This window comes from Cetorhinus maximus, chromosome 11, assembly GCF_964194155.1.
Source record: "Cetorhinus maximus chromosome 11, sCetMax3.hap1.1, whole genome shotgun sequence".
NCBI lineage: Eukaryota > Metazoa > Chordata > Chondrichthyes > Lamniformes > Cetorhinidae > Cetorhinus > Cetorhinus maximus.
In genome coordinates this window covers 73353873-73498051 of record NC_135889.1, presented here as the reverse complement: position 1 = coordinate 73498051, position 144179 = coordinate 73353873, and the positions used below count along the sequence as shown (strand labels likewise).

At 43.5% G+C, this 144179-nt stretch overlaps 2 protein-coding genes and 1 long non-coding RNA gene across 3 annotated transcripts; 2 read left to right on the top strand and 1 right to left on the bottom strand.

The window, feature by feature from the left end:
* Positions 1–10729: 10729 nt before the first annotated feature.
* Positions 10730–14442, top strand: ermn (ermin). Its single transcript, XM_078552202.1, has 2 exons — positions 10730–12618; positions 13231–14442. The coding sequence occupies exons 1-2, from the start codon at positions 11028–11030 to the stop codon at positions 13605–13607; spliced, it is 1968 nt and encodes a 655-aa protein (XP_078408328.1). The 5' UTR covers positions 10730–11027; the 3' UTR covers positions 13608–14442.
* A 9481-nt stretch (positions 14443–23923) lies between these two features.
* galnt5 (polypeptide N-acetylgalactosaminyltransferase 5) lies at positions 23924–113566 on the bottom strand. The gene is made up of 10 exons (XM_078552204.1): positions 112092–113566; positions 86308–86474; positions 73548–73667; positions 69435–69570; positions 58020–58139; positions 57139–57256; positions 32557–32892; positions 30655–30735; positions 26144–26302; positions 23924–24705 (listed from the first exon to the last, which is right to left on the bottom strand). Exons 1-10 carry the CDS (start codon positions 113564–113566, stop codon positions 24565–24567), a joined length of 2853 nt encoding a protein of 950 aa, XP_078408330.1. The 3' UTR covers positions 23924–24564.
* Positions 113567–113830: 264 nt separating this feature from the next.
* On the top strand, positions 113831–120417 carry LOC144686681 (uncharacterized). The gene is made up of 2 exons (XR_013577973.1): positions 113831–113937; positions 120122–120417. It is a non-coding gene; the product is annotated as an uncharacterized LOC144686681 (long non-coding RNA).
* Positions 120418–144179: the final 23762 nt, after the last annotated feature.

The window sequence follows — 144179 nt, the reverse complement described above, 5'->3', positions numbered from 1 at the left end:
CTCCTTGGGGACTAAGGCCTTGGCTGATGATACCTGTGCGGCGACCTCAGACTGCAGCAGAGTGACAGTATAACGAGGCTCATGCTTCAGCTCGCAACTTGGTGGAGCAGATCATCGGGATGCTGAAGGTGAGGCTCCAGTGCCTGGACCAGGCTGGTGGAGCCCTGCAATACAGTCCGCAGAGGGTGTCACATATCGTCGTTGTCTGCTGTGCCCTTTACAACCTGACACTCCAATGGGGGGACGAGCTGGCTGAGGAGGAGATGCACATCTCCTCTGATGAAGAGGACGGCAGCGGGGATGAGGCTGAGGAGGTCCTCGGAGGCGACGATGATGGAGATGAGGCCCTCACACTGGCTAGATGAGGCAGGGCCTCATAGCTGCTAAATTTGTGGAGGATGATGACGACATGCAGTGAGGTGACCCCATAGTTCATCAAATTTGTGAATGTTTGATTCCAGTCTGGCTTATGGCAGCGCCAATACCCTCTGTGAGAATGCTCCTGTCATGAAGACACAATGGAGGCCCTAATAGTCGCTCGATTGCAGGAGGATGATGACGAAATGCAGTGAGGACACTCCATAGATCTTCACATAGCCTCTGAGAACGTCTGGCTCCTGTCTGGCCAAGGACAGCTCATTTGCGTTCTGTGATCAGGGTCATATCATAGAGACGCATCTGATGCTTTGTCCGCCTTCAGCACCTGACCCCTTCAGGAGCACAGCATCAATGGTCACAGATGCTAAGGAGATGGGGGCCATCCCCTCCATAAAGGTGCTGAGAGCACACCGAGAGAATGAGAGAACTCTGTGGCGCCTGCCCACTACATTCTGGCAGTGATGACAAGCACCACCAAGGTGCAGGCATCAGTAATGTTTCCAGGGAGTGAGAGGCTGGACCATCACTTTGGTTTGAAGGCTGCACAAAGCACAGGGAAGAGGCCCTGGCCTGAGTCACCTGCCTTTAGCTTGTGCAGAAAAGTTTCACATCTGAGTGACACAAACACTGCTCATAAGAACAAGGTGCCATAGGCAGGGAGGCATTCTTGGGAGTTTATTGACAATAGTGAACAGTATGTACAAGTGATTAACACCCATGCCCAGGCTGTGCAACCCTCAATTGGTCTCAGCTGTGGCTCGTTGTTGCTGCAGTTGGGAGTTGGGAGTGTTGCTGGCTGCTATGGCTGTAGCTGCTAGTGGGGAGCTGCTACTATTGAGCTGTTTGCTGTTGTCGTTTTCCCTGGCTTACACTCAGAGGAGGAAGACTGCTACAAGCTTACTACCTGGAAGAAGGAGGAGGAGGTAGAAGAGTAGGAGGAGGAGGAGGAAGAGGAAGAGGAGTAGGAAGAGGAGGGAGGAAGAGGAGAAAGAGAAAGAGGAGGAAGAGGAGTCAGAAGGAGAAAACCTTTTTGCAGAGTCTGTATTCCAACCTGCTGCCACACCTTGTTGCTACTGTTACTGCTGCTGGTGTTTGGAGGTCTGAAGGGGTCTGTGACCTTATTAGAAGCCTGGGACTGTGCTGCAGCTGATTGCCCAACTGCAAGGGGTGGGCTGGGCTGGGCCTGGGGGTGGTGGAACCCGCAGCTCGAGGCCTGAAGCTCAAGGCCTGCTTCGGTGAGGGAGGAAGGAAAGGAGTGGACCAGGAGGGAGAAGATTTTGAGTGGTGCTACAAGAGGTGTGTACACAAGGGGGATTGTGTACACATCTGTATTGGACTTGTGTTTTGACAAGGGGGAGGGAAAGGAAGAGGAACATCTGAGGGGTGTGGGTGTGTTTGTGAACTGGAAAGACTTTTGTGCGTTCACCCCACCCCAAAGGCCTCCCATTCAAGTCTGGGTCAGCTGAGGCTGCCCGGTGAAGACGACGTTAGAGTGAGAGACTGTGTGCCGGCAGTCCCAGTTGACCTGGGGCGAAGTCACTCTACTCCCTCTGTCTGAAGAAAACCAAGAATCAAGGCATCTCCTCATTCTTCTCCTCCCCCATCCACCTGTGGTACTTGTCCACCTTGTGCCTCACTGTCCTCCCCACTGTGCCCTCCTCTCTCTTCCTTCACACTGGTGGATGTGTGGTGTGGTGGGGGGGGTGGAAATTCAACCACTCCAACCCTCTCTCACCCCTGCTTTTGCTTTCCTATTGCACTAACAATTTTTGGGGTGGGTATAGCTCTAGGAACCCATGGCGACACCATTATTGCCCATGACTGGGTCATCTAAGGTCACCTACGCAGGGGCAGTGGCCTTCTCTGCCCCTGTAGCCCCGTCACCCTTTAAACTTGTGACAAAACAACTTGGGGTCAAGAGCTATACTCACCCCGACATGACAATTGAGGCATGCATCAAGGCTATGGCTGGGGTTGTCGGCTCCTCAGCCGTAGTTGCCGCCTCAAAGATGTATGGCAAGGCCGTATTTTTCCTGAGGACCGAGCGGGTGGTGCACTTGGCCCTTGAAAAGGGGCTCACTGTGGGCGGGGCGTTTCTGGCGGTGGACCCTCTGGAGGCCACCGCCCAGAGGGTCATAATCTCGAACGTCCCTCCCTTTGTCCCCAGTGAGCTCCTTCTCCCCCACCTCCATCAACTGGGGGAGGTTAGGTCAGGGGTTGCGCCGATCCCACTCGGCTTCAGGGATGTGCCCCTCAACCATGTGTACTCCTTCCGGTGCCAGGTTTTTGTCCACCTGGCCCAGGAGGATTGCGTGGAGGGGGCCTTTAGCATTGAGTTCCAGAGTGTCGCCTACAGGGTCTTCTGGTCCGTGGATGGCGTGCGGTGCCATTCCTGCAAGGAGGTGGGGCACGTCCGAAAGAACTGCCCCGCCTCCAAGGCCACCAGCAACATTCAGGCAGCCGTGGCTGGCACCGCTGCTCTTCCCCCTGCCATCACTTCATCTTCCCCGCAAGGGGAGGTGCCACCGGCAGCCGCCGCCATCTCGGCTGCCAGAGAGGCGGGGGGAAAGACCCCGGACCATAAGAAGGTGCGGAGGAAGACCCGCAACCAGGGGCAGCCCCCAAGACCTGAAAACCCCTGATGACACTGGCTTGGGGGGGAAAGAAATCATCCGGCCCTGGCGACGTGTCCGCGCATGCTCCCAGGCCCATGTGTGTCTCAATGCCACGTGCTGGGCCCGGTGTCATCCCCGCACGGGTTCCCGGGTCTGGCGGCGGAGGGGCGCGCGACCCTGAGCTGGTTGTCTTATTAAAAAGGATGGACCTGCCCAAACCCAAGAAGGCGGAGCGCCTGGGAGGGCTGGACGAGGCGGAGGGAGCCTTCCAGATGGAGGTCTCCCCAGCCCCCGGAAGAGACGCCACTGCTTGGAGGGGGATGACATTCCAACTCGTGAGGTTGGATGTGTCCCCTCCCCAGGCGATGAGGTGGTGGCATCTCCACCCCGTAAGTCCTCGCTCTGCCCTCTGGAGGGAGCCCAAACCCCCGTTCCCTTGCTGCAGTCCTCTGAGCAGGGCCCCTTGGGATTGGTGAGGGTACCGCCCTTGCCGTGGCGCCCCACCCTGTGCCCCCGAGATGTCATCTGGCCCACCAGGGGACTGCAGCAGTCCCTTCATGGCCCCAACAACTGGTCATTGGGTGGCGGTGGCGAGGAGGGCCTCCCCGCTCTGTCTCAGTCTTTAGTGCCAGACGCTACTGTCCTGGGCCCGGAACTTTTCCTGATTTGCCTGGCGACTTAGGGCCTGAGGCGGAGCAGGTCACCGAGCCACTGCTGCCCTCTGACCCGGAAACTCAAGAGGAGACCAGAGAGGACCCCTCTGGCCTTGATCCAGGGGGTGGGATCGAGGCAGAGGTAGAGCCAGCTGGTGGCTTCAAATCAGCCCCCGTACTCCATGAAGGGGAGGGGCTGGAAGCCGGAGGCGACGACCTGGAAGAGGATGGGGTGTCGATGGCGAGCACCACCGGCGACCTTGAGTCGTTGGAGCCAGGTGAGGTGTTGGGGGCTTTGGTGCCAGCTGTCGACTCCCCCCTCATCCCCACTGGGGAACTCCGGGATTTTTTTGGCGAGTGATCACGGTCGCTGAGACAGGGTCCAGTTGGCCTTGGACCGGTGGCATTTGTTTCTGCTGGTGTTCTGGTCTGTCTGCGAGGCCCTAAAGGTCTCCGAGTTGGACCGGAACGCCCGGCGGAGAGTCCACATGTTTCTCGCTGGGCTCCTAAAGGAGAGGAAGACATTAAAAAGTCCTCTCCTTCTTGCACTTAGTCTGGGTGATGGTAGCACATACTTCTGACGATGAAGACTACCATAGCTAGCCTCAACATCAACGACAGCAGGGACGCACAGCGCAGGTTCCAGAACTTCTCGGTCCTCCGGGACGGGAGGTATGAGGTGTGCTTCGTGCAAGAAATCCATACCGTTCCGGGAGACAAAGCTACATGGCTCCTGGAATGGCTGGGGGTGGGGGGGTCTATATGAGTCACCTAGCCTCCAATTCTGGTGGGGTGGCTATCTTGTTGGCCCCACATTTTGGCCGGAGATCTTGGGGGTCAAGGAGCCAGTGCCAGGCCGGTTGCTGCACCTTACTGTGCACCTAGGGGCGCAGCACTTCACTTTGTGAATGTGTACCCCTGGGCACGCAACAGCAAGCGAGCTTCTTTGAGGAAGTGTCCATTCATCTGGGCTCCACTGATGTGGGCGAGCGCATTGTCCTTGGGGGGGATTTCAACTGTACCCTCGAGGCCCAGGACTGTCACGGTACCCAGCACTGCATGCTAGGTGTGAATAAGTTGCAGGACCTGGTCGGGTCCTTCGACTTGGTGGACATCTGGTGATATCGCCATCCTGATTCCAACATTTTCACTTTCGTGTCACCTGGAATCGGAGCATCCAGACTCGACCACCTTTATGTTTCCAAGGTGTTCGTGTCCTGCGTTCCATTGGCTTCTGTGCGGCAGGTGCCGTAAACGGACCACTGTCTGGTGTGGGTGGAGCTCGTTCCATTCTGCGCTCGGACGGGGTCCGCGTACTGGCACTTTAATAACCTGCTGCTGGAGGACAAGCAGTTCCTGGAGTCATTCCGTCGTTTCTGGGCCGGCTGGAGAAGGAAGTGGGGGAGGCTTCCCCTCTTTGGGGCTATGGTGGGATGTGGGGAAGGCTCACATCTGCATCTTCTGTCAGGAGTATGGGAGGGGGTCAACAAAGAGGCGGAAATCCAGGGTCGAGGAGTTGGAGAAGGAGGTGCTCGACCTGGAGGCATGTCTGCATCAGCCCGATGTGGACCCAACCCTGCGGCTGGCGTACGAAGAGAAGAAGGGCGCGCTGTGGGACCTACAACTCGTCGGGTCCCGCAGCGCACACGTGAGGTCGTGGATCTGATTCCTCTGGGACCTGGACTGCAGCTCCCCCTTCTTCTACTCACTGGAAAAATGGCACAGGGTCCATCAGCAGCTCCTTATGCTGCTGGCCAACGACGGATCCCTTGTCTGGGATGCGGAGGGCATCAGGGCCATCGCCCGAGACTATTATACTGCCCTGTTCTCTCTGGATCCGCCCAGCGAGGATGCTCGCAGAGTTTTGTGGGAGGACCTGCTGCAGGTCGGCCTGGAGGGCGCCGGAAAGCTTGACTCCCCTATAGGTCTGGGGGAGCTGACCGGCATTCTCGACAGCCTCTCCAGGGGCACATCCCCAGGGCTGGACGGGCTGACCGTGGAGTTCTTCAGGGTGTTCTGGGACATCCTGGGGAACAACTACGTGGGGGTCCTGGGTGAGATTATCGCAACCGGGGAGAAGCCCCTTTCGTGGCGCAGGACGGTTATTGCCCTGCTGCCTAAGAAGGGGGATCTCCACCTCCTTAAAAACTGGCACCCGGTCTCCCTCCTCAGCACGGATTACAAAATCTTTGCCAGGGCAATGTCTTCTCGCCTTAGCACCATGCTGGACCACATGATCCAACCTGACCTACATGGTCCCAGGCCATAGTATCTACGACAACATTCATCTGGTCTGGGGCATCATCCACTTTTCCCAGAGGACTGGTCTGTTGAGCGCATTCCTGTCTCTTGACCAGGAGAAGGCGTTAGACAGGGCGGATCACGGATTATTTATTTGGGACTTTGTGAGCATTTGGGTTCGGGATGCATTTCGTCGCCTGGATCTGACTACTGTACGCTGCTGCAGAGTGTCTAGTTAAGGTTAACAGGTCCCTGACAGTGCCACGTCGCTTTGGGAGAGGGGTGCGTCAGGGCTGCCCCCTTGTCTGGCCAATTGTGTTCCATCTGCGTGGAGCCTTTCCTGCGCCTCTTGCGGAAGAGGTTGTCAGGATTGGTTTTGCGCGGGCCGGGCATCGGGGTGGTCCTCTCGGCTTACGCCGATGACGTGCTCCTCTTGTTCACCGACCCGGCTGGCCTGTGGAGGATGCGCAAATGCCAGGAGATCTACTCTGCTGCATCCTCTACCAGGATTAACTGGGGCAAATGTTCTGGACTCCTGGTCGGTCAGTGGCAGATGGATCCCTTACCCGAGAAGCTCAGGCCTTTCACCTGGAGCAGGACCAGCCTCCTCTACCTGGGGGTCCACCTCTGCCCTGCTGTGGAATCCTGGCCGGCGAACTAGCAGGAGCTGGAGACCAAAGTCACCACTCGCTTGTGGCTCTGGACAGGACTGCTCCGAGTGTTGTCTTACTGGGGTCGAGTTCTGGTCATAAACCAGCTGATTGCCGCTATGCTGTGGTACTGGCTGGTCACTTTGACCCCTCCCATGGACTTTGTCACAAAAATCCAGAGAATGCTCTTCGACTTCTTCTGGGAAAAAAGGCTGCACTGGGTCGCTGCTGAGGTTCTGAGACTCCCGCTTAGGGAGGGCGGTCAGGCACTGTGCCCAGGTGGCGACTTTCGGCTTCAGGCCCTGCAGTGATACCTTAACGTCGAGCCCCCTCTGAGATGGTGTGCCCTGGCGACATATTTCTTCCGTCAGGTGCACGGCCTGAATTATGATGTGCAGCTCTTGTTTGTAGACCTGAGGGGCCTTCATGGTTCCTTGCAGACATGGCCCTTCTTTTACCAGGATCTGATCAAAGTCTGGAACATGGTCGCCTCGTGACACAGCTCACCGCTTTCAGGAATAGCGGCTATCATAAGAGCCGCTCAGGAATCCGCCCCTTCGACCTTTTCAGTGTTTGGCGGAGAGGAGGGCTATGGCTGCCGGGATGACCAGGATCGGGGATGTTCTGGGAGGCGGAGTGGGCTGGATGCTTCCACAGGAGTTGGCGCATCGCGCATCCGTGGACATCCAGCTCATGGCCAATGCCATTCATGACCTTAGGACAGTCGTGCTCGGCCCCGACGCCATCCTTGGTCTCGAGGTGGAGCAGGTGTATGGTGGTCTTCCGTCTGACTGTATCCGTTAGGACGGAATTCCACATTGGCCCCAAGCCCTCCCTCGGGAGCTGGTACCCCACAACCTGAGTCACCTCGTGGAAATGCCCTCCGTGTCCTTTAGCATGGCGCGGAGGTTTCCTGTATGGGCTGCTGCTGCACACCCTTCACTTCCTTGCCATCGCCTGCCGCCCGGACACGCCCTGGCGTGCCTTGTTGCCGTCTGGCGGCGGAGGTCCCCAATGGGGGGCCTTCTATGGGGGTGTCCTCCCACTTTTCATCAGGGGCCTGGGGTGGAGGGTGTTGCATGCAGCAGTCCCATACAGCCGTAGGTTGTGTCAGATCACAGACTCCCAAGATACCCCATATATAGGGTATTGTAGGCTGAACTCCCTCTTCTGTTATTTAAACAACCTTTTGATGTTTTGTTTGCACTTCAGTCCCATGCTCCCGCCAGTGTTGGCCTCGGTGCATTGCAATGCCGGTGCTATCACCTCAGCCTGAAGACGGACGGACTCCTCCATCATGTCTTGCAATATGAGGAGTGCAGCGGACATCCCTTCCTGCTGTTCCCTAGCTTGCCTTTGCAGGAGCAACTGTGACATGACCGAATCCAGAGGCTCGTCATCTGACTCGGACTCAGCAACATTCTGACCTCCAGCAATCCTATGCGTGCTGGGACCTGGGAAGTCCCTGCCGCCGCCTGTTGTGGACCAGAAAGTGTGATGTGCTCACCAGATTGTGGTCCCGAGACTACTCTAAAGATAGGTCCCACCGAGGTGTGCATCTCTGTGCTGGTGGAGGGTGTGGGTGAGCGCTGTGATAGGACTTCAGGGAGGATGCCTTTAGATTCCTCTTCAGAGGTTTCTTCAGAGCTTGATTGGAGACCCTGTGTCATGGACTCTGTCAGCTGTTTGACAGATGTGCCTGCGATTAATTACTGCATAGCAGTGGCCTGTGAAAGAGGACTAATCACTCACGGCATGGTTTTCTGATGAATGTTGCACTGCTGAATGCTCACTTGGTAGAGCAGCGTTGACCTCACCGTCAGCACAGGACTGGTCTAGATCCTCACCGGCCAGCTGGATGGCTGTTTTCAAAGTCTGTGAAGACGTTGATTGCAGGCATTCCACCACCGGTCTGTGACCTCTCTCTCTTGTATGCCAGTTTGTCCTGCATGGATAGAGATGGAGAAAGTGTAAGCAGGACGCCTGCCAGGCCTGCCTTATGTGGGTGTTGAGTGGTCCCATGGGTGGGATGAGGACAATGACAGTGAGTATGTGTGAATGGTGATTTCCCTTGCACCAGCAGTGAGTGCGGGCCCTATGGATGTGTGATGGGTTTGAGTGAGTGAGTTGAGTGATGAGATGAGTGACTTATCCTGGTGTAATGGAGATCATGGTTGTCCTCTTCTGCAGGGCGTTGGCACTGACCACCACCTCCCAAGCTGGGTTTAGTGCTGTTGCTGCCAGTCCTGCGGCCATAGCGGGGGTAGAGGACATCCCTGTGGGCCTCCACGGCATCCAAATGTTGCTCGAGATGCGTCGCTGAACGTGGGGGCTGTAGTCTTCTTCAGTTTCAGGGCCATGTCTTCCGTGCAGCAGTGGTGAGCTGGAAGCACTGAGATGTGTGCTTATGACTGGACTTTAAACATGGCTCCTGGCGTAATGAAGCGCCGAGGTGATGGCGGGCAGGTGAATGAGAGCCATGGAAATGGCGTATTTCCCGGGAGTGCATAAATAACGAGGCGGGTTTGGGACGATATGGTGTGAAAACACACCGTCACAGCCGATAGGTAAAATGTCATTTTACCCGCCCGCTACCGCACTTAGTGCAAATTTGGGAAAATTCCACCCATTGTCTTATGAGAAGGGAGGCTGCCACTGGAAACGTAAACAATGGAGTCTATCAAAACTGCAAAAACAGATGGCTAAGTTTTTTTCTAAGCTACACCAGATGGCCTATCACTAGTCCAGCAGCAACTGTCTGCTTTTTTCTCTAACTGAATATTACTGAAGTTTTTCCACTTTTAAAAGACTGGGGATTTAAATCACTTTGTATCATGGCACTTAGAGTAGCCAAGCAGTGTTTCCTTCAGTTTTGAATGTTTAAGAGCAATTTTCCCAATGTGCTCTTAGGAACACAGCACTTACAGAATGCTGGTCAATGAAATGGTCGACTTAACTTTTTAGGACAGAGCCCTATGATCAATTACTGCAGTAAAAACACAACTACCTTATAATGCAACACCTAATTATTGAAACTGAAAAAACAGATTTTTTTGTATTTCAAAGCCTGTCAATGAAAGAATTCCAGGAGCGGGTGACTGTTTTTTTGGTTCCCCACTTGAAACTGGGGTTCCCCCATTGCCCCTGACTCTTCTGGTGAACCACATTTTCTTACCGAAGGGGCCCCAACTACACAAAAATTGCGGGGGTGGGGTGGATGGTGCGTTTTGATTGCCCACCCCTACAATGGAGGTAGCAAGGGTGGGAGTACTTTGTACACGAGGACCCTTTTCCTATGCAGGTGAAAACTGCCGGAATCCCTGACCTGGTTCCCACCTGTCATTTTTAAAGGGCTCCCAAGTCAGCCAACTCGCCAAACATCTGGGCCCACATTTGTATTATGAATATTGCATCAAAGTGTTAGACAATCCTCAGAATCCCACCTGTTTCAGATGCGAGGGCTGGTGCCAATTTTCCAGTTTATCACAAAACAGTGATGAATTGGATGTCAGTAGGAACAGGACAGGAAATGCTGCCACCTAATTTTGATCTTGCTAGCATCCCACTCATGCCAAAATAGCAGTACTGAGACCAAAACCAGTTCTGCTGATTTTCCTATTTGACACATTATTTATTTATCTGAGCTCCATAAGACGCAATGTGCTTCAATCTAATCCCATAATATTTTCTTGCAAATTACATGAAACAAAGACGTTTAGGATAAAATTTTGTCAATTTTAGTGTATAGCTCGTTTGATTAGCAATTTTTTCTTAAAAACAGGCTGTGAATAACCTCAATTTATGTACATGAGCTTTTAAGTCTAATTTGATCAAACATATTTCTACATTACAAATCAGTTTTAGTTCTCTGTAGACTAACACTAATACTTCTAAATATCACTGGAATTACATCTCCTTTGGAGTAGCTAAGATGACTAGAACTCTACCAATGCCAGTATGACTGGGAATTTTAATCTGACTACGTAAAATTGTTTTAGCCTGGCACTGGGATACAAGGTGGTTACTCATGAGGAATTAAAGATTTAGAACAATCACTTCATTTTACAGGAACCAAGAGACAAAGAGCCATTTATAGTTTTAGTGAAGGCTACTGTTTACCACTGGTGCAGTAAGGAAAATGAGCCACCAACAGGCGAGCACTCAACTCCTTACATTGTGTATTAATTAAACTGTAAAATGGGACTTTCTCCTCATTGTGTGATCTGATGAATATAATTAGGCATGTGATTGATGATTGGCTGACTATATTCCCAATAAGCAGAGAGCCATTCACTAGGTGGTTTTACCTATAAGTTTCTGCTTGCAGCTAACTGGATGCACAGCATTTAAACAGCTTTTTTATAATTTACAGTCACTTTCTTTCTCTTAAGTTTTGATTTGGCTAAAGTAGTCAGAAGAAACAAGGTGACTTTTGTTTTCCAAAGATTTTAAAATCTACTTGAACACCATTGCTGAGTTGGGAGCAGAGAATGGCTGAAGAAAACTCTACTGTAGCTAGTTCAGTTGAAGCTGATGGAATTATAACTAGTACACAACCAGAAGTGGTTGATATCATAGGAGGAGCAGGAGATGCTGTTCAATCAACAGAAGAAAATTTCCCAACTGGTGAGTTAAACAAATTTATTTTATCTGAATCCATGACAACTACGGAGGGAGCTAAATCCACTACAGAAAATAACAGCTCCCTTGCAGAAGAGATTGTTACAAGCACTGGGGAAACCAGTTTGTCGAGGGAAGGGAACATCCCAGTTGCAAAGACCATTTCAAATATTAAGGAAACCAGCTCCCTTACAGAGAAAGCTAATGCATCTGCTCGGGAAGTCGGTTCACCTGCACTGGAGACCATTCCATGCACTGAGGAAACCAGTTTCCCTAAGGAGGAAAATGTTCCAGTTGCAGTTAAGGAAACCAGCTCCCCTACAGAGAAAGCTAATGCATCTGTTCAAGAAACCAGTTCACCTGAAGAGGACATCATTCCATGTATTGAGGAAACCAGTTCACTTAGGGAGGAAAACATTCTAGCTGCAGAGACCATTCCATGTAATAATGAAATCCACCCCCGTTCAGAGAAAGTCACTGCATCTGCTCAGGAAACCAGTTCAACCGAACAGGAGAGCATTCCATGTATTGAGGAAACTAACCCCACTACAGAGAAAGTCACTGCATCTGTTCAGGAAACCAGTTCATCAGTACAGGAGAGCATCTTGTGTATTGAAGAAACCAGCCCCCCTACAGAGAAAGTCACTGCATCTGCTCAGGAAACCAGTTCATCAGCACAGGAAAACATTCCGTGTATTGAAGAAACCAGCCCCCCTACAGAGGAAGTCACTGCATCTGCTCAGGAAACCAGTTCATCAGCACAGGAGACCATTCCATGTATTGAGGAAACTAAACCCCCTACAGAAAAAGTCACTGCACCTGCTCAGGAAACCAGTTCATCTGCACAGGACACCATTCCATGTATTGAGGAAACCAGCCCCTCTACAGAGAAAGTCACTGCATCTGCTCAGGAAACCAGTTCATCTGCACAGGACACCATTCCATGTATTGAGGAAACCAGCCCCTCTACAGAGAAAGTCACTGCATCTGTTCAGGAAACCAGTTCACCTGGACAGGAGACCATGCCATGTATCAAGGAAACCATTTCACCTACAGAACAGGTTATTCCAACTGCTCAAGAAATTAGTTGCTCTACAGAAGAGATTGTTCCATGTACTGAGGAGGCCTGTTTACTTCCAGAGGTGGCTATGCAGGAAGCTTCATTAGATATGACCGTGCCATTTGAAATGCAAACCAGTTTCCCCATTGAACAGACTGTCACACTAGCAGAGAATACAGTTGCATCGGCTGAGAAAATGAATCAACCTACAGATGAAATGGACTCATCTACAGAAGAGGCCATTCTGTCCACAGGAGAAACCGTTATCCCTACAGTAATGACTATTCAGGATGTAAATCCAGAATCTGAGGTAGTAACTTCATGTCAATTAATAGAACGAGAAATAATGCTAGAAAACAGTCTGTTGGAAAACTCTGCTGTTGGTGAGAGAAGTGAAGCAGGTAAAATAGATTACATGTCTCTTTTTTGGAACTATGGTTAATTGCTCATGTTTATGTCTTACCATTTATCTTTGGATAGAAACACCTATCTACCTAAATGAAGTCCAGAGCACAGTAACTGAACAATGAAAAATTATTTGGTCTTGTTCCTAGCAAATGGGAATCATGTAGCAAATTGCTTCTCGTTTTTTCAGTCTTAACTTTTAAGAGGATTGGGTTGAAAATATGAAGGATGAAAATATTGTCAGATGATACAGTTCTCCTCTGATAATGAGAAAGAATGGAGGGTCCTTTCATAATGAAACAGTAATTCATTTTGGGCATTAATATCGAATGGGTGGTATCACATCTGCTGCCTGTTATACACTCTCCCCAATATTCAATACCATTGACTTCAATGGAGCTGAATATGGGTTGGTGTTTGTAATAGGTGATTGATAGGATATTGCCTTTTTGTGCTACTGCCCAAGATGAATTATATTTCTCAATATATTTGGTATGTTTCTGTAACCCAGATGGCTGATTTACAATATCAGCTACTCAACACTGATAAGTATCTTTGGCAGAATCAAAATATCAAGCACAGGAAACACATTAATATTTAAATTTTAGTCCCTGCAGGGGAGGAGGTGACCCCTTTACCAACGGAAGAAGTCTATCAGGAGAATGGAGAAGCAGATACAAATGTAAAAGGTCGTAACACTGATGATAATGGTGATGATACTGGTGCTGATGAGGAAATCTATTCAGAGGAATTCCAACAGGGAAATGACTCTTCAGAGTCTCCTTCAACTAGTTCTATTGCCAGTTCTCAACCAGAGTCACCAACTAATACTGATTCTGCTGAAGAACGGCCAGGGGCTTCAAGGAGGCCTGACATCACCAAGCACAGCTATTCCAGGTACAACACTGTCTCTTATCGTAAAATCAGAAAAGGAAACACTAAGCAGCGTATTGATGAATTTGAATCAATGGTACATATAAATTAGATACCGCAAACAAACTTACAAACATTTGTGTTTGTCACTTTAATTAGTTAATGTAAGTGTTTTGACTTCTGAAACTAGAGAAAAAAAAATCAGTATCTCATTTAAATGCAAAAACAATATTGCTCCTTGAATTCAAACTTGCAAAGTACATTCATTAGGCAGTTATCTAATAAATGAGAAATGTAACTTGCTTAGTACCTTCATCAAACACTACTTTGAACGCACAATAATTAGCAGACAATGTATTGCGCAGTAACTGAACTTGTGCTTTAGCAAAGGGTTATGCCACATGCTACTTGCTTCAAATCCAGCCTGTAACTTTGTAGATTATGACCTCACTATTGTATATTAAAAGTATGTCTATCAAGCAGCACAGCAACAGCATGGAAATGAAAAAAGCTTAATATATTCTCTGCTGAATAAATCAACGTTATTTAGTGCAATAGTGAATGACACTTTTAAAGAGTTAATAAGATTTGCAAGGTTGCTACACTGAAATGCAGTACAATTGTTCCTTGTGCAAGTGGATAATCTGAATTAAAGCTTATTCAGTTCATGTGACCATAGTTAATTAGGTCAATGAATATTTTAGGTATGGTTCACGCTGTTCTTAAATTTTATTTCAAACATTGAGTACCGTCTTTTATGATTCTGTATTATTTTGCCGTGAACAGGGTGTTGAATTCGCTATTAGAAATTGATAAGGATGAAATAGTAATGAATGTGACTTGAAATATTTAGTATTTTCCTGTAATATTTATAACAAGTTGCTTTTCTGTTTTATTTTTGTTTCTGCTCATTCTTTGCTTAGAAATAATAAACCCATACACCAAGATTTTGAACAATTTTCATTATTGTCTTGCCATTGTCTTTCACTTGCTTGTGATTTTCTTTGTAACATTCTGCTCCTAAATATAGTGCACAATGAAGAACAGTTGATATTGTATTGCTGCCTTTTACAGCAGATCTGGTATGGAGCAAACAAGCTCCCTGTTGTACGGGCATTCTGGTACTGAACATTTCTATCAAAATTTGGTCATGTAATTCCAAAAATACTAAATAATCAAGGGGCAAAAGGGGGAGGGGGAAGGAAATAAATACAGTACCTATCACTAGAGAAAAAGTACTAGGGAAACTAATGGGGCTAAAGGCCAAAGGTCCCCTGGACCTGATGGGTTGCATCCTAGGATATCAAAGGAAATAGCCACAGAGATAGTGGATGCACTGGTAGCAATCTTCCATGAATCCTTAGATTCTGCAAAAGTCCCAAAGGATTGGAAACAGCCACTGTAATATCCTTATTCAAAAAGGGAGACAAAAAACTATAGGCCAGTTAGCTTAACATCTGTCATTGGGAAAATGTTGGAGTCTATTATAAAGGATGTAATATCAGAGCATTTAGGAATGCATAATATAATCAAGCAGAGTCAGCATGGTTTCATGAAGGGGAAATCACGCCTGTCAAACTTATTAGAATTCTTTGAGGAGATAACAAGCAGGATAGATAAAGGGGAACCAGTAGATGTAATATATTTGGATTTCCAAAAGAGGTTCGATAAGGTACCACACATAAGGCTACTTAATAAGAGCCCATGGTGTCAGGGTAGTATATTATCATGGATAGAGGATTGGCTAACTAATAAAAGACAGAGAGTTGGGATAAGGGGGGCATTTTCAGGATGGCAACCTGCCACAGGGATCAGTGCTGGGGCCACAATAATTTACAATACATATTAATGACTTGGATGAGGGAAATGAATGTACTATCGCCAAGTTTGCAGATGACACAAAAATAGGTAGGAAGGCAAGCGTTGAGGCTGACACAAGGAGTCTATAGAGGGATATAGACAGGTTAAGTGAGTGGGCAAAAGCTTGATAGATGGAATATAATGCAGGAAAATATGAGGTTATGCACTTTGGCAGGAAGAATAGAGGAGCTGAATATTATTTAAATGGAAAAAGACTGCAGAAAGCTGCAGTACAGAGGGATTTTCGGGTCCTCACGCACGAATCACAAAAAGCTAGCATACAAGTTCAGCAGGTAATAGGGAAGGCAAATGGAATGTTGGCCTTTATTTCAAAGGGAATGGAGTATAAAAATAAGGAAGACTTGCTAAAACTATACAAGGCACTAGTTAGACCACACCTAGAATACTGTGAACAGTTCTGGTCCCCTTAACTAAGGAAAGATATACTGGCACTGGAGGCAGTCCAGGGAAGGTTCACTCAATTGATCCCGGGTATGGAGGGATTTTCTGATGAGGAGAGGTTGAGTAGGTTGGGCCTGTACTTGTTGGAGTTTAGAAGAATGAAAGGTGACCTTATTGAAAAAATAAGATTCTTAGGGGGCTTGACAGGGTAGATGCTGAGAGGTTGTTTTCCCTTGTGGGAGAGTCTAGGATCAGAGGGCATAATCTCAGAGTAAGGGGTCACCCACTTAAGACAGAGATGAGGAGGAATTTCTTCTCTCAAAGGGTTGTGAATCCGTGGCATTCTTTAACGCAGAGGTCTGTAGAGGCTGGGTCTTTAGGTATTTTTAATCAGTAAGGGAATCAAGGGTTATGGGGAAAAGGCAGGAAAGTAGAGTTGAGGATTATCAGATCAGCCATGAACTCATCGAATGGCGGAGCAGACTTGATGGGCTGAATGGCCTACTTCTGCTCCTACATCTTATGGCCCCTATTATCCTGCAATTAATTGTCAGTTTAATATCAGTAACTGCTTCAGAATAGTGTAAGACAGCAGTATGGAGAGGTGCTGCTGGGTGTGCGCCACTTTTCTGGTCAGGCTGCAATAGCACTGAATGTGTGCTATGTGCCTGTTCAGAATGCCACTCACTAATGTTGAATTGCTAGTTAAAATTTTAATATGAGAAAAGAACTGATGGGACAATATTAAAATAGAATGTCCATCCAAATAGCATTTTTTTTTCTTTATAGATGTTCACCCTGTACAGGCACAGCAATACTTGTTTATTACATTCTGACTTTTCACCAGAATTCAAGGCACTATCACTTATTCTGCAGTATATGTGTCAATGCAACATGAGAACTGAATTACATGGGGAAAAATGTGCAGTGTAACAAGGTCTCCTTGTTTCAGTATGGTAAACTAATGTATTATTAGAATTTTAAATAATACATTCAATACAATTAATGGTAAATCATCAATTCTTTCATTTAATGTGCTTCCTTTTCTACAATGTGGGCCCTTTATATCATCCATTTATCAGACTGAACCACATCAGCAAGTTCACACTGCTTTCCATTACTCTGTTCCAGTATGAAAGTATCAACTAAAAAAAAAGTATAAAATACAACAATCCTTACAGAATAAAGGTAAATGTCTGGAAGCGTTGTGAGCAATAATAAATTAGTGATTTGTTATTCCTCTGGTTACAGCACTGCATGAGTACGATTTTGGGCAATTAAGGTGCTGCAAGATACATTTTCCTACTAGGAGTGAAGGAGAAGGATGTCTCAAAAACGGGCAGTTTCTGTAGAATTTTTGTCCTCTTTGATGTCATGAGTGGAGTGGGAATATCATGCTGTAACTAATGGTTTAGTATACCAAGCATAAAAAACGATATATCAGAAGAACTTAACTGCCAATAACTTATATTCCTTAAAGCATGTTCTCAAAGATTTACAATGGCTCTTTGCCACTTTAAAGCTTACACCCTGCAGTTGAAATGAGACTGTCTTTTCATCAGATCATCTCAATTAAGCGACAGTAGCTTCAGTATTGAGCATTAAAAACACTAGTAAAACATTTAAAAAACAATTTCATGGAATAATATATGGGGGAGAATTTTCTCCATGTCGGGTGGGCCAGTCGGGTGCGGGCGCGGAGCCGATCGCCACCCATGATTTTAGGTGGGCGGGCCAATTAAGGCCCACCCAGTGTGGCGCTCAGCGCTACCTGTGTGGGCGGGGGGAGAGTTGGGGCCTGCACTCTTTCGGGCATGCACGCAAAAGAGCGCAGAAATCTCTCTGAGGTAGTTCTGTGCCTCAGGGAGATTAAGTTCAGTTCAAAAGATTTTTAAAATAAAAAATTTAAATATTCAGATTTGTCCCCTCATGTGACAGTGTCACATGAGCTGGGACATGTTTATGAATTTTAATAAAATTTTTTATTTAATTTATAAGCTCTCCATGAAACCTCAACCGCCTGTGGATGAGGTTTCATGAGAAATGCGAAGGCCACCCGGGCTCTTCGCCTGTCCGCCAACCTTAAGGTTGGACGCGCAGCCCTGACAATCACTTCAATTAGGTAATTTATGGCCTTAACAGGCCTTTGACAGTTCGGCGGGCGCGCCCACCGAGCTGAAGATCAGAATGACGTGCGGTGACGTCGGGACGGACGCCAGACTTCACCGCACGTCATTTTACGCATTGGTGTGCGGGGCCCGCCCCTGCACGGAAGATTCTGGCCATGATGCTGCCGTACTTGCTTTGGATTGTGGCTTTAATTTGATGAGGCCAGTGCTGTTAATTATTGAACAAGAAAGAATTTAGATTAAATTGTACAAAAGCAAAACACTGCAGATGCTGGAAATCTGTAATCAAAACAGAAAATGCATGAAATACTCAGCAGGTCTGGCAGCATCTGTGGAGAGAGAATCAGAGTTAAGATTTCAGGTCTGTGGCCTTTCATCTATTCTTGAGGGAATATTGGCCAACACAGCAGGAGAGCTCCATATTTGCTGAATTGTATCGTGGGATATTTACCTGAAAAGTTATAATGCTTTCGTACACTGAATTGCCAGCATCGATTATACTCACATCCAGAAATGGAGGGGGGAATCCTCAATCTATAACTTTCTGACTCTGAGAGAACAGTGTTAATCCAAGTTGATGAGTTAGAATACATCTTAGAGTCCTTTGCAAATCATTCACTGAACTTCCAAAGCCCGATTGCACATCATTCTATTCATACATGCTCCACAGTTTCATGTATATAAATTGCAAAATAATTTACTATTTAATTTAATTTTGCTACCAGGATGAGGAACGATTCCTTATTTTCAATATTTTCATATTTCACAATTTTTCAATTTAGTGTGGTTGAACAAAATTAATATGCATATATGTCATACAATTCCATTAACAAACATAGGCAAAAATCTAAATTTTAATTAGCACTTCTTAAACGTCCTGTCATGTAAAGCATTTTAGTACATTTGCTGGCAGAAGTACCACTATGAAAACCCAGATCTGTTATTATAAAGAATTTAAACATAACTCAGTCCAAAGTATGAACTTTTTAACTTCCTGTTTCCATTCATCTCAAAAGTGCATAACTAAATATAGTAAAACTGCAAGTATTTGATGGTAGTCAGGTAAGTTTTTCTGAAACATTCAGCGAGCAATTTAAGTGTGGAGTGGGCTAATGCTCCAACACACAGGGCAGAATTTTACGACAGCGGGATTTTATGTTCCCGCTGTCGTCAATGGGATTTATAATGGCCCGCTGCATTTTACGGCCCTGTCCCCACCGAAACGGAGCTGTAAAATGCTGCCCACAGTGTCATGGAATGCTGGAACATATGTTGGGTGCTCACAAATCGCATATTGGCATTTCCCAATTTTGCTCATGTCAGTGAGGGAGAATTCTAGATTGTCAATACCTCCTTCAGTGGCATGTCTGAGATTTGGAACAAGGGCCATCCTTTGCAGACACCTCTCCAGCAGCTAACTCAATAGTAGGGACAGGAGCCTGGAAGCAGGTTACCTGTACACCTCTTACATAGAAACATAGAAAATAGAAGCAGGAGTAGGTAATTCGGCCCTTCGAGTCTGCTCTGCCATTCAATGTGATCATGGCTGATCCTCTAACTCAATGTCATGCTCCTGCTCTCTCCCCATTCCCCTTGACACCTTTAGAGTCTAGAAATCTATCTATTTCCTTCTTAAATACATTCAATGGCCTGGCCTCCACAGCCCTCTGTGGTAGAGAATTCCACAAGTTCACCACCTTCTGAGTGAAGAAGTTTCTCCTCATCTTAGTCCTAAATGGCCTACCCTGTATCCAGAGTTTGTGACCCCTTGTTCTAGACACCCTGCCCCCAGCCAGAGGAAACATCATTACTGCATCGAGTCTGTCCAGGCCTGTGTTTTATGCGTTTCAACGAGATCCCCCCTCATTCTTCTAAACTCCAGTGGATACAGGCCTAGCAGGCCCAATCTCTCCTCATATGACAATTGTGCCATCCCAATAATCAGTCTGGTGAACCTTTGCTGCACTTCCTCTGTGGCAAGTATATTCTTTCTTAGGTAAGGAGACCAAAACTGCACACAATACTCCAGGTGTGATCTCACCATGGCCCCTGTACAGCTGCAGTAAGACATCTTTGCTCCTGTACTCATGTCCTTTTGCAATGAAGGCCAACATACCATTTGTCTTCTTAACTGCTTGCTGCACCCGCATGCTTGCTTTCAGTAATTGGTGTACAAGGACACCCAGGTCCATTTCCCAATCTATCACCATTTAAATAATACTCTGCTATTCTGTCTTTCCTACCAAAGTGGATAACTTTGCACTTATCCACATTATACTGCATCTGACATGTATTTGCCCACTGACTCAACTTGTCTAAATTGCCTAGAAGTCTCTAAACACCCTCCTCACCACTCACATTCCCACCTAGTTTTCTGTCGTCAGCAAATTTGGAAATAATACATTTGGTTCCCTCATCCAAATCATTGATGTATATTGTGAATAGCTGGGGCACAAGCACTTATCTCTGTGGTACCCTACTAGTCACTACCTGCCATTCTGAAAAAGACCCATTTATTCCTACTCTCTGTTGCCTGTCTGCTAACCAATTCTCAATCCATGCCAATATATTACCCCAATCCCATGTGCTTTAATTTTGCACACTAACCTCTAAAGTGGGATTTTATCAAAAGCTTTCTGAAAATCCAAATACACCACATCCACTGGTTTCCCCCAAAAACTCCAGTAGGTTTGTCAAATATGATTTCCCTTTCATAAATCCATGTTGACTTTGTCTAATCCCGTTGATATTTTCTAAGTGTCAATGTTATCACATCCTTTATAATAGACTCCAGCATTTTCCCAACCGCTGATGTTAGGCTAACCAGTCTGTAATTCCCTCTTTATTTCCTCCCTCCTTTTTTAAATAGTGGGGTTACATTTGCCGCCCTCCAATCTGCTGGGACTGTTCCAGAATCTGCAGAATTTTGGAAGATGACAACCAACGCTTCCACTATTTCCATGGCCATCTCCTTTAGTACCCTGGGATGTAGATTATCAGGCCCTGGAAATTTATCGGCTTTCAGTCCCATTAATTTCTCCAGCACTGTTTTTTTAGTAAAGCTAATTTTCTTCAATTCCTCCTTCTCACTAACCCCTCAATACCCTAGAATTTCTGCGAAGTTATTTGTGTTTTCCTCCGTGAAGACAGAACTAAAGTAGTTGTTTAATTGCTCTGCCATTTCCTTGTTCTCTATTGTAAATTCTCGCATTTCGGACTGTAAGGGACCTACATTTGTCTTCTCCTATCTTTTTCTTCTTATATATTTATAGAGCCTTTTACAGTCCTCTTTTATGTTGCTTGCAATTTTCCTCTCATACTTTATATTTCCCCTCTTAATCAATCTCTTGGTCCCCCTTTGCTGAATTCTAAACTACTCCCACTCCTCCGGCTTGCTACTTTATCTAGCAACTTTATATGACTCCTCTTTGGATCTGATATTATCCTTAATTTCTTCTATTATCCATGGTTGGACCACTTTTTCTGTTGTGTTTTTGCGCCAGAAAGGAATATATAACTGTTGCAATGCATGTATTCGTTCCTCAAATATTAGCCATTGCCTATCCTCCGTCATGTCTTTTAATGAAGTTCCCCAATCTATTTTAACCAAGTCATGCCTCATACCCTCATAGTTTCCTTTATTTAGATTTAGGGCCCTAGTTTCGGATTGCACTACTTCACTTTCCAATCTAAGGAAGAATTCTATCATGTTATGGTCACTGTTCCCTAAAGGGCCCTGCACAACAAGATTATTAATGAACTCTTTCTCATTGTACAAAACCAAATCTAGGGTAGCCTGTTCCCTAGTTGGTTCCTTGACATACTGGTCTAAAAAAGCATCTCGTACACACTCCACAGTATTATTGCTAATTTGGTTTGCCCAGGTCCATACGTAAATTAAAGTCACCCATGATTATATAGCACCCTTGTTACACGCATCTCTAATTTCCTGTTTAATACCATCCCCTACCTTACCACTACTGTTTGGAGCCCTATAGACAACTCCCACTCTTGCTTTCCAGCCCTTGTTGCTTCTTAGCACTACCCAGGCTGATTCTACATCTAGGTTTTCTGGGCCAATACCCTCCCTCACTACTGCACTGATTTCATCCTTAATTAACAATGCCATGCCCCCTCCTTTTCCTTTTTGCCTGTTCTTCCTAAATATTGAATACCCTTGGATATTCAGTTCTCAGCCTTGGTCACCTTTGATTGGGGAAACATGGCAAATTAAAAATATATTTAAAATTAAGGGAGTTAAAAAAAACAGGCTAAAATGAATGACTTCACAAAATCATTAGTGGTTTAGTAGATGGTGAATAAACATTCCTTGTTAATTTGCATTAGCTTTTCAAATCAAATGACTAAAAACAAGAAACACAACACAGCCATCTGCTAACTTACCAGTACACAAAAACTTAAATAATAAATGTCAGCCTGCAGCCGCACAAAATATTTCCTTACTGAAATATGAAATAAGTAATTACCATGACCAAGGTATTTACCATAACTTGCCACTACATTATTTACTAATTAAACAGCATCAAACAACATTTTTATCTATTTTCTCGATACAGAAAGTAATATACTGCTTTTTTTTATTGCATGAATCATCTTATGTCCAATACAGTGTTGACATCATGAAAAAACTGCTTAGGACTAAAGCTGAAAAAATGAACCACATTCCCATGTCTGCAACTATTTTGGCCTTCTTCCATTAACAGAATGAGAGAAACAATTCTCAAATAGAATAAACACATGAATCATTATACTAGTCTGAGAGTTGTTTACAATTTAAAGAAACAAATTTATACAAAAGTCTTTTATTTCATCGTGTTTCAAGTATTTCTTACTGCTGAAATTTGCATGGTTTGCAGTAGACCCTGTGTAACCACACTGCTGCATTTGCAAGTGAAATGGTGACCCCCTCTGGCACAATAGACACATAACCACATATTGTTGCAATTTCAAAGCAGCAAAATTCCTTTAAGCTAATTTAAAAAAATCTCTTTATCTGAACTATCGATTGTGAATATTCTGAACTATCAGTTGTGAATATCAATTGAAAATGTTTGTTAAAGCTATCTACTATACTTAAGAGGAAACATTTCTGGCATTTCTTTAGCACTTACAGGACTTACCCACAGCGCCATGACCTCCACCACTGGTAGGGCAAAGAGGCAGGTCCTGAACGCACTTCAGCCGGAATGGGGCTCAAACTCCTGCTTCTGGCACCAATCTAATCCACACAGGCCGTCGAGCCAACTGGTCCCCCAAGGAGTCAGAGCTGCAGTGGCAACATGCTCTTTTCATAGCTCTGGACTCCAACATGCATGCAAAAGTGATGGTAGGGGCTCCAATTTTCATTCCATCACATGGCTGACCAGGCAACTCTCCCACTCTTACCAATTGCCATTGATGCATGTTGGAAGGACTTACAAGTGGATACTCAAATTATTGGCCACATCACACACACCTTCCTTGGTCATCAAGTCCTGGAGTGGGACATGAACCCAGAACTTTTTGCTCAGAGGCAGGGATGCTACCCACTGCAACACAAGACCTCCCAATGGTGTACTAGAAACTTACTTTTAATTTCTGTACTTGGTTACTGACATCCTGCAGCCTAAGGGAATCCAACCCACTCTTTCATCAATTGCTCTGCTGATCTTTATGTAGGATAAAAGCAAAATACTGCGGATGCTGAAAATCTGAAACAAAAACAAAAACTGCTGGAAGAACAGCAGGTCTGACAGCATCTGTGGAGAGAAGGACAGAGTTAACGTTTTGAGTCCGTATGACTCATCTTCGGAACTTTATGTAGGCTTGTTCTTGCACAACAAATGTGCTGTGCAACTTATACTATTTGTACTTCATTTTCCATCAGTCAGTTGCCTTTCAGCTAGGTGCAAATTGTTCCTGGTTGTGATTAACTGATTTACAAATTTGAATTACAAGTTGTACAAGGCCTACAGAATTGCAGTGATTAGCAAAACTTTCTGGCGAAAACCTACTGTAAAACATATTGTCTAAAGCATTTGAAATTAAAGCTTTTATAAGTTAAAGAAACAAATTTGAAACAGAAAACTGCATACAAAATATTATTTTTTAAGTTTCTAATGAATGTTATAATGAGGAAATATAAAAAAACTTGAAAGCCTAAAAGTAAAATTATTTAAAAAAAATTTCTTATCACCCATTCTTGTCATTTGGATTTGAACAGTTAAAGCTTCCTTTCTATTTACAGATATGAAAGAATAGTTTTAAAAACACTCAGCAAATGGGAAAATGTCCAAATTACATTAATTCATAGAAGATTTACATTTGACGTTGTTACAATAAATTATTCTCCACAGTTTTCTAAAAAAGGATAGAAAAATACACCACATTAGCAGATGAAACAAAATAAGGTTTGAATTTTCTGTAAGATTAGAAAAATATTTGTTCATGCCTGAAGCCAAGTATTGCTTAACTCCCTTTGTGTTCCAGTTCTTTCAGGTTCCCACCTGGAAACATTTGTTTTTAAAACTTATTTGCACATTATTTAGGATGGTTCAATGTTCTTTGTTTGGTGTTCACTGATCTTGGTGTCCATCCAACCAAATATTGTTTCAAACAGTCACAACTCTTTAAAAATGCTTGTGACACTAGAAGCTAGCATCACCATTGTTATCTCCATCAATCCTCATAATAGTTGGTAAATTTCCATTTTTGGTGAGTGTTGACTGGATCGCAGGTGTTTACCGTCAAGATTTTTCCAAATGGATTGCCTTCTAAACACCAAGGAAACTGAGAAATCTCCCAAACAATATGATCTCTCTACAAAATGAAAATATGTAATATTAAGCATGCCTTTAACAAATTAAAGGGGACATCCTATACCATATTATAACCAAATAACTTTTGCACCTTTAAAAATCATAACCCCCTCCTCCTCTTTCCTTAAGTTTTTACTTCTTCGTGTAGAGGAAGAAAGGAAGAAAACCAAGGAGCAAAGGAATAAACATTGTTTTGTATTGATACTAAGCAGGGATGATATTCCCTTTGGCTGGGGGTGCGGGGGGGTCTAGAACAAGGGGTCACAGTCTCAGGATACGAGGTAGACCATTTAGGACTGAGATGAGGTGAAACTTATTCACGCAGAGGGTGGTGAACCTATGGGATTCTCTACCAGAGAGGCCGAGTCACTGAATATATTTAAGGAAATAGATAGATATCCGGACTCTAAAGGCGTCAAGGGGTATGGGGAGAGTGCAGGAATACAGTGTTGAGATAGAGGATCACCCATGATAATATTGAATGGCGGAGCAGGCTCGAAGGACTGAATGACCTACTCCTACTCCTATTTTCTATGTAACCTTTAAACTTCTGAAAACTACGATGTAGGACAATTAAAGGAGTTGGAGGGTCATACTACATGTTTGGCACTTCTGTCAAGAATCTTTTAGAATCCATGGAAAAGGAGGTAACTTTTCGAATAGAAAATGGCTAATCTATATATGCTAAGCTAGAAAACTAGCAGAAGCTGATGCAGCTCTGGAAAAACAGATATTTCATATCATCATGCAATGGTGAGAGGTTTCACTGAAAGCCAGCAGATAACAACTTAAGCTGTAGCCATAGCCCACATTTGATCATTTTTATTGTAGGGACAAAATCCAAAAGTGCATAAAAGCACTTTGTAACTGTGATGAATTTAGAAATTACTGAACGACACATTCTAAAGGGTCAAAATTAATGTTGTGGGATCTGGAAGCATGTTCCCCCCTGCCTCTCCCCCACATCACTCTGCTGTCTCCCACCCCTGCACCCCATAATGCATACTCTGGCCAAAAAAACTTCTTCTGGTAGGGCTACAGATATTTTAAAATGAAGATTAAACTAGTTGTGCTAGGCCAAAATACATGAGTTGCCATTATTTGAAGAATGTTACATGTACAGGCGTCATTTTGACTGCTTTGATCGAGTAAGATGGGGAGAATGTGTCCATTTAACTTAAAAAGATTTTGAAAATAATCCAAACAAAAAGTGCTGGGAATGTTTACAGTTGAAGGGGGAAGCTGGTGAATTAATGATAATTTTCATATTCCTAAAATTCTTTTTGTTGTGACCAAAAAGAATCCTTGTTCTAGTATGGAGAGTTCACAAATAAGCATGAATATATTATTTCACTTCTGTCAGGGATGAGGGGGAAGACAGTCAGATTTTACATGGAAGCCGTTGAAAAATCCACCTTCAAAGTTAAGTCTGTACTTACCAGTGTTGATTCAGCTGTAAAGGATTGATGGTGCCATCTTAGATTATTGTTTCTTTTATCACAGGGTTTCATCCCCAACCCCTGTTTCACATCCAATAAAGCTATGCACATGTCCATCTGTTTAATTAGCCTTAACCACGAATGGCTAAAATATTGGTTCTGTGAAGAAAATAAGTATTTAAAACTTTTCTGGCAAGAGGTACTACAGCCATCCTTCCGGAATAACCTGAAGAATGATTCATCCCAGAGGCTACAAGACATTGTAAACAGACATATTTTAATAAAGGAAAAAATTGGTTCAGCTCTGAATTATTTCTCATACTTCCTCATTGAAAACTATTCAAGGGTCCTACTTTGTGGCTGCATGAGTTAAGCTGAATGCAGTGATGTAGCACTACCAATAAAATAGCAATGAGGTCAACGCACGTCATCAACCACAAAAAAAGCCTAATCTTTCTTTTCCCAAATGATAGAAAAATATCATTCCATTCCAGCTCCAAATATGATGTAAAAAATGGCAGATGAGTTTTAATGTAGATCAAAGTAAAGTAAACCCTACTGAACAGGAAACGTTGACATGGTGACTAATAGGAGAGCTAGGAAGAAAAAAAAGAATTGTGGGGAATTAATAAATAGTTCAAGGAAAGTACACAGTCAATGTGAAGCTACTGGTAACAAATTTAAGAATACGGCTTCAGAATGCTGATAAGCATAGATATAAGGGCTCAGTTATCATTTATTTCACTAACATAAATGTAGCAGAGTGGACAAGGAATACCTCTGCACTGAAAACTCAGAACGGTACCTATGCTGCTTTGACTTGAAGTGGGGCCAGGTGAACAGGTTTGTGGAAGGCAGCTGGCCAGGTGTGAATAGTGTATCTTTCAAGACGGATGGATATTATGGAGTTTTACTTAAGTACCTTTTGAGATTAGGGAATAGTCATGCAAATCATTCCCCAAGAAAGCTAAAAAGTATTGCAGAAGCCATTATGGGGCAGATTGGACATAAGCAACCAAATGGCTATTTCCCATTCCAAATGTTGTTTTCTCAAGGCCGGTCTTAGCTTTTGCCAAAGGTTGTATTCAATAGAAAGGAAAGCTGGACAGGGTGCTGATCTGCGACCTTCCATTTTTTTGTCATTACCAAAAGCCCTTAGTATCCTATTGCAATATGAAACAAGAAACACCACTGAAAAAAGTGGTGCTTTCAATAAACTGGAACCTGCCCTCAGGCTGAATGTTCTCTCTTTCCTCTAATCAATGGTTATCAAACTGGTGTCCTGCAAACACCTTCTAAGGCATCCATGATGAAGGATCAACCTACAGGTGGCTGGGGTGGGTAACTGTGCAGGGTGCCCTGAGCAAGAATAAGCCAGTGAGTGGCAATAGGATCCATGCTTTACTCCCCCTGTGCTCATGTTCATACCCTATTACTCCAGTGCACTTTCCAGGTTTCTGCTTTCTCCATGTTCTAATCTCCCTTGGATCCTACTCTCTCCCTGGATTCCTGCCTTAGTGCTCTGCTCTCATGTTACTGCTCTCCCTGTGGTATACTTTCCCATTGCTCTTGCTTTCCTCCTGCTCCCCTAAAGCTTTCTCTGTGTGTCCGTTTTCCTGGGGTTCCGAATTCTCCATACTACTGCCAAGGATAGAAGATACTGTAGTGAGAAGTAGGCACACCATATCATTGATATCTGCGAGTAAATATCTGTTCCCTTAATAGTGTTATTAAAACACTCTTTATATGTAGCACTTTCATATTATTATGGGTATTATATAGTACTATAATTTAGATTGGGGTCTGTGATTGCTAATTCACTTGAAAAGCGGTCCTTCAACCAAAAGGTTTGAGAAACACTGCTCTAATTATTACCTGTGGAGACCATCACTGAACTAGACTGTTCATTTTGAACATGTGTCGTGTCTGAATTTTCACTTAGTCTAAGTAAAATAGAATGTTTATATCTGCATCACATTTACTCAGCAACATTTTACAACCAAGTCCTAGTGTTTGATTAGACCATTGTTACTTTGAGAAATATGAATGAAGAGTGGCAATAATATAATATTCGTTTGTATCACTGCAGAACACCTGTGGAAGGTAAAAATGTGATGAGATTTCCCTACTGTATCTCCTCCCCCACACCCCCATACAGCAGAATCTCCAAAAAACCTGCTTTATCTGGTTGAGAAAAGTATTTGTTCTTTCTTGTTTCTGAAGTTTGGAATTTGATAGACAAACATTGATAGTATACCCATTGCAAAATCCATTTTGAAATGTTTCAAATGATTGATCTGATTCCAAGTGCTATGTTTTGCTGTGTTTAGTTGTCTTCAACTAGTTCAGTTACTCAATTCAAACTAAAGAGGCCAAATAGTTGTTTGTTGTCTAATTGAGATTACTTTAACTAGTGGCAGTGTCATACGAATTAGGAGCAGGAGTAGGCCATTTAGCCCCTCAAGCCTGCTCCACCATTCAATACTATCATGGCTGATCTAATTGCAACCTCAACTCCACATTCCTGCCTACCCCCAATAGCCTTTCACCCCTTGCTTATCAAGAATCTATCTACCTCTGCCTTAAAAATATTCAAAGACTCTACTTCTACCACCTTTTGAGGAAGAGAGTTCCAAAGACTCACGACCCTCTGAGAGAAGAAAATTCTCCTCATCTGTCTTACATGGGTGACTCCTTATTTTTAAACAAACTAAATCATGAATTAGTTCAACAATAATAAACTCAGGGTTTCATGGTAGGCAGTATCACTTACTTTTGTTTCTTGCCACCAATGTGCAAGTACAGAATCTGTATATGCAGCAAGAAAGGACACAATTAAAGCAAACAGCTTTTTGCTCTCCTGGGCCAGAATGCAACATAAAAGGCCAATATGAAACTTTTCTGGTAGTTTAGGGGAGCATTAGCTAACCAATTCACCAATCACAAACTACACAAAACATACATTGTTGGTGAAACTTAAGAAAATATTCCTTTGTCAAACATTACTGCAAACCTGGCCTAATTCAAAACATGAAAGCAAAAAATAAAAGCAGAAAATGCTGGAAATACTCAGCAGATCTGGCAGCATCTGTTAAGAGAGAAACAGAGTTAATGTTTCAGGTTCAGAACTGCTCTGATGAAAGTTCACAACCTGAAAAGTTAACTGTTTCTCTCTCCACAGATGCTGTCAGGCCTGCTGAGTATTTTCAGCATTGTCAGTTTTTATTTCAGATATTCAGCATGTACAGTATTTTGCTTTTGGATGAAAGTAAAGGAGCAAAGACTGATTTCTCCAATGGTCTAACACAAAGCAAATTAAAAGAAAACACTATTTCTGGAGTTAGTTACATGATAAGCTATGTTGGCCAATAACAAGAAAATGTATGCCTTGACTGTAATAAATGAACTATATAATTGCTTTCTGTCAAGAGGTAAAAAGTTATTTTTACAGTTGTGTCCAACATGGAAAATAATGAAGTAGGATATAGCAGATGATGCTAAGATGACATAATGGAGTGTCAAAGAAACATTTCATTTGCCACATGATTCTTTTCCTTTCTTTGGATTTTGATATAAAATCCTTAGATCAGAACTCCAGCTTCAATCTGCTTGATCAAAATATAAACAAGGTATTTTGATTAAAATTTAAAGGGTTCAGAACAAAGTCTAAAACAGGAATCTAAAATATTAATATGGTATCTGGTTCTATATCAAATAATAGTTAAAATTTTAATAAAAGCAACACTTTTTTTAAACATTGTCATTTAAACTGGAGGGAGTCTTGACAAAATAAGGAGCCTTATGGACACTAATATTTTTCCAACTCTACTAAAAATTTATAGAAAATCATTCGTGAAAGGTTGCGGCTTTTAGTAATCAGAACAGGGATAATACAATAAACAACAATGGGAATTATGTTGAGGTACAGGACAGATAAAACAGGCAGAATCAGTGAGAAACGAAAATAATTTTGCTGGTTGGGTGTCATTTAAATTTAATAGCACGAGCTGCATGTGCTTTTCCAGTGTTGATCAACTTGCCAGTAGGGAGGACAGGAAAATTGGCCCATTTAGGGAGCCAGACCATTGAAGAGCTAGGCTGATTTGGGGTGGGGACAGTGGAGTATGTGGTGCTATTATGCTCACCTAACCTCAAAATATCTATTATTTACATTACCACCAGCTTCTAGTGATCTCTTTGAGATGCTGGGTTGACTGCTCTATTTTGTTATTTTGCATGGAGCTTGCAAAGTGTGGGCACCGTAGGCTTACCCATAAAATTGTACTGGATTCTATGTGCATCACAGGACCCTTAACTGCATAAAATAATGAGGCTTTTGTCTGTTTCTGGAAGCCTTGTTGGTTTATTTCATGGTCTGGACCAAAATGGGAGCAGGCGCAAAAATGGCAGGAATATGGCAATAAGTTTTCCAATGCAATTTTGTTCTTGCTGAAAACCAAAGTGATAGAGAGACCAAAATTGGCCCCAGGATAACACAGTTATTGTCTCACCTTTTGGTTAATATCACAAGCGTCAAATGAAAACGTGCCATTTTCAACCGTAAGACATTTTCTTGTTCCAACATTAAAAAGCTAGAAATTGATAACAATCATTAATTTAATGCAGAAAAGGTTGCATATTGTTAAGTACTGTTAACCTATGGGTAAAATCTTAAACAATCAATATCTATATTAATTGCACTGAGAGCGATACTGAAATTGTCAACCTAAGGCTACAGTGGTAACCTGTTATATTGCCAGTAGGTGAAAGCTTAAGGCATTTTCACACAGTTGAGCTCACTAATGTAACCCAGGTGCCAGTAGTTTTCCCATACGGCCAAACAGTCTTTTTTTTCCTGAAAGAATAGTTGAAAGTGTGATAGTAGCATGAAAATGATGTAAATTCCTTTGTTAAATAGCAGCCAGTTGAATCTAACACAAATATGTTAATATCTTTTTATACAAACATCATATAGTTATGATTTCACACAGGTAAAATTTCAAATGGTTGAAACATACAACAGAGAATAAGGATTGACAGTAATAAGATTAAAAATGACAGAGGGGAGGCAGTGGCATAGTCACTGTCTAGTATTCCAGAGACCCAGGGTAATGCTCTGGGGGCCCAGGTTCAAATCACACCTTGGCAGATAGTGAAATTTGAATTCAATAAAAATCTGGAATTATAAGCTTGATGATGACCATGAAACCATTGCCGATTGTTGTAAAAACCCATCTGCTTCATTAATGCCCTTTAGGGAAGGAAATCCGCTGTCTATACTTGGTCTGGCCTACATGTGACTCCATACCCACAGCAATGTGGTTGACTCTTAACTGCCCTCTGAACAAGGGCAACTAGGCATGGGCAATAAATGCTGGCCCAGCCAGTGATGCCCATGTCCCTCGAATGAATAAAACAAAAATTCCTGAGCAGAAATTTATGATGTGGCAAACAGATGTACTTCAAAAATACAGTAAATTTTAACACGCTTCATATTAAATGAATATGCCATAACTAAACACCTCTGAAACTATTTTCTATGGCAAACAGATGTACTTCAAAAATACAGTAAATTTTAACACGCTTCATATTAAATGAATATGCCATAACTAAACACCTCTGAAACTATTTTCTATGACTATTTGATATGGCATTTGCTTGTGGCATTAGAAGGCAATAGACAATTGTTCTCTGTGTATGTCAATTAATGTATTTTCTATGGCCACCATAGAATCACAAATGTAGCCCATCATGCTGGCTCTCTGCAAGTGCAATTCACCTAGTCCCACTCCTCTGCCTTTTTCCCATAGCCCTGAAAATGTTTTCTCTTCAGGAATACACATGGTAATGTCACTGGACTATTAATCCAGAGACCCAGGATAATGCCCTGGGAACATGGGTTCATATCCCATCACAGCAGCTGGTGGAATTTAAGTTTAATTAATAAATCTGGAACATAAAGCTAGTCTCAATAATGGTGACCATGAAACTATCATCAATTTGTTGTTAAAAACCCATCTGGTTCATTAATGTCCTTTAGGGAAGGAAATTTGCCATCTTTATGTGATTCCAGACCCATAGCAATGTGGTTGACTCTTAGCTGCCCTCTGCAATGGCTGAGCAAGGCACTCAATTCAAGGGGAATTAAGGATGAGCAACAAAAGCTGGCCTTGCCAGCGACACCCACATCCCATGAAAGAATCAAGGAAAAAAAAGACAATTGTCCAAAATTTTTGAAAGCCATGGTTAAATCTGCCACCACCTCACGCTCAGGTAGTGCATTCTAGATCCTAACCATCACTTGCACATTTTCTAAGATTACTTTTTAAAATTCATATGAAAGCCACCATTAAATTCCCAGGTTGCTCTTCCTAAATTTTGCTTAAAAACAATGCTTCTCCATAAGAACTTACCAAGCCATCAGATTTCACTAAAGATGTCTGTATATCAGGGTAGACATTTTCTAAATACCACTTAAAGCTCTTACACTGGAGCTTTTTCCGGAGTTCCTTCTGCTTTCTTAAGTCTCCGATGTTAAATTCAATGTCATTTGTGTTAAGAAGGTGGTGGTAACCACGACCATAGAAAACATCAACATATTCATCCAGCCAAACTTCTGCCACACGGGCCAGATTCCGTTCCACTGTCTTAATTCTGTTCTTTGGAAAAGTGTATGGATTACCATCACGGAAAATATGGCCCACTCTTGAACATGGGATAATCTCAATTTCTCCTCCACACATCCAAACCTGTTTCATAAACATGAAGAAAATATTTAAGAACATAAGAAATAGCAGCAGAGGTAGACTATACAGCTCCTTGAGCATGCTATGTCATTCAATACAATCATTACTGACCTTCTGCTTCAACTTCACTTGCCTGCCCACTCCCCATATGCCTTGATTCCGAGAAACAGAAAGTCTGTCGTTGCTGAAAAAAAGACATGTCGAAGCTTTTCGTCTTGGACTTATCAGGACACTTCGCAAGAGTACCAATATAAGGGGAAAACAACAATTTATACTGTATGTTGAAGAGAGTGCTAATTGATTGCCAAGTAGACTTTGATTGGTAGAGGCATTGCCATGGAGAATGCACCAGTTATGGTGACTGACAATTAACTGCCAAGCATTGTTTGAAATTTAGACCAGGCAGCTTGACCTGATTGGTCAAGGCCCTGCCTTTAGGAATGAGTCAGCGAATGGCTATCACTTATTTTGTTTAGCTGAAGCAGGTGCAATGCGTGTACATGTTCTTTCTGTCTGCATAGAACAGGGCCCTGTGTATTAATATATTTAGCCTCCACTACACGCAAATGCACCACACTGCGAGCCCCACTGACAATCTTAAACTGGTTGTCAGCACATTGAGGATTATTTAGCAAATGTTGTCCAATTGCAGAATCACATCTAATGTTGGAGACTGTGTTTTGAGTTTTGCAAGCACAGGCTGGTTGGGTACGGTCCGTACTTTGCCCATTGCGAACAGCAGCTGGGACATGCTGTTTGAAACAATCCGCCAGTCTTTGAGACGTTCGACCTACATATCTAGCACCACACTGGGTGAAATAAACAAATATTTTGCTTCTCTCTTCACTATAGAGAATACAAAAAACATTCCAGTAATAGCTGTAATCAGGAGGTGGAAGGGAGAGAGGAACTTGGTGAAATTACAATCACCAGGGAAGTAGTACTGAGCAAACTGATGGAACTGCAGGCTGACAAGTCTCCAGGTCCTGATGGACTTCATCCTAGGGTCTTAAAGGAGGTGGCTAATGAGGTAGATGTGTTGGTGTTAATTTTCCAAAACTCACTAGATTCTGGAAAGGTTCCATCAGATTGGAAAGTAGCAAATATAACCCCTCTATTCAAAGAGAGAGGGCGGGAGAAAACAGGAAACTGTAGGCCAGTTAGCTTGACGTCTGTTGTGAGGAAGTTGTTAGAATCGATCATTAAAGAGGTTATAACCGGGCACTTAGAGAAACTCAAGGTAATTGGTAAGCGTCAGCATGGTTTTGTGAAAGGGGAATCATCTTTAACCAATTTATTGGCATTCTTTGAAGGAGTAACATGCGCTGTGGTTAAAGGGGAGCCTGTAGACATGCAGTACTTGGATTTCTAGAAGGCATTTGATAAGCTGCCACATCAAAGGTTACTGCGGAAAATAAAAGATCATGGTAACATATTACCATGGGATAGAAGCTTGGCTGGCTGGCAGAAAACAGAGTATGCATAAATGGGTCTTTTTCTGGTTGGCAGGATGTAATGGGTGAAGTCCCGCAGGGGTCTGTGCTGGGCCTCAGCTTTTTACAATTTATATCAATGACTTAGATGAGGGAAGTGAAGGCATGATAGCTAAATTTGCAGATGACACAAAATAGAAGGAAAGTATGTTGTGAAGAGGACATAAGGAGGTTGCAGACAGATTTAGATAGGTTGAGTGAGTGGGCAAAAATCTGGCAAATGGAGTATAATGTAGGAAAATGTAATGCTGTTCACTTTGGCAGGAAGAATAAAAAAAGCAGAGTATTACTTAAACGAAGAATGGCTGCAAAATTCCGAGGTGCGGAGGGATCTAGGTGTTCTAGTGCATGAGTCACAAAAAGTTAGTATGCAAGTATAGCGAGAAATTAAGAAGGCTAATGGAATGCTTTCCTTTATTATGAGAGGAATTGAACAGAAAAGTAAGGATGTAATGCTTTAGTTATACAGGGCTTTGATGAGACCACATCTGGAACAGTGTGTGTAGTTTTGGTCTCCTTATTTAAGGAAGGATGTAAATGTGTTGGAGGAGGTTTACTAGAACGATACCTGGAATGAGCAGGCTATCTCACGAGGAAAGGTTAGACAGACTGGGCTTGTTTCTCCTGGAGTTTAGAAGAGTGAGGAGTATATACTTGATTTAAGTATATAAGACCCTGAACGGTATTGACAAGGTCAACGTGGGAAGGATGTTTCCTCTGTTGGGTGAGTCCAGAATCAGGGGTCACCGTTTTAAAACATGGGGTTGCCCTTTTAGGACAGAGATGAGAAAAAAATTTTCTCTCAGAGGGTTGTGCGACTTTGGAACCCTCTGCTTCTGAAGACGATGGTGGCAGGATCATTGAATATTTTTAAGGCAGAGGTAGACTAATTCTCTTGCCTAATAAGAATCTAAGGTTATCAGGGGTAGATGCAATGTGGAATTGAAAACACAAACATATCAGTCATGATCTTATTGAATGGCGAAGCCGAATGGCCTACTTCTGCTCCTATTCATATGGTCTTCTGAGCCACGATCCTTTCTCGCTGCTGTCCTTATGTCATCATTTATCAGGACTACTCCTCCTTTTCCATTCTGTCTGACTTTATAAAATGTTGTCTATTCTGGAATATTTATTTCCTGACCTTGGTCACCCTGTAACCATGGGCTGTATTTAATGGGGCTTGTAAGAATGGGAAACATGGTGGGCACAGTGACTTAATTAAGTGGGAGCCAAAATCTTGGTTTCTCGATGGGGGTTGAGATGCAGAGATTAAGGCAGCAGTGGGTTGGGCCTCATGACATCCAGTGACAGCTTCCTATTTTCAATACATTTGCATCCATGAATATGCATCATCTTAAAGCTTTTTCAAACTAAGTCTTATCTTCAAGATTAAATCAGCAGAGCATGGGGAAACTTGTGGCATCAGTTTCATAATTATTTAAAGTTGCCGTGCATCAGTTGAGTTTGTCCATTTTGATTGAGGTGGTGGTTGTTCTTGTGGAGATCTGCAGGGCATGACAGGGGAGCAAGAGACTGCTAGTTTGGATAGATGGAAGGTCAGGAGGGGCAAGGGTGAATCAAAGGTGGTGGAGGTTGGAATCAGGCCATGAAGGGCAGCAGGAGGTAATTTTGGGGTGGGTGAGGTAAGATTTGGGCAAACGGGATGGGGGTTGTCGGGTGAGCAGTCCCGTGCGGGTGGGGGGAATCCCATGGCGGATCAACGGGTCGGGAATACCGTTGTGGGGGGGTGGTTAGTCAGGGGTGGAGGAGTCCCCTGGGGGAGTCAGGGCTGTGGGGGTAGTCCAGTGAGGGGATCGGTCTGGGTCTTTACAATAGTTACCTAGAAGTCAGAAGAGGTTTTAATTCTTCTAAATTTTCAGGGTAACTATTGGTATAACCCTGTCGGAACCATTCAAAATTTGTGATTTTAAACCGCATTTTCTGATGGTTCCCAGAGGAAGGGCGTAGTTCTGGGCAATTGCTGTGCAAATCCTTACCTTGGAACTTCCCAAAGGGATTCCCCAGCGTATCTTTGGAGTAACTCCCAAATCTGATGCTTGGGAGCTCAGAGGTTACGGCCCAAAATGTTAACTCTGTTTCTTGTTCCACAAATGCTCCCAGACGGGCTGGGTTTTTCAAGCGCACTCTGTTTTTATTTCAGATTTCCAGCAACTGCAGTATTTTCCTTTCATTTTAATTTTTTTGAGGTCCCATCCCAGGCTGACAGCAGGATCCTGGGTGACAAGGGCTATTCCCTTCCAACCTGGTTGACAAAACTTGAGGCATCCCCACTGCGCAGCAGAGGAGTGGTACAATGCAGCTCATGCCTCCACCAGAGCCGTCAGTGAGCAAACATTGGTGTGCTGAAAATGCACTTTCACTGCCTTGACCCGTCTGGAGGGGTCCGCAGTACACACCACATAGGGTATCACAAATAGTCATGGTCTTTTGTGCAGATCACAACTTGGCCTGCAACGCGCAGAGCCATTGCAATAGGATGGGAAGGAGCAGCAGCACTCCTCCTCAGATGAGGGTGAATTGAGTGACCTGAAAAGGAGGAGGGGGCCATGAACGTGCATGATCCTTTACTAGATGCCATGGTCAGCACTGGGAGCAGTGGCCACTGCTGATACTGCATTCGCGACTTGAGACTCTCAGTGCTGGACTAAACTTTATAAGTGTTTGGGGATCTTGCCAGGTGACAAGCTGGTAGGAGCAAGTGAAGTGGGGGGGGAGCGGGTTTCAGAAGCCATTGGGTGGTGTAATATCTTGTGAGGGTCTTTGCAATGGACCCACAGAGCCCATTAAAGAGGGAACCTCACCCCCAACCCACCACCAGCCTGTGCAGGGAAACCTGTCAGACTAACTGCTCGGCGTGACCCTCTCCTGCTGCCAGTTAAATCCTAATAGTGGCAGGATGAGGCCCAATTAAGGGCCTCAATTGGCCCACCGACAAGTGGGCTGGCCAAAGCCACACCCGTCACTAATAAAATTGCGGGAGGCAGGGATGTCTGGGGTGGGCAGGCAGGTGAGTGGACAGCGGGCAGGCTGCCTACTGCATTTTACATGCTCCACCCTCCTTCAAACCGGCCAGCTGGGAGAGTAAAATCCAACCCTTTTTTTTAACCACTATTCTATGTATGGACCTGATTTGGGGATGCACTGTTACCTTTAAGCTCTGTTCCTTCTGTAAAATAATAGTGCTGGAGAAGTTAATGTCAATTAAAGCCAATAAATCCCCAGGGCCTGATAATCTACATCCCAGGGTGCTAAAGTAGGCGGCCATGGTAATAGTGGATGTGTTGATTGTCATCTACGAAAATTCTGTAGATTCTGGACCAGTCCTGGCAGATTGGAGGGTGGCAAATATAACCCCACTATTTAAAAAAAAGAGGGAGGGAGAAAACAGCGAATTACAGATGTGCTAGCCTAACATCAATGGTAGGGAAAAAGCTGGAGTCTATTACAAAGGATATGATAACAGGACACTTAGAAAATATCAACGGGATTAGACAAAGTCAACATGGATTTATGAAAGGGAAATCATGTTTGACAAACCTACTGGAGTTTTCTGAGGACATAACTAGCAGAATAGATGTTAGGGGGAAATTAAAAATGCTAAAAGAGAATACAGTAAGAATTTACTGAAAAACCCCTAAAATCTCCAGGCAGACATGGCTGCTAAACATATTAAGAGTTGAAGATTACCAGATGAAAATTGCACAGCCTTGAGAGTCAGATTGGAGGCAAAAGTATGACATAAATTAGATTAAGTGTACTCCTCTCTCAGATAGGGAAGGAGCAGTTGGTTTTAGCTTAGATATGGGAAGATGAACAATGGACAAAGAGGGGGCTTTGATGAAACACAAACAGTCTTGAGTTATAAGAACCAAGGCCCTTGTGTATGTGTTTTAGCTCTGATTGGATAATATAATTATGTATACATCCTTTAGAATAATTGGTTAGCAAAATCACATGTTTATGTACTCAATAGGATAGAGATAGTATGGAACTGATGTGTCGGTTACCAAATGGATGTATTCAAATGTACTCAAATGTGTTATGATAAGAAAAAGTACAAAAGTAGTGAAACGTAATCACTCAGGGAGCTGGGTCTTCATTCTTAGGAATGATTTCGGCTCCCTTGCATATGCTTGAATAAAACCAGCTAAAAGGAAGCCTGAGTCTCGTGTGGTCATTGCAGGATCGGAGAGCGTAACACCTCTCTTCATAGATAAGGAAAAACCAGTGGATATGGTGTACTTGGATTTTCAGAAAGCTTTTGATAAAGTCTCACATAAGAGGTGAGTGTGTAAAGCACATGGGATTGGAATAAATGGGTCTTTTTCGGAGTGGCAGGTGGTGACTAGTGTAGTACCACAGAGATCAGTGCTTGGGCCCCAGCTATTCACAATATGCGTCAATGATTTGGATGAGGGAACGCAATATAATATTTCCAAGTTTGCTGATGACATGAAACTTGGTGGGAATGTGAGTGGTGAAGAGGGTGTTAAGAAGCTTCAAGACGATTTAGACAGGTTGAATGAGTGGACAAATACAGATGCAATAAAATGTGAATAAATGTGAAGTTATCCACTTCGGTAGGGAAAGCAGAACGGCTGACTATTATTTAAATAGTGATAGTGAGTGCCCTTGTACACCAATCACTGAAAGCAAGTGTGTGGTGTAGCAAGCAGTTAAGAAGGCAAATGGTACGTTGGCTTTCATTGCGAGAAGACTTGAGTACAGAAGCAAGGATGTCTTACTGCAGCTGTACAGGGATTTGGTGAGACCACACCTGGAGGACTGTGTGCAGTTTTGGTCTCCTTGCCTAAGAAAGGATATACTTGCCATAGAGGAAGTGCAGCAAAGCTTCACCAGACTGATTCCTCGGATGGCAGGATTGTCATATGAGGAGAGATTGGGCTGACTCGGCATGTATTCACTGAAGTTCAGAAGAATGAGAAGGGATCTCATCGAAACGTATAAAATTCTGACAGGGATGGAAAGACTGGATGCAGGGATGATGTTTCCTCTGGCTAGGGGGTATAGAACAAGGGGTCACAGTCTCAGGATATGGGCTAGGCCATTTAGGACTGAGATGAGGAGAAACTTCTTCACTCAGAGGGTGGTGAACCTGTGCAATTTTCTACTACAGAAGGCTTTGGAGTCCAAGTCACTGAGTATATTTAAGGAGGAAATAGATAGATTTCTGGACTCTACAGGTGTCAAGGGGAAAGGTGAGCGAGCGGGAGTATGGCATTGAGATAGAGGTTCAGGCACTATCCTACTGAATGGCGCAGCAGACTCCAAGGGCCGAACGACCACCTTCTGCTCCTGTTTTCTATGTCTTCTATGTTTTCTAATTCTGCTTGCCTTTATCCAAAACACAACACTGCCCTACTGCTTTGACTTTTCTCCTTAGTTTTCTAAGTCTCCCTTCTCCTGACCCCATCCTCCCACTTTTAGTTTAAAGCCCTACCCACAGCCCTGGTTATGCACTTTGCCAGAACACTGGTACCAACCTGTTTAAGTGAAACCTATCTCAATTGAACAGTTTCCTCTTTTCCCAGTAGTGGTGCCATTGCCCTGTGAATCAAATCCCCTTCTTCTCACATCACTCTGAGTCAGGTGTTCAATTCTCTAATCTGCTTGATTCTGTACCAATTGATGCATGGCTCAGGATACATTCCAAAGATTATTGCCTTTGAGGTTCTGCGTTTTAATTTGAACCCAAACTCCTCAAAGTCAGCAGAACATCATTCCTAGTTCTACTTATGTTGTTGGTATCTATATAGAGCATGACAGCTGAATCTTACCCCCTTCCCGCTCCAAGAACATCTCCAGTATGAGGAGAGCTCCCTAATTCTAGCACTGGGCAGGCAACACAACCTTAATAACTCACGGTCACGGTTGTAGAGGTCAGTATCAATTTCCCTGACGACACTGTCTCTTATCACTACGACATTCCTTTTCACTCCCTCCACTTGAATGTACAGTTTGCCCACCCACCCTTGTTCCCATCTACGCAGGTAGTATCAGGTACCTGTAGCCAAAATCAAAGGCAGAGGCTGCTCCATCACTAGACACTGGATCTCCATACCTACCTGACTCACACCCCGTCACACCCTACTTGTCCCTGATTATTGAGCAATTCTAAAGTTTACCTCATCGAATGGGTGTGACTGCCTCCTGGAACAATGTGTCCATGTAACTTGCCCCATTTTCGATGCCTCGCCATGTCTACAGATCAAATGTCTCCAACTTAAAACTCTGAACCAAAGCTGCTTGAGCTGCTGACACTTACTGCAGATATAGCACACCACCTGCCCATGTCTGTTTAACTTTATTTATTTGATTAGTTAACTAGTTACTAATTTAATAAAGTAATATCATAGCAAGTTTCAGTATCCTAGCTTGGAGACAAAAGAAGAGCCAGATAAAACAAAAATAAAAAAAACAGTACGTCCTTCTCCCCACTCTGAATTCGCACCTGTACCAAATTCCCAACTTCAGCACTTGGTTTATGAAGCACTGTTCTCCAATCACTCTGTGCTTCACACTCTGCACAGTAGCAAACACTGTCTATTTATGTAGAGAACGTGAGACTCAAACCCAAGTTACAATTGCTAAGTAATTAACATTTAATCATGCAACGCTTTCAGTTGAATGACAGCTAACTGTCACTGCCAAGAAATTTTTGTTAACATTAAAACTACAAAAGAAACTGCAAGCTAAGTCAGATTTTAAATATTAATCTAAATTGCAAATTGGGAAATACTTACTAGAGAGATCCCACTTGCACCAGTTTCCCAACTTTAGCAATCAATTTATGAACCACTCTGTTCCCTAATCACTTTATGCTTCACACTATTTTTGGATGTGTAAGACTACTCCAACAAAAAAAATTCTAAATCTGATTGAGCCTTAAGCTCAATAGAAAATGAGCATAGGAATCTTGAAGGATATAAAAATGCCATTTGATCCAATAGCTCGATTTTTCTTTCAGGCAAAATTGCTACCGAAGAATGAGACCACCGCCCTGACCTGACACTGACCCTGGTGAATTCTCCAGGGCGAGCTTACTTAGCAAAACAGAGGTGAGATTTCTATCTCTGGGTGAGTTGGGGATGTGAGAGGGAATAACAGCTTTAAAAGCCCATACCATATCGAGGAGATTTGAATGGAGAATGAAGAGAGCAGCCACAAGCAGTGAGCAGAAGTTAAACATCAAGTTAACAGAGACCCAAAATTCTATGATAGCCCTATAGAAATTTCAGCAAGATTCAGGAAAGGGAGGGATAGATTGGGGATGGTGTGCGTGCTTTGAAGGCTCAGAGTAGTGCAGGCTGTCCAAGAACACAGACTAGCCGCTATGCAAGGATTTGATCTTGGCAATAAGTGCCACTCCCCAATGTCTCACGTGGCTACTCACTGCTATAAGGAGTCAGGCACAACTTCGAAGAATGTACTTTACCACGAACACCAACCTTCTCCTCAACCTGTTGAATCACATTCAATTAATGCAGGAAGCATGGATTACTGGAAAAAGCATCATGGGTGCCCTCAAAATTAGGAGTACTAATGTGCAGAGTGATAGTTATTTTCTCAGAAACTATTTGAACAGTATGAAGTAATATCTCTTTCTGTTTATGTATTGGTCTAGTTCCGGTTTCAGCTAGAAATCCCCAGACTCTGTTTTCTGTCTGACAAGCCTCCCCATTCTGTACTCTCTCCAGTTGCTAACTCTTACCTATAAGGAAAATTATAAAGGTGTTCCCATGCCAAACATGCATCCATCACCTGCTTTATACAGGAATAAACTGCATCCTGATTTATTGTGCATAAGATTCCTATAATGGCCTGGTAGGATCCTATGCCAGAGAAACTTAACGCTTTTGTGACATTGATAGTTCGAGAAAGGCCACCCTAGTTATTGAGGTTGTCTCTAGCTCATGGCACAGTGGATTTTTACTGTCTCTGGAGCAAAGCGAAAACAGCAAAGATAGAAGTGGCTACGTCATAAAATACAGATATTGATGATAGTGAATGGACTATCTAAAAGACACTGTTGGAAGGTGTTCCCCCTTAAAAATTGGTGCTCTGTGTCCAATTTATGCAGAATTATGCAAACACTAACACAGAATTATACAAACCCCAAAGAAATCTCATGCTCCTAACTTTATTAGCTACAACTTGTTATACTAGAGAAAGTGCATTACTTGGACCCAGATTTTCGACATGCCAGAGAGCTTCTCCGTCATGATGAAAATAGCAGGACTGCCCAAAAATCCTAAATCCCGCCCCCAAACACAACACTTGCCATTTTTGTTGGGGGTGGGGGTGGGGGGGTAGTTTTGTGCGTGCGCATTTTACACAGGCAGCTGGCCATTTAAATCATCAGCTGCCTCCACTCTAGTCAGATTTTGGTAGCCTAGGAGTGTGGAATCCAAAGTGTGCAAAGCAGACCTGGTAAGAGCAGGTTTGAACTTGGTGCACTTTTTTGGATAGGAATATTTTTGATTATCTGCTCCTATCACTGCTTGCTTGTCCCTACAACCACCCCACCCTCAACTTCTCTCCCCCCGCCCCCCACCTTAAACCAGCTTATATTTCACCCCTCTCCTAACTACACTCAGTTCTGTTGAAGGGTCATGTGGACTCGAAACGTCAACTCTTTTCTTCTCCACCGATGCTGCCAGACCTGCTAAGTTTTTCCAGGTAATTCCAATAGTTTTACCTTAATCCAAGGGAGTAGAAGATTAGGGCTCCTGCTGTTGCACAGCAATTATTTTTGCCCCTACTGACACGTGCACCCAGGTGCCAGGGAGAACTTTGTGCTGGAGAAGTACACATAGCGCTCTGTGTGAAGGAACATAGAAGGTGGGCATGGCACCCTCACAAGAACATAAGAAACAGAGGAGTAGACCACATGGCCCATCGTGCCTGCTTCACCATTCAATACGACGATCATGGCTGATGTTGAGCTTCAACTCCATTTTTCCGCCCACTCTCCATATCCCTTAATTCCCTGAGAGACCAAAAATTTGTCTATCCCAGCCTTAAATGTATTCAATGATGCAGCATCCACAATCCTCTGGGGTAGAGAATTCCAAAGATTCACAACCCTTTGAGTGAATTAATTTCTCCTCACTTCACTCCTAAATGATTGGCTCCTTATCCTGAGATTGTGCCCTTGTGTTTTAGATTCTCTGAACATTGGAAACAATCTCTCAGCATCCATTCTTTCAAGCCCCTTCAGGATTTTGTAGGTTTCAATTAAATTGCCTCATTCTTCTAAAATCCAGGGAATATAAGCGAATTTACACACAGGGACAATAGAAGCCAGTCATCGTGAGCAGCCAGAGGCCAGAAAGAGAGCAGAAGGTCAGGAGGATGAGGCTGCTGCATGTGCGCCAGGAAAGAGTAGGAGGAGATGCAGGAAAAACAGGTACTAACTACACTGTGGGAAGGGTGTACAGACCTAGGATATCCTACCTCAATCTGACAGAGAACCAGTTCCAAAGGTGACTGAGAAAAAGCTGTGAAGTGATGACAGACACATGTCCCATTGTCCAGCAACCACTCAAGCCACAATCCATCAACTCCCATGCTCTGACAGTGGTTGTGCAGGTAACCACTGCTCTCAGGATCTTTCCAGAGATCATCAGGAGACCTGTCTGGTATATCCTAGTCAGCAGCACACAGCTGCATTAAGGCTGTACCTAATGCCCCGTTGCTTATGTGGTACAGAATATTAATTTCCCGATAAATTTGACATCTCAGATGCAGAGTGCCATGGCCATTGCCCAATTAGCATGCTTCCCTCAGGTGTTATTGATTGCACCCATGTTGTCATAAAGGCCCCAACTCAACATGCGGAAACCTTTGTCAACCAGAAGTCCTTCCACTCAATCAATGTATAGGTGGTTTGTGACCACAAGCTCTTCCTTCATTTCAGTGCAAGGTTCTCTGGCAGCTGCCACAACTCCTCCGTACTAAGGAGTTCCCAACTCCCTCAGCTATTTCAACCACCAACACAGATCCATGGTTGGCTTCTAGGAGACAAGGGCTACCACCTAAGAACTTGGATAATGACCCCCTTTAGAAACTCACAAATGGAGGCAGAGTGCAACTACAACAGCAGCCATGCTGTCACCAGGAACATCATCGATCAGGCAATTGGCATTTTAAAGATGTATTTCAGGTGTCTCGATCGCTTAGGTGGAGCTCTGCAATATGCTCCAACAAGGGTATCAAGAATAGCAGTGGTGTGCTGCGTGCAACACAACATTGCACAGTGGAGGGGCATACAAATCGATAATGACAACGTCATGGGCAGAGCTCCAGCCTCTGAGGAGGAGGAAGTTCCTGTCCATCTGGATTTCAAAACGATGAGGAGACTGTCAATGGCAGAGCAGCTGAACGACATGGCCATGCAGCCAGGGCTGACTCTGTATGGCAGGGAATCATCGTCAGATGGGTCCTTGCATAAAACAGGTTCTCATCAGGTCTACTGATATCACAACTGGCATCAGCCAGTCCGTGGTGATGTACTTCTACATAAAGTACCTTGTACATTGACTCCATAATTACTCAATGGACTGCCCATTCCCCACATGGGTGAAAATAAAAATCAATATGTTTGCCTCGGTCACATTCATATGGCTGAAACCCTCACCATTATAACCACGGCCCTCATCATATTGCAAACAAACATGGTAATAAGTCATTCACAACCTGGCCCGCTCACAAGAACGCCAATGACTGCAATGCGGTCAAATTGCCCTTAATCAAAACATCCCCACAATGCTGAGAGTGATACGACGTCAGACTACAAACCCAATATATGCTGATAGGGTTATAAGGCATCTCGTGCATGAGGAACCCCTTAACTGTTCAACAACAGCTCTTTGAAAGAACTTGTGCACCATCCATGCCGGCCAACGGTCCAGTTTCTGAGGTGGCCCCACTTGCAACTTTCTTGGCTTCCATATAGTTCTGCTTACCACACAAAGCACATCCTGTGACACCTGGAATGCAAATGCAGCCAAAGTAGTGGGCACATCAGACAACCAATACTGCCTGCACTATACATAGTCTCTGAAGCTGCAATGCCTACACCTAGGCCAACTTGTAACGCTACAGTGCAAATGCCTTGCACCCAGCATTCATGCTTGAGATGCACCTACTACCTAACCTCTGTTCCTGGAGCCTATCGTTGAGCCTCCTTTAAAGTCAAGCTTGGATGGACAAAGTAAGACAGAAGGAGCATTTTTAAAATATTCTTTCATGGGATGTGGGCTTCGCTGGCTAGGCCAGCATTTATTGCCCATCACTAATTGCCATTGAGGAGGTGGTGTTGAGCCACCTTTTTGAACCGCTGAAGGCCATGTAAGTAAACCCACAGTGCCGTTAGGAAGGGAGTTTCAGGATTTTGACCCAGCGACAATGAAGGAACAGCAATATATTTCCAAGTTAGGATGGTGTGTGGCTTGGAGGGGAACTTGTAAGTGCTGGTGTTCCCATGCATCTGCTGCCCTTGTTCTTCTAGTGGTAAAGGTCACCGGTTTGGAAGGTACTGTTGGAGGACTCTTGGTGAGTTGCTGTAATGCATCTTGTAGATGGTGCACACTGCTGCCACTATGCACTGTGGTGGAGGGAGTGAATGTTTAAGGTGGTGGATGGGACGCCAATCATGCAGGCTGTTTTGTCCTGGATGGTATCAAACATCTTGAATGTTGTTAGAGCTGCACTCATCCAAACAAGTGGAGATTATTCCATTACACTCCTGACTTGTGCCTTGTAGATGGCAGATAGGCTTTGGGGAGTCAGGAAGTGAGTAATTCACACAGAATCCCCAGCCTCTGACCTGCTCTTGTAGCCACAGTAGTTATATGGCTGGTCCAGTTCAGTTTCTAGTCAATGGTAACCCACATGATGTTGATAATGAAGGATCCAACAATGGTAATACCACTGAATGTCAAGGGGAGATGGTTAGATTTTCTTTGCTGGAGGTGGTCATTGCCTGGCACTTATGCAGCAGAAATGCTACTTGCCACCTATCAGCCCAAGCCTGAATGTTGTCCAGGTCTTGCTGCATATGGATACGGACTGCTTCAGTATCTGAGGAGTCGCGAATAGTGCTGAACATTGCACAATCATCAGTGAGCATCTCCACGTATGACCTTACGATGGAGGGAAGGTCAATGACGGAGCAGCTGAAGATGGTTCAGCCTAGGACGCTCCCCGAGGAACTTCTACAGCAATGTCCTGGGACTGAGATGATTGACCTTCAACAACCAAAGTCATCTTCCTTTCTGCTAAGTACGACTCCACTGGAGAGTTTCCCCTCGATTTCTACTGACTCCAATTTTGCTAGGGCCCCTTGATGCCACACTCGGTCAAATGCTGCCTTGATGTCGAGAGCAGTCACTTTCACTTCACCTCTGGAGTTTAGCTCTTTTGTCCACGTTTGACGTAAGGCTGTAATGAGGTCAGCAGCTGAGTGGCCCTGGCAGAACCCAAACTTAGCATGACTGAACAGATTATTGCTGAATAAGTGCCACTTGAAAGCACTGTTAACGACACCTTCTGCCGCTTTGCTAATGATTGAGAGTAGACTGATCGGGTGGAAATTGGCCAGGTTGGATTTGTCCTGCTTTTTGTGGACAGGACATACCTGGGCAATTTTCCACATTGTCAGGTAAACACCAGTGTTGTAGCTGTACTGGAATAGCTTGGCTAGGGGCTCGGCTAGTTCTGGAGCATAAGTCTTCAATACTTTTGCCAGAATGTTTTCAGGGTCCATAGCCTTTGCAGTATTCAGTGCCTTTAGCCATTTCTTGCTATCATGTGGAGTGAACTGAATTGGCTGAGGACTGGCGTCTGTGATGCTGGGGACCTTAGGGGCAGGCTGAGTTGGATCATCTACTTGGCACTTCTGGCTGAAGATGGTTCCAAATGCTTCTCCCTTGCCTTTTGCACCATTCTGCTGGCCTGCCCCATCATTGAGGATAAGGATATTTATGGAGAATCTTCGTCTTGTTATTTGTTTAATTGGCCACCACCATTCATGGGACGTGGCAGAACTGTAGAACTTTGATCTAATCCGTTGGCTGTGGGATAGCTTAGCTCTGTATATTGCATGCCACTTACGCTGGTTGGCATGCAAATAGTCCTGTCTTTGGCTTCACCAGCTTGACAACTCATTTTCAGATATGCTGCTCCTAGCATTCCCTCCTTTACTCTTCATTGAACCAGGATTGATTTTCCAGCTTGATAATAATGACAGATTGGGTGATATGCCAGGCCAAGAGGCTACAGACTGTGGTTGAACATACGAATTAGGAGTAGGAGTAGGCCACTCGGCCCCTTGAGCCTGCTCTGCCATTCAATAAGATCATGGCTGATCTGATTAGAGCCTCAACTCCACATTCCCACCTACGCCTGATAACATTCCACCCCTTTGCTTATCAAGAATCTGTCTAGCTCTGCCTTAAAAATGTTCAAGGACTCTGCTTCCAGCGCCTTTTGAGGAAAAGCATTCCAAAGACTCACCACCCTCTGAGAGAAAAAATTTCTTCTCATTTCTGTTCTAAATGGTTGACCCCCTATTTCTAAACAGTGACCTCCAGTTCTAGATTCTCCTACAACAGGAAACATCCTTTCCACATCCAGCCTGACATGGCCCTTCAGGATTTTATGTTTCAATCAAGTCGCCTCTTACTCTTCTAAGCTAGAGCGGATACAAGCCTAGCCTGTCCAATCTTTCCTCATAAGACAAACCACCCATTTCAGGTATTAGTCTAGTAAACCTTCTCTGAACTACCTCCAATGCATTTACATCCTTAAATAAGGAGACCAATACTATACATAGTATTCCATATATGGTCTCACCAACACGCTGTACAATTGAAGCATAATCTACTTTGTATTCAATTCCCCTCGCAATAAACAATAACATTGTCAGATTTCCTAATTACTTGCTGTACCTGTATACTAATCTTTTGCGATTCATGCACTAGGCCACCCAGATCCCTCTGCATCTCAGTGCTCTGCAATCTCTTACCATTTAGATAATGTGCTTCTTTTTTATTCCTCCTGGCAAAAATGCACAATTTCACATTTTCCCACATAATACTACATTTGCCAGATCTTTGCCCACTCACTTAACCTATCTCTATCCCTTTGTAGCCTCCTTATGTCCTCTTCACAACTTACTTTCCTACCTATCTTTGTGTCATCAGCAAATTTAGCAACCATACCTTTGGTCCCTTCATCCAAGTCATTTATATAAATTGTAAAAAGTTGAGGCCCCAGCACTGATCCCTGTGGCACACCACTCGTTACATCTTGCCGATCAGAAAATAACCCATTTATGCCTACTGTCTGTTTCCTGTTAGCTAGCCAATCTTCTATCCATGCCAAATATGTTGCCCCCCTACACCAGGAGCTTTCATTTTCCGCAATAACCTTTGATGTGACACACCTTATCAAATGCCACCAGTTCCCCCTTATCCACAGCACACATTACTTCCTCAAAGAACTCCAATAAATTGGTTAAACATGATTTCCCTTTCACAGAACCATGTTGACTGTGCCTGATTACCTTGAATTTATTGAAGTGTCTTGCTATAACTTCTTTAATAATAGCTTCTAACCTGTTCCCTATGACAGATGTTAAGCTAATTGGCCTGTAGTTTTCTGCTTTCTGTCTCCCTCCCTTTTTTGAGTAAAGGAGTTATATTAGCTATTTTCCAATCTAGTGGAGTATTCCCTAAATTTAGGGAATTTTCGAAAATTAAAACCAATTCATCAACTATCTCGCCAGCCACTTCTTTTAAGATGCTAGGATGCAGACCATCAAGACTCATTTTGTCAGTCTGCAGGTCCAACAATTTGCTAAGTACCATTTCCCCGGTGACTGTGATTTTCTAGAGTTCCTCCCTCCCTGCCAATTCCTGAATAACAGCTATTTCTGGGATGTTACTTGCATCCTCTGTAGTGAAGACCAATTCAAAATACCGGTTCAACTGCCATCTCCTTATTTTCCACTACTAATTCCCCAGATTCACTTTCTTTGGGCCAACACTCACTTTGTTAACTCTTATCTTTTTTAAATATCTATAGAAACTCTTACTATCTATCTTTATATTTCTAGCTAGCTTTCTCACATGCTCTAATTTTTCCCTCCTTTTTAATCTTTTCGTCATTCTTTGCTGTTTTTTATATTCTATTCAATCTTCGAAGGCTTTTGATAAGGTCCCACATAAGAGGCTAGTGGGCAAAATTAAAGCATATGGGATTAGGGATAATATACTGGCATGGGTCGACAATTGGTTGACAGACCGGAAACAGTGTGGGGGAATAAATGGGTCTTTTTTCGGGTGGCAGGCAGTGACTAGTGGTGCAGCACAGGGATCAGTGCTTGGGCCCCAGCTATTCACAATATATATAAATGACTTGGATGAGGGAACCAAATGCAACATTTCCAAGTTTGCTGACGACACAAAACTGAGCAGGGTTGAGGAGAATGCAAGGAGGCTTCAGGGCGATCTAGACAAGTTGTGTGTATGGGCAAACACATGACAGATGCAGTATAATGTAGATAAATGTGAAGTTATATGCTTTGGTGTGAAAAACAGAAAGGCAGAGTGTTAGTTAAATAGTGATATATTGGGAATTATGGATGTACAAAGGGATCTGGGTGTCCTTGTACACCTGTCAATGAAAGTAAATAGGCAGGTGCAGCAAGCAATTAGGAAGGCAAATGGTATGTTGGCTTTCATTGCAAGAGGATTTGAGTTTAGAAGTGGGGATATCTTACTGCAGTTATACAGGGCCTTGGTGAGACCACACCTGAAGTATTACATGCAGCTTTGGTCTCCTTACCTAAGAAAGGATATACTTGTCATAGAGGGAGTGCAGCAAAGGCTCACTAGGCTGATACTGGGGATGGCAGGACTGTCATATGAGGAGAGATTAGTTCGACTGGGCCTGTATTCTCTAGAGTTTAGAAGAATGAGAGGGGATCTGATTGAAACGTATAAAATTCTAACAGGGCTAGACAGACTGGATGCAGGGAGGATGTTTCCCACTGGTTGAGGAGTCTGGAAGCAGGGGCCACAGTCTCCGGGTATGGGGCAGGCCATTTAGGACTGAGATGAGGAAAAATTTCTTCACTCGAAGGGTGGTCAACCTGTGGAATTCTCTACCACAGAAAGCTGTGGAGGCCAGGTCACTGAGTATATTCAAGAAAGAAATTGATAATATTTGGATATTAGGGGCATCAAGGGGTATGAAGAGAAAGTGAGAATATGGCATTGAGATAAAGGATCAGCCACGATTATACTGAATGGCTCAGCAGGCTCGAAGGCCCAAATGGCCTACTCCTGCTCCTAGTTTCTGTTTCTATGTTTCTGAGCTGCTACCCATCTTTGCGCAATTATATGCGTTTTCTTCAAGTTTGATACTATCTTTAAGTTTTTTAGTTAACTATGGTTGGTGGGTCTTCCCTTGGAATTTTTCTATCTTGTTGGAACGTACCTACATATCTACTGTGTATTCAGAAACATCCCCTTAAATCTCTGCCACTGCATCCCTATTGACCTATCCCTTAACCTAAATTGCCAGTTCACTTTCGTTCCCTCATAATTACCCTTATTTAAGTTTAAAATACTAGTTTTAGACCCACTCTTCTCTCCCTCAAACAGAATGCAAAATTCAATCATATTATGTTCACTTCTATCTAGGGGTACTTTCATTATGAGGTCATTAATTAATCTTAACTCATTGCACAAATACAATTCTGCTGCTGTTGATGGCCCACAGTGTCTCATGGATGCCCAGTTTGAGCTGCTAGATCTGTTCGCAATCTATACTATTTAGCACATTGGTAGTGCCACGCAAGACGATAGCCGATGGAGGCTATCCTCAAAGTCACTCCTACTGTTATGGTCAGTCATGGACAGATAGATTGATGAGGACTAGGTCAAAATTGGGAGAACTGTCCCACAGACTTTTGGAGGTTTCCTCACCAATGCCACAGTCCCAGCCTAGCAGCTACGTCCTTTAGGATGCAGTCAGGAGTGGTGCTGCTCAGCCACTCTTGCTGATGGACATTGAAATCCTCCACGCAGAGCACATTCTGTGCCTTTTTCACCCTCAATTTTTCTTACGAGTGGTGTTCAACATGGAGAAGAACTGATTCAACAGCTCAGGTGGGGTGGGGGGGGCGGTGTGTGTGTCGTGGTAGGTAATAATTAGCGGGAGATTCCTTTACCCATGTTTGACCTGATGCCATGAAATGTCATCGGATCTGGAGTCAATATTAAGGCCTCTTGACTGCATACCATTGTGCCACCACCTCTGATGGGTTTGTGCCATCAATGGGGATGGTAATGTCTGGGACATTGTTTGTAAGGTATGATTCTTGAGTATGGCTATGACAGGCTGCTACTTGACTAGTCTGTGAGACAGTTTTCCCAATTTTGGCCCAAGCCCCCAGATGTATAGCGAGGAGGATTTTGCAGGGTCGGTAGGGCTGTATGTACTGTTGCCGTTTCCAGTAGATGCTAAGTAGTTCGTCCCTTATCGACTTTTCTGTAACCGTTTGATACAACAGAGTGGCTTCTTAGGCCATTTCAGCGGGCATATAAGAGTCAGCCACATTGCTGTTGGTCCGGTATCACATGTCAGCCAGACTAGGTAAGGATGGCAGATTTCTTTCCCTAAATGGTCATCAGTGAACCAAACAAGGTTTTATGACAATTGTTTCATGGTCATCATTATTGAGACTAGCTTTTTAAAATGCAAGACTTGCATTAAGACTTATTAATTAAATTTTAAATTCCACAGCTGCCAAGTGAGATTTGAGCCCATGTCCCCAGAGCATTAGCCTGGGTCTGGATTGATAGTCCAGTGACATTACCACTACCCCAATGCTTCCTCTGGATTCTTATATGATGTGGCAGAGAAAAAATAACTTCTCCAAAGCACCACAAATCAGCTGACAACACTGATCCTCTTGATGGCACATCAAAATGGACCTCAGAATGCCAGCCTCATTATTACTTTTACCATTCTTTTTCTGCTCTCTAGTGTACAAACACACAGTGTATCATATACAAGTGTAAAAAAATCTACTTAAGAAGTGCTCAAATGTGTTATATACAATGTGAAAAATGTAACCATGGTGAACCTATTAGTGCTCTAGGCCAGACGACAGCCTTTGCTCTTGCACACTCCTATGAAGTGCTTCCAACAATTAATATGGATTTTTCTTTTCCCACCTATTTCCATTATTTTTAAATGTATTTCCATCCATTGTTTTATCTCTACCTTTTAGCCTATTTCGATACCTTCCCTTCACCCCACCCCACTCCCACTAGGGCTATCTGTACCTTGCTTGTCCTGCTTTCTACCCTTAATTAGCACATTCCTTAGATAATATCGCCACCTTCAACACCTCTTTGTCCTTTTGTCTATGGCATCTTTTGGCTATCTCCACCTATCACTGGCCCTCTATCCAGCTCTACCCCCCACCCCCCTTTAACCAGCTTATATTTCACCTCTTTTCTATTTTTACTTCGTTCTGTTGAAGAGTCATACGGACTCGAAATGTTAACTGTGTTCCTGTCCGCTGAAGCTGCCAAACCTGCTGAGTTTTTCCAGGTATTTTTATTTTTCCTATGAAGTGCTCCTTGTGTTGCCTCAGAGGAAGTGGAAGTAGGCTGCTCATTTCTCTATCTAAATGGCAATGAGGAGCATGGTGGCCTGTTTCATCGTGCAGGCACCTGTTGCAGACCTCTGTCAGATTGCGACCTCTGCTTGGGCAGCCATGGTCACTGGCATATGTGCAGCAGACAAGGGCTCTGGCGAAGAGGCTGGGGAGGTGGAGGAAGATGAAGATGCTGAGGAGCTCTCCGTGCCTACAGCCTCTTCAGTGATCTGCACAATCCTCGAATGGCCTTCAGGTGGGGTTGATGGGGCTGGTTGCTGATGCGCAACGGTTGTCCATTCCAGCAACTGCTGGACCAACAGTGGGACTGTCCTGTTAAGGGTACGCCGCTCATCATGTATTCCATTGATATCAGCGCCCACACTCTAAGCCCACAGACTAATCCAGGTTACTGAGGGAGGCTTTCACCCTTACCTGGCCGAGACGCTGCTCTTGCATCCACTCCGAGTGCTGCTGCATGTGCCTCCATGAGATTGGCCAATCTCTCATGGTCAGAGCTCATGCAGTTGAGCCCCTGGGACAATGTGGAGCTCACGACAGCAATGGACTACTTCATTCAGAGCCCTAGAGCTCCCACTGCCTCATAAACTCTGTCAGATGTCCACATATCTGCTGGTTATTTAAATACTGTGGCCCAAAAGGCGACTTCTGAAGCTCCACGTTCCTGCCTATTGGAGCATCATTGGGACTTTCCTCTCTCCTCTGAGGGGGCCTGTGCAAAAATGTCTCTGACTCCGACACCTCCTCCTGCACTCTCGTTCAGTGACTTCCATCCTGTACCACTAATTCTAAGGATGTGACGATGCGTCCCCGGACATCTCTTCCTACTCTTGATGCCAGAGGGATGATCTGGCCCTGGGGGCGGGTGGGGCAGGGGGAGGTGGGCTGAGGGAGTAGAGCTGGGACCTGTGTGAGACACAATAGGAGTTATTTAGGTATAGCCCTTCTCATTGTGATGGAACACTCTGATGCACGCCACGCCTGAGCCATGCTCATCCTGCCTTTATGACACAACTCAATCCTTGCACTCTCTCTCTCATGCCAACATTCCACTGTGCTCAGTGAAGTGACATCATAACCTTCACCATTACCATCATGTGCCAAGATAATTTCAACACTGCCTTTATCACCTGCTAACAGCGATTCACTATCAGCTGTTTAGGCACCCTGGTAATCTCCATGGCCTTCTAATTCCACAAGATGGATGCATCTGTCAGGCTGACCCACCCCTAGTCCGGGCCATCTCCATGGCACTTTTCGCTCTTTTGGTCTGCAACAACAACATGAATTTATGTTAGCCTGATATAAGGCATTTGGAGGGATACTGTCTTCACTGCATCTTTACATCACAGTGCTCATTCACATGTGTTCAGTGCATACCTACATGAGCTGAGTACACATACCTCTGCTTCAGCACTGAGGATTGTACGTGACAAGTCTCGCACTTTAGCTACAGCATGCAAATATGACCCTTCTCTCAGAGCTGTGTGTGGATGAGCCAAGCTATGCACCTTGCTGGAACCCAGCAGCTCATTGAACCGTTTTTTTGCACTGAATCCATGAGCACTGGTGGTCTCCTGCTGCACTCACTGCAGCCGCAACTTGAATCCAGGCCTTCTTAGCTGTTGCAGGTAGATTACAGTGGCCAACAGGGTAGAGGACTGCTGTCCTCTTCTGGACCTCTTCCACCAAAGCTTGAAGGTCCTGGTCAGAAAAGCATGGGGCAGCTGGTCCCATCCCTTTCCCCAAGTCTCCTCTGTGTGACATTCTATGAATAAAAATGTAAGTCAAAAAGAGTTGTGAGCCATTCAGATTACAATGCTCTTATTCACTTTTGTGTGTTTACATGCAGTAATCATTTACACCATATAATCAATGATTACCGCTAAGATTTGGTGGATAAAATTGCTCTGTGCAAATGCTTGGTGCCATGTATATTGCAGCTGTGACTCCAAGGTAGCATGCTGCGCTCCGTGACCACTGACAGCCCTACTGGTTTCTTCCCTCTTAGTCACACTGTTATGCCATGACGGTGTGCAGTTGGGAGGGACCTGGTCGAAGGGTCAACAATGTGGGCACGTCCTGATAGATGGGTTTCAGGAGGGCAAGTGGATGAGATAATAAGCATGGCAATGATCAACATTAATCCACCCATTAAGTCTTGGCAGCTAACAACCTGACTGCATATTTTCTGTACCAAATAGTAGTGGCGAAACAACGCCATCTCCATGACTGTGTCTTGAGAATCCACTCCAAGCTTTCAGTGGTTCAGTAGAGTAAACTTTGATTAGGCAACAACAATGACAATTTGCCAATAGGGAAAGTCCATAATGGGCCATCCAGGGTGAGCTAACAGTTGGACAACATTGACTCTCAGCTGAAAAAGCAATGATATCTCCTCTGAGGCACAGGGACTTCACCATTGATGACCTACCAATCAAATAGGCCCACCTTTTCTCTGCGCCTGAGTCACCCAACTTGCCCAGACCTGCCCATCACCCTTCACTACTTTCAGCATTGCCTGTCCCGACTCCTATTCTAGCCTACCCCCATGGACTGAAATTTGGGCAGCTATTTTTAAAGGTCGCATTCGTGGAGCCGGGAATTCTCCCACCTCTGTGTATCTGACCTGGCAGCAAAAATCTGGGCCTTGGTCTTTCTCAGATTCAAACAATACCACAATGAACTCCGTTCGCCTTAGTTTTTCTACTTACTTATTTTGTCTATGTTCTTGCGTAACATCCTCTTACCATCAAAATAAATTACTGTGTTTCCTAACAGTGTTATCTGCAAACTTTGATTTACAACTCTCTATTACTTTACCCATGTCATTATATGGCGAAAAACTGAGACAACAATACAGATTCCCGGACAACACCACCAGTCATAGCACACCAAAACAACAAATTTCATTACCCCCACTCTAGTGTCCTTTCTCCCACCAATTACCAACACATGTCATAAGGTTACCTGTAATTGCATGTGGTCTTATTTTGCTAATATACTGTAATTACACCAGCAAAGCAGCACAGCAATTCAGTTTTGTGGCTTTCAGCTGTTCAGACTGCAGTCCAGAGAAACTCTGATGATTCAACCCATTCTGCTTCTCTGCTCCCCAAATTGCTGTGCACTTTGCTATTTCACTATATAATATTATAAATCAAATTATTATATAAAAGCATACTTAATCCGAAATACGGCACCCATTGGTCACAGCATTTCCTCACTATTACACTGGAGGAGTAACCGAGAATATATGCTCAAATCTCTGGAGCCACCAACAACAGTGAAAGTGTATATTTTCACTTAGAAGATTCAGTGGACATTTATGAGGACAATTTAGGATAGGTTAGTGTATTTATCTTTTGCCTAGCCTTTTTTTGGTGCTCTTCTAAAAATTATTAATTTATTAACATTATGTCTAAAATGGAACCTCGCCAATAGATTTTTAACAATGTAGATCTATATAACAGCCACTGCACTTTCCTGATCTTACCATGACTGTAGTATTTTTGAAAAGCTCTATTAAGCTATTTAAAGCATAATCCTGAATTCACACTAGCTGTCTGTTGTCAATCTATGCTTTTTCAAGTGTTCCTTCATTGGTTAAACTGACGAGCTGGCCTTTTAATTGTATTTATTTAAGAGGGTATCATTGCAATTATCCATTCTTTTTATGACTATTTTATGCTAGGACAATGATCATTATTACCAGCCTGCCCTTAAGCTATTTTGGAACATAACTGTTTAAAAGAAAATGCAGCTATGTAAGAGAAACTAATGGGGATGACCAATGATTTTCTGAATCTAAAATACTTGAATTATCTCAAAATTCAAATACTTAGGGGTATCCAAAGTATGGTACTCTTAAGTGTGGAAATTACTGTTTATTTCAGCTCATGTACCTGTTGAGTAAAAGCCTCAGTTCTCTTAAAAAAGTACTTTTAACTCTAAATAAGAGTTTTAAAGTTCAATAACACATGCATGTTTCTGAACCCTGGTGAAAGGTACCTTAAAAGATAGCTCCATGTTTTCTCCGCCCCAAACTTCCAAGCCTGCATCATAAGTACCCAGTTCATAAAAATATTTCTTGTCAATTGAAAATAATCCTCCTGCCATTATTGGGCACCTACAAGAAAAATAATTACAAAGTTGAAGCAATATTACATATTTCATTGCTTATCTTTGGACAATACAAAAATGAGAGAATGCTGCATTGTCAAAGCATCTATAGCTTCACCTGGAGAATATACAAACAAACATGTAACCAGTACTAGAGAAAGGTTCCATCATTACTTGCTTTCTAGGACCTTCCCAGTAATTACAAACTTTTGGTTGAAATTTGACAAGAGGAAATTAATCCTGTTACAGAAAAACCCTGAAATTAAAGCAAAATACTGTGGACGCTGTAGATTTGAACTAAAAACAGAAAATGCTGCAAAAACTCAGCAGATCTGGCAGCATCTGTGTAAAGAGAAACAGAGTTAATGTTTTGAGTCCAATAAGATTTTTCCTCGGAACCAGAAAAAACCTTGAACTAGATAAGAAACATATTAATAGAGTAAGGAACAGATACAAGAGGCTGCTAGAAGAACAGAGCAAGAAACAATAGAAGGCTGGCATAGGAGGGATAAACACAAAGTTCCAAGCTGTGACTTACATCCCAGCTAAGCAAAGCTGGACAATAACTCACATTAGATAGTTAGCAAATAGGATTTATAGGATTCATCAAGTTATAATGCGCCATAATCATGAAAGTAGATCTTCATTTTTTTGCTCCTGCTTTATCAAATAACTTAAAAAAGGAATTTTGAAGGGATGATTTAATAAATACTTTACGGGGAATTGCAAAGATAGATTTATTAACAATTATCTTTAGTAAGCTTATTTACCTTATTGGGTCCATTTCTTTTAGATTGTATTTTTTAATAATTTCATCAGGTATTGCTTTCCACTCAAAATTCATGGGCCAGGTAAATACTCCCCGGAGAAAACCTCTCACTCCTACATAGCTAAAATAGGAACAACAATTTTGGATATTAACAAACATTAAGCAGAAAATGCAACTGAATGAAGAAATTCCTAGGAACAAAATTCACAAATTATTCCCTTAAATGTAAAGTAAATAAAATAACAAACTACCATAAGGTGCAGAAAAACTGTTTTAGAAAAACAAATCAGACTTTCATACATATCAAGTTGTGAGTCTACCACAATGATTCTATGCAGAGCACAACAGCAGGAGCAGAATATTACCTCCATGTGAGTGGTTTATAGCAAGAATTTTGGTCTTACGTGCTTATAAAAGGTGCTTTAAATCATTCTATTCTACTGAGGTCAGCACTTTTATAATGATGTGGAATGTGAAAGCACTGTTCACATGCAAGAACTAAATTTCATTGATTAATATCTGATCTCAATCGTCCTAAAGTTCCACACAATGAGTTGTACTGGGTTTGTGTCAATGCATCTGGAGTTGCCATCCTGGAGCCAGTTCAGCTCCCTCCCTGAGGGAGTGCATTCCACGCAACATGCATATATCGCGTGGCAGTGCTGATTCAGAATACATCCTACATTTTATACTCTCCTCTATACCAGAAAATTTCTTCATTTGTTACGAGATCCTTCAAATCTAAGAGACTCCTTTCATTCTCTTGGCAACCCTTATCCAACCTACTGATGGATTTCTTTTCAAGTAGGATGGTACTTCTCTCCTTTGTTGCATCTCCAACAGTAGGACCTCCAAGATAACACCACAACGCATGGAAGATTTCCCCATATTCTTCATTTCTGCCAACATTCTTACCAAAGCACTGCTTGTTCTTGCAGCAAAAATGCATTGTGCTTCAAAGCCAGGCAGCTACCATTTAAGAGCCACTGCCTCACCAGATTTATCCAATTTCACTGCCTATTTACCATGTAGGGGGAGACTATTAAAATGAATGAAAAGAGCTAGACACAAGATTTAATGAAACAAGTTGCGTTTGCTACTGGTGCAACATTTACTATGTCGGGGCCAGTTGCAGACTTGATTTTGTTGATATCGAAATATCAGTGCTCTTATATCAACTGTGCTTACGCAGAACCCCTTCCATTTCTCTGTGGAAAAGGCTTTCTTTTACTCTCACAGTATTGAGATTTTGGAAGCTTTTAAAAAGTATACAAAGAACAAGTGAAGAGGGCATACCCCTACCATGCTATGTTAACTCAACATTATTACAATTACAAATACAAAGCTCTTCCTTGAGGTTTTTCTCTGCCTGGTTGATGCTCTGTAACTGCAAAGGTGAAAAAAAAAAATCTTGTTATCAAGAGCTTCCATCTCACTGACGAGGTTTCAGGCCAATCCACGTTCAACAATCTGCTCACATTTTGACAGCTGGGACAAATTCCACAACAGCAACTGAGACAACCCAGAACATTCTAAAACAATCAACCACATTCTAAATAAAGCAACCCACAACATTTTAATAAAATGTCACTTTGCCAAATTTCCTAAAGTTAACGGATTCTTTAAGAGATTCCAGGATCTGGATCTATATCTTGGCCAAAAACTAATCAGTTCTTCCTTGGGCCATACCCTATTTGTGTACCAAGTTCTATTGAAATCCGTAACTTAGTTTTTGAGATATATTGTTTATAGGAAAACGGACTAACAAACGGGCAAAAACATTATCTCTGCCCAACTTCAGTGGCAGAGGTAATGAGTTCAAGTGCATTGTAATTTGTGCACGAGTAAATGAAGATGCATCATGCAGCCAGATGATATTGAAAAGCTGGTTGTGGGACCACCTTTCCAAATGATGATGCAGCAACTGTCCAATTTGAAGTGCAGTATGACTGCAGCAAGGCTGTATACATGAAGCTAAGAAATGCTTTTTTGAGGGGGCTTGGAATGCAACCTCAGTTGAGAGTTAACAGGATGTGACGAAATTTACGTTGGGATGAGCAAGCTGTCCATCTATTTGATGTAATGTAATAAAGATTTGTGCTAGTGTGGATGACTTCCTTAGCCTGTCAAATTTTTTCTCATCAGCTTCCATGTACTTTGCTTATTCACACAGTACTGACTCTATCCACCACCTTATGCCAAGCAGACTGGAAGCAGCTCCTACAATTGGGTACCATGAGGTCCCAAACAGAACAAATCTCCTGTTCTGCACTTTTTTCACAAGCACCTTCAAAGTAGCATTCGAAAATGGAGGTACTCTAATGATAGAACATTAATTCTTACTGATCTTGAACAGCAATTGCAGCAACTTGCACTTGTGAAGCATCTTTAACATAAAGCAATGTTTCAATGCCACAGAATATGCACTGAAAAAAATTAAAGGAGTAATGATGAGTAGGATATAGAATGGGCAGCAGAGGTGTCTGGAAGGTACAGAACTGAAGGCCAGCCAGAAGAGTAATGGAATTGTCAAAGGTAGCAGGCAAAAGCATGAATGAGGGTTTCGTAACAGAGGGGCTGTGGCTTGGTTGTAGATGGTCAGTGTTATGAAGGTGGAAGTAGTCTGTCTTTGTGATGAAGAGGATATGGTTTGGAAGCTCAGCTTAGGGTCAAAGAGAACACAGATATTGCAAACAGTTGGCTTCAACCTGAGATACTGGCCAGAGAAGGAGATGGAATTGGTAGTGAGAGAATGGAATTTGAGGCGGTAGGGGGCGGGGATAAAGTCAATAGCTTCAGTAATCCCAATGTTTAACGGGAAAAATTGTGACGGATCAAGGGCTGAATGTCAGGCAAGCAGCTGAAAATACAGAAAAAGGCCAAGTCAAGAGAGGTTGTGCGGAAGTAGAACGGTGTTGTCAATATACGTGGGACCTGACGTGTTATCAATTTTTGTTGCTTAGGAACATACCGTAGATGTGGAATTGGAATGGATGTGAATAGATCCTTGGAGAACTTGAGCATCTCATCTTTTTCCACCCTTCTCACCTCTCTTTCAAAATCATTGTTCTGTACTGCCCTCCCAAGTAGTATAAATATTTTATCAAAATACCTTCACTTCTTTCCTTCCTTAGCCCCTGGACTGAATGACTTTTCATCCTCTGCGATTTCAACCTCCATCTCAACTTGTCATGTTCTCTCTCTCCTGAGTTCATTGCCCTCTTATCCACCCTAAATTTCTCCCCTCCAGGTAAACTCCCCAAATTTTATTCATGGCCAGCCCCTTAACCTTGCATCTCACGTGGTCCTGTTAGTCCTCTTGTATCAATTACAGATAAGGCTATCACTGATTAAATCACTCACCACCTACATTCCCCTTCCATACCTCAACTCTACCTCCTTCTGTATTAATCCCTGGAAAAAACTATCCCCCAATTCACTTACAACTGCACGTTCAAATTCCAAACTATTCAGCCTTTGGTCCTCATTCGCCACATTTCTGCTACTATGGATTCACCCAACCACATCCTCACCTTAACCTTTGATGTTCTAGTCCTCAATAAAACCATTATTCTATTTCACCCTGGACATTCCCTGGTACAGCCCTCATCTCTGTTCCCTTAAGTCCAAGGGGTGGAGGCTTGAAAGAACATGGCAGACAACTGGCTTAGCCATCCACTGCCAGATCTGGCTGGACCACTATCGGGTCTTGCTCTCATCAGCTGAAACTTCTCACTATTCCAGGATCAAAATTAACACCCAGCGTCTTCCTAAAGCCCTCTTCCCTATCCTCCCCCTACCCTCACCACCAATATGCAAGCAGCTCATGGACTTCTTTGTCACTAAGATCAACACATTTGATCAGCTGAGTCTGCTTTGTCCCACCCTTCCACTAGTCCACCTCGCCAAACTTCCTTTAATAATGCCCCTGTCTAGCCCGAACTTGTGTCTTCCTCTAGTTTCTCTCCTATCTCCCCTTGTGCCCTCTTTGAACTCATCTTGTTCCTGAGTTCTACCTCCTATTCACTTGATCCTATTCCCACTAAACTGCTGATCACCCAACTTCCTCTCATGGCCCTATGTTAGTCAATATTGTAAATGGTTCTCTCTTTAGATGTTGTCCCTCTTTCTTTTACATCTGCCATCATCACCACTCTAAAATCCAACCCTTGACTCCACCATCCTTGAAAACTATCGTCCCAACTTCAAATTCCCTTTCCTCTCCAAAGCCCTTGGACGTGTTGTCATCTCCAAATCTGTGCCCATCTTTTCTGGAATTCCATGTTTAAATCCCTCCAATCAGATTTTTGTCTCTGCCACAGTAGTGTGACTTATCAAAGTCACAACTGACATCCTATGTGACTGAGACAAAGATTAAATTTCCCTCCTTATCCTTCTCCACCTGTCTCCAGTCTTTGTTATAGTTAACCACACCATCCTCCTCCAACACAGCTTCACTGTCATTCAGTTGGGTGGGACCATTCTTGCTGAGCCTAGCCAGGGAGTCACTTGCACTAGCTTTTCTTTGTCCTTTTGTCTATGACATCTTTTGGCAATCTCCACCTATCACTGGCCCTCTATCCAGCTCTACTTGTCCCACACCCCCCCCCTTAAACCAGCTTATATTTCACCTCTCTTCTATTTTTCCTTAGTTCTGTTGAAGAGTCATACAGACTCGAAACATTAACTGTATTCCTCTCCGCAGATGCTGTCAGACCTGCTGAGTTTTTCCAGGTATTTTTATTTTTGTTTTCCACTGATTTCGGTTGGTTGCAATATGGAGAACGTCTTCGGAGAGCAGGCGGGAAGGCAGGTCGGCGGGCAGTTGGCACCGAGGTTCTCCGATAAGTGCCTCGCTGCCCTCCGTGAGGAGGTTGGAGCACGTGGATATCCTGGTCCCAAGGGACGGGGGGAGGAGCCCACCCCCCCACCTACCAAAATGTGCCCAGGAGGAGGTGGCATCACGGGTCAGCTCCCACGGATGTGGTGCAACGCACATGGGTGCAGGGTCGCAAGCGGATTAATGACCTCCTGCGATCGGGAAGGGTGAGCACCATGTTGGCAAGGATCACTGAGCATAACAGTTAGGTTGACACCTCTCCCCTCCACCCCGGCCCCCAATGCCCCCCCCACCTCCAAACTCAAAGTGCGCCCACCTTCCGAAATATCGCGATGGTGCGTGGTGAAGTTGGGACGCATGCCCAACATCATCGCGCGTCATTTTACATGCATGCGTGTCTGGCCCGCCCCTGCACACCAACTGTGAAATTCTGCCCCATGTTTTGTTTGTCTTATGTGTGTGTGTGTGTGTATTTGTGTATAGGGGTTAAGAAGGGGTAGAGTTTAAGTTATAGAGTTATAAGTTAGCAGTTCATATTTCTTTCATTTGCTATGGTTGAGGACAATTTTTTTAATAAACAGTTATTTACTTGTTAAGTTTAAGAACCTGGTGCTCGTATTCTATTAACCTAAATTAGACAGTTAGGTAGAATTGGGGCAAACTGCTGGTCTAATCAAACTTTTCACATTTGTCTCGGCTCGGGGAGCAGTGGGGTTTGATATTACAGCGCACTATCCCCAGTGAGTCGTGACAATGTGCAGACCATTAACTCTGGCCCCTTGTGCATTCCCAATTTTAAATGATCTACCATTGGTGGCTGTGCTTTCAGCTGCCTTGGTCCCAAGCTCTGGAATTCCCTCCCTACATCTCTCCGCCTCGCTTTCCTCCTTTAAAACATACTTAGAACTTCCTAAAACCTACCCCTTTGACCAAGATTTTGATCATCTGACCTTATATCTCGTTATTTGTTCGGTGTCATATTTTGCTTTATAATGCTCCTGTGAAATGCCTTATGTTCAAAACTAGAGATAGTTTTAAGTAAGTTATCTTTGTATTTGTGGGTGTTAGGAATGAGTTTTAATTTTAAGTTTAAGTTTAATTTGTGTTTCTGTATTAGTGTGCTAAGAATGGTGGTGGCATCATGCTGGAGTTGGCGTAGCCTATTTCGATCCCTTCCCCCCCAGCCCACCCCCACTAGGGCCATCTGTCACTTGCTTGTCCTGCTTTCTATCCTTAATGTCACCATTAGCACATTCCTTAGCTAATATCACCACCGTCAACCCCCCTTTGTCATTTTGTCTGTGACATCTTTGGCAATCTCTTCTTTGTCTCCACCTATCACTGGCCCTCTATCAAGCTCTACCTGTCCCACCCCCCTCAACCAGCTTATATTTCACCTCATTTCTATACTTCCTTAGTTCTGATGAAGAGTCATACGGACTTGAAACATTAACTGTATTCCTCTCCGCAGATGCTGTCAGACCTGCTGAGTTTTTCCAGCTACTTTTGTTTTTGTTTCAGATTTCCAGCATCCGCAGTATTTTGCTTTTTTCTAAGGACAGTGCACCATTCAGTCAGGGAATGTAATTTGTGGCTTTGATCAGGGCTGTTTCAATTCTGAGGCAGGGTGGAAAGCTGATCGGAAAGATACAGACATGAAGTTGCAAGAAAAATCAGCATTGCTCTGGGAGGTGCAACACTTTCAAGAAATTGGGACAAGGAATGGAGTTTGGAAATGGGGCTGTTAGTTTGCAAGGATAGATGAGTTGAAGGTGGTTTTTGAAAACATAAGAACAGTACCTGAGGAGTGAGAATAATTTAAATGTCAGCTCTCATGGTGAGCTAGATGGGAAATTGGCTGGTCAGCAGTTTAGTGGCAAAAGGGCCAAGATAATAGATAGTGCATCTCAGGTAAAATGAACCCACATAGGGTACAATAGGCGATAGAGGAGAAGCTAGAAAAATATCTCAAATCAGTGTTAGGGAAGAGGAAAGCCTTGGAGAATTTCTGGCGTGGTTTGCAAGGTGTCTGGGAGGAATACAGCAGAAACAGCTAAATGCATGGTCTCAACCATAGTGACAAAGAGGTCCATGGGCTCCTTGTACTTGTTGTTGGAGGTAAGGGACAGAGGTTAAAAGGACAATGTGCCATGGAGAAAAGAACCTAGGAATTATCTTTGTATTTCAGAGTAGTGAGTGATTTTGGCCGAGGAGAGCAAGGTCTGCTAGAACTTGATGTGTTCCAGCCAGATCTGGTGACGGACTGGTGAACTAGTTGTGTGCCAAATATGTTTAAGTCTGTACCCCTTAAGAACTAAGATTGCCTTTAAGTAGCAATTACAGTTTTCAGATAGCTGCAGGTGTGCTTTCTTATTGGCCAAACTGACATTTAGCACACACCAGCAAGCCCAATGTAGATAGTGAGCTTGATATATATAATTAATGAGGCTGACCTTGTGAAACCAAGCAAAATCAATTTAGAGTGACTTTTGTGAAAGCAAAGCTCCCTGTATTTCAATTCCTTAGCAAAAGATTGGAAAATCAGCCTCTCTGTTTCATGTGGTCACAAAACCTAAAATAGAACTTTTAACACAGGACATTTGTCCTTTTTTGCCAAATATAAATCCCTCTCATGAACTGATTTGACAGTCCTATTTTTCTGCCTCTTCCTCATATTCTTTTCTAAGTATCAAATATCTTTTTCAATCTGCATACCACTACTTTCACCTCCACAACATCGCTTGTCTTCACAGTGGCCTCAGCTCATCTCAGGACCACAGAATTCTTCACTATAGGGGACACAAGTAACATCCCCGAAATGGCTGTAAATCAGGAAATGGGAGGGAGGGAGAAACTCGGGAAAACTACATTCACCAGGGAAGTGGTATTAAGCAAATTGTTGGGGCTGCGGGCTGACAAATCCCCAGGTCCGGATGGACTTCACCCTAAGGTCTTGAAAGAAGTGGCAAGTGAGATAGTTGATGTAGTGGTTTTAATTTTCCAAAATTCCCTAGATTTGGGGAAGGTTCCATTAGATTGGAAAATAGCAAATATAGCTTCTTTATTCAAAAAGGGAGGGAGACAGAAAGCGGGGAACTACAGGCCAGTTAGCCTAACATCTGTCATAGGGAAAACGTTAGGAGCTATTATTAAAGATGTTATAGCAGAGCATTTAGAAAAATTCAAAAAAGCAGTTTGCAATTCTCCCAACAGCGGGTTGGTTATCCCGCAGACTACTGTTGTGAACGCCATTTGCATTCATTAACATCTCATGAATGCTCATTGAAACAGCTGCTTGCCGGAATCTTGTCATGTATTCCAATCTTGCGTCATGCCAGCAGGAAATTACGTCGGCCTCAAACCATTGTCCACAAGGAGTCAGGTAGTCAGGCAGAACTTCACTTTCAGAAACTAGCACTTCAACCGGGGGTGGGCTGTGAGGCGAGGGGATGACGAACACAAGGTGGGCAATGGGGAGGAAAGGCTGTGGAATGGCATTGAGGGGGAAGGGCGAAAACGAATGGGGCTTTCTAGGGTCGCCCTGTAACTTGCTGTTGCCGCAAGAGTGAACGGGAGTCTGCTTAGAAAGAAAGGAGGAAGACCTCCTTGCGATGAAAGCCACTGAAGGCCAATGGCTTAATTAGCACTGTTAAATGGCTATTCAGGAGTCAGTGGCTTCACATCACAGTCACTGCATCTCAAGAGTAACACATAGGAATTTAGAATTTGGGAATGCAAGCAATAGTGAAAGCAGCTGTATCATAAATGGCATTCCATCAATGAAGGCCTGTCACGTGTTCACCAGATTTGACATTCCAACTGGCCAAAGGACATCCACTCATTGACCATGAGTAACTGATTAGTCATTAATATGCCATATCAGAGATTGGAGCACAGAAGTAGGTTGGGTCAATCATCTCAGTAAAACCTTAGCATCCCACGCAAGGCTCAAGATGTTACGTAGCTGCGAGGCCATCTTGATCGCCTCGATGTGTGTGCTACTGTCTCATGGACAAGGTGGCAGCAGCCACCATGTAAGTAGGGCTGGGAAAACTATGGACCCTTACACTTTCCATACATTTCATCTTCTTTGCATCCTTGTTTACAATTCTCCCCACAGTCTTGTCTTTCTTTACCTTTGTACCCTCCTCCACCCTCATAATTCTCCAAGATAAGAACATAGAAACAGGAGCAGGAATATGCCAATTGGTCTTTGAGTCTACTCTGTCATTCAATATAATCATGGCTGATCTTCTACCTCAACTCCACCTTCCTGCACTATTCCCATATCCCTTAATATCCAAAAATCTATTGATCACTGTCTTGAATATATTCAATAATTGGAATTCTGTACCCAAGAGAGCAATGGATGCACAAAGATCCACAATACTCTGCGTGAAGAAACTTTTCCTCACATCAGTCCTAAATGGCAGACCCCTTATTCTGAGAATGTGATTCCTAGTTTTAGGCTCCTCAGCCATGTGAAACATCTTCCAGCATCTACCCTGTCAATCCCCTTATAATTTTATATCTTTCAATAAGATTGCCTCTCATTCTTCTAAATTCCAAAGAATATAGGTCCAGTCTACTCAATCTCTTCTCAAAGGACAAATCCCATATCAAGGAGTCAGTCCAGTGAACCTTTGTCACACTCCCTACAAGGCTTCCTTAGATAAGGAGACCAAACTGTACCCAGTACTCCAGGTTGAAAAGAAGAATACGGCAAATGCTGGAAATCCGAAATAAAAACAGAAAATGCTATTAAAAAACTCAGCAAGTTAGGCAACATCTGTTTAGAGAGAGAAATGTTAGACCTGAAATGTTAGCTCTCTCTACACAGATGCCAATTACCCTGAGTTTCTTCCAGTATTTTCTGTTTTTGTTTCACAGTGCTCTCATCAAGGCCTAATACAATTGCAGTAAGGCTTCTTTACTCTTACACTTGAATCCCTTTGTGATAAAGGCTAACAAATTATTTGCTTAAATAGCAAAAGCAAAAATTATTTGCTTTCCTAATTGCTTGCTGTACCTATATGTTGAACTTCTGTGATTCTTGCACAAGGACACCTAGATCCCTATGAATACCAACATTTTCAGTCGCTCACCATTTAAAAAATATCTTGCTTTTCTATTTTTCCTACTAAAATTGATAACTTCAGTCCTCCCAACATTATACCTCATTTGGCACATTCTTGCCTACTCATTTAACTTGTCTGTATTCTTTTACAGCCTCTCTACACCCTTCTCACAACTTACTTTCCCACTGAACTTTGTATAGATAACAAACTTGGATACGTTACACTTGATTCCCTCATCTAGATCGTTGTTACAGATTGTGAATGGCTGAGGCTCATGCACTGATCCTTGTGGTACCCCACTAGTTAAAGCCTGCCAACCTGAAAATGACCTATTTATTCCAACTTTCCGTCTTCTAGCCATTAAACAATCCTCAATCCGTGCTAATATATTACCCTCAATCCCATAAACTCTAACTTTGTGTAATAATCCTGTGTGTGGCACTTTATCAAATGTTGTTTAAAAATCTAAATACGCTACATCTACTGGTTCCCATTATGCTACCCTGTTACCCTCTAAGTGCTCTGTTACCACACCCCAAATAATAGATTCTAGCATTTTCCCTACTATTGAAATTGGGATAACTCACCTATAGTTCCCCGTTTCCTCTCGCCCTCCTTTCTTGAATAATGGCATTTTGGCTGTTACCTTCAATCCACGGGTCTGTTCTAGAATCTAGGGAATTCTAGATGATCAAAAACAATGCAACCACTATCTATGCTCCTCTAATTCTAGCCACTTGTGCATCCCCAATTTTAATTGCTCCACTACTAGCAGTAATGCTTTCAGCTGCCTGGGTCCTAAGCTCTGAAATTCCCTCCCTTACCTTCTCCACCTCTCTCTCCTCTTTTAAGACTTTCTTAAAACCTACTTCTTTACCTGACTTATCTCCTTTTGTGGTTCGGTGTCAAATTTTGTGAAGCGCCTTGGATGTTTTACAACATTAAAGGCAATTTATAAATGCAAGTTGTTGTGAAGCTATTGTTTCTTATGTTATAATGTACATTTGTATTTGCTAGCTTTGGAAACAAATACTAGTAAAAAGTATATGGACCTTAGCCGGAACCAAAAAGCTCGAACAAAATGATGAGTGTCATTGAAAATACAAACATACACCCATTTCTACCAGACTGACAATATTTCAAGTCCCATTTAGCATCACAGCCATCACTAGGCCATGTCCACTAAGATCAAAACAAAGTTGAATAAAAGTTAGGGATGAAGTTCAGTCACACAAATATTTTGTTAGAGAAACTGAATGCAGGAAATTTACTTTTGGGCATTCCCAATCTGTAGATGTAACTTCAGTAGCCCCATTTATGTATTTATCCAGGGTCTCAGCTGATATTCTGTCCAAGTTACAGTGGTCAATTGGAAAAGCACCTGAAGAAATTCCCAGTGGAATACTCTATTAATTCTGCTAACGTTAGACCTCTAAACCAAGCTAAAGTAATTGTGTAATGATCCAGATTTGTGCTAAACAGAATCATATAATTGTACCTCATATCCTCATCGCTAATAACTTCAATCACAGGGCAAGCTACTTTTGTTCGCTTTAAATGGATTGTTTCCAAAAGTGGTTCCAGCCAGCCAACATTGCATTCAACATGGGAATCCAAAAATGTCAGCACATCACCTAGAAATGAAAAGGAAAGGTGTTAGCTCCATCCTTGATTAAATCATTGCAGCTCTCACAATATTTCCAAGTCTTGCAAATAGACAAATTACTTGGAAGTTCAAAAGGTTCAAAAATATTTTGTTCTAAAAGTGCTCAGCACATCAGTGAGTGAATATGAGTAATCTGAAACTGGGGCTGTAAAAAGCATCAACCTTCAAACAGACTATGGCTCAGAAATTCTTCAGAGTTTCCCTCGCTCCCACAATTTTAATGCATCAGTTGATTTTACACAAACTGTCAGGCATGCTGAGTATTTCAAGCAGTTTCTGTTTCTATTATATATTTATATTGTAATGAAATCAAACTATCAGTGCATGTTCTGTTACAATATCAGAAATATTCTATTTTTGACTGTTTCAAAAATGTATTTTTTCTTCCTTTTGTATTCTCCCATTTCATAGGAAATTGCCTGACAGATAAGCACAAGCAGGCACCCTACAGTCCTAAAACTACTAGCACCAGCTTCGGTGGTTCCACCTCATGATCAGATATAGTTACAAAGATTGGAATGAATAAAGTAACTTGTAAAGTTAGAGATATCCCGCATTTGTATTCAACCCGGCACAAAGAAGAAAGGAACTTTAGTGCATCTTTCTTCAGGAGATTAATGAATTGATATAATTCACAAAAGGATAATCAGTACTTTGCCAATGAAAGAAAACTGGGTTGATGGCCAAATAGTCTGTTATTTGAGAAGTTTATATCATTATTATGTTTGAGGAATATACCTTTATATGTAGGTTAAATGAAAGGAGTCATATGACCTATGCTAGAGACAGTAAACCTGGGGGGTTTAGTTGTTAGATCAAAAGGAGAGTCACGCTACGTTATTGAAAGGGAGATGCCAAATGTTAACACCTGGGGACAGTGACAGCCATGTTTCCACAATGAGAAGACTCTAAGGCCCGGATTTTCACGGAGTTAGACTACGTGCCTTATCCAAAATGGTGCAAGGTCCCCAGGTCCAGAAGTCCAGCCCTCAATTCTGACAGGTCCTGTTTTTGCTGGGGGGGTGGGGGGTGGGTGGGGCTGGCGAAGAGAAAGGGGGCAGGATGTGATTCACACATGGGGGAAACCTGAACCCAGTAGAGCCATTGAAACTCACTGCTGAGTTCAAACAAACCCATTGTTGCTGGAGTGAGGTGTTTCCTACAGTGCATGACTTTGGTTTTTAAGAGTAGATGTGAATGCCCCTAAAAGGTGGATAAGGTGTGTGGATATGTTAAGCTATCAAGTGATTTAAATCCTCTGCTCTTTAAAGTTTGAAAAAAATATCGAGCCTGCTGTGCCTCTGATTTGGGGGGAAAAAATTGGTGCTTGAAATTTCAATAGCTGTTTATTGACATAAGCCTGAGGGCTATCATTATGGCATTATTACTGCTTGACTGCTTCCACAACCTGCCATTATCACAATTGGGGGTTGGGGGGCTGCAAGTTCACAGGCTGAAAACAGTTCCAAGAGGTTATTGAGGGATTGGCTTTCTTTGATGGAGGGCTATGAATATAGATGTTTGTTTTTATCAGGAATTAAGTACTTCATGGGGCCTAACTTTATTGAATGGACTTTTATCAATGGGAGTTTTTTATATAGTGACGTCTGTAAGACATATTGATATGAAATCCATTTTTTTTCTGTGTCACCCATGTGCTAAGTTAGCAGACTACGGAGATTGTAACAACTAAGGAACAGGATTTTCCTCTGCTTGTTACATTTGCTCCTGCCTAGTAACAAGGGCAGGATCCTGTTGAAGTGTTTTGATAGGGCACCAGATCAGTTCATGGATCTGTGAACAGTCAGTTTGAGTCAAAAGCAAAATACTAAGGATGCTGGAAATCTGAAGTAAAAACAGAAAATGCTGGAAAAACTCAGCAGGTCTGGCAGCATCTGTGGAGAGAGAGAAACAGAGTTAATGTTTCATGTCCATATGACTCTTCTTCAGAGCTAATGAGAAGTAGAAATGTGATGGATTTTATACTGTTTAAGAGTGGGTGGAGCAGCTGGAACAAAATAGGTCAGGGACTCAAAATGTAATTCTGTTTCCCTCCCCACAGATGCTGCCAGGCCTGCTGAGTTTTTCCAGCATTTTCTGTTTTTATTTTAAGTCAGTTGGAGTCAGTCAGCCAGCAAGTGTTTCAGGTAAGTGACAAAGATGGGGGACAGAAACAGGTCCCAGTTAAGTTAAGAAAAAAGAAAGGAGCAGAGAAACACACTCCCAAGCTAGAAAAAGAATTGCGGGGAGCAGACTTTAAGTGAAGTAGGCTCGAGAAATCCACGAAGGCAGCCGAAAGTTGGTGACTCCACGCAGTGAGCCGTTGGTGCAGCAGTACCCCTTTGGAACAGTGGTGTTCTGTTTGGCGTGACTGAAGAGCTGAAATTGTGCTTGTGAATTCGTGTTCGAGTGTACTCGGGAATCTAGGGGCAAAAACCTTGGAAGGTGAGATTAAAAACCTGCGAGGTTGGCCATCGTTGAAGCCGTCCAAGTTGGAACAACTTTTGGAGGGAATTCCAAGGCAAGGTCTTCAAAGGTTAAGATTGGAAGCCCTCATGAGAAAGATGGAGTTTCAGTGAGATTCGTTGACTCACAGTGTGACTAACATCTGGACGTGTTGTTGAGAAATCCATGGAATCCATTTTGGTCGTATCTGTCATTTATTGTGTAATGTGGTGTGTTCAATCACAGTTGGCTTGTTAATTCATATGTACCTCATACTTACCCTGAATGTTAGAATGTAACATAAATATTGTAAATTGTTTTATCTTTTTAACCTTGTATAATATAGTTTATTTTTGTTTGTTTAAAACCTGTGGCTTTCTTCACTTAGTAAGTGTCCTGAATCTCAAACTTTGTCTACTTTAAAAAACGTTATTGGTTCCTAACCAGATCTCACCAACAACTTGGGGTTTGGCCAAGGATCATAACAATATTTAAAATTTTATTTCATTTCATCTTAGCATGACTTCTGAGGTTTGTCCATGGTGGATACTGCCAGTGAGTTGGCATGGAGGATGTAAGGGCACAGGATGCTAGGTGGGCATTTGTGGGTTGGCAGTAAGTAGGCATAGGGGCTATAAAGAGCCATGGGGAAGAGTGGGTTGGATCATGGTTGGCATGAGTTGACATATGTTGGCATAGAGGTTATAAGGGGCCATGGAGGTGGATAGAGGGGCACAGGTTTGCATGGAGGGTATGAGGGGCGGATGGGGGCATGATTTGGCATGGATGGGGTAAGGAGAATGGCTGGGGGGGTATGAGGGAGTGTGAGGGTACGGGCCAGAGGTCCTAACTGCTTTTATTACAACGGGACAGAGTCCCAGAGTGCTGAGGCAGATCTTTCAACCAGCCTGCCTCAGCATTCAGCAGCTCTTGTAGCTGTCTCCAGCTGCTTCTGGGGTTGCATGTCCACCAAACCAAGTTTATGAGGGCTTAAAACAAGGCTGGAGGATTCACCTAGCTGAAATTGGAGGGAGAATCCCCAGGAGAACTCTCATTATGGATGATAGTATTTGGAAAAGAAAATAACAGAAGTAACACCCTTGGGAAGCTGTGAAACACTTTGGATTGGTTCCAGCAGTGAATATCTACTTAAGAGACCAAGTAACATAATAAAATTGGGATTTTCAGCTGTCAGTAAAAGTAGAAAAGGGGTAAACTTTATTTAGTTGTTTAAAATATATGTAGCCCACAGAAAGAAAATAGATTAATTAGCTTTAGTCATTGATAAGTTATTCTAACATGTGAAATCTTGACATGTCATCCTTTCAAATAATAACTCGAAGTTCGAATTTCTCTTTAAACCATTATCAGTCTCTATGCAGATTGTAACAAGTCTTTGATCAGTTTGTATTTGTAGAATGGAATTCACTTCTTTATTTTCATGAAGCACAAGACAAATTATAAAAATAAAATAATTAGAGAAAAGTCATGACACCATACCTGTAGCAATGGCCGCACCTACAAGTCTGGCTCGGATTAAACCATGACGCTCCTGTAGGTGAATAACATGAACTTTTGGGAATTGCGACATGTATTTGTCTAAATTTTCTTTCAGATATTCTATATAACAAGGAGAAAAGTAGAATCTGTTGGTTAAATTGATTTCTCCGAAAAATAATTGGGTAAACTTTTCATATTTGGACTCTTCAAAGAGCGAAATTTGAAAAAAAATCCACATTGATTTACTTTCTTTCTTACTTCAGAAGCAAGTAGAACTTAGTTACAAATGCACATTCTCAAGATGTAAACTAGTAATTTAAGGAAGAAAAGAAAGTAATTAAATAGTCACACTTCCTACATATCGACTGTCAATGCAAGTGATAGGAGTCTTTCATTAATCATTATAATATTTCAAGTAAGTTATTATTCATTGCATTCTCCAGAGTAATTTTTATAATTTCACTGTTATTTCTAATTAGACCAGGTTATCCATTAATTTTTACAACTAAACTTGTATACACTTCCACCAGCTCCTTGAGGTTCTTGCATCCAGTTTTGTTTTATTAGGTGATATGTTTATATCCCCTTCACAATTTTTGGGTGTCGCTGGCTAGGCCAGCATTTATTGCCCATCCCTAACTGCCATTGAGAAGGTAGAGGTTAGCTGCCTTCTTGAACCTCTGCAATTCATGTGGTGTAGGTACACCCACAGTGCTGTTATGAAGGGAGTTCCAGGATTTTGACCCAGCGGCAGTGAAGGAACGGTGATATACTTCCAAGTCAGGATCGCATGTGGCTTGGAGGGGAACTTGCAGGCAGTGGTGTTCCCATGCATCTGCTGCTCTTATCCTTCTTGGTAGTAGAGGTCAGGGGTTTAGAAAATGCTGTCGAAGGAGCTTTGGTGAGTTGCTGCAATGCATCTTGTAGACAGTGCACACTGCTGACACTCTGTATTGGTGGTGGAGGGAGTGGATGTGGTGCCAATCAAGCTGGCTGCTTTGGCCTGGATGGTGTCAAGCTTCTTGAGTATTGTTGGAGCTGCACTCATCCAGGCAAGTGGACAGTATTCCATCACACTCCTGATTTGTGCCTTTTAGATGGTGGACAGGCTTTGGGGAGTCAGGAGGTCAGTTACCCTCCACAGAATTCCCAGCCCCTGACCTGCTCTTGTAACCACAGTATTTACATAGCTGGTCCACGTCAGTTTTTGGTCAATGGTAACCCCGGGATGTTGATAACACTTTTGAGCTGCATCCTCCTCTACGATGCTACCCAAAATAGAATGAGATATTGGTACAGGAAATGGCAGTAACTGACAGCGGAATCTACTGCAGCATCACCAGCCCCAAGAAGTTTCCCTTTTCCAGACACCAGCTGTCCTTCTTGTCTTACTGCAAGCAAGCTGTAGTGAGGTGAAGGAACTCCAGCTTCTGCTGGATCTTATCGGTGTCCATCGCAGTTGTTTCCTGGGACTGCCATGTGCAAGGTCAGTGTAAACCTTGAGTAATGATCAATTATACATACCAATGGAAGTAGCAGCCTCCACTCATTCTGATCTGGCTCCCACTTCCCTTCCTGGTCTCTACTGAGGCCTATAGTAATTTTAATTTTTGCATCTTACACCACCTTAAATGGCCAGCAGCCTCTTTAGGACTGCAACAGCAAATGAGATGGTGTAGTTGCATGCTGGTGAATTCTCTCTTGGTGACGGTATTCCTGCTGGGAGTCCGATGTATATGCCAGAACTTCCCTAATCACAAAATGCCTTGGGGTTTGTGTTGAGAATAGGAGTCCTGCTTTGCCAGAACTTCAATCTGAAAAGAAGAATCCAACCCGTTATCTCCTATAACAAGCACTTTGATTCCAAATTATCAATCAAGGGTGCAACTTGAATGGATTCGCCTAACAGGTGGTGGAATTTGGTTCCACTGAGATTCCACAGTACTCATATAAAGCAGAAAAATTCCAATGGGAAGAAAGGTGATCCTTCCAACCATTTCAAGGAGGCATATCTGAGGTGGTTCCTGGGTAACCCTGGGAATTTTGCATTAGTAGAATTTTTGCTGACAGCTGGCAAGAGTTCCCAGGGACTGAGGAAAGATTCCAGACATTACACAGACAGGGGCCTATTAACTTCATAACAATAGCAGACAGAAGCTGAAAATATTTTTAATTTTCTTCTCCTTGACCTAGCAAAGGCCTTAGAATCTCCTTGGGCAGAGTGACTGGTGATTGAGAAGGTGTATTGATGCCCCTTCATAGTAACATTTGGTGCCCTGTGCCTACATAAATGACCATGTTTTTACAATTTGAATGGAGTCTGCCCGTCTATTATCAACAGAAATAAACCTACATCACTGCATTTCTCTGATAGAGTTAGCTATTGGGCTTGTGGATCCATTAGCAGAGCAGGCTCGAGGTGCCGAATAGCCTACTCCTGCTCCTATATTCCTATTATCTTCTTTGGAAAGCATTTTATATAAAATACATGAGAAGAACAGTCTGCTCAAGCCTCGTCAACGTCAGTGAACTCAGCAAGGACTGAGCACTGATCCTGGATCTTTCCTTGCCTATATGGCTCAGTTTTACACTGTGAAGTGTATTTACCAATGGGGCACCAGAGACAACCTGCATTCCAATATACACCTAGCAAATTTTGTGCTGGTTTTGGGCTAGATAATTTAGGCTAATTTAAGGTAAGGCATGCCATTAAACATCCTGTGTATAACATGTCATCCATGAAGCCTGTGTAACTTACGATTGGCTGGACACCTGAGTAGGGGGCCGATATTGTGAGTGCTTGCAATACTTAAAGCTAACCAGCACCTCTTAAAGGGAAGGTGCACTGCGGTTGAAGCAGGCAGTGACAGTTGTAGGTTCTGGTCTGGGAAATATTGAATAATAGTACAACATGGGAGAGGAAAGGAGCCAAGTTTTTCGGACACTGCCTTAATGGAAGAGGTAGAAAAGTTGAGGGATGTCCTGTATCCACAGGGGGACAGGAAGCCGTCAGACACATACTCAAAAGGTAGCCATGGCGGTTGATGCCAGCAGTCAAGCCCAGACCAGGATGCAGTGTCACAAAAGTTAAATGGCCTCACGTGTCAGTGAATGCATTTTTAAATATATCCTACCAACTGCATTCCTAGCTTCAGACACCATTAAGAACAAGAAGTAGGCCATTTAGCCCCTCAGGCCTGTTCCCTCATTCAACAAGATCACAGCTGATCTGCGACCTAACTCCATTTTGCCTTTGCCCACATCCCTTACCTAGAGTCGGGCATAGATTTTCCAAAATTACCAATTAAAAGTCCAGCTGCACAGTTTTTTGATTGTTTATTCCCACCCTCCTCCCTGCATTGGATTTTCTGCCAGTCATATCAGCTGTGTTGCCTTCATTTTTCACAGCAAATCTTCTAATATATCATATTTCTTCCTCTGCCAAAACTTTTCTCTTCTTGATGGACAAGGTCATGTCTGATCTGTTTTGGTTTGGCTCCCATTGTGACAAAAGCTATGCATTTTTCTTTAGTTTTAGTCAGTAATTGTCCATTTAAATCCAGTCACTCCAGGTAAGTGGTTTGTCACGAGCGTGTAATTATATTAGACTTTAAGGACAACTGTTTCAAAGGTATATTTTTGTTTGCAAACGTTTACATTGAGTTTAAAATACTTTTTCCAAATGGAAGTATGAAAAGACAACATGGCACCTTTTTGAGTTTGTTCAAGCCTTGTCAGACCGTCTTATCTCTAGAGCTGCTACAAAGAGTCATTAAAGTACAAAGACTCTGCCAGTGTGATAACCCTTTTAATTCTGATGGAACGGGAGACAGGAAGAGACTTCAAAGGACCATAACGTAATGGGATTTTCCGGCCCCGTTGTGGCAGGACCCACCGCAGGAGATTCGGCAGCCCAGTCAAAAGTCCATTGACTTTCAGCAGGACCGGATGATTGCGGTGGTTGGGCCAGAAAATCCCACCCAATGACTCCTTGAAAATTAACATAGCAGCCTTTTAAAGTTTTGAACTGTATACTATCTGGCTGAGAACAGCCATTTTGGTGCAGAGCACCCCAGGAAGAACTAGAGACATCATCAGAGGGGTTTCTCTCTGCCACCTGGAATCAAAGAGGAAAGTTATCCAGAAATCAACTGTTGTTCTGCTGAAAAGAATCTAGGCAATCTTCAAATACGATAACCACAGAACTAGTAAGAAACAAGAAACCTTCCCTCTCTCCCAGAACCTGCTTGACCTGCTAAGTCCACCTGAAAAAGGCAAAAAGTGACTGTTGGACTGCTGAGGCCATTGCAGTTGCTAAACCAAATGTCAAGTTTCAACCCCTTCACTTCGGAAAGAAGGAACTCAAGCAATTGGTCAACAATGATCCCTCGTGGACTGATCTGAAATCTCATCTTTTAAGTACCTTTTCTCCTTTAACTGCACTTTAATCTTTGCATCTGTATCTTAGTTAACAACTTTATCACTTACTTAAGTAACTTTCAGCAGTATATTTGAAATAAACTAACCTTTTTCTTGTTTAAGAATAAAGCTTTGCTGCAGGTTAATTTTAAATTGAATCATTTGCAAATTGAAAGATACACACACACACACAAATTCTTAGTTCACGGATCACTTTGAGGAAATGCCAAGAAAATGTCTTTTACGTGGTTGCGACAATTGGGGTTTCTTGTCTGGGATTTTACCCACTGCAAAACGAGCAAAAGCCAAATTTGTGCTGAAATCCAGGATTTAATCTGTTGTGAAAAACTGCGAAAAATTGGAAGTAGAAGGGAAATACCAAAGTCCAAATTGTTTGAAACCAAACTAGAAGTTACAGCAGCAAACATCGTTTTATAGAAAATACTAACAAAAGTTACGATGGCAACTTTTGATGCACAGGGGTTTGTTGATCAGGAGGGTTTGAATTGGCAAAATGGAGCAACTAAAAGCCATGGCTAAGTAGGTAGGATTTAAGATCCCCAGTAAGACGAAGAGACAGGAATTCCTGAAAATGCTTGCTGAGCATTTTGAGTTCAGTCCAGAGTCAGAACACGCAACAGAAGCTAATTCAGAACCAGACCGGGTTACTTTAGCCAAAATGGAGCTGTAAAAGATGAAAATTGAGCTGCAGCTTAAGGCTCAGAAAGAAAGAGGAGAAAGGCAATCCTAGAATGAAAGGGAAGAAAGGTGAGCCCGAGAAAAGGAGCTAGAACTTCAAGCCCAGAAAGAAAGGGAACAGGCAGAGCAATCTCAGAAAGAGAGGGAAAAGGCAGAACAGAATTTCCAGCTAGAGAAGTTGGAACTGGAGCTGCAAGCACAGAGATAAAGACCTAGGGCAGCTTGAAGCTGCTAGGGGAAATCTCACACTGCCTAATGACAGCACAAATCCCCGTAACTCCAAAATAGACCTTAAAGCCCTAAAATTCTCCAAACTTGTTCCCAAATTCGAAGAGGGAGGTTTTAAAATCCTTCTTTACTGCTTTTGAAAAAGGCATTTCCTCAAAGTGGTCCATGAACTAAGAAAACAAAGTTCTGATTCCAATATGCAGCTTATTTTTATAAATAGATTGTGAAAGTGGCTTCAGCTGATTTTTGAACTGTAGATTTACAGGGAGGAATGAAGCTGACTTTGAACAATTATGGACAGTATGGTTTGTTCAGTTAAGTGCATGACAGCCAATTATTTTGAATCCAACCATCAGTGTCCAAGCAAAGCCAAAACAAGTCATTGTTACCAACAAAACATTATCTGCGTAACTTGACATATTCACTGAATTGAGTTATCGGTAGGTAGTAAAACTGATTGATAACTTCACAGAAAAGAGATTGTTAAACCAACTAACTTCCAGTCACTAAAAATTGTAAGAAAGATAAACGCTACAGATTGGATTTCTTTCAGTTTGACCTCCTACACTGTTGCATCTGCCAACTTTGCCAAGTCAAGGTTAATTACCTATTCAAAATGGATGACTGGTAGAATTCCTATCTACACAAAGGAATCTGCCACTATCACCGAAAAATGGCAGTGGTGCTGCAATAGGACGCTGCTGCAGAAGAACAGGCAAAGGACCTCAGAGCACTGAAGATGGTAGAACCTGCTACCTTTGTAAGGCTTAGCAAGATCAGAGGGCTAAACAGATAAGTCAATGGGTGCAAAACAGAAGGGATAAGAGGCCTAATGAGGCCTTCCACCAGGCGATCCACTGGAGTGAGGTTGACGGAGAGAGAGGCGTGGATTGGGAGGATAACTTCTATCCCCCAAGTTATTTTGTATAACTCGATCAGGAAGAAGTAACCAGCAACAGTCCTTGGGGGAACGAGAGTGACACTGAAGCAGTGTCCACACTCCTGAATGTCCACACTCTCCTGTTTCTACTTCTGTGTGGTAGGGAGGGGGAAAGCAAAAATAAAAATCAGCCTTATGTTTATGGGGGTTAAATAAAGTCTGCAACGTCCGTTTTTTGGGCGGTACAAGACCTCCTAAAGGTTGAAAATGGTGACCATGGTATCTTACAGTCATTACAGCACAGGTGGCCATTCGGCCCATCAAGTCCATACCGAGTCTCTGTAGAACAACCAAGTCAGCTCCATTCCCCAGGCCTATCATGTAGCCTTGTAAGTTTATTTCCATCAAATGCCCATCCAATTTTTTTTTTTTAAATCATTGATTGTCTACACTTCCACCACCCTCGTAGGCAGCGAATTCCAGGTCATTGCCACTTGCTGCATAAAATTTTTTTTCCTCATATCCCCCTGCATGTCTTACGCAAAATCTTAAATCTATGTCCCCTTAGACTTTGTATGATCAGGTAATGGGAACAGCTTTTGTCTACCTTATCTAAACGTGTCATAGTTTTGTTTGCTCATTTGTTGGCCCAGAAAGTTAACTGCCATGGATCACCATCTCTATCCGTCCTGTGCTGCCCTTACACATTCCACATAGGTCAAATGCACCCAGTCCATTATATCCATCATCCAATTCTCCTCTGCCTCCCTCTCCAAAGTTTTCCATTGATCTTTCCTTCCAATAATTGTCTCTATCTATCATCTGCTCTAGTGATGTGACCAAAATATTGTATCTTTCTCTCTTTGATATTAGTTTCCTCTTTTCTCCAACCATTTCCAGCACTTCCATATTCGTCTTTCTGTCTGTTTAGGATATGTGGAACATCCTCCTATATCTCCACACCTCGAATGCATTCAGCTTATCAACGGTCTCTTTGTTCCTTGTCCATGTCTCCAAGGCATAACAAGGTGACAAGATGTGGCAATTTTAAAAAAAATTCTTTCATGGGATATGGATGTCACTGGCAAGGCCAGCATTTGTTGCTCACCTCTAATTGCTCTTGAACTGAGTGGCTTGCCAGGCCATTTCAGAGGGCAGTTAAGAGTTAACCACGTCATTCTTTTCCTAAGATTCATGTTCAGTTTCTTTGATGTTAGCATGTCCTTCATTCTGACAAAGCTGGGCTTGACTATCTCAATTCTCCTTCAGATCTCACATCATATCTCCCATCGTCTGTGATAATCTGCCCCAAGGTTTGCAAACTTTTTCACTTATTCCAGAACTTGTCCATTTACTTCAAGGGATTAGTTCTCTGCTTGTCTTGGTCTTCTTCACATTCATTCTTAACTCACGTTCCTCACTCCTTGCTTTCACTTTGTTTATAATTTCCTAAAATGTCTCTTCTGATTCTGCTCAAGTTGTTGATGTTAATCCATCAATGTTGCAATGTGGTAGGTCTTCTTTGTCTCTGAAGATAGCTTCAGTGTACAGGTTGAAAAGTTGGGGACATAACACATCCTGAACATACTTCTCTTTTGATTGGGAAACTGTCTGACAAGCTGCTATCTAGTCTCATCACTGCTAATTGATTCCAATATAGATTCTGAATTATCCTTTTGTCATTTCTGTCAAATTATAGTTTGTTTAAGCATTCCATTACCATCTGATGCTAGGCTCTATCAAATGCCTTCTCAGTCTATAAAGCATGCATACACAAGTTTTTGCATTTCCAGGTATCTTTCAATGACTATTCTCAAGTTAAAGATGCACTTTATTCCCTCTCTTATTCCTTTTATAACGTTGTACAGATCTAACAAATCTCCCATCAATCTGCTTTGCTTCAAGGAAAACAACCCCAGCTTCTCCAAACTAACATTGTAGCTAAAATCTCTCATCCCTGTAACCATTCAGGTAATCTCTACTGCACCCTGTCAAAGACACACACATCCTTCATAAAATGTGGTGACCAGAACTCAAAGAAATGTTCAAGTTGTGGCCTAACCAGAGCGTTATAAAGGTTCAGAATAACTTTCTCTGCTTTTGTACTAAATATTAGTCTGTAGTTACTGAGCATGTCCTTACATCTTTTCTTGAATAAGGGTGGCACTTCTGTCACTTTCCAATCCTTCGGCACCTCCTCCTATCTAGGGAAGATTGGAAGATTATGGCAAACCTTTCTGCTATCTCCACCCCCACTTCCTTTAGCAATCTGGGATGCAAGCCATCCAGACCAGACATCGTATTGACTATAAGCATAGCCAGCCTTTTCAGTACCTGTCTATCAATTTACATTCCATCCATTACCTCTACCATCTTCATTTCTACAGATATTTTGTCAACTTCCTCTTCCTTAAGCCGATACAAAGTACTCATTGAGCTGAATCTTCCGTGGAGTGACAATCACTGTCAGATTGCCACTCCGCTCCATTCTGCTTACCTCAGTCTGCAGCTGCACATTTCACCCTCAGACTTCTGACCCAGGCCTGTTGAGAAATGTGCAGTGCAGCTAGTCTGGGAGTCCCTTCTGTGTAGTGCAGGATCGTCAAGGGAAGTGAAGCCATACCCCCTTTTTATGGCACTAACTGTCGTAAATTGGTAAGTTTAAACGTCTCAGCCATTTTGACAGAAGAGAAGTTAAGTCTGTAAGGTAAGTGGATGAGGAGTTAGGGTGTCGGGGGGGTAGTCAGGTGGTGGGGGCGGTGGTTGAGTGTTGGGGGTCAGTAGTATAGCTACCCTGGAGTTAGAACTGGTTTTAATCCTTCTAACATTTCCTGGGTAACTTCTGCTAAGAGAGTTGTAACCATTCGAAGTCTCTGACTTTAAATCGTTAAGTATATTCAAGGCTGAGATAGGCAGATTCTTAATCAGTAAGGAAATCAAAGGTTATGGGAAAAGGGCAGGAAAATGGAGTTGAAGATTATCAGATCAGCCATGATCTCATTGAATGGCAGAGCAGACTTGATAGGCCAAATGGCCTACTTCTGCTCCTCCGTCTTATGGTCTTATAATGGTCAAAATACCTTTCTCTTTACGGACAGCTGGTGAGAGGAGGAATTAGTGTTCATTAAATTAAACCCTCGTCCTGTCCATAACAGAGTAAATAAGGAAAAACTGTCTATAGTGGCAGAACAATGAGTAACCAGAGAACACAGATTTAAAGAACCAGAGAGCCAGAGGCAACAGAGGAAACAGTTTTCTTCCATGCAGCGAGTGGTTAAGATCCAAAGGGTATGGAGGAGGCAAGTTCAATTGAAGCATCCAAAAGGGAATTAGACTGTTACCTGAAAAGGAAGAATGCGCAGGGTTACGGGGTGAAGGCAGGAGCAGGAGTACGCCATTCAGCCCTTCAAGCCTGCTCTGCCATTCAATAAGATCATGGCTGATCTGACCCTTCTTCAGAGGTTCTGAAGAAGGGTCATATGGACTCGAAATGTCAATGCTGTTTCTCTCTCCACAGATGTGTCAGACCTGCTAAGTTTTTCCAGCATTTTCTGTTTTTGTTTCAGATTTCCAGCATCCGCAGTATTTTGCTTTTAAATTATGGCTGATCTGGTTGTAGTTTCAATTCCATTTTGCCGTCTGCCCCACACAATCCTCGACTCCCATGTCTATCAAAAATCTGTCTAACTCTGTATTGAATAAATTCAATGATCTAGCCTCCACTGCTTTCTGAGGAAGAGAATTCCACGTACTAACGACCCTTTGAGAGAAAAGAATTCTCCTATCCCCGTCTTAAATGGGAGACTTCTTATTCTTAAACTGTGTCCGCTGATTCTAGTCTCTCCCACAAGTGGAAACATCCTCCTGGTATCTACCCTATCAAATCCCCTCAGGATCTTATATGTTTCAATAAGACCACCTCTCATTCTTCTAAAGTGAAATGGGTATAGGCCTAGCCTGTTCAATCTTTCTTCATAAGATAAGCCCCTCAACCCAGGAATGAGTCAAGTGAACCTTCTCTGAACTGTTTCTCACACTATACCTTTGCTCAAAGGAGACCAAAACTGTACTCCATATGTGGTCTCACTAATGCCCTGTACAGCTGCAGTAAAACTTCCCTACTTTTATATTCCACTCCCCTTGCAATAAATGCCAACATTCAATTTGCCTTCCTAATCACTTGGTGTACAAGAATACTAACTTTTTGTGATTCATGTACCAGGACACTGAGATCCAGGAGTGGGGCTAAGTGAATAGCTCCACCAAAGAGCTGGCACAGGCATGAAGGGCTGAATGGCATCCTTTTGTGCTGTTCTACAATTCTATTTTAAGCCACTTAGCCAATACTTGTAGAAGTCTGGAATGGAATATGTTTGAAAGGATTGAATTATAAAACCTGAATAACATTAGGAAAACAATGCCAGCTTCTCTGACAGTGCTTTGAATATTTATGAATGCATGGAGTTATTTGCATTTGTCAGTCACTTACCCAGAAGAGAAAGATTATCAGTCGAACATGAACAATTGCCTTATTTTGGGGACAGGCACTGCAACCCACCAGCAACTTACAAGCATTGAACTGGTATTTCACTCTGTTCATTACATTTTCAAATTACTGACTCACTTTTTGTCTTGCAGTACAGAGTAGATAAAAAGCTTTGAGAAGGGGTCACAGATGTCCCTGATGACAGCTCCAAGTGATAAAGGGTAGACAGCCTACACAACTAAAGCAAAGCGCCAGAGTCCACAGGGAAGTCCACATCTTCAAATAAAGTTCAATATTGAGTAGAACTTTATTTTATTCTTTCCCTCCCCCAGTATCTTGATGTGTGTATTCACTAGCTCTGTAAGCCGCCTGTGCTGTACAGCCCTTATCTCTTCAGAGTAAAGTGAAAACTTTTATTTTCCCTGAAGGAGACTTTCATTTCTAGAGCTATATTTTTCTGCTGGCCCCATAAGAATAAGTAAGACATAAAAAGATAGCTTAAGTGAATTTACTATTTCTAACAAAAAATACCATCATGACTGGCCTTCAAGATTTCAGTAGTAGTTTTTCCAATACAAAATCATTCAAGGAAACATTATTAATCAATCTGTAATCTTTGTCAAAAGTAGACTCAACTGGATCTGAATGACTTTGGAGTGTTGCATTACACTAGCCACATTTGAGAAGCCAGTACAGATACAAATAGTTTAAGATGTCCCAAATGAAAGCATTTATTAGAGTTCAGTTGTCCAGTGAGTAAATGCATTGTGTAGTGAGTTAATGGGACAAACAATCCAAGAGGTTTAACCAAGGAGTTCATTTCGGCTACTGAGACAAAACCATTCAGCATTCCTGAGCTGGGAAGAGTAATAACTGGCTGAGCCTAATGCTTATCATTATAGAGTGATTTCTGCTGGATGTGAGTAATGGTAGCAAGATCCTAACAGGCTAATAGCTCAATGAATAGGTCTATATATGAAGAATGACAGGTTGTGCCTAGTAATTGAACAATACTTAGTTTGCACATTTTGTCCAAGCCGTTACAAACAAAAATGACATTTAATGGTCACTGAATCAGAACCAAAAACAACAAAAAATAATAATGATGATTCTTCAAGCCTTACCTTGTCTCTTAATTATCTAAAAAGTTAATTAGTGACATAATTTAAGATTTAAACACAGCCCTAAATGGATTTGCAACATTTGTTAGATATAATGAATTTTTCCTGGAGCAAAATCTATAATTTAAAATGCCACTTCTGCACAATCATAACCTGATTTCAAAATTATTAACTTTTTACTTTATATACAATCTCATTTTGTGACTGCAGTCAGATGAATCCTAACTATGAACTTATAACTATCGTAAGAAGGAACAAAATCTACTTAGCTACAAAACTCTCACATGATATGGATGATTCTTCTGCACTTTTATTTTCTTTATTTTACAAAAAAAATTTATTTATAATACCCATAATAATTTTGACGATGATTATAAAGATGCAAAGTAAATTCTGATTAATTTGATTTTGGTAGCACGCCTAATTAGACAATTAAAATTCAAACAGGTAAAACTAAAGGCATTCGCTGGGAATTTCCTTGGCAATTTTCCCAGTTGGCTATGGTAATTTCAGTGCAAGATTTGCAGAAACCCCAGAGAAGATTGGGTTTCTGCCAAAGTTAAGGCGGCTGACTAGCAGAACTACTCAAGGAAATTCTTGGTAATAAAAATTTGGAAAGAATGGAATTTGCTAAGTTTACTTTTACTTTTAATTCAAGCAGCCCAACTCATACAGAACATAGTGATTGTTCTGTGGTAACACAGAAAATAGAAACAGTCCAGGTGGCTTTAGCTGTAGTGGCAAAATAAAAATTCTTACAATTCAGAGACTGACATAATACGATATCAATCATAGATAGAAGTGTTTCTTTCAAGTTTCAGAATAATATATTCTTTCCATTTCACTCCTGTTTAAGGGTAATGATATACTTGAGTCATTTGAGGAATATTTAGTTCAGTGACACTGAGCAAACTAGTCCTTTCTTACCTTTGGTGCTGAAGTCATCCACAAGGATAACCTCTTTAATGAGATGAGCAGGTGATCTATTGAAGATGCTGTGAATTGACCTCAGAAGTGTAGACCACACTTCATCCATGAAGCACATGATGATGCTGGTTGTCGGAAGGTTGTTGTGAATTACCTGGTTGGAACACCTGGAAGAAACATCCCCAGGGTTATAAAGTTTAAACAGTGAAGAGTCACGGATTGTGCAATGTTACTTAGATGTAAATCATTCCTGATTCCTCCCTACATTTATCAACTTCCTTCAAATGAGGGAGCGGAAATGAGAGATAGATCGAAAAAAGTGGTCCCAATACTGACCCTTGGAGAACACTACTGTTTATCATCCTCCAATCTGACAAAAAACATTTACCATGACTCACTGTTTTCTGTCCTTAAGCCGATTTTTTGTCCAGGCCGACCCTGACCCTCCTATTCCACGAGCTTCAATTTTGTTGACCAGCTTTTTATGTGATGCTTTTCAAACACTTTCTTAAAATCCATACAGATGACATTCATTGCATTCCCTTCAACGCCTTATCGGTTACCTCATCAAGAAATTCTATGATTAGTCAAACATAATCGCCCTTTTACAAATCAGTGCTGGCTCTCTTTAATTAACCCAAACCTCCCCATGTGCCTGTTGGTTTTTTCCTCCCGATTGTTTTTAAAACCCAACCCACTACTGGTGTTAAACTGGTCGGCCTGTAATTACTAGGAATGTCTTTACACCTTTTTTTCAATAAGCGTGTCACATCTGCCACACTCCAATCCTCTGGCACCTCCCCTATAACTATGGAAGATTGGAAGATTATGGCAAGCCTTCTGCTATCTCCAGTCCCACTTCCTTTCGCAATCTGAGATGCAACTTATTCATTCATAAGCATAGCCAGCCTTTCCAATATATCCTGCCTATCAATTTCCACCCCATTACCTCCACCATCTCTGCTTCTAGCAATATTTTGTCAGCAATCTCTACAACACTGATACAATGCGCACATCAAATATTCTAGCCTTGTCCTGCATCTCTTGAGCATGCATCACTCTCTTGGTCCCTAATAGGACCCACCCTGCCACTTACTACCTGCTTACTATTTACATGCCAGTTTTGGGTTCCCTTTTATGTTAACTACTATTCTATTCTCGTATTCTCCCTTTGCCAGACTTATTTTATTCTGCACATCCTCTCTCAACTTATTATATTTGGTCTGGTTTTTGCTTGCATCATTCGCCCTCTTTTTTTGTTTCTATCCCTCGTCATTCAAGGAACCTTGGCTTTGTTCCCCAACCTTTTGCCCTTGTTGCAATGTACCTAGCCTGCTCCTGAAACATCTCCTCTTTAAAGATCACCTATTATTCCATTGGTTCTTCCTGTCAGTCTTTGGTCCCATGTTGCCCTGGCTAGATCCTCTTTCATCCCATTGACGTTAGCTCTCTTTCGATTCACAAGTTCTACATTAGATTAACAGAATCACAGAATTTTAACGGCACAGAAGGAGGCCATTTGGCCCATTTGTCTGCACTGGCTCTCCAAATGAGCATTATGACCTAGTGGCATTGCCCTGCCTTTTCCCCATACCCCTGCATATCGCTTCTATTCAAATAATCATCCAATGCCCTCTTGAATGCCTCGATTGTACCTGCCTCCACCACACTTCCAGGCAGTGCATTCCAGACCCGAACCACTCATTGTGTGAACAATGACAGGGAGAACAGCTTCTCCCTACCTACTCTGTCCAGCCCCATCATGATTTTGAACATCTCTATCAAATCTCCTCTTAGCCTTCTTCTCTCCAACGAGAACAGTCCCAACCTCTCCAATCTATCCTCATTGTTAGAGTTTCTCATCCCTGGAACCATTCTTCTAAACCTCTTCTGCGCTCTTTCCAATATGTTCACATCCTTTCTATAGCGTGGCGCTCAGAACTGTACACAATACTCCAGCTGAGGTCTAACGAGTGTCTTATATAAATTTAGCATAACCTCCTTGCTCTTGTACTCTATGCCCCTATTAATAAAGCCCAGGATATTTTATGCTTTATTAACTACTCTTTCCACCTGTCCTGCCACCTTCAATATCTATGCACATATACACCCAGGTCTTTCTGCTCCTGCACCCCCTTCAAAATTTCACCCCTTATTTTATATTGTCTGTCCACGTTCTTCCTATCAAAAGGTATCACCTCATACTCCTCTGCATTGAACTTCATTTGCCACCTATATGCCCACTCCACCAACTTGTCTATGTCCTCTTGAAGTTCCACACCGTCCTCCTTGCAGTTCACAAAACTCCCAGGTTTCGTATCATCTGCAAACTTTGAAATTGTCCCCTGCACAGATCATTAATCTATATCAGGAAAAGCAAGGGTCCCAATACCGACCCCTGGGGAACTCCACTACAAACCTTCCTCCAGCCCGATTGTTGCTTGCTCTTCTCCATTACTAGTATAATTGTGAAACAAAAAGAAAAAAAGGTGCACAATACATGAATTCTTTAAGTGAGAACCAGGCCAAATACAATAAGAAATACATTGATCGAAGATCACTCTTACCCAAGTATTCTATCACAGGCACTTGATGCATTTGGCCCATCTTATTCCTCAGCACCAGATCTAGCAATGCCTCCTTCTTAGATGGATTACTAACATACTAGTTAAGGAAGTTCTTCTGAATATGTATCAGAAATTCCTTTCATCTCCTTTCCCTTTACTGTAACATTATCCCAATCAATTTTTGGGTAATGAAATTTCCCAATATAGTTCTTGCACATCTCTGTGATTTCAGAGTAAATTTGCTCCTATCTCTCTTTATTTGGATGCCTATAGAATACTCCCAGAAGCATGATCATAGCTTTCTTGATTCTTAATTCTAACCAAATGGATTCTGTTCTTGAGCCTCCCGCAAGCACATCTTCATTTTCCAACACTCCAATGTCTTTCCTATTCAGTACTGCCACTCCACCTTCCCTATCTTTTCTGAATACTTTGTATCCTTGAATATTAAGCACCCAGTCCTCATCATTTTTAAGTCACATTTCCATTATTGCCATTACGTCAAATTTCCATGTGGCTATTTGGCAAACCTTATTCACCACACTTTTTGCATTTACATATGTGCACTGTAAACCTATGTTTTCCTTGTAGTCCTTCTTGGTTTGCTCCTGTCTATTGTGCTACTACTTCCTTCTCTAATACTATCCAACACTCTCAGTCCTTTTATGCACCTTGTGCCTCTTTTGTACTTCCATATGCTGGTGCCCAATCCCTGCCAATTTAGTTTAAGTCCTCCCAAACGCCACACTAGTGAATCTCCCCACAATGACATTGGTCCTGTCCTATTGTGGTGGCAACGTGACCCTTTTGAACAGGTGCCTCCTGTCTCAGAACTGATCCCAGGATTACTTATAGCCTTATATCGTTTAGTTAGATGTCCCACTGTTTGTTATAGTCTGAAATTAAATTGATATTTAGGCGTTCTCTTTATAATTGAGTACATATTTCCCCAATCACCAGAATGCAGACAAAATCTCCTGTTAAAACATTGGTAACAACCTGTGCACATGAAGTTTCTTAATTCAAAAAGTCCTCTAGTGGTTATAGCCAGTTTTCTTCTGCATTTTAAGGAACAGTGACACATGACTGGTGGACAATAGGCAATGAATAGACAGTAATTAGCTCTCCAAAGCAGTAAGTTGTTAATTATATAAATTAAGGGGAAATGTTTACAGGTAGGGGCACTCACTGGAAAATTACCTGTGAACATGACACTATGGGGTGATGGTGGTATAGTGGTAATGTAATTGGACTAGTAACCTAGAGGCCCAGGCTAATACCCAGGGGACATGTGTTTGAATCCCACCGTGGCAGCTGGTGGAACTAGAATTCAATTAACTAATATATAAAGAGACAATTTTCCCCTTAAGAGGATGTTAATTTATTTGATTTTTTTTACTCAAAAGAGTATAAAAAGACATTTTTAATTTGTTTATTTTATTGTACTCAAAAGAACATAAAGAAACACTTGCAGGGGCTGCAGTGCATCATCAGCCCCGGAAATGATATTTTAATCCAGTCTGATAAGTTTTCTTTGCTTTTAGTTTTTGTTAGTGTCCCTTTAAGGGGCTGTCAACTGGTTAATTTGTTTATTAGTTAATTTGTTTAACTGGTATAATCAAAAGAGACACTTACTGACACTAGTGAGAGCTGCGGATTTAGGAACTTTACATTTGTAACGTTTCACTGTTATGGACTTGATTTTCCAGACAGGTTTCTCATTAGAAACACTGAACTTTATTTACAGGCTGAAGCAGCAGTTACATGCTTCCATCAAGCTCCACAGCTAGAAGAACTCCCACTCTAAAGTTCCCCGTGCTTAGAGCTGATTTGTTCAAACTGTCACATGATACTATACAACACAATAAGTCTTAAAGCTACAGTCACTACATTCCTTAAAGCTACAATTACTACACTCACTTTGTGAGTAAGTCTAAAACTGAGTAAAGATTGACTTCTGGTCTTCTCTTTCACCAACTGGCTGTAAGAATTTTAACATGGGAACAGAGAATGGTTGCCTAAAGGTGAAGATTAAAAACTAGGATTTTTTTTAAAAACAGAAGATTACAATCTGAGCAGCTTTTGTGGAGAATAGCTGAAAGCAAGTGTAAATTGTCATGGTATTTCTCAGAGTCTAAACCATATGACTAATGGAAGAATGACGTGAATATGTGCACGTGTTATGTCCCTATCAAAGGGGAAAGAAGTTATAGCCTTAGCATTGTTGCTTCCTAACAAAAGTTAAATCAGAAGTAAAGTATTTTGTGAGCTGGAAGCCCATCAGTTGGATGCTGGGGAAGGTTTGCCTTTTCCATTAAGTTTCATGCATTAAATTTACCAGAAAAATTATCTATTAGATGCCCATGAGGCATGGTCAGACTTTGATAGATTTCAAGAGATGGAGGGACAGACTATATAAAAGATTGCAAAAATTCAATTTGGAGATTCCTTGTTCAGTGATCATCTTTAAATGACTGGATTGTGCTAAAGTGTCGTACATGGACAGACTCCTGGTCTTAACTGGGGTCCAGTTCTCAGAAAAGACTTCCATTTGGAGCAAATGTCTCCTGCCTTGAAAAAATTCTTGGGGAAACAGTCACTTCCAGCAGCCCTGATAACACAAATGGGACATTCTGCAGTGCCGAAAAGAACAAAAGACTCAATGATTGCAGCTTTTTGAGATCGTCCAGATAACTGGGCACAGGTGCCAATACAAAGGAAGAGCTAGACAGAAGTAATGAGGATATAAGTATTTTTAGAACCTGAAGCATCTGGAATAGAACAGCAAAGCAGGTGAATGAACCGCAGGAAAGCCTGGGGTACAGTTAACAGGTGCTTCAGGTGTAACTCAAAATCATTGTGATGGTCTACCCAAAGCAGCAGAGCAGGGTTCTCGAAGTGACGCAACACACAGAGAATTTGGAAGCTATAGATGAGAATCAACTTGAAGGAATTGTATTCGTCACAAGAAGCTTGAGTCTAGTGATGAGTATATTAATGGCAGATTCATTCATCTGACATAAATCATGAATAAAAAACAAAAACAGAAAATTCTAGAATTACACAACAGGTCAGTATTTGTGAAAACGCAAGTCCCTTTCTCAGAACCTAAAACTGAAAGATCAATTGTACCCTTTTTTTAAGTGTAGAAGTGAGAGAAAAAGGGGAAAAGAAGTAATAGATCCTTCAGTCAGGCAAGTTAATGAGTTTAATGTTCAGTAAACCAGAAAATGATGGAAATACTCAAAAATGGATGCAGGCATTGTTGAACTCAATATTGACTCCTGAAGGCTATAAAATTCCTTAAAGGAGGATTCCCCTCTACCATGATGGACAGGGTCTTCACCATGTTCATTCCATTTCCCACACTTCTGGCCTCACCCCTTCCCCTCCATCCCAAAATCAAAATAGGATTCCCCTTCTCTTTTCATCCCACCAGCCTGTGTATTCAACAATCATTCTCTGCGATTTCTGCCACCTCTTTTGTGATGCCACCCATCAAACACAATTCCCCTCCTCTCCCTTCAGTATTCATTGGGACAGTTCTCCTTTTGAACCCTCATCCACTCCTTGATCAGTCTACCCCCTTCCCATGGCACCTTCTCCCTGCAAGCATAACAGATAAAACACCTACCCTTTCACCCCCTCCCTTCCCACAGGCTAATGTTCCAAATACTCCTTCCAAGTAAAACAGTGATTTGCTTGTACTTTTTTCAACGTGTATACTGTACTCACGATTCACGATGCAGTTTGGGAGACCGTTTTGCAGAGCACCTCTATTCAGTGCACAAAAGTGACCCCAAGTTGCAGTCACCTTTCATTTTAATTCTCCCCCCGCCCAACCGCGCCCCCCAATTCCCACTCTGACCTCTGCCTCCTACACTGTTACAATGAACTCTATTTACATTTGAGAACAACACCTTGTTTTTCAATTCAGCACTTTACAGGCTTCTGGACACAACAATGAATTGAACAATTTCAAATCATAACCTCTGCCCCCATTTCTCCAGAAAGCAGTTGTTGATGATGGTTCTGATATTCCCATTTACACCTCCTCTAGACCGACATTTTTTTCACTTCTCCTGCCTCCCAAAAGATTTCATCTGTCAGCACATCTCTGACCGATGTGAGGTCTCCACAATGTTGGGAAAACTGAACCCATTAACTCAATTTCCCTCTCCAAAGACGATGGGCAGAATTTTCTGCCTGTCGGGCGGGCAGGCCCAACCCAATCTCTGGTGGGCGGGGAGCCGATCCCCGCCAGCCAAATGGGCTGCACCGCCATTTTACGTGGGCGGGCCAATTAAGGGCCCACCCAGCGTGACGTCCAGCGGGAAGCGCAATTGCTTCCTGTGCAGGCGGGGGGGATTCCCTAAAAGCGAGAGTGCGCTCTTTCGCACATGTGCACGAAAGAGCGCACATCTCCCTGAGGCAAAGTGCAGCCTCAGGGAGATCACTTTCACTTTGAAAAATATATATTTTTTAAATTCCCTAACATGTCCCCCTCATGTGACATGAGATGGGACATGTTCATAATTTACAGAATAAATTTATTAAAATTTTTAAAGCCCTGCATGAAACGTCATCCCGCCGCTGGATGAGGTTTCATGTTTTCTCTATTTGCCGCCGGGGCTCCTGGCCTGCTCGCCAACCTTAAGGTTGGACAGGCAGGTCCTTTAATTGTTTAAATGATCCTGTCAATGGCCTCAATCGGCCATTGACAGGTCGGCGGGCCAGCAGCTGATTTTGCTGCGCCCCCGCCTTCCTGAAAATTTAAATGGGGCGGGATGACGTCTGGGGTTCCGCCCGACGTCATCCTGTGTCATTTTATACGTCGGCGAGCGGGCCTGGCCCCCTGCTCGCCAACGGCAAAATTCTGCCCAATGTCTGACCGAGTAGCTCCAGCATTTTCCATTTTTGTTTCAGATTTTCAGAATCTGCAGTCATTTTGCCATTCTATCAATAATTAGCAACCTGCTCGGAAGAAAACAAAATGAAAAACTGGCTGAATCTGCAACTGCAACATTAACATATCTATTCTCTCCACAGGTACTGACTTCTAGCATTTTCTTTTCTAAATAAAAGCAGGAGCCTGTTACATGTCACAGAAGATTGTCTTATGAAGCAATGAAAACGGATTAGCAAAGCAAAATGACATGTAAACAACTAAAATAGAGAAAAACATAAAAAACTCCATATAATAAAGGCAAGATGGGGGAGGGGGAAACATGTAGGTACAAACTGAAAACAGGAAATGTTGGAAACATAGAATAGGAGCACCAGTTCTGAAAAGAGAAATAAATATCCTAGGCACAAATTCCCTCTATACACCACCTCTCCACTACTAGAGCAGCTCTTGAAGAAGGTTCTACCCAAGACGTTAATTAGTCTGTCATTCTTCTACCTCCCTAAAATCTGTTCTTCTTTATATTTTCTCATTTAACAGCAGAAGATGCAATGGCTGTTTCCCTTACTCCACAGCAGTTCACTACAGGGAGTAGGAAGGGGCGGGGTGGTGAAGAGACAATAACTTTATGTTTGCTGCCTGTAACATTGCTGGTCTCTATTTATCTCAGTGCAACAGTGATGTTAAAGATTGACAGCATTTTAGATAAGCATTGTGTCTGAACATTGCTGTAACTCTCAACTATTTAATAATAATTCACAATTATCTATTTTAAATGTTATTCCCCAATGGCACACATTCATTGAACAATTACATTCTGATTTAGTCCAGTGGGAAAATGGATCACATTTCATATATAGACAGGAAGCTCCTCTGTTTGATCCTTAATTTTGCTGAGGTAGCTGATCTCAGGCAAAATGGAAAAAGGGACATTACAAATCACATCAGTGCCCCTGGGCTGGGGAGTGGGGCAGAGTTCCTGTGATCCCCCCTAAAAGTTGATAGTTGCCAAGCCTGGGTTTATTGTAATGTTGCCGCAAATGAAATATCCTCTCAATTTTCAACATCCAGGCTCTACATGAAGACTATTTGAATGAAGTACCAGAGAGTTACTGGCTGCAAAATGTTATCCCAGCATGACTCGTTTGGATGAAGTGTGAAACTTTGTCCAGGCCGTATCTCTTTACTCCCATTTCCGGCAGGCAACTGACTGGCATGTTGTAAATGTAGTCTGGTTTCTACTGCTGTCCAAGCCTCTGGGGAGGGTGGCCCGCCAGCTTCCCATGTGGGAATTTAACTTTGCCCAATAATGTTTCATTTGAAGTACAGCATCTCTTGAAGTGCTGAATGAGATCATGGCTGATCTATATGTTAACACCATTTACCCATGGCTATGTAGCCCTTAATAGCCTCACCCAACAAAAATGTATCAATCTCAGTTTTGAATTTTTCAATTAACTTAGCCTCAATAGCATTTTGGGGAGAGTATTCATTTCCACTACCTTTTGCATAGCATTTACAGCACAAAAATGGGCCATTCTCCGCGTAAGCCTTCCTTTTATATAGTCATAGAGGTCTACAGCACAGAAAAAGGCCTTTCGGCCCATCGAGTCTGCGCCAATCAAACAAGTACCTAACTATAACAACAAAAACAAAAATAGCTGGAAAAACTCAGCAGGTCCGACAGCATCTGTGGAAAGGAAGACGGAGTTAACGTTTCGAGTCCGTATGGTTCTACATCGGTTCTATTTTTGTTTTTGTTTCAGATTTCCAGAATCTGCAGTATTTTGCTTTTATCTAAGTACCTAACTATTCTAATCCCATTTTCCAGCATTAAGCCAATAGCCTTGTATGCCATGGCATCACAAGTGCACATCCAAATACTTCTTAAATGTTATGAGGGTTTCTGCCTCTACCACCCTTTCAGGCAGTGAGTTCCAGATTCCCACCACCCTATGGGGGAAAAAAATTCTTCATCACATCCCCTCTAAACCTCCTGCCCCTTACCTTAACTCTTTGCCCCCTGGTTATTGATCCCTCCACCAAGGGGAAAAGTTCCTTCCTCTCTACCATATCTATGCCCCTCATAATTTTATACATCTCAATCATGTCCCCCCTCAATCTCCTCTGCTCCAGGGAAAATAACCCCAGACTATCCAATCTCTCCTCATAACTAAAACTCTCCAGCCCAGGCAACATCCTGGTAAATCTCCTCTGCAGTCTCTCTAGTGCAATCACATCCTTCTTATAATGCGGATTACAGAACTGCATGCAATACTCCAGCTGTGGCCTAACCAACATTTTATACAGTTCCAGCATAACCTCCCTGCTCTTATAATCTATGCCTCGGCTAATAAAGGCAAGTATCCCATATGCCTTCTTAACCACCTTATCTACCTATCCCGCTACCTTAAGGAACCGGTGGACATGCACACCAAGGTCCCTCTGATCCTCGGTACTTCCCAGGGTCCGACCATTCATTGTGTATTCCCGTGCCTTGTTGTCCTGCCCAAATGCATCACCTCACACTTATCTTGATTAAATTCCACTTGCCACTGATCAGCCCATCTGACCAGCCCATATATTTCCTCCTGTAATCTAAGGCTATCCTCCTCACTATTTACCATCCCACCAATTTTCATGTTATCACAGAATCACACAGTGCAGAAGAGGCCCTTCCACCCATCGAATCTGCAACGACACGTGAAAAACACCTGACCTACCTACCAAATCCCACTGACCTCATCTCCTCTGGAGATCTTCCTCCCACAGCTTCCAACCTGATAGTCGCCCAACCTCGGATGGCCCGCTTCTACCTCCTACCCAAAATCCACAAGCAGAACTGTCCTGGCAGACCGATCGTGTCAGCCTGTTCCTGCCCCACGGAACTCATTTCTCGTTATCTTGACTCCCTTCTTTCTCCCCTTGTCCAGTCCCTTCCCACCTACATCCGTGATTCCTCTGACACCTTACGTCACATCAACAATTTCCAGTTCCCTGGCCCCAACCGCTTCCTCTTCACCATGGATGTCCAATCCCTCTACACCTCCATCCCCCACCAGGATGGTCTGAGGGCCCTTAGCTTCTTCCTTGAACAGAGGCCCCAACAATCCCCATCCACCACTACTCTCCTCCGTCTGGCTGAACTTGTTCTCACACTGAACAATTTCTCCTTTAACTCCTCTCACTTCCTCCAAATAAAAGGTGTGGCTATGGGTACCCGCATGGGCCCCAGCTATGCCTGTCTCTTTATGAAGTATGTGGAACATTCCTTGTTCCAGTCCTACTCCGGTCCGCTCCCACAACTCTTTCCCCGGTACATCGATGATTACTTCGGTGCTGCTTCATGCTCTCGTCGGGACCTGGAAAAATTTATTAATTTTGCTTCCAATCTCCACCCCTCCATCATTTTCACATGGTCCATCTCTGACACTTCTCTTCCCTTCCTTGACCTCTCTGTCTCAATTTCTGATGATAGACTGTCCACCAATATCCATTACAAGCCTACCGACTCCCACAGCTACCTCAACTACAGCTCCTCACACCCAGTTTCCTGTAAGGACTCCATCCCATTCTCTCAGTTTCTTCGCCTCCGTCGCATCTGTTCTGATGATGCTACCTTCAAAAACAGTTCCTCTGACATGTCCTCCTTCTTCTTTAACCGAGGTTTTCCACCCACGGTCGTTGACAGGGCCCTCAACCCTGTCCGGCCCATCTCCCGCGCATCCGCCCTCACGCCTTCTTCTCCCTCCCAGAAACATGATAGGGTCCCCCTTGTCCTCACTTATCACCCCACCAGCCTCCGCATTCAAAGAATCATCCTCCGCCATTTCCGCCAACTCCAGCATGATGCCACCACCAAACACATCTTCCCTTCACCCCCCCTGGCGGCATTCCGTAGGGATCGTTCCCTCCGGGACACCCTGGTCCACTCCTCCATCACCCCCTACTCCTCAACCCCCACCTATGGCACCTCCCCATGCCCACGCAGAAGATGCAACACCTGCCCCTTCACTTCCTCTCTCCTCACCGTTCAAGGGCCCAAACACTCCTTTCAAGTGAAGCAGCATTTCACTTGCATTTCCCCTAACTTAGTCTACTGCATTCGTTGCTCCCAATGCGGTCTCCTCTACATTGGGGAGACCAAATGCAAACTGCGCGACCGCTTTGCAGAACACCTGCAGTCTGTCCGCAAGAAAGACCCAAACCTCCCTGTCGCTTGCCATTTTAACACTCCACCCTGCTCTCTTGCCCACATGTCTGTCCTTGGCTTGCTGCATTGTTCCAGTGAAGCCCAACGCAAACTGGAGGAACAGCACCTCATCTTCCGACTAGGCACTTTACAGCCTTCCGGGCTGAATGTTGAATTCAACAACTTTAGATCTTAAACTCCCTCCCCCCATCCCCACCCCGTTTCTCCCCCCTCCCTTTTGTTTTTTTCAATAATTTATATAGATTTTTCTTTTCCCACCTATTTCCATTATTTTTAAATCTACAACTAATACCTTGTCAGTCTTTCCACCCCACCCCCACTAGAGCTGTACCTTGAGTGTCCTGCCATCCATTCTTAATTAGCACTTTTCTTAGATAATATCACCACCTTCAACACCTCTTTGATCCTTTTGTCTGTGACATCTTTTGATTATCTGCTCCTATCACTGCTTGCTTGTCCCTACAACCACCCCACCCTCAACTTCTCTCCCCCCGCCCCCCACCTTAAACCAGCTTATATTTCACCCCTCTCCTAACTACACTCAGTTCTGTTGAAGGGTCAATGGACTCGAAACGTCAACTCTTTTCTTCTCCACCGATGCTGCCAGACCTGCTGAGTTTTTCCAGGTAATTCTGTTTTTGTACCAAATCCCATTTACCAGCACTTGGCTCATAGCCTTGAATGTTATGACGTACCAAGTGCTCATCCAGGTACTTTTTAAAGGATGTGAGGCAACCCGCCTCCACCACCCTCCCAGGCACTGCATTCCGGACCGTCACCACCCTCTGGGTAAAAAAGTTTTTCCTCACATTCCCCCTAAACCTCCTGCCCCTCACCTTGAACTTATGTCCCCTCATGACTGATCCTTCAACTAAGGGGAACAGCTGCTCCCTATCCGCCCTGTCCATGCCCCTCATGATCTTGTACACCTTGATCAGGTCGCCCCTCAGTCTTCTCTGCTCCAACGAAAACAACCCAAGTCTATCCAACCTCTCTTCATAACTTAAATGTTTTATCCCAGGCAACATCCTGGTGAATCTCCTCTGCACCCCCTCCAGTGCAATCACATCCTTCCTATAATGTGGTGACCAGAACTGCACATACTACTCCAGCTGTGGCTTCACCAAGTTCCAAACAACTGCAACATGATCTCCCTACTTTTGTAATCTATGCCACGATTGATAAAGGCATGTGGCCCATATGCCTTTTTCACCACCCCATTAACTATGCCCCTCCGCCTTCAGAGATCTATGCACACACACGCCAAGGTCACTTTGTTCCTCAGAACTTCCTAGTGTCATGACGTTCATTGAATACTTCCTTGTCAAATTACTCCTTCCAAAGTGTAACACCTCACACTTTACAGGGTTAAATTCCATCTGCCACTTATCTGCCCATTTGACCAACGCGTCTATATCTTCCTTTAGTCCAAGACACTCAACCTCACTGTTAACCACCAGGCCAATCTTTGTGTCATCCGCAAACTTACTAATCCTTCCCCCCACATAGTCATCTATGTCTTTTATATAAATGACGAATAATAGGGGACCCAGCACAGATCCCTGTGGTACGCCATTGGACACAGGCTTCCAGTCACGAAAGCATCCTTCTGTCATCACCCTCTGTTTCCGACAACTAAGCCAATTTTGAATCCACCTTATCAGATTACCCAGTATGCCATGTGCATTTGCCTTCTTTACAAGTCTCCCATGTGGGACCATGTCAAAGGTTTTGCTGAAATCCATAGAAACTACATCAACTGCACTACCCTCATCCACACACCTGGTCACCTCCTCAAAAAATTCAATCAAATTTATTAGGCATGACCTCCCTCTGACAAAGCTATGCTGACTATCCCTGATCAAACCTTGCCTCTGCAGGTGGAAACAGATTCTCTCCTTCAGAATTTTCTCCAATAGTTTCCCTGCCACTGACGTGAGACTCACTGGTCTGTAGTTCCCTGGCTTATCTCTACAACCTTTCTTAAATAGCGGAACAACATTGGCTGTTCTCCAGTCCTCTGGCACCTCCCCCGTGGCCAGAGGGGAATTAAAAATTTGGGTCAGAGCCCCTGCGTTCTTCTCCGTCACCTCCCTCAGCAGTCTGGGACACAAATCATCCGGACCTGGAGATTTGTCCACTTCTAAGCCTGCCAACACATTCAATATCTTGTCACTCCCTATATCAATTTGCTTAAGAACCTCGCAGCCTCTCTCCCATGAACTCGTCCCTACCTTCATCCTCATTCTCTTGGGTGAAGACGGATGTGAAGTATTCGTTCAACAATTTACCGATGTCCTCTGGCTCCACCCATAGATTGCCCCCTTGGTCCCTAATGGGCCCTACTCTTTCCCTGGTTATCCTCTTCCCATTGATATACTTATAGAATATCTTGGGATTTTCCCTACTTTTACCAGCCAGAGCTTTCTCATATCCCCTCTTTGCTCTCCTAATTGCTTTCTTTAAGCTCCACCCTGCACTTTCTGTACTCCACTAATGCCTCCACTGATTTGTTCCCCTTGTACCTGCTAAAAGCCTCTCTTTTTCTTCTCATCGTAACCTGAATATCTCTGGTCATCCATGGTTTTTTGGGCTTGTTACTCCTTCCTATCACCCTAGAGGGAACATGTTGAGCCTGTACCCTCTCCATTTCCTTTTTGAACGCCCACCAACTGCTCTTCTGTCGATTTCCCCACAAGTAGTTGTTCCCAGTCTAATTTGGCCAGATCCTGCCTTATTTTACTAAAATCCACTCTCCCCCAATCCAAAACATTTTTTTGCAACTTGTCGATTTCTTCGTCCATAACATGCTTAAACTGTACCATGTTGTGGTCGCTATCACTAAAATGCTCCCCCACCACCACCTCAGCCACCTGTCTGGCTTCATTCCCCAGAATTAGGTCCAGCACTGCGCCATCCCTTGTTGGACCCTCTACATATTGATCTAAAAAGTTCTCCTGTACACATTTCAAGAAATCCACTCCATCCAAGCCCTTAACAGTATGTCTATCCCAATTAATGTTGGGAAAGTTGAAATCACCTAATATAATTACCCTATTATTATTGTTTTTACACACCTCCACAAATTGTGCACACATTTGCTCCTCAATTTCCCGCTGACTATCTAGGGGTCTATAATAAACACCTAACAATGTGGCTGCCCCTTTTTTATTCCTAAGCTCTACCCACAAAGCTTCATTCGATGCCCCTCCAAGATATCATCTCTCCTTACTGCAGTAACTGACTCCTTAACTAATAATGCAATGCCTCCTCCTCTTTTACCCCTTCCCTTGTCTCGCCTGAAGATTCTATATCCCAGAATGTTGAGATGCTAATCCTGCCCCTTCCTCAACCACGTCTCAGTGTTGGCTACTATATCACAATTCCACGTGTCAATCCTCACCCTTAACTCATCCGTTTTACCTGCAATACTCCTGGCATTAAAGTAGAGGCCATTCAGCTTTGCCTTACTCCCTTGAAACTTAATGCAGCTGTACTCTCTCTGACTTGATTGTTTTATTGTATTATGATGTGTCCCTATTCTGCTAACATTCTGTGTCCCCTCCCCCTGCCGAATTAGTTTAAACTCCTCCCAACAGCACTAGCAAACCCGCCTGCAAGGATGTTAGTCCTGCTCTGGTTCAGATGTAGACCGTCCCGCTTCCCCAGAAATGGTCCCAGTGATCCAGGAATCTAAAACCCTCCCTCCTGCACCAACTCTTAAGCCACGTATTCATCTGCGCTATTCTCTTATTTCTGTGCTCACTAGCATGTGGCACTGGGAGTAATCCAGAGATTACAACCCAAGAGGTCCTGCCTTTTAGTCTACTGCCTAACTCCCTGAATTCTTGATGCAAGACCTCATCCCTCTTTCTGCCTATGTCATTGGTACCAACATGTACCATGACCTCTGCCTTATCACCCTCCCCCTTCAGGATGCCCTGCAGCCGTTCAGTGACATCCCGGACCCTGGCACCGGTGGGCAACACACCATCCTGGAATCACGTTGACGGCCACAGTAGCGCCTATCTGTTCCCCTGACTATAGAATCCCCTATTACTATTGCTCTTCCTCCCCTCCTGTACAGTCAGGCTGTTTGTGGTGCCAGACGCTTGGCCCTGTCTGCACTCCCTGGAGGAATCAGCGCCCTCATCAGCCTTCAAAATGGAATACCGATTTGCGAGCAGGACCCCAGGGGACTCCTGAACTACCTGCCTGTTTCTCTTGGACTGCCTGGTGGTCACCCATTCCCTTCCTTCCTCAAGTCCCTTTGGCTGTGGTGTGACCACCTCTCTAAATTTGCTATCCATGATACTCTCAGACTCACGGATGCTCCACAGAGTCCCCAGCCGCCGTTCCAGCTCTGAAGCCCGAGCTTCCAGGAGCTGCAGCTGGACACACTTCCTGCACACACGCTGATCCTGGGTACTGGAAATGCTCCCAGCTTCCCACATGGAGCACACCACGACTTTGAGCTCTCCTGCCATGACTTATCCCTTTAAATTAAACCTTTTAAATCAATTACTTTAGGGCCCTTCTTTCCTGATCCTCGTTACTACAGAATATACAAACTATAAACCACAAAAAGACCTTAAACTATAAGCGATAAAAGTTGTAAATACTTACCCGACCTTACCCACTACTTACCAGTCATTCCTCTCCCTTGTAGCCTCTACTGCTGCAGCAGGGCAAGACCACTCTCTAAAGATTTAAGATGTTGGATAGCAAAGAAAAACCTCTTCCCCTCTGCACCAAATTGCCAATACCCACACTCACTCTGGCTGTGTCTCACTCAGGATGAGGTCTCTCCCCTGCTCGTGTGCAAGCACACTGATCCGCAAACTTACTAATCAACCCTCCTACATTCATCTTTTTCATCTAATACATCAATATATCTTATTCCGTTCTCCTGTATATGTTAATCTAGCTTTTCACCAAATGCATCTGTGACATTCACATCAACTACTCCTTACAGTAGCACATTCAACATTCTCACCACTCTCTGGGTAAAGACCATTTCTCATGAATTGCCCATTGGATTTAATATTAACCAACTTATAGGTATGGCCCCTGGTTCTGGTCTCCTACACAAGTGAAATATCTTCTCCATATCTACCTTTCAAACTCTTTCATAATCTTAAAGGCTTCTATCAGATCACCCCTCAGTCTTCACTTTTCTAGAGAAAAGAACCCCAGTCTGTTCAACCTTTCTTGAAACTAGAACTGAGAGGTAATACCTATCAATCTACTAAACCTTATTTGCACCTTCTCCAGTGCCTCTGTATTCTATTTCTAATGCGGAAATTAAAACCATTCAGAGTACTCTAAGTGTGGTCTAACCAAGATTAGATAAAATAAAAGCAAAATACTGCGGATGCTGGAAATCTGAAACAAAAACAGAAAACCTGCTGGAAAAACTCAGCAGGTCTAACAGCATTTGTGGAGAGAAAAATAGAGTTAACGTTTTGAGTCCGTATGACTCTTCTTCAGAGCTAAAGAGAAGTAAAAATGTGATGAAATTTATACTGCTTAAGTGGGGTGAAACTGGATAGAAGGCCAGCGATAGGTGGGGGCAAAGGAGAGGCTGACAAAGACAACATGAACAAAAGGACAAAGGAAGTGTTAATGGTAGTGGTAAGGACTAAATGAGGTGATGATTGTGGCATTAAGATAAGAAAGCAGAATGTGATAATAGCAGGACAAGGGTAAGCACTCTGAAAAGAACAACATGAACAAGTGACAGGTGGCCCTAGTGGAGGTGGGGTGGGGGGAAGGGGCAGTGGTGGGGAAAAAAGATCGAAATCAGGTTAAAAGGTAGGGATAAAACAATGAACAAATTCATAAAAATGAAAATAAATAAAAATAAGTGGATAAAAAATAAAAATTAATACTGAAAAAAGGGATAAAAAAGGGGTGGGGATAGAGGAGAGAGCTCATGGTCTGAAGTTGTTGAACTCAATGTTAAGTCCTGAAGATGAGGTGCTGTTCCTCCAGTTTACGTTGGTCTTCACTGGAACATTGCAGCAGGCCAAGGATGGACATGTGGGCATGACAGCAGGATGGTGTGTTGAAATGGCAAGTGACAGGAAGGTCTGGGTCATGCTTGCGGACAGACCAAAGGTGTTATGCAAAGCGGTCACCCAGTCTGTATTTGGTCTCTCCAATGTAGAGGAGACCGCATTGGGAGCAGCAAATGCAGTAGATTATATAAAAGTTTAACATAACATTTCAATTCTATCCCTCTAGAAATGAACCCCAGTGCTTTGTTTGCATTATCTTAAAAAATTGTCTTATTAACCTGTGTTAATAAACCTACTTTTTGTGATTTACATATCTGTACCTCCAGATCCCTTTGTTCCTCTGCCTCTTTTAGACATTTATTTTCCAATGAGTATGTGGACTCATACTGCTTCACACTTATCTACAGTGAAGTTCATTTGCCAATTATATGCCTATCCTGCAAGTTAAGGGCAGTCTTCCTCTGTGTTAACTACACCAACAATTTGGTGTCACCCACAAATTTTAAAACCGTATTCAGATTCACAAGTCCAAATTGTTTATAAAAATGGCAAACAACAGTGATCCCAGCAACAATCCTTATGGAGCACCATTTCCCTCCTTTTGCCAGTCTGATTAACTGTGTTTAACTCCTATTCTGTCTGCTATAGCCACTTGCTATTTATTCTGCAACTTTCTCCCCTGAATCCACATGTTCTAACCTCTGTCATGCCTTTTGCAAAATCAAATATATTGGGCCAGAATTTTTGCACAGTTGTGGAGACTCCATGGACCTTTAAAAATGGTGGACAGGATCCGGGTTCAGAATTTCAATTTTCACAAGTAGGGGAAAGGGTGCAGAGTGTGACTCACACATGAGAGAAATCCAAACTCAGCAGGGCCATATGAACTCAAGTGTTGAGTTGTATTTTTGCTGTAGCAAGGGCCTTCACCCGTAGTGTGGGATTCACAAATTTATGGAGAAGACGTAAATGCTCCTGAAGGGCGGAGAAAGTCTGTAGAACTGTCAAGCCGTGAAGTTATTTAAATCCCCAGCCCTTTAAAATTAATAAGAAAAGCCTATGTCAGTGAAAATTGAAAAAAAAATCAAGTCTAGCAGTTACAAAAGCTGTTGTTGACACCACTGTAAGGGCTGTCATTATTAATGCTTGGGTGCTTTCAACAACCTCAATTATCCCAGCAAGGGGGTTGTAAGTTCACAGCTTGACAGCTCAAAGAGGTTATTAAATGATTAGCTGCTTTTGATGTGGGATTATGAATACAAGTCTGTGTTTTTATAGTGGATTAAGTACTTGAGGAGTTTTTAAAGTTTTGAATGGGCTTTCATGAATGGGAATGTTTTTATACTCTTATAAAGGTTGCAATAGATATTTAGACCTATTTTAATCTCAACATGGCCCCTAATGTCTGCCCATGGCAGATATTGGGTGAGTTGGCATGGTGCAAGGGAAACATATGAGTGGGGAGGCATGGGATGGCATTAATTTGGCATGTGGGCTACAAGCAGCCTTGGGGGTGAGTGGGGGCATGGGTTAGCATTAAGTTGGAATGGGGCTATAAGGAGCCATGGAGCTGAGTGGGAAAACGTTGGCATTAAATTGGCATAGGGAGCATGAGTTGGCATGGATGGGGCAAGGGGAGTGGGATGACAGTTAGTGATGGGATGTGAGGACTAGAAGGCCTAATATTTAACAAAACAACTGGGACAAAGTCCCAGAGAATGAGGTGGGCCTTTTAAGCAGCCCTTCTCAGCACTTGGCAGCCTTTGTGGCTGCCTCTGGTCTGCATCTGAGGGTGGTAAGCCCAACTCCTTCCCACACCCATGTCCCAAGAGCGAAAATCGGGTCTGATGATGTATTTTTTCCTGAGACGGGTGCAACAAGCCAGGAAATTTCCCATCTCATGCTATCCGCCTCAGGAATGAAAATCTAACCCATCATGTCTATTGCATTGCCATTATCTACCCTTTCAGTTATGTGAATAAATGGTCTCTGGCATCAACCCTGAATGGCCTAATTTTAATTTTACATCCCCTTGTTCTTGCCTCCCCACCAGAGGAAATAGTTTTCCTCTACCTGCCCTATCAAATTATTTATTGATCTTAAATACCTCAATTAGACCACCCTTAATGTTCTATATCCAAGGGAACACATGCCTAATCTATGCAGCCAATCCCTCTATCCTTTTAGGCCTAATATCATTGTTAAATCTGTGTTCTCCCTCCTCTAAGGCCAATATATATTTCCTGAGCTGCGGTGCAAGAAGGGCAGTTCTTTCAATCGCATGGGGCCAGAATTTGCTATCAAAATAAGTGATGCTAATTGTGTTCACCATTATTTATGTGCAAACGGTACAGCAACTTCAGGCAAGGGACTGAGGCATAGCTAAACTCAAATATCCAAAAGTTGCTGTTGCGGTTGTGCCACTCCATTTCTCAAAAATGTCATCTCACCATTGAAACTATTGACTGCCAGGAAGTTGAGGTGTTTACACAGTAGTTACAAACTAACTCACAACAGAATTTAAATCTTGCCCTTTTCAACCTAACTACCTTTTAAACAATATGGTATGTTAATTACTACCAAATAATCTCTCTGGCACTGAAAACAATCTATTATAAATGTGGGGACTCATGGTTTCTGGTTTTAATTGTTGGAGATGGTAAAATTTAAAAATTTATTTTTATGTACATTTCCTTTCCATTGCACTCTCTTTCTTACTCCAATGTTTCTGTCCCTCTCTGTATTTATCTTTCTGTACCTGAATTGGTATTGCATTCACCCACTCTAATTTGACACTTCCTTCTCAGTCCTTGCGCAGTTAATTTTGCAATCCTTCAATCAGACTGATGGAGGTGGTAGATAATTGCTTGTGCTGCTGACTAAGGTCCTACATGCCCTGCTTCACTCTTTGTGCCCTTATCAGCTCTCACGTTCAGAAACTTGCCACACAAAAATTTAAAAACCTAACATGCAATGGCAAGTTTAATGAACAGTGGATAGGATTAGATGATCTGCTACAGAAAATTATGGGTCACTATGTTGTATACCATCCAATGGAGTTGTACTGCATACTTATAGACTAAACCAGAAGCAATACCCATCCTAGTCATGAACCCAACTACTACATTAGATTAGACGTGCTGAATGAGCTGACTTCATTTTACTGTCCTTAGATCATACAAAAGGGTAGGAGTGGGCCATTCGCCCATTGACCCAGCTTCTCCACTCAATAGAATTATGGCTGATCTGATTATGACTTTAACATCACTTTTCTGCCTGACCCCCCCCTTAACTCACTTGTCAATCAAAAATCTGTCTAACTCAGCCTTGAATACATTCAATGACCCAGCCTCCACTGCTCGCTGTGGAAGATAATTCCAAAGACTAACGACCTTCAGAGCAGAAGTTCCTCCTCATCTCCATCCTGAATGGGAGACCACTTATTTTTAAACAGTGCCCCTAGTTCTAAAAACTGTACCATCATGAAGATTGTGCATTTTTTTGGTAACACACTCCTACTCTGGTTAAATTCTCAGCAGTTCAGGCCCATACAAGGAAAAGGCCTTGACTGCATTGTACAGGAATGGGATTGTCATCAGCATAGCTGTGAAACTTTGATCCAATTCAGTGACTTATATTCCAGTCATAAAACTGACCATTACTGGGTGCCACCTGTTGAATAGAAAACATACATGTTGCTGTTTAGATGTAAATTAATGGCATACCTTGGATTTAATCTGTGAAAGTTTGTACACAATACTAGCAAGAGATACTAGTTCTGAGTTGCAAGTCTATTAAAATAAAAAGAGTCATGGTCCAGACAATATCCAAATGTGGGGGAGATTCCTTTTCACTTTGAGACAGGATCTTGCATGCTATTTCTGACTTTACTATTTGTTGGTTTGCTTATGGTTTACGTATCTAATTTATTGTGTATCTAATACTTTACACATATACCAATAATGCCAATTATATACCAATTATGTCAGGAATTTATGTTAAAGAGAACATAAACCAAACTGAAGTACCTGAAATGATATTAACGGAGCAATAATACTATGGCAGATGAATTCCTGGAATGTGTATGAGATGGTTTTTTAGACCAGTATGTCGAGGAACCAACTAGGGAACAGGCTATCCTAGATTTGGTAATATGCAATGAGAAGGGGTTAATTAATAATCTTGTTGTGCGGGGTCCTTTAAGGAACAGTGACCATAACACGACAGAATTCTTCATTAGGATGGAAAGTGAAGTAGTCTGATCGGAAACTAGAGTCCTAAGCCTAAACAAAGGAAACTACAAATGTGTGAGGCGTGACTTGGCTAAGATAAATTAGGGAACTTCATTAAAAGGCATGACAGTGGGTAGGCAATGACTAATATTTAAGGAACAAATGTATGCATTGCAATAGTTCAACATTCCTTTCTGTCGCAAAAGGACAACAGGAAAAGCAACCCAACCATGGCTAACAGAAGAAATTAAAGATAGTATTAGATCCAAAGAGGAGTCATATAAAGATGCTAGAAAAAGTAGCAAGCCTGAGGATTGGGAGCAGTTTAGAATTCAGCAAAGGAGAACCAAGAGATTGGTTAAGAGGGGAAAAATAGAGTATGAGTAAACTTGCAAGAAACATCAAAGCGGACAATAAAAGCTTCTATAAGCATGTAAAATGCAAAAAGATTAGTGAAGACAAATGTAGGTCCCTTACAGTCCAAAATGAAAGAATTTATAATAGAGAACAAGGAAATGGCAGAGCAATTACACAACTACTTTAGTTTTGTCTTCACGGAGGAAGACACAAACAACTTCCCAGAAATGCTAGAGAACCAAGGATCTAGTGAGAAGGGGAAATTGAAGTAAATTAATATTACTCAAAAAAGAGTGCTGGAGAAATGAATGGGTCTGAAAGCCGATAAATCCTCAGGGCCTGATAATCTGTATCCCAGAGTACTAAAGGAGATGGCCATGGAAATAGTGGATGCGTTGGTTGTCATCTTCCAAAATTCTGTACATTCTGGAACAGTCCCAGCAGATTTGAAGGGGGGGGGTAAATGTAACCCAACTATTTAAAAAAGGGAGGGAGAAAACAGTGAATTACAGACCGGTTAGCCTAACATCAGTAGTAGGAAAAATGGTGGAGTCTATTATAAAGGATGTGATAACAGGACACTTAGAAAATATCAACGGGATTAGACAAAATCAACATGGATTTATGAAAGGGAAATCATGTTTGACAAGCCTACTGGAGCTTTCTGAGGACGTAGCTAGCAGAATAGATTAGGGAGAACCAGTGGATGTGGTGTATTTGGATTTTCAGAAAGCTTGTGATAAAGTCCCACATAAGAGGTTAAAAAAGTAAAACACATGGAATGGGATTAATATATTGGTATGGATTGAGAATTGGGTAGCAGACAGAGGGTTGCAGACAGGCAGAGAGTAGGAATAAATGGGTCTTCTTCACAGTGGCAGGCGGTGGCTAGTAGTTTCTTTTTTTTAATTCATTCATGAGACGTGAGCTTCACTGGGTGGGCCAGCATTTATTGCCCATCCCTAGTTGCCCTTGAGAAGGTGGTGATGAGCTGCCTTCTTGAACCGCTATAGTCCATGTGGTGTAGGTACACCCACAGTGCTGTTAGAAAGGGAGTTCCAGGATTTTGACCCAGCGACAGTGAAGGAACAGCGATATATTTCCAAGTCAGGATGGTGAGTGGCTTGCAGGGGAACTTCCAGGTGGTGGTGTTCCCATGTATCTGCTGCCCTTGTCCTTCTAGGTGGTAGTGGTTGTGGGTTTGGAAGGTGCTGTCTAAGGAGCCTTGGTGAATTCTTACAGTGCATTTTGTAGATGGTACACACTGCTGCTACTGTGCGTGGCGGTGGAGGGAGTAAATGTTTGTGGGTGTGGTGCCAATCAAACGGGCTGCTTTGTCTTGGATGGTGTCAAGCTTCTTGAGTGTTGTTGAAGCTACACTCATCCAGGCAATGGGGAGTATTCCATCACACTCCTGACTTGTGCCTTGTAGATGGTGGACAGGCTTTGGAGAGTCAGGAGGCGAGTTACTCGTCACAGGATTCCTAGCCTCTGACCTGCTCTTGTAGCCACGGTATTTATATGGCTAGGCCAGTTCAGTTTCGGGTCAATGGTAACCTTGGGATGTTGATAGTGGAGGATTCAGTGATGGTAACGCCATTGAACATCAATGTGCAATGGTTAGATTCTCTCTTGTTGGAGATGGTCATTGCCTGGCACTTGTGTGGTGCAAATGTTACTTGCCACTTGTCAGCACAAGCCTGGATATTGTCTAGGTCTTGCTGCATTTGGACATGAACTGCTTCAGTATTTGAGGAGTTGTGAATGATGCTGAATATTATGCAATCATCAACGAACATCCCCACTTCTGATCTTATAATGCAAGGAAGGTCATTGATGAAGCACCTGAAGATGGCTGGGCCTAGGACACTACCCTGAGGAACTCCTGCAGTGATGTTCTGGAGCTGAGATGACTGACCTCCAACAACCAAAAACATCTTCCTTTATGCTAGGTACAACTCCAACCAATGGAGAGTTTTCCCCCGATTCTCATTGACTCCAGTTTTGCTAGGGTTCCTTGATGCCACACTCGGTCAAATGCGGCCTTGATATCAAGGGCAGTCACTCTCACCTCACCTTGGGCGTTGAGCTCTTTTGTCCATGTCTGAACCAAAGCTGTAATGAGGTCAGGAGCTGAGTGGCCCTGGCAGAACCCAAACTGGGCAACAGTGAATAGGTTATTGTTAAGCAAATGCTGCTTGATAAGACTGTTGATGACCCCTTCCATTGCTTTACTCAAGATCAAGAATAGACTGATGGGGCAGTAATCGGTCAGGTTGGATTTGTCCTGCTTTTTGTCTACAGGACATACCTGGGCAATTTTCCACATAGCCAGGTAAATGCCAATGTTGTAGCAGTACTGGGACAGCTTGGCTAGGGGCATGGCAAGTTCTGGAGCATCGCAGGGATCAGTGCTTGGGCCCCAACTATTCACAATATGCATCAATGATTTGGATGAGGGAACCAAATGTAATATTTCCAAGTTTGCTAACGACACAAAACTTGGTGGGAATGTGTGCGATGAGGAGGGTGTACTGAATACAACATTCGTCTCCTTATTTAAGGAAGGATGTAAATGCTTTAGAAGCAGGTCAGAGAAGGTTTAGTAAACTAATACCAGGGATGGGCAGGTTGTCTTATGAGGAAACAGAACAGGCTAGGCGTGCATCCACTGGATTTTAGAAGAATAAGAGGCGACTTGATTGAAACATATAAATCCTAAGGGGTCTTGACAGGGTGGATGTGGAGAGGATGTTTCCACTTGTCGAGAATCTAGAACTAGGGGTCACTGTTTAAAAATAAGGGGTCACCCATTTAAGACAGAGATGAGAAGAATTTTTTCTCTCAGAGGGTAGTGTCTTTGGAACTCTCTTCCTTAAAAGGCAATGGAAACAGGGTCTTTAAATGTTTTCAAGGCAGAGGTAGATAGATTCTTGATAAACAAGGGGTGAAAAGTTATCAGGGGTAGGCAGAGGTTAAAATCAGATCAGCCATGAACTTACTGAATGGTGGAGCAGGCTCGAAGGGCCGAGTAGCCTACTCCTGCTCCTAATTTGTACGTTTGTATGTACTATAAATTTCAATTATTGTTTTCAGTTAAATAATCATTACCATATATTGCAGTGGATTGAAATATTTCTAGCATTTGAAAATACTTTTACGCTTTGAATTCCTCCCCACCACCTCAAGCTGATGAGTTTACATGCAGAAATGTTCTAACAAAAATTGTAACAGAAGCTATACAAATCTCAGAAAAAATACTTGATTTGCAATAGGTCAATATAAATTTAGGATGATTTAAGAGTATAGAAAATGATAGTTACAGCAACAAGATTCTAGAAATAAAGCAATAAGTAACAAAACTAATGTGAGTGATATAGACCATGAGCTACATACCTACCAAAATATATATAAATTGACAGAGAAACAACTGAGATTATATATTTAGGAAATTATGCACGAGTAGACAGCAGTACTTTGCAATCTCACCCTTCAGGTCTGGTATCCGGGATAGCCCTGTCCAGTGGGATCATGTTACTAAGATATACGTTGAAATGTCCCTCATTCCATTTTTCCTTTGCTAATTTTTCATGTTCCTTTGGCACAACTGCCTGCTGCCCAAATTGACCAATGGCTTCAGGATCACGAGGTGATATAGTCATGTCAATATCTAAAACCTTGTGTACTCCTACAATAGAATCTAAATTAAAAACTGGATGATTTAAAATGTTGCCGGCTCGCTGTAGATCACGTGTTTCATCGATGTTAGGAGTTAATTTAACCCCAATGTCTTTCGAAAAGCGCTTTCCCTCAATGACATATGTCTGATTTTTAAATTCTACATTGTTTATTGCTGATTTGTTCGTTCCAAAGACAATCTGTGTTTTTGTGGCATTGTTTAAACCACTTGAAACTGTCTTTTTAAGTTCAGATTGTTTTAACGCATCTTTTATATCAGTAATATTGACAGATTCATTTTTTGTTCCATTCCATACTTTAAGTCCGGTAGATGTTTTCCCACCGGATTGCTTTACTGTCTCATTGACCACTACCGCCTCAATATTTGGATCGACTGTCTTGAGAGATGAATTAATTTGGCTCCATTCTTCCAGCGCGGTTTTTTCGGAGTTCGCTACCGCTTCAGGCGGTCGGGAGACTCGGAAAAGCTGGGAATCAGGAGCGGCCGCTCCCGTGCGATTGCTCTCGGGCTTCACCTCTGCCGCTCTCGCGCTTTGCTGCCACTTTTCTTTGGCCAACCTGCCACGTTCGGGCTGGGGCTGGGGCTGAAGCTGCGACTCTCGTCCAGCGGGAGCCACCCGCTTGGCCGTGACCACGTTCCCCCCGCTCAGGGGCTGCAGGGGTTTGCGGGGAATAGGCCTGTGACCCTCGGGCACCTTTCCCGGCAGTAGGGCGGGGTGAGGAGCCAGGTCTCCCAGCCGGAAGCGGGGCCGCCAGGCGGGAGTCCGGACACCGCCGCCGTGTCGATCGGGCTGGGGAGCCGTTGGCCGATTCCGGAATGTTCCAGGGGGCGGGGGGAGGCTGCGGCCGTTGGCCGGGGGGCGCGTGCGGCCGTTGGCCGGGGGGCGCGTGCCCGCTGCCGCGCGACGTTTCGCCAACTTCCCCTCAATTTGCCGCCTGTCGGCCGCCTGCAGCCCGCCGGCAGCGGGGTCACCGGCCCGGGCTGAGTGGTTTCCATGGAGAGTCCGCCGCCCCGCGTCCCCGGCAAACCCGACAAGGTCTCCGGCCCTTTTCCTGAACATCTTGTGCAGCTCCTGGTCTTGCAGCACCTTCGCCCTGAGCCGCTCCAGCCGCACCAGTTCCTCTTTGGAAACTCTACTGTTGATCTCGGTGAAGGAAAACCGCAGCGCTGCCATGTCAAAGATCAGCCAGATAATCGAGGCGCCAAAAATAATGGCCAGGATCCTGCCGCTGCCTCGAAACAGTTTTCTCATTTTATTTAGCATTTATTGCCTTGATTTTGAGTAAGGGGTGACCCCTTACTACTCGTCCTTCCACACAATGTGGAGATGCCCCTTTCTCCTCTTCCCTCTCTGTGCCTTTCACACTCGGTCCCTGCCTGCCTGCGTGGCATTTCAACAACTGGCTTCCCAGGAGCGATCCAACTGCAGCGCAGTGATAGTTTGGAAAGTGTGCAAATACACACCAGCATACCTAAGCATCTTCAAACAGAACAGATATTTACAACCACTTAACTCGTAAAGTGAATGTTCCAACCATTGTTCCTCCTTTTAAGGTGCACTACAGAAAGTCCACGTGGCTAAGTTTATTCTGCTTGCTGGGAACACAGAACGATCATCAATGAAACTCAAAAATTGTAAATTATATCCCAACTTTGTGCGTCATTGGAGTGAACGTATTCGTTCCCTCTAACACTGTTTCTATCCTTAGTTGTATATGGTCAACGAAACGTCGGAAAAACTTCGAAATGCAGAGAAATACGAACTGGTTTATTAAGTCGTAGTTTCTTTAGTTTGAGCTCACGACATTTTGTGTAATTGCTACCTTCTCAAAGTTTTATCAAACGTTTAGTGGATTAAGAAGCAGAACGTCCCTCCACGTATTTGAAAAAGATGTTAATTAATTTAGAGACGCGAGCGGAAGGGAATCAAGAACTATTGAGTTCATTATTTTATTCTTCACCACTAGATTACAAAGGTTTAAATTGGTACAGTGAGTGGGGTGAGAGGAGGCATTAATTTAATTCAAAAATAATTAAGACAAAACTCATTAGTTACTTAAGATACAATAAGGACACAGGGCAGGTAATGTGCTACAACTACAGGATGTGGGAGCTCCTGGAGGCTAGTGAGATCCAGGGCAAACACATCTGCAGTGAGGGGCTGCAGCTTGAGGAGCAAATTTGGCTCAGACTAATTAAACTGAAGGCCAAGCTATGGCCACTGCAACAGGTCAGGAAGTGGAAATGTTACCTAGACACTTTATTCCAGGAGGCAATCACACATAGGGTCTTCCGTTTTTTGGTCAGTGGTCAGGACAGGAAAGTGTAACTGCAAATGAGGCAGGCAAAGGGATCGAGAAGGTAGAAATTGAGGTGCCTCAGACCTTGTAATTGTCCAACAGGTTTGAGGTGCTTGCAACCTATACAAAAGAGAGTGAGGACCGTAGGGTGGATGATCAAACTGGCCATGGCACAGGAAGCCATCGGGGGGAGCTAACAGGAATGTAGTGTTAGTAGGGGACAGTATAATGGGGGGGATAGACACAGTTCTCTGTAGCCAAGAGCAGGATTCCAGATGGCTGTGTTGTCTGCCTGGTGCCTGGGTTCAGGATATCTGCTCTGGGCTGGACAGGAAGGATCCAGTGGTTGTGGTCCACATAGGTAGTACTAAGAAGGACATTCTGCTTAAGGAGTATGAACAGCTAGGGGCTAAATTAAAAATCAGAATCTCAAAAAAGATAATAATCTCTGGATTATTACCTGAGCTGTGAGTAAATTGGTGTAAGCTAAATAAGATGAGTGTTAAACGCATGGCTCAAAGATTGATGCGGGAGAAATAGGTTTCGATTCCTGGTGCACTGACATCAGTATTGAGTAAAGTGGGAGCTGTACCATTGGGATGCCTCACCTCAACCATGCTGGTACCAGTGTTTTGGCGAGTTCTAGAGTTAGGGCAGTAGAGGGCTTTAAACTAAAGCCCTCTCTGGGATGAGGAAAGATGCGATAAACTAAAGAAAGAGGAGAAGATAAGAGAGCAGGATAGCAATGAGGGAAACGGTTATCAGAGTGTACCAGCAGTTAAGGCTAGAGATTGCGAAAATAATGAAAATTAAAGCCACTTCATCTGAATGCATGCAACATTCACAGCAAGGTAGATGAATTGATGACACAAATAAAAGTAAACAGATATAACCTAATTGTCACTGCAGAGACATGGTTGCAGGGTGACCAAGGTGGGAACTAGAAGTTCAAGGGTATTCAGCCTTTATAAAGGCTAAGGAAAATGGATGAAGAGGTGGCCTCGCACTGTTAAAAGGATAAGATCAGTATATTCGTGACAAGAGGATGTTAGATCAGAAGATCAAGATGTGGAATCTGTTTGGGTGGAACTAAGAAACAGCAAAGGGCAGCAAATTTTGGTAGGAGTTGTTAATAGGCCACCAGATAGTAGTGGTAATGTAGGGCATGGTATCAATCAGGAAATTAGAGGTACATGCAACAAGGGTAACAGTGTTCATGGGGGATTAAAATCTACATAGACTGGGTAAAGTTAATTAGTGCTAATGCTGAGGAGCACAAATTTTTGGAATGTATACGTGATGGTTTTCTTAGAACAGTATGTTTAGGAACCAGCCAGAGAACAGGCTATCTTAAATCTAAACAAAGGAAACAACAAAGGTACGAGGGGCAAGTTGGCTGAGGTAGATTGGGGAACAACGTTAAAGAAGTGTAATGGTAGACAGGCAATGGCTTGCATTTAAAGAGTTAACATGGTTTACAACAAATTTACATTCCTTTAACGCACAAAAAGCCAACAAAAAAAGGTGATCCAACCACGGCTAACAAGAGAGTTAAAGATTCTATTAGATCAAAGGAAGATGCAAAAAGGTTGCCAAAAGTAAATTTGAGGATTGAGCATTTTAAAATTCAGCAAAGGAGAACCAAGAAATTAAAGAGAAAATAGAATATGAAAGTAAACCAGCAGGGAACATAAAAACGCTTCTATGGGTGTGTAAAAGGGAGAAGGCTAGTAAAGACCATAAGACATAGGAGCAGAAATTAGGCCATTCGGCCCATCAAGTGCTCCGCCATTCAATCATGGCTGATAAGTTTCTCAACCCCATTCTCCCGACTTCTCCCAATAACCTTTGATCCCCTTACCAATCAAGAACCTATCTATCTCGGTCTTAAATACACTCAATGACTGGGCCTCCACAGCCTTCTATGGCAATAAATTCCATAGATTCACCACTCTCTGACTAAAGAAGTTTCTCCTCATCTCTGTTCCACAAGGTCTTCCCTTTACTTTGAGGCTGTGCCCTTGGGTCCAAGTCTCTCCTACTAATGGAAACATCTTCTCCACGTCCACTCTATCCAGGCCTTTCAGTATTCTGTAAGTTTCAATCAGATCGCCCCTCATTCTTCTAAACTCCATTGAGTATAGACCCAGAGTCTTCAAACGTTCCTCATATGTTAAGCCTTTCATTCCTGGGATCGTTCTCGTGAACCTCCTCTGGACTCTCTCCAGGACCAGAACATCCTTCCTGAGATACGGGGCCCAAAATTGCTCACAATATTCTAAATGTGGTCTGACCAGAGCCTTATAAAGCCTCAGCAGCACATCCCTGCTTTTATATTCTAGTCCTCTCGAAATAAATGCCAACATTGCATTTGCCTTCCTAACTACCGACAACCTGCAAGTTAACCTTAAGAGAATCCTGGACTAGGACTCCCAAGTTCCTTTGCACTCCAGATTTCTGAATTCTCTCCCCATTTAGAAAATAGTCTATGCCTCTATTCTTCCTACCAAAGTGCATGACCTCACACTTACCCACGTTGTATTCCATCTGCCACTTCTTTGCCCATTCTCCTAACCTGTCCAAATCCTTCTGCAACCTCCCCGCCTCCTCAATACTACCTGTCCCTCCAACTATCTTTGTATCATCTGCAAACTTAGCCAGGATGCCCTCAGTTCCTTCATCTAGATCATTAATGTATAAAGTGAAAAGTTATGGTCCCAACACTGACCCCTGCGGAACTCCACTAGTCACCGGCCACCATCCTGAGAAGGACCCCCTTATCCCCACTCTCTGCCTCCTGCCAGACAGCCAATCTTCTATCCATGCTAGTACCTTGCCTCTAACACCATGGACTCTTATCTTACTGAGCAGCCTCCTGTGCAGCAACTTGTCAAAGGCCTTCTGGAAGTCCAAGTAGATAACATCCATTGACTCTCCTTTGTCTAACCTACTTGTTACCTCCTCAAAGAATTCTAACAGATTTGTCAGGCGTGACCTCCCCTTGATGAAACCATGCTGACTTTGCCCTATTTTATCATGCACTTCCAAGTATTCTGAAATCTCATCCTTAATAATGGACTCTAAAATCTTACCAATGACCGAGGTCAGGCTAATCGGCCTGTAGTTTCCTGTCTTTTGCCTCACTCCCTTCTTACACAGGGGGGTTACATTAGCGATTTTCAAGTCCTCTGGGACCCTCCCTGATACGAGTGATTCCTGAAAGATCACCACTAACACCTCCACTATCTCTTCAGCTATCTCCTTCAGAACTCTGGGGTGTAATCCATCTGGTCCAGGTGATTTATCCACCTTCAGACCTTTCAGTTTTCCTAGCATCTTCCCCTTGGTAATGGCCACCATACTCACCTCTGCCCCCTGACTCTCTTGAACTTTGGGGATGTTACTCGTGTCTTCCACCGTGAAGACTGACGCAAAGTACCTATTCAGTTCCTCCACCATTTCTTTGTTCCCCACTACTACTTCTCCAGCGTCATTTTCCAGTGGCCCAATGTCCACTTTTGCCTCTCTCTTACCCTTTATATATCTATAAAAACTCTTGCAATCTTCTTTTATATTACTGGCTAGTTTACCCTCATATTTAACCTTCTCCCTCCTTATTTCTTTTTTAGTTGTCCTCTGTTGGTCTTTGTAGGCTTCCCTAGCCCCTGGTTTCCCACTGTTCTTCGCCGCATTGTATGCTTTCTCTTTATCTTTTATGCTGTCCCTGACTTCCCTTGTCAGCCATGTTGCCTCGTCCTCCCTTTAGTATGCTGCTTCTTCCTAGGGATGAATTTTTGCTGTGTCTCCCAAATTACTCCCAGAAACTCCTGCCATTGCTGTCCCACTGTCTTTCCTGCTAGGCTTATCTCCCAGTCAATTCTGGCCAGCTCCTCCCTCATGCCTCTGTAGTTGCCTTTATTCAACTGTAATACCGTTACATCTGATTCCAGCCTTTTCCTCTCAAATTGCAGGGTAAATTCTATCATATTATGGTCACTTCCTCCTAAGGGTTCCTTCACCTTAAGCTCCCTTATCAAATCTGTCTCATATCACATCACCAAATCTAGAATTGCCTGTTCCCTAGTGGGCTCCACCACAAGCTGCTCCAAAAAGCCATCTCGTAGACATTCCACAAATTCTTTTTCTTGGGATCCACTACCAACCTGATTTTCCCAGTCTACCTGCATATTGAAATCCCCCATGATCACTGTAACCTTGCCTTTCTTACATGCCTTTTCTATCTCCTGGTGTATCTTGTGCCCCACATCCTGACTACTGTTCGGAGGCCTGTACATAACTCCCATTATGGTTTTTTTACCTTTGCGGTTCCTCAACTCTACCCACACAGATTCTACATCATCTGACCCTACGTCATTTCTTGCTATTGATTTAAATTCATTTCTTACTAACAAAGCAGCCCCACCCCCTCTGCCAACCTGCCTATCTTTTCGATAGAATGTATATCCTTGGATATTTAGCTCCCAGTCCTGATCCCCTTGCAGCCATGTCTCCGTGATGCCCACCACATCATACCTGCCAATTTCAATCTGCGCCACAAGCTCATTTACCTTATTTCATATACTGCGTGCATTCAGATACAACACCTTCAGTCCTGTATTTCCCGTCCCCTTTCTCATTGTCGTCCCTTTATCTGATGTGCTTGAAGTTAGATTCCTAGCCCTTTCCAAACACTCTGTCCTATTTTGTGTTCTGGAGACTTTAATAGCTTTTCCTGGGCTCTCCTTTCTTTTCAGTTTTTTCATAATTTTCCATGAAGTTGAATCCAACCCCCACCCCACATGCTAACCTGCTGCTTTGTTTCCCATTAGTCATACTTCTTGGAGTTTTACCCTTCCCTCCGGCCCCCCACTTTCTAGTTTAAAGTCCTGTTGACCGCCCTATTTACCCTTTTCGCTAAAACATTGGTCCCAGATCGGTTAAGGTGGAGACCGTCCCAACGATACAGATCCCTCCTGTTCCAGTACTGATGCCAGTGCCCCACGAAATGGAACCCCTCTTTCCCGCACCACTCCTTTAGCCACGTGTTTACTTCCCTTATTCTCGCTTCCCTATGCCAATTTGCACGTGGCTTGGGTAGTAATCCGGAGATTATAACCCTTAAGGACCTGTTCTTTAATTTAGTTCCTAGTTCTTGATAATCCCCAAACAGGTCCTCTTTCCTAGTCATACCTATATTATTTGTCCCGAAGTGGACGACAACAACTGGATCCTCCCCCTCCCTCTCCAATATCCTTTCAAGCCGGTCAGAGATGTCCCTCACCCTGGCACCGGGCAGGCAACATACCATGCGGGACAAATGATTAGCCATGATCTAGCTGAATGGTGGATGAAGCTCAAGGGGCCGAATGGCCTACTCCTACATTCCTATGTGCAATTGCAGTCTGGGGTGTAAAATGGTTGTTCAAGGATCCAGTGTCAGTATTCAATGCCAAATGTAGCTATCGGCAGCACAATTAAGTGCGTAGTAAATCTTCCTTTTCTCTGCCTCATCCTCTAAGAACACTGCACTGCTGTGGTACTTTTACATTTTCCCATCAGCCACATAGTAGCGTCCGAGTGACATTGTAAAATTAGGCAGTTTTTTTTCCCCAACTCTGTACCAATGCGCACCAGGAAATGGAGCGAGACTGCTGAAATTCATTTCACCAGGTACCAGACAGAGGAAACTTTCATGCTATCATTCTGGATTGGATTTAAATCCATGTCTGAACAATTAAACGGCATTTTGTTATTGACAGTTGATTCAGTTGGTGCTGGTGATGCAGGTTTTATTTTATTAAAAGGTTCAGCCTACGCTCAGTTGGTATCACTCTTGCCTCTGTCAGAAGGTGATGGATCCAAGAACTACTCCAAAATCTTCAGCACATTGTCCAAGTTAATACTTCATTGCAGTACTGAAGGAACACTGCACTGTTGGAAGTGTTATCTTTCAAATGAAACAATAAACATCTGCCCTCTTAGGCAAATGTAAAAGATCCCATGAAACTTTGAAGAGCAGGAGCGATCCCCTGGTCAATATTTATTCCTCAACTATAATCACTAACAAATTTTTTGGCCATTTCCACATTGTCATTCTTGGGCCCTTGTGTTTTCTACATTTTCTACAACAGTGACTACAGTCTTAAAAGTACTTTATTGGATGTAAATCGTTTAGGATGACCTCAAGTTGTGAGAGGTGTTATATAAATGCAATTCCTTAGGTCACTGACATGTAATTATTTTTTTCAAAAAACTGACAAGGCCTTCAGTGAAGCGTTTGATGTGATTTAGGTCAGTGTGTTAATATATCTGGAAATCAGAGCCTGTTTGGCAAACATTTTTTCATCAAGGCATTTCCATTAACATATATATTGAAAGGATAGGATAGATAATAGAAAAGGAATAACAAAATGCTAAAAAATAAAGCACAACTCAGCACACCCATTAAAATACTAAACATGTAATAAAATGCCTAAAGATTAAATAAGCAATCTAATACAGAATTCCAGAAGCTTCTTAGAAGTTTTTCCATTATATTTTCTCACCCTGCTGTGAGGCACCAGTGGCATCTTCCATTTTTCCTGCTCTGTTCACAAACTTCTTTCACCATATTTTCCCACTGCTGACACCACAGTAACTAAAGCACTCTCCCTCCAGTGTTCCAATTCCAGTCACTGCATGCCATACATTGTAATTAATGCAACAGGTAGATGGCACTGAATGTTTGTGATGTATTAAATGGATCCAAGCCAGATGATGAAATATGAAACAAGGCACAGATCCTTTTCTTATTAGAAGGTTACAATAGCATTACAGATCCTTACTACTAACCAAGTGTCCCAGCTGACTATTTTTATCTTCTCTTTTGAATATCTTCAGCTGTCTCTCAGGGTCAAGGATGATTTGCTTCAACACTAAAAATGAGTTCTCAAGTAACTGAAGAGTCCAATGTGCGACCTACAGTCTGCCACAGGTGAGGCAGATGGTGTTAGGGGGATAAACAGGTTGGTAGGGTGCCCGGGTTTTCATGCGCTCTTTTCGCTGTTAATGCTTGGCTTCATCTAGCCCTTGGCGATGAGACTCCAGATGTTCAAGTCCTTCCTGGATGCTTTCCCTCCACTTCGGGCAGTCTTGGGCCAGGGATTCTCAGATGTTGGTGGGGATATTGCATTTCTTTTTAAAAGGAGGCTTTGAGGGTGTCCTTGAAGCATTTCCAGTACCCTCCCAGGGATTGCTTGCCGTGTCGAAGCTCCAAGTAGAGCACTCGTTTCGGGAGTCTCGTGTCAGGCATGCGGATGATGTGGCCCACCCAGCGGAGCTGATAGAGCGTGGTCAATGCTTTGATGTTGGCCTGATCGAGAACACTGACGTTGGTGCACCTATTATGCCAATCGATTTGCAGGAACTTGCAGAGACAGCGCTGGTGGTACTTCTCCAGAGTTGAGGTGCCTGCTATACATAGTCCACATCTCTGAGCCATATAGGAGGGTGGGTATCACAACTGCTCGGTAGACCGTGAGCTTGGTGCTGGGTTTGAGGTCCTGGTGTTCAAACAAACATTCTTCCTCAGGCGGCCGAAGGCTGCACTGGCACACTGAAGGCAGTGTTATACCTCATCGATGTCTGCCCTTGTTGACAATAGGCTTCCAAGGTAAGGAAAGTGGTCCATGTTGTCCAAGGCCTCATCATGGAATTTGATAACCGGGTTTGGGGGAGGGGGTGGTGGGGTGCAGAGGGCAGTTCGTTGTGGAGGGGGCAGGGTGGTCGAGCACCTATGACCTTTGTCTTACCGATGTTTAGTGTATAATAAAACAAGTGATCAATAAAATCAACTAACAAAGTGGGGGGAGGGGGCCGTAAACAGCCCTTAATGGGGCACTGCAGCTAAAACAAAACGTCAAAGGAAATTTACAAAATCAAATTAGAGTATTTGCGGGGGTGACAATGAACCCCAGCCCCCACCTCACCCAGTCCCCACTGGTCACAGAAAGCCTCTGTCTTTTTTTATATGTACTTTTAGTCTTTAATCAAACAATGCATCTGTGCATCTTTAACCAACCATCAACAAACTCCCGTTTCTTTCTTTAAACCAAAAAGCTTCATAACATACACTAATTACAATGCAAAAGAAAAATAGTTTTCTATATTTCTTATCAAAACAATATGTCCCTCTTTTGGGACCTCCAATAATTTCTTGGAGCAAGCATTTCTCTTTGTAAAAGTCTGATAGTTTATGATTTGCATCAAGCCATTTTATTTTAAAAGATCTTTTCTTTCCAATGTTTCCTTCAATCCTCCATCTTTTCTCAGTGACATTTGTCAGATGAATGTTATCCACATAGCATTTAATGGGCAAACTTCTCAGAATTCCCCTTGTATAAGATTCCCTTCAGAATGTTAGGCAAGTACAATCCCATATCTATCACTAGTGCAAGTGTTTCTGCAGCTAGAGTGTTTTTAACCACTTAATTTTCCTGGCTTCCCAGGCCAAGATACTACATTTTCTATTTTCACCCATCAAGAATATGATAATCCCAGCTGCATTCAAATGCCCATTTAGGAGATTGGCATGGAAGCTTCATTAAAAAAGGGCTAACTTTGAGTCACCCAAAGCTGGAAACTTGTGCACCTATTTCTCAGAATTTAATTTCTTAATGCTTTATTTGCCCTCAGGACCTCCTGAACAGTAGCATATTTTATCATAGTACTAAGTTCTAACATGTCATAACTGGCATTGTGACTTGTCTGATTTCATAGCAACTGTCCAATCAAATTTCTTAACTGTTCTATTTCTTCTTTCGATGCAAGGTCATCTTTCTGTGAGGACCTTGCCTGATAGAGATATGATTAACACCAAGTAAGATTGTTGATTGAAGGTTACCTCTGACCTATTCTGCTTAAAGTTTAACCCTATATATTTAAAGGCCCCTGAAGTCTGGCTTCCAATCTTAAATTTCCCTCTTATCTCACCTATAGGAAATTGCTCAAATGCTGCAGAACCTCTGCAAAGAAAATCATTAATGTGCATCATAAAGATGCCTGCAAGGTTCTCTTTGCAATACCAATATAACATTGTTAGGTCTGCTTTCAGCTGACTACAACCTACTTTCAGCAAGACTGACCTAACTGAGAAATATCATACCCCCAGCACATCATTCAATCCATAAACACATTTGTTCAATTTCCATAGCTTCCCTTCTATATCACTGGCTTCTTTAGGCAATTTCAAAAATGCTTCCCTTTGAAATTTTTCACTTTGAAACAATGCAGCTTTTAGAATCCATCATCCCATATTCCCAAGAATATGTAGCTAAGAAAATCTTCAAATATCAATTTTCCTTCATTGGGAGAGTCCACTCTAACATCTTGATCATCAAATCTCTTTGAAATTCTGTGACACTTGTCTCACTTTGGCCTTATGTCCCATCAGGAAGTACTTTTTTTCCACATACATACCCACCTGTGTGGTAAGGCTGGCTGTCCCCTACCTGGCACCTCAGTAGACACCAAATTCTTTCCAACTTTTTGTTTCCCATCTCTTATCGATTTATCTTCCAATTTGTTTGTAGCCACCAAAATTTCCTGATCATAAGGGCTTCTACTTCTAGTGGTGTTCCTAGTTTATTCTAGTCAAACGTCAGCTTCTACTTGCCCTCTATCTCATTCTGGACCACTGCTACATGACCTCTTCCTCCCATGATCAGAGGGTGTGTTGCTAATACATGATCTTTTCCTAGGGCCAGAGTCACTTCCAGATAAGCTAATGGGAAATCGCACTGCTTTTTCTTGCTTTCCACATTTTCATTTAATTTTGCCAGTCTATAAATCTTACTTCTCATCCATCATCTTGAACATTTAGCCAATGTTTGAATTTTACAGTGGCTTTCCATTCAATAGTTGCATCCCTCCATTCACTAGACCCTTCTGAAATGTAGGTTACCCAGATACTGACTTTCAGCAATTGTCTCTTGGGTAAAATAGCCCTATCCTATACATTGTTATCACTTTGTCTATCATCATCCAGCTTATCTACCATATTCTGCTCCTCAGAACTGTCAGACATGTGAATGAGAGAGATGCAGGGTGCCTCATCCTCTTCTATTTGCTCAATTCTGCAAGTTTATAATCAAATCCGATTAACCTTGATGAATGTACCCTAATTGTTTGACTACCTTGGAGAATTACTTGGCCGAATTGTCCCAGATTTGCACTAAGTGCAGTAGCGGATGGGCAAAACCATCAGCCGTAATGGCGGTTTTTCACGCCATATCGTCCTAAACCCGCCAAATTATGCATTCCTGGGAAGCACGCCATTTCCATGGCAGGTGGGCCCTCATTCGCCCATCACACCATCACCTTGCTGCTTCATCACGCTGGACGCCATATTTAAACTTCAGCCACAATCACACCTGTACTTCCAGCCCACAACTGCTGCAAAGTCATGGCTGTGAAAGGCAAAAAAAAGACTGCAGTCCCCATGTTCAATGATGCGTCCCTCAAGCGCCTTTTGAATGCAGTGGAGGCTCACCATGAATCCCTGCTCTGGCCACAGGATGGGCAGCAACATCACTAATCCAGTTTGGGAGGCGGTGGTCAGCACCAATGCCCTGCAAGAGAGAACAGCCACACAGTGCCACAAGAGGATGAATGACATGCTCCATTTGCCAGGGTAAGTCACTTTTCTCATTACTCAACTGACACACTCACAAACCCATCACACATCCACAGGGCCCTCACTCGCTGCTGGCTCAAGCGACATCACCATTCACTCTCTCTCACACACACACACACACACCTTCATTGTCCTCATCCCCTCCACGGGACCACTCATCACCCACACATACCAAGCATAAATACAGGACAAACTGCCACCCAAGAGGGAGAGGTCACAGACTGGTGGAGAAATGCCTGAAATCAATGTCCTCACGGATCTTGAAAACAGAACCATCCAGTCGACTGGCAAGGATCTGGACCATTGCTGTGCTGATGGCGAGGTTGGTGGTGCTCTACCAAGTGAAGATCCAGCAGTGCAACATCCATCAGACAACCATGCTGTGAGTGATGTGTCCTGTTTCACAGGCTACTGCCATGCACTGTTATGATCCCAGCTGAGGTTACCCCTGGATAAGCCTGATCCCAGAGTGGAAGCCAGCTTGATAATAGATCCTAACTTTTATTTGTTTTAGATATGTGGAGAGGGGCTACTGAGCAAAGTCACCGAAGTCAGCTGATGAACTTTTAACAAAAAGAGCATTTATTTAACAAAAGATTAACTATATTACAATCCTCCTCCACCCACAAGTCCATCTTTACAGGTATGTACAGATTTGTAAGGGTAACGTAAGTCACAAAAGCTATCTTATACTCTCATGTTCACAGCTAGTACACAGTCCAAGTAAACCAATTGTACCGTGTAGTCAGACACACCAAACTGAGACCAAATGACAGATGCCACCTCAACCAGACGCTACGGGTCTCCCAACTCCCCCCAAATGCTTGTCACATCATGAGCCAACAGTTCTGACTGCACTCCGTCTTTCACAAAAGGGTTTCCTATCTCCTAGACCTTGCTTTGGAATCTTCTCCCAAACCAACTCTTTCTCAGACGTCTTCCGCAAGGATTCAACTCCAGGGTTTTGAACTCTCCTTCTGGTGTTCCTCTTCCCTGGGTCACTACATGCATTCAAGCTGTCTTCCACACACTCTCTCTCACCGTTGTCAACATACACCTCTGTTTCACATGCCCCCCAGCAAAGTTGTCTCTTTGGACCTTCTTGCCTCTTGCAAGCTGTTCTCACTTTAAATATGCTTTCTGCAGCTTTTGTCTCTTTAAATCTGAAGCTTGGAGCCCCTCTCTGTGCTCCTCACTCTTAACTTCACTTCACAGGACCGATTCCAGATTCCTGTCCTTCCTTTGACTAGAAGATCTTCTTGGGGCTTTCCCCTGTTTCACTCCCCTGGATTTTGGGGTCTTTTCTTTAGCTTGGGACTCGCTGTCCCTTTTTCTCCAGTCTCTCCTAGCAGCTACTTTCAAAACCAACTGAACTCAAACAGCTTCCAAAGTCAAATCACTGGGGGTGCATGTGTGCGTGCGTGTGTGTATGCGTGTGCGTGCATGGGGAGAGGGACCTGCCTCTCTGGGCCCCCGTTGCTAGGCAACAGTGCTGTTTTTTGCTACCCATGTTTGCTTAACTTCTTTAAAGTCATAAAACTCTCATTAGAAATGCCTGCACCTTTTAAAGTGAAACTAAAACTCAGTTTGACCTTTAACACAGATACAGAAATACAAATTAAACTTAAACATTAAAGCTAAAACTCAAACTCATTCCTAACGCTCAAAAAATACAAATGTAAAAAACTTCAACTATTTCCTAACAGCACTAATTATCGCTCCGTGCTTTCACAGGCACATCTGGGAAACAGCCGACAGAGTACACGATCCAGGGCCTCCAATCAAGCCCCGAGGGAAGCTCAGAAGGAGGAATCCACCAAAACCCTCCCTGAAGACCCTACACAGCGCTCACCCACACCCTCCACCAACGCAGAAACACACACCTTGGTGGAACCTAGTTCTAGAGTAGCCTTGGGGTCATAACAATCTGGTGAGCACATTGCACTGTCTGATCCAAAGCAGGCAGTGGCAGGTACTTCCCAGGCAGAAGACTGCTGGAGGTCAGAAAATTGCCGAGTCGGAGTCAGATGATGAGCCTCTGGGCTCATTCCCGAGATTGCCTTTGCAGCTCCAGCAACTATGACATGACCATCAGGAAGAGCTGTCTGCTGCTCTCCTCAGATTGCAAGGCACGATGGAGGAGTCCATCTGCCTTCAGGCTGAGGTGATAGCACTGGCATGCCAACGCACCGAGGTCAACACTGGTAGGATGGTGGCCGCCATGGAGGCCTTGATCCAGTAGGTCACTTCTGCACTGCTGTGTGGGCTGAACTCCATTGCTGATGCCATAGCTGGCCTCCAACACAATGTGAGAGGGGTGCGGTGCAGCCCGAACTCACTCCAACTACCCCTTCTCCTCAAGGAGTCAGCCAGGGGCCCTTGGGCACTCATAGGGCGGAGGATCAGTAGGTGTATCCCACAGGGCCATCCATCCAGGTGACTTCGGGAATGTCCAACCCATCTAAATGCCCTCTTCCTGTGATCTCAGCAGCTACAGCTCCTCAGGCCGAGGAGGGAGCCACTGCCACACAGCAGGCTGCGGGCCTCCAGGGATGCCCGCCAAGGTCTCACAAGCAGGGCGTGGCAGTGTGCTCATGGCCTCCATCTCTGCTTTGGATCTCAGGGGAGCACCAAGATGTGGCGGCAGGTTTAATAAGGTTAAGAAAATGTAACTCTTTTGTTACAAACCAAATAAACTAAATTAACAAATCAAGGGACAAATTAAAAGGCAGTCCCTTAAAAGGGAAACTAAAAACAAAACACAAAATTTAAAGGAAACTTACAACATCATTGCACAGCCTGGACATGGTTGTTAATTATTTGTACATAATGTTTACTATTATAAATAAACTCCCAAGAATATCTCTTGCCTATGGCTCCTTGTTCTGGTGAGCAGTGTTCGTGTCTCTCAGATGTGAAACCTTTTTGCACAAGGCAAAGGCAGGTGTCTCAGTCCACAGCCTCTTCTCTGTGCTTTGTGCAGCCTTCAGACCAAAGTGATGGCCTGGCCTCACACTCGCTGAACACATTACTGATGCCTGCAGCTCGATGGTGCTCATCATTGCTGCCAGAATGCTGATGACTGACGTCAGAGTTCTGTCATTCTCTATGTATACTCTCAGCACCTTTGGAGGGGCTGGCTCCTATCACTTCAGCATCTGTGACCAGTGATACTGTGCTCCTGAAGGTGTCAGGTGCTGAAGAAGGACAAAGGATCAGATGCTTTTAAAGTTTCACGGCTGCGTCTCCATGATATGACCCTGATTACAGAGCGCAAGTGAGCTGCCTCCCCGACCAGACATTCACAGAGGCTGTGTGAAGATCTATGGAGTGTCCTCACTGCATTTAGTCATCATCCTCCTGCAAATCGAATTACTGTTAGGGCCTTCACTGCATCTCCATGACAGGAGCATTCTCACAGAGGTATGTGCATTGCCGTAAGCCAGGCTGGAGTCAAACATTCATAAGTGCAATGTAAGGATCTTATGGTGTCTTCTCATTGCATCTCGTCATGATCCTCCACAAATCTAGCAGCTAAAAGGGCCTCCGAGCATGACTGTTCGTCTGGCCAGTGCAAGGGCAAGGTAATGAATACTGTCATAGTGGCCTTCGAGGACCTCTTCACCATCAGCATCCTCCTCATCGGAAGAGACTTCCAGTTCCTGCATCTCCTCCTCAGCCAGCTCCTCACCCAATTACAACCTAGCGCTGCAAAGGGCGCAGAGAGGGTGTCACATATTGTCATCTGCTGTGGACTATATTGTAGGGCTCCACCAGACTGGTCCAGGCACCAGAACCTCATTTTCAGCGTTCTGATGGTTTGCTGCACCAAGTTGCGAGTTGCAGAATGGACCTTGTTATATCTTTGCTCTGCTGCAGTCTGAGGCCACCACTTGGGTGTCATCAGCCATATCCTCTGCAGGTAGCCCTTGCCCCTGAAGAGCCATCCCTGCAGTCTCTGTGGACCCTGGAAAACGTCAGGGATGTGTGACCAGCTGAGAATGTAGGAGTTGTGCACACTCCCTGAAAACCATGCGCAGGTCTGCAGGATATGTTTGTGGTGGTCGCACATTCAGCGGGTGGAATCCCTTGCTGTTGACATAGTTGACTGTGTGTTGTGACGGAGATCTGAGTGCCATGCAGCACCTGTGGGAAACCCGAGATTTGGGCAAATCAATCGCTCTTACATCCTGGCTCTCTTGGTCCCGAACAAAGTGCACAGAGTTGTGTGCCCTCGCGAAGATGGCATCCGTGACCTCATGGAATAATTTGTGGGTGGAGGCTTGTGAGGTCCCACAGAGGTCACCTGTGGAGCCCTGAAAAGGAGCCACTGGCATAAAAATTGAATGCCACTATCACTTTCACAGCCACTTGAGTGGATGCCCTCCATGTCCATGTGGCGCCAAATACCCCAACACTTTTACCCTTGGTTTCGGCCATTCATCTCAACAGTAACTCCAGTTACAATCTTCTGTCTGAAAAAAATTCTTCTTGGTTTCTAATCTTAACCTTTAGGCACCCATCCTCTGCTACCATTTAAAATGGATCCAAGCTAGATCCAGAAGTACAAAACAAGGTGCAGATCTTTTCCCTGTTAGTAAATTTACTCGCAGAACATAGCATTTTGGATCTCTGCCTCCTTAAAGCTAACCCAATGTCTCAGCTGATGCTCTTTATGCTCTTGGGTATACCAATGAAACAATTAACTAATTAACAAAAAAACTATTAAAGAAATCAACAAATTACCAGCCCCTTAAAGGGGCACTGCAACAAAAGGACAAACTTTAAAGAAAACTTATCAAATTAAATTAAAATGTTGTTCCCCAGGTTGATGATGCACACCAGTTCCTGTGGTGCCCACTGGTCACAGAAGGCCACAAGCACACAGGAAGACAATACATGTTCCCTTTTCAGATACACCCAGGCACAAACGTAGCCATGGAATTAGGGAAGACACTGCAGTCTAATGACCCCTTCCACGGCCTACTGCCTGGACCTGTTAATGGCCAACCTGGCCAGGCACAGGAACAGACACACAAGGATGTCCTCTGATCTGCCTGCCATCCCCCCTTCCCCCCCAGCACTGGATGGCCAAAGATCAGGACCATGCAGCCAAAATATGAAGTGCAGCTACTTCAAATAACCAAAGAGGGGCTGCAACCTCTGGCAATTGATAAACACATGGAACACGGACTACTTGAAGCTGCAGAAAACACAGACAGCCTGGGAATCTGTGAACCACCTCAATCATCTGTTACACAGGACTGCTGTAAGAAACACCCTTCATGCCAAATCCCCAATGGTAGAATGGAGGGCTCCCACATAGAGAGAACCTCCACTGGGGGCCTCTGCCAGCTCCAATGGCAGGACGGAATGCCATGGCATTCCTGGGTGGTTACTGAGGGCAAAAAAATGAAGGGTGTGCAACAGCTATAGCCCATACAGGAAACCCCTCCATGCAGAACAGAAAGGCATGGAGAGAATTTCTGAGAGACAGTTCAAATTGTGGGGCTGCACTATGTCCCGTTCACTCATCACCCCTGTGCTTGCTGCTCCCAATTGGTTCCCAATTCAGCAAAATCTCCATTTCTCAATTTTTGTCCTTGCTTTCAAATTCCTTCATGCTCTCACCTCATCACATCTCTGTAACCTTTTCCAGCCCTACAACTGTCTGAGATCTGTGGGCTCCTCCAATTCTAGCCACTTGAACATTCCCCATTTTAATTAATCCATCCTTGGTGTCCATGCCTTTAGCTGCCTTGGCTCTAACCTCTGGAATCCACTCCCTAAACTTCTCTCCCTCTCTACCCCTCCGTTTTTAAGATTCTCCTTAAAACTTGCATCTTTGATCAACCTTTTGGTCATCTGTCCTAATACCTCCTTGCCACGACCCACTGGGATAGTGCATTGTAATATCAAGACCCACTGCTCCCTGAGCCATGACAAATGTGAAAAATGTCTGATTAAACCACCAGATTGCCCCAATTCTACCTAACTGTTTAATTTAGGTTAACTGAATACGAGCACCAGGTTTGTAAACTTAATAAGTAAATAACTCTTTATTGAACAAACTGTCATTAACCAGTGGCAAAAGAAAGAAATATGCTAATTTCTAACGCTATAACTTAAACTCTACCCCCTTCTTAAATCTCTAAACACACATGTGGAAGACACATAAGACACACAAAAACACAGATTTTAAGGGTGGGATAAAACGGATCAATAGCACCAATTCTGGAGTGCGGGATTCAATGGATTGATTTTGATGTCTTCCAAATTCCTTTCAGTTCTTGTTGATGACACAAGTGGTCTTCCAGCACTTTCAGTATTTAGTTCACTGGTTGAGAACTTTCCTTTCAATGTCTCAAACAATGGTTTTCCCCTTTTCCTTTTACAGGGATTTCCTCAGAGAGAGTGCACGTTGCAGAGATATGAGGATAAGAGATTTTAGATGCTTTCTCTTTGCAGGCCAGGAGCTTTCTGCTGCCCTGCTCTTCACAAAACCTTCATCAGCTGGTCAGGAGCCAATTAAAATGCTGTTGTCAGGCAGCTCCCCCTTGGCCCAGGACTCCTTTCCTGGACCATCCTATCTTTCATGGCACAGTCTGTTCCAGGACTGCAGCATTGTACACATCTTTCATCCTGTTCCAGCGGACATATCCTTTAAACTGCAGCCATTGTAATTCTAATCCACAGTCCAACAAAAATTAAAATATATGTTCCTTACACTTTATGTGTCTTGGTGTCAAATTTTATTCGATAATGCTGCTATGAGGCACCTTGGGACATTTTACTATCTTAAAGGTGCTATATAAATGCAAGTTGTTCTTGTTTACTTGACCACTCAGATCTCTAAAAACAGATGGACATAAATTGATAGTCATCTAATGGCAAGTGACAAACATGTATTTTCCTTAATAATTTGGATGAAGAATAATGGAATAAATGGTGGATTTACGTTAAATTATATGCAGTGTCAAAGAGGAATTCTGGAGTTGTGTATGTTGATTTGATTGGTATAATTGAATTCGATCAGGACCTTGTGGAATGTAACTATTTTGCAGGTCATTTTTTCTGTTATTTGAGAGGCAGTTTATAAAATTTATCCAACTGGTTATTTAAGTCTGTTTGTGTTTTCTTTGATTGTGCTACTGCAAAACACCTTGTGTTGTTTTACAAAATTAATGGTGCTATATAAATGCTAGTTGTTGTTGTACTAGGATAGTTATTTTTGTAATTTCATGGCCTGAATTTTGCGCTCATTGGGCACGATGATGTCGGCCGCTCACCTGACACCATCTTGGGTGCGCCCCCACCCACAGGGCGTAAAATTCAGACCCATATTTTTTCTCACTCCTGCTCCTTCCAGCTCCAAATCAAACTTTAAAAAGAATTACTCCGTTTTTTGTTGGCAGCTGTTACTTAGGCAGCATTCATTGAAGATTTCTGGGGCTCATCCAATTAGGAAAAGGGGACCTACAAAAGCTTGTTATTTATGTTTGTAGGTGGCCTAACCCCTGATTTAGACAATCACAAGGGAGACCTGAAACAAATAGGCATCATTCATGCGGCATGAAGAATTGGCCCCAGAAGTTAATACTGTTGCTCCTGTTTCCATCCAATTTCTCCCCCTGATAACCATACGAATGAGCTTTTAAAATATATCTGAGATGGCACTTTTTGTATTATCACTCATAAATATGTGATTAAAGCACATTTTAAGAAATCCAAGAACATTGGGCTGTAACTTCCAAGCTCTAGGGTGTCGCATCTGGGGGTACCCCCAAAGATGTGCTGGGGAATCGCCACCCCCAGAAATTCCCAGGAAAATGCTGCATGGCAATTGCCTGGGAAGTGCAAACTTCCATGGGCAATTTCCCCACACTGAAAACCATCCAAAAATGTTATTTAAATTGGATGGTTCTGACTTTCTTACACCAATAGTTATACAGAAACAGTTAGAAGAATAAAAACTGCTTCTAGTTTCTGGGTAACTATTGTACAGACACACACCGACTCCACTACAGGACTCCCCTCATATCTCCAAACCCCTTGGGGACTCCCTCCACCCCCAGTTACCCCCTCCCATGGGACTCAGCCTCCAACGAACTCCCCTCACACTCCCTAACCCTCCAGGGACTCTCCACACATCTCAGCTACCCTCTCCCACGGGACACCACCCCCCTCAATGGAACTCCCCTCACATCCCCTAACACCCAGGGGACTCCAACCACCCCCTGCCTACTCCCACCCTCATAGAGGACACCCCTCCACAGGACTCCCCATCATCCCCTCCATGGTACTCTTCCCCCCGCCCCTCTGGACTGCCCCAACCCCCCATGGTACCCTGACACCCCATGGAACATCCCCCAACCCTTGACTACACCTAGGTCCTGCCCAACCAACCCGACCCACTCTTCCACACTTCCCCCACCCCCCACCGCAAGGCCCTGCCTGACCCAACCCGACCCTCCCCAAGGTGTGACCCAATTCGCCCATTAAGGCCCAACCCCACAACCCACCCTCGCCATAAGGCCTGACCTGACAACCCCAATGCCCGACCTGACACCCCCACCACGGCCCAAACCGAACCTCCCACCCTCAAGACCCGGCACCACGCTCCCAAGGCCCGACCTGACCCAATCCCCACCCCCACAAGGCACAACCCGACCCTTCTCCCCATGCTCGACCTGACCTTACCCACCAAGGCCTGACCCAATGTGCCTCCCACCTCAAATCCTACCCACTTACCATATACACTTATCTTGTCAAAGACCTCTAAACTTGGCTGGACCTTTAAGCTTACCTGGTTTACGACAGCTAGTGCTGTAAAAAGGGTCATGGCTTACTTACATACGACTCTACAGTCCTTGATGCTTGGCTCCACAGATGTGCTGCGTTGCCCAGATCTTGCCCAGCCTAAGTCAAAAGGTCGGGCGAGATAGAATCACCTGGATTTTAAGATAAGAACTCTCCAGAAGAGTGGCAATTCCACTCAATTGCCACTCCATCTGAAGTTATGGCCCACAATATCCCTTAAAGAAAATCTTAAGCAGCGTAATGAATTAAGGATGAATGTTTTTCTCTCCACAGATGCGGCGTCTGACTTGCTGAGTGTTTCCAGCATTTTCTATTTTCATTTCAGATTTCCAGCATTTGAAGTATTTTGATTTTATACTTGAATGGTATTAAGTTACGAATGTTCTCTCACAGTGGCAGAAAAGACAGATCATTCGCATCCCCATGTAGCCATTTAAATCAAATTATTCTCATTGAATGGGTTTAAGAGCAAGACTTAACTAAGGCTTGCTGAGTTCAACAATTAATTTCATTCACAAACCTGTAACCTGAGAACATGCTGGTTTTTCATACGGGGCAAGATAAGGATAGTTGATTTCTTCAGAGTTTTAAAATAAATTGCTCTGAATATTCCAAGTGATAGATGAGCCCATTAACACAGCTCTAAGGAACACTGCAGCAACTATGAATAATTGCTAATGGCAAGCAGGATTTTCTTATAAGTTACTACCTTTGAGGTACTACTGCTTTCAAAGAGGCAGATAGAATATTGTGTCCAAGGCCATTAAAGAACTAGTTGTACTTTACAACTTAATTGTTTCCAGATCATGACCAAACTTGTCCTGAAGCGACTACACTATGAGATGAATTTTAGTCTTGGGAACTGGGACTGCTGCCAACCCACACATGAATAAAATCCGACCTCATAACATCAGGTCACAAACCCATGTCAAAACGCCAGTCTGCCACAATATGGATGTCGGGCTGGCACCACAATCGCAGACTGCCAGCCATTTTTTTAAAAATGAACTAACAAGCTGGTGGGTCCCCAGGAAGCATGGTCAATGGGAGTTACGTTTTTATCAGCAAGTGTTGCAAAGGCAGATATAAAGGCTGCAAGCGGGACTATGGCTGACTTCACCAGAGCAGGCCTGGGAGAGCTTGCTAGTGCTGGTAATTTGACTTTTCATTCGCTACAACACTGCATTAAGGCTTTTCCTGAGAAAAAAGGGGGCAATCAGGAGGTGCTGCAACCACATTTTGCAGTACAGCATTTGTGCTGAACATTACTATTCCCCCATAGGAATCGTGCATTCAGTGGGGAACTCCTGCTCCAGTGAGGAGGAGAAGGAGGAGGGCAGCTGGCTAGGGGCAGGTGTGCCCTGTGGTCCAGCAGAGTGGGCAACCTGCTGCAGAGCAAGGGCTTATGGAGGAGAGACAGCAGCAGGCAAGCAGATGGAGGAGAAGGCAGTATCCTGTCAATAAAGTCTACCAGACAAGGATGATATACTTACAGATGACAGAGTGCCAGTGTCTCTGGAGACGTTGACTGTCCAGGGAGACAGTCACATCAATCTGTGACATGATGACTGCCAACATTGTATCCTGTTGTGTAGGTGGGAACCTGATGTCTGTGGCTTTGAAGGTCATAATGGCCCTGAATGTTTTCACCACAGGATTGTTCCAGCCCTCAGCTGGAGACCTGTGCGGGATCTCCCAGCCGGTTGTAGTAGTAACTAGTAGATGCCCTTTTCAGGCATGTGCATGAATATATTTCATTTACTGAACTCCAGTCAGGCTGAAAGAGCTAGAGGCTTTGCCAGTATTGTCCGTTTTCCAAAGATGCAGGGCATCTTGTGAGTGTTAAAGCACCTTCCAGATAGCCAAGGACATTCATAAATAGGAAGGGATATCATTTCCGTAACATGCAGTTGGTATGCAGGCCTGTGCATGCTATCCGGCAATGGTGCTAACCTACTGAGGCATTTCCAGGTGCCAGGGATGTTCAACGAGCTGTAAGCTTTGGATGGCTGGCTTCTGGGAGGACAGAGGAAACCCTCTTAGGAGATGGCTGATGACACCAGATGGAGGCTGAGAGGAGATACAATGAGAGCCACACATCCACCAGGGCCCTCACTGAGCAGTGCATCGGTGTGCTCAAAATGTGATTCTGTTGCATGAACTGATCAGGTGGTGCTCTGCAATATGCACCTGGAAATGTTTCAGTAATGATTGTGCTATGCTGTGCATTGCACAACCTAGCTCTGCAGAGAGGGGAAGCCCTGGCAGAAAGGACAAATTTGTGGTGAGAGCCCCATCCTCTGATGATGACTCTGATGAAGAGGAGGGCGAGCCATGCCAGTCAGGTGTATATGCTGGTCTGTGGGAAGGTGTGGGTGCCAGGGAGACAAGAGATGCACTAATTAGAGATGCAATGTGTCTGTAACACAACAACACCTTCCTGGCTCTTGCCACCTTCTTGTCCTAGGGCACAGTGGCAAGTTTTTTTTTATTCATTCAAGCGGTGTGGGCATCGCTGCTACACCAGCTTTTATTGCCCATTCCTAATTAGAGATGCAATGTGTCTGTAACACAACAACACCTTCCTGGCTCTTGCCACCTTCTTGTCCCCCTATCAGCTATCAGCTATGTAGAGTCAATGAATAATGCAGCAAAAAGTGACACACATGAGCATAAACTCCCTTAACACCATTTAGTCCATCCAAATCAAAAACATCATGACACACACAGAAAACGCATCACTGCATCCGGAATATCATGTTCAAAGAACACTCATTTAGTAATATAAGTAAATAGCATTAATCTAAAATCACATATGAAAATCACCAATATGAATCCACGTGTGACTAATGAGGCTTTTTAAAAATCTGTTCTGGATGCTACAGCAAGATGCTCCAGCTGAGCTGGAGACAAGCTGCTGACCCTTATGTCCCTTTCCCTGCAATGAATTTGGCTCATGTCTCTGGTCGCCTGAGGCCATAAGGGCCCTAGTGTGAAGGGAGTCTCCAGCACAGTGGCAAGTTTTTTTTTATTCATTCAAGCGGTGTGGGCATCGCTGCTACACCAGCTTTTATTGCCCATCCCTAATTGCCCTTGTTCAGAGGGCATTTAAGAGTCAACCACACCGTTCTGGGTCTGGAGTCATATGTAAGCCAAACCAGGTAAGGACGGCAGATTTCCTTCCCTAAAGGACATTAGTGAACCAGATGGGTTTTTACAACAATTGACAATAGTTTCATGGTCACGATCAGACATTTAATTCAAATTCCACCATCTGCCATGGCGGAATTCGAATCCTGGTCCCCAGAGCATCACCCTGGGTCTCTGGATTACTAGTCCAGCAACAATACCACTACATCTTTGCCTCCCCCTGGTTCAACTATTGCTGCGGCATTCAGAAACGTCTGTTTCAATGGCAGAGGGATGGAGTAGAGGCTGTCCCCATCAGAAGTGCCCCGAGAGGTGCTTTGCCATGAGGTCCATTTAGCCCTCTGTACTTTCTTGAGAGGCACCAGGGCCTAGATGTGACTCCAGGCTCTATGTCCCCCTCTTGCCCTGGCTCTGGGCCCTGGAGGTCAGAGACAAAGCAATAGAGTGCAAGTCAGCACACATACCCAGTATCGCATCAGTGAGCTGCTGGGTCTGGCCCTCCATGACCAGTCACCAGTGCTTCAATGGAAGAAGCCACACATTCTGCAGAGTGGGTGATCACAGTGCTGATGGCCTGCATGGACTCTTCCATTGTCCATGCTAGTGCACGCAACCCTTCCGGAATTTCTGCCACATTTCCACAAACCTTGTGCTATACGTCCAGTATCTGCTGCCTTAGAGACAACGCCAGAGACTTGTCATCAGCCTGGGGTTCAGCATCTTGGTTGCCTCCAGCACTCCTCCGACCGCCAGAGGCCTATTCCATCTCAGTCTCCAACAGTTAGTTTTGTGACTGTGATGTGCTCTCAGTTGTGTGTGGATCCCTTAGAGCCAGCTTGCACACACCCACCAAGGTGCATGTATCTGCACTGGAGCTGGATGCCGAGCAAGGCTGTGATGCTGCACTCTCTGAGGCTTCGCATTTTTCCTCAGTGGTTAGTGAGAGTCCCTCAGGACTTGTATCAGCTGTGGCCAATGTTTGTCCTGGGGGAAACAAAAACAGGGAGAATAGGGGGCACATCATCATTTGAGATGAGTTCAGAGAGACTAGTTTCCTCAAAACACACATTGGCACCATTAGGAGATGGAAAGCAGTGTTTGAGTATTAGATCCTTCTGCATTCAGACAGACCATCTCTACGAATTGTGCAAACCTCCACAGACAAAAGACATTGATGCCACCTTCCCAACAACTGACAGCCTCCCCAGTGTCCAAGGCAGTCACCTGCACCCCACTGCCCACTACAAAGCACATTTTGCAGTAGGGAGCAATGGGCCCTTGGAATCTCACCGTCCCGGCGCCTTCTTCCAGCCTCGCCTCGGCCAATGGATCAGGTTCAGTGATGGGCCTCAAACTCCAGAAGCTCCTCTTCTAATGGGGTCAGGATGGCCAAGTTGGAGATCCATGCACTTCCAGGTCAGACTCCCTCCCACCGCTGAGCAACTTAAAATATATCCCTATATTTTTTACCCTAATGGTTTATTGATATTTCCTATCTGGCTGGGAATACATCAAGAAAAGCATGAAAGATACTTGTGATCCAAAACTTGTGTATACACCACATAGAACATCACATGGAAAAATGTATAAAGGTACATCATGTATAGAATTTTCAACTTTTTCCTCTAGCCTTTAATCTTCACAACCTTTTTCTGGATCTTGATTTAGGTTCTTTGGGCTGAAATTTCCTGGCCCCATGGAGATGGGGCTAGAGGTGTGGTGGGGGTGAGGGATGATGTTAGGAAAATATGGGGAAGCCTGTTGGGAAGGTTTCCTGAAGCATTGCCATCTCTGGGAGCTTTCCAAGAGGCAGGCTGGGAACAGGGTCAGCTGCCCATTCCTGGCAGCCAGACAGGCAATTAATACAACTAAGGTTTCACTTAAGGGCCATTTTGTGCCGGGGCTTGTACTTTACCATCAAAGTCACTCCACCAAGACATGTGTGACAGCTGCCAACTCAATCATGTTGGTCTCCCCATGGCAGGTCAGAGGGTGGTCGGAGTTGCACGCTCCATGTCTCTACATTAAGGCTGCAGGTATGAAATCCTGTAAGCCCATCTGTGAAAAGTCCAACAGATGAGTTTCCCCTCCACTTCAATGCCCCTACTGGGTTCAGGCTCCTTTAATGCATCACCCCTTTGCAGGCAGCCAAGGGTGTCTCCATATTGAGGCACCCTGGTGCGCGACTGCAGATCTCAGCAGTTCTCACCTCTATCATCCTAAATATGATGTCGAGCCTGGAGGCAGCCAATTAGGAAGCTGCCTCCTAGATGTTTACGCTGGTGGGCATGCTGAGGACATGAATACGGTAGGGAATGCTAAATTGGCTGGATATTGGAGTCCTGGCTAGAAAATTCAGCCCTGTGGCTCAATGCTGGGATCACTTGTCAATTTTTGCTGAAAAAAGGGACATGTCCAAGCTTTTCATTTTGAACTCATTAGGACACTTGTAAGAATACAATATAAGGGGAAAACAACAATTCATACTGCATGTGAAGAGAGTTCTGATTGGTTAGCAAGTGAATGCACCACTGACGGTCACTGACAGTTAACTGCCAAGCATTGCTAGACATTTAAATCAGGCAGCTTGATCGTGATTGGTCAAAGCATTTCTCTGAGGAATGAGTCAGCAAATGGCTGTCACTTATTTTGTTTAGCTGAAATAGGCACAATGTATGTACATGTTCTTTCCGTCTGTAAAGACCAGGGCCCTATGTATTAATATATGCAGCTTCCAGTACATGCAAATGTGCCACACTGTGAGCCCGACTGACAATCTTAAATTGTTTGTCAGCGTAATTCAATTTGATCTATTTATGTCACTATATTACTTCAATAGATGACCACACCATAAACAGTACCCTTTTGAAACACATCCGCACCATTAACTCACTCAAGTGGAAGCAGTTTGACAACGCAGTTAATGATGCCGCTAAACATATAACAAATCTCTCTGACTCCTCAGAAAGCGAGGAGTTTATTCTTGCGCAGGGTTTAAATTTTGGTGTGCCTTCATCCCAAATCAAACGGGAAGAGGTAATTGCTGAGTTCGAACACCTCTATTCTCAACTATCCCACCACAAACCAGCACCCACTGAAGATGCTGAATCCTTGAAAGCATGCCGAGCTGATCTTGCGCATGCATATTGTGGGATTCCAAACGACCTGTCCAAATTTTCACATGCAACGTGAATGTCTTAAAGTGTTGCAAGGCCTCAAGACCAACTCAGACATTCACAACAGTAAACCTGACAAAGGAACAGGAATGGTCATCCTGAACAAGCGTGACCATATCGTGACAGGTCTAAGTTCGTATCCATTGGACCTGCCGCTCAACATGGCCGGACAGCCTTGCTCGAAAGTAAGCTAAAAATATGCTTGCTGGACTTGTGTGACAGCAATGAGCTATGTGCGATATATATGACAGGGTTCATCCTCATAGTTCGCTACATACACATATGTGTGAGCTGCCCAGCACACACAAAAGTGATGTCCCTCTACACCCCATCTTATCTATAACTGGTCCTGTACAAAATGAATTAACCAAATGGTTGTTCAAATTGTTACAGCCAGTTTTGACCAAGTTTTCCACATTAACGGTGAAGAACTCCTTCACATTTGCAATGGCCATACAGGACTTGCATATTGATAGCAATGTTGTGTCTGTGTGCTCAATGACACTGCTAGCCTATACCAATGTTCTGTTTAAGGAAATAATAGATATTTGCGCCGCAGCACTATATCATGGCGATCTAGACCCGCCACCATTGCTTGAATCAACATTCATTGAAGTTATGAACTCAGCAACTTGCGCAGTTGAGTTCAGTTTTAATGATACCAGGTATGTCAAATAGATGGTGTTGCCATGGGATCCCCTCTAGGTCCATCTCTTGCAAACATCTTTGTTGGGTTCCATGAGAAATGTGTCTTCGATGAAATGACACTTAGCCTCCTACCCCTCGCATATTTCCGATATGTGGATGATACGTTTGCTATATTTAAATCCGCAGCTGCATGTAATAATTTCCTTACACATCATAAAGGGCTCCATCCTGCTCTCAAACCCACCTTTGAAATGGAGTAGTCAAATGAACTCCTCTTCCTTTACGTACTAGTTGAACTTATGAACTTATGAAATCTGCCAGGGGATCTCTACCATGGTCTACCACAAGCCTACCTTCACTAGTCAATACACGTGTTGGGATTCTTACAGTTCCGCACACTATAAGATTGGTCTTATTGGCAACCTTGCAAATAGGCTCCCAGCCATTTGCTCACCATGTAAGCTTGATGCTGAAATAGGGTGCATCAAAGACATCCTGCAGGATAATGGCTACCCTAGTCAGATCATTTCGCGCTGTATATCACGCGAACTCACGAACAGGCCTAAGGCCGTCACTTTTGGCCCTGAAAAGTGCCCAGTCTACCTCAGATTGCCCTGGAAGAGCAAGGTATCTTAAACATTTGAACAACAGGTGAAGCTAGATGTTTCACGCTGCTACCAGCAGTAGCAACACGAGTGGTATTCACCACTAACAGGATGCTGCTGTCAAGCCTATCACACAAATGAGTAATGTGGTATATGAATTTCAGTGTCAGTGTGATGCTAGGCATGTAGGCCGTATGTCCCAAAGACTGGCGGATCATATCAAACAGAATGTCCCAGCCGCTGTTCCCAGCAGGCAGGCTACAGACTGTACCCAAGCACCCTGTGCTTGCAAAACTCAAAACACAATGTCCAACATTGGATGTGATTCTATGATTGGACAACATTTGTTAACATTTGCATTGATCCTCAATGTGCTAAGAATTACACTGATAACCAATGTAAGATTGTTAGTCGGCTTGCAGTGTGGTGCATTTGGTGTGCTGGAAGCTACATATATTAATACACAGGGCCCTGTTCTTTGCAGGCAGAAAGAACATTGCATACATTGCATCTGTTTCAGCTACACAAAATAAGTGACAGCTATTCGCTTACTCACTCCTCAGGCTAATGCCCTGACCAATCAGGGTCAAGCTGCCTGGTCTAAATTTCAAGCAATGCTTGGTAGTTAACTGTCAGTGACCATCAGTGGTGCATTCTCCATGGCAATGCCACTTGCCAACCAATCAGTACTCTCTTCACATGCAGTATAAATTGTTGTTTTCCCCCTATATTGGTATTCTTGTGGGTGGCCTGAGAGTGCAAGACAAAAGTTTAGACATGTTTTTCTTTCAGCAATATTCAAGTTCTGTATTACCAAATGACTATTTGTCAATTTTTGCTGACTTTTACTTTGACTACTGCTGTTCACTTTATCTTTTGCTGCTGTTGCTCTCTTTATTCCAGGTGCCTTATAAAATTAATGTTTTGCATTGGAAAGCCTTCATTAAAGGTCAACAGTGATCTGATATAGGTGATCAAAATTATTAAAGGTTTTAGCAAAGTAAGAGAACAACTGTTTCCACTGGTTAGTGAATCAGTAATAGGAGATCATTCGGGGGATTTTCCTCTGTGATTCCACCTGAAATCCTTCTGCTTTCTTATTAGCAACCTTAATGTCTTCTTGAAGTCCACATAGATAATAATCATAGACACACTCTGATCTACCATCACACACCGTCAGACACAACACACCCTTCACAAAACCACGTGACTTACTTTGATTGACTCATTATGTTCAATATCTCAGTCGCTCTGGGTGGAATCTTCAGATGATAGGACCACTTCCAGGTCCTAACTCTGCAAGGCTCAAAGGTGTGGCAGCAGGATGAATCGTCCAGGAGATGACCAATTACGATGCTGCTTCCGCATTTGCTTTCTCATTAAGGACAGTGGGCAGGATCAGTAGGTGGGACAAAGAATTTGGGCAGCATAATGAAGTGGTCCTACCAGTCTACTCTGTGCCTAGAAAGAGTCTAAACCTGCCAACTGAGTGGAACATCCCAGAAGAGCAGAATGGAGAGCAAGTGTGGAAGGGCTGTGCCATGATTCTCTGATGCTTCTGTAGAAGTAATGGTGGTGGTGTAGACCCGTGGACATCTACTTTTTCCTGAAGTGGAGGAGACAGTCAGCCACTGTCATGAAATAGGCTTGGCTGTGTATAAAGGAGATGAGAGCAGCAGAGTCACAAATGGAAGAAGTGAGGATGGCAGCATGGCATCATCAGTAGCATGCAAGGTGTTCTTTGGTGAGATGCTATCTCAGCTGCCCATGCTAGCCCCATATTTCTTCTCATTCACCTTGCAGGAAAAGAGAATGCATATTTCCCAGGAGAGGGAGTGCAGTGGGGGGGTTGGTGGGGCAGGGGCGGTAAGGGGGTGGAATGATTGATTTAGCTGTCATGGTGCCAATGGAGGAGGAGGTCCTGGTAATATTAAGATATTGTACAGCAAAAGTCACTGCCAAGGGTGAGATGGAGGTTCACTTGAGAGAGGCCAAATGTCTTATGCATGAAAAATTATGCACTTCTACACCAGATACCTTATATTTGATCTTATGTGCAGACTTTGTAAATTGTGACCAATAAGGAGCCATCAAGTAGAAGGGTTGCAGAGATGATACATGCATTAACTTGTGTATTCTTTACAGCATAGGGCCAATGCCAGGAGATGGTGGGCGATCAAGCGAATGGCTTCGAGTGTGATTGACTCTCCGAGGATGCAGCATTATACAACTCAAGCGTACCATCCACCAGTGCAGATACAGGTACCTCAGTGGGACATGTGCTGTGTGTGGAAAGTTTGTCACAGGCTGAGGAGCACTGCACATGTGAGCAGGTGATGGAGCGCTCCATCGGAGGGCAGAAGACAGCACCAGCCAAGCTCAGGTTGCTGAATATGCTGAGTCTCAGGAGTCAATCACAAAGTTTGCTTGTGGAGCAGCAATAGGAAATGTGTGGACATCTGGCAGAGTTCCCTGAGGCTTTGAGTGGCCTTGGGTAGAAGATGGG

Excerpts from the sequence above, each read along its gene's own strand:
- galnt5 (XM_078552204.1), bottom strand. The coding sequence starts at position 113,566 with ATGCTAAATAAAATGAGAAAACTGTTTCGAGGCAGCGGCAGGATCCTG. Across the intron at positions 57,257-58,019 it reads AAAGAAATGGACCCAATAAG|GTGCCCAATAATGGCAGGAG; the intron begins GTAAATAAGCTT and ends TTTTTCTTGTAG. Across the intron at positions 26,303-30,654 it reads CTTGTGATATTAACCAAAAG|AACCAATATTTTAGCCATTC; the intron begins GTGAGACAATAA and ends TTTTCTTCACAG.
- ermn (XM_078552202.1), top strand. The coding sequence starts at position 11,028 with ATGGCTGAAGAAAACTCTACTGTAGCTAGTTCAGTTGAAGCTGATGGA. Across the intron at positions 12,619-13,230 it reads TGGTGAGAGAAGTGAAGCAG|TCCCTGCAGGGGAGGAGGTG; the intron begins GTAAAATAGATT and ends TTTAAATTTTAG.